At 39.4% G+C, this 144179-nt stretch overlaps 4 protein-coding genes and 1 long non-coding RNA gene across 7 annotated transcripts; 3 read left to right on the plus strand and 2 right to left on the minus strand.

The window, feature by feature from the left end:
• Positions 1-265: 265 nt before the first annotated feature.
• On the minus strand, positions 266-76078 carry LOC131223599 (internal alternative NAD(P)H-ubiquinone oxidoreductase A2, mitochondrial-like). Of its 2 annotated transcripts, none has more exons than XM_058219036.1 (8): positions 75554-76078; positions 43493-43712; positions 38257-38417; positions 38010-38075; positions 24647-24810; positions 23975-24089; positions 922-1101; positions 266-636 (listed from the first exon to the last, which is right to left on the minus strand). In XM_058219036.1, exons 1-8 carry the CDS (start codon positions 76013-76015, stop codon positions 484-486), a joined length of 1521 nt encoding a protein of 506 aa, XP_058075019.1. In that variant the 5' UTR covers positions 76016-76078; the 3' UTR covers positions 266-483. The 2 variants fall into 2 exon arrangements, with proteins under 2 accessions (XP_058075019.1, XP_058075018.1); XM_058219035.1 differs by lacking the exon at positions 75554-76078 and adding an exon at positions 60951-61537.
• A 28458-nt stretch (positions 76079-104536) lies between these two features.
• Positions 104537-105206, minus strand: LOC131223601 (nuclear-pore anchor-like). 2 transcript variants are annotated; one of them, XM_058219038.1, is made up of 3 exons: positions 105190-105206; positions 105037-105111; positions 104537-104892 (listed from the first exon to the last, which is right to left on the minus strand). In XM_058219038.1, the coding sequence occupies exons 1-3, from the start codon at positions 105196-105198 to the stop codon at positions 104704-104706; spliced, it is 273 nt and encodes a 90-aa protein (XP_058075021.1). In that variant the 5' UTR covers positions 105199-105206; the 3' UTR covers positions 104537-104703. The 2 variants fall into 2 exon arrangements, with proteins under 2 accessions (XP_058075021.1, XP_058075020.1); XM_058219037.1 differs by having other exon boundaries at positions 104537-105111.
• An 8651-nt stretch (positions 105207-113857) lies between these two features.
• LOC131224230 (uncharacterized) lies at positions 113858-115553 on the plus strand. Its single transcript, XM_058219765.1, has one exon. It carries the CDS (start codon positions 114282-114284, stop codon positions 115551-115553), a length of 1272 nt encoding a protein of 423 aa, XP_058075748.1. The 5' UTR covers positions 113858-114281.
• A 1427-nt stretch (positions 115554-116980) lies between these two features.
• On the plus strand, positions 116981-118757 carry LOC131224100 (uncharacterized). The gene is made up of 3 exons (XR_009160829.1): positions 116981-117598; positions 117721-117846; positions 118011-118757. It is a non-coding gene; the product is annotated as an uncharacterized LOC131224100 (long non-coding RNA).
• Positions 118758-119986: 1229 nt separating this feature from the next.
• LOC131224231 (structural maintenance of chromosomes protein 4-like) lies at positions 119987-121086 on the plus strand. Its single transcript, XM_058219766.1, has 2 exons — positions 119987-120111; positions 120871-121086. The coding sequence occupies exons 1-2, from the start codon at positions 120052-120054 to the stop codon at positions 121084-121086; spliced, it is 276 nt and encodes a 91-aa protein (XP_058075749.1). The 5' UTR covers positions 119987-120051.
• The last annotated feature ends 23093 nt before the right edge of the window (positions 121087-144179 follow it).

The following is a 144179-nucleotide window of genomic DNA, read 5'->3' on the forward strand; positions in this document are numbered from 1 at the left end:
AAAAAAAAACGACTATAACCCAAGAGATCCTGCCAATGATAACAACAATGCAGCATTGTATTTGTAATCAGACCAGATACATGTATCATAACAATATCTAGCAGAACTCAAATTGGTTTTGGCGTTAATTGGGAACCTACCAAATGCAATTCCAAAAAATCCAATGGCAAATTATTGTTTGCAATAACATCATAATACAAGTGGGCATCCAAACACAGCTTTAATGCAACCTGTTGTCGCCATAATCACCTAAACATCAAGGAAGTACCTTAAAATTTTCTTTTATTTCTGTTCTCCTTCTCATCATCCACCTCAGATGAAGTTCAGATCAAATTAGGGAGAAAAAGAAACATTTTATAAAAAGATAATTTGACAGCAATAGCCATATTATTCCAGCCTCAGACGTGGTCCATGTCTATCCTCTAAGAGTGTGCATAGTGCCAAACTGGCCTATCATTGACATTTACAGGTACCTGTTTTGATCTAGATGCGGCTTATATCACGACCGAATACAAATGTGGTAGCCCAATTGACTGCCACATAGAATCTGTTCCTCCAACTGACTACCCGAGTGAGATATGCCGACCTCCAAATAAACCAGCTAACAAATCCAGCAAGAGACAACCCTTTCCCCTCCTGTAAGAATGCAACATTAGCCACCCGGTTCAATAACTTACAGTCAGTTTGGAAGCATGGAAAAATCACAATTGGTTGCACAACTGGGATAGGAAACAGAAATCACATTTAAGTGTGATTTTGCTTTCTCACTTCCATGCAAATACTGATTGGGAAAAGTACAGGAAGCTCTTTTCTTATCCCAATAAAGATTTGATTGGGATCGCATTGAATCTGCAACTAAAAGCAAGAGTTCTACGCTCCCAAATGCGGCATTAGAGAGGCTCTGATCTGAGAAGAACTCACCTTGCTCTCCCGGAGATCGACAAGAGCTTTGTAGCTACCAACGGATGCCATGCTTCCAAAATGCTTATAAACAAATGGGGCACCTAATTCAATATCTCCAGCGGCATTGGCATGACCTCCTCCAGCTTTACCAATTTGGTTCAATAAATGTGCCAGATATTTCCCTTGTCTCTCCGCGACCTGTTTTGGACACCGATTTTGAGATAAGTGTTGAAAGAACTGGTGTGGCATGCATGACAGGTGAGTGTGTAATGCCTGTGTGCCAATGACTTTTCAGCTTCTCAAGACTCAAAGCACTCGCTGATATTGTTCAGGGAACTTAGGGCCTGTTTGGGTGCCACTTAAAAATGAGTTCATCTCATTTTATTTAGTCGTAATTATGTATTATAGATTTATTTTTTTTTGGGTAGGGATTCAAAATATAACCAACAATTTATATAAACTATTATGTTTAAAATGTAATGGATGTTATCTAGAATGAGATGACCTGTTTTCTTTTTTGGAGAGATGACGGTAAATTTTATTAAGAGGGTATGGATGATATATCTATGCCAAAATTACAAAATACAAGGACAAGACAATGAGGCTAAGGGCCTGTTTGGATACCACCAACTAAGTTACTTTTTAACTTTTATTAAGTCTTACTTTTTTCACTAAAGTTAGTTTGGTAAGCATCAACGTAAAAGTAACTTATGTGCTAAAAGCTACTTATCTTAAGAAGTTATTTTCTTAGCTTTTTGACTCATTACTTTTCTACTTCTCTCTCTCTCATGGTCCATATCAAAGGAGGTTGGTCTCTAATGGTCCATGTCATTGGAGGCTCTCTCTCACAGTCCATATCAAAGGAGGCCCCACATGATGGACTATCCACATCGAAGGTGGGGTTCACACGATGGATGATCCACATCAAAGGTGGGCCCCACATGATGAATGCCCCATATTGACATGGGCCACATAATGAATAGTCCGCATCAAAGGTTGACCCATAATGATAAAGAGCCCACATCCAAAGTGGGCTGGTATGATGGACGACCCACTTCAAAAGTGGGGCCCACATGATGGATGGTCCACATCAAAGGTGAACTCCACATTATGGGCAGTGGACATTGAAGCTGAGTCTCACATGATGGATGGCCCATATTGAGGTGGCTCCACATGATGGACGGTCCACATCAAAGGTCGCCCCTAATGATGAATGGCCTGCATCCAAGGCAAGGCCCGCATGATGAACAACCCACATTGAAGGTAGGGCCCACATGATAGATAGTCCACATTAAAGGTAGGCTCCACATGATGGGCAATTTGTAATAGTGGGCCCACAAGATGGATGATCTACATCAAGGTGAGCACTACATGATGGACGGTCCACATCAAAGGTCAACCCTAATAATGAGTGGCCCATGTCCAAGGTGGGCCCCTCATGATGGATGGCCCACATCAGAAGTGGGACTCCACATGATACGCAGTGGATATTGAAGGTGGGCCCGACATGATCGTCAATAACGTTGATGGTGGGCCCCATGATGGATGACCAACATCATAGGTGGGCCCTACATAATGAACAATGCACATTAAAGGTCGGCCCCTAAAGATGAATGGCCCACATCCAAGGTGGGCCCCGCATGATGGAAGACCCACATCAAATGTGGGGCCCCCACAATGAACAACCCACATTAAAGTTTGGCAACACATGATGGATGGTGAATGTGAGGGGGGCCAAACGGACTTGAGAGATACTTATAATGTTGGAAACCAAACATACTTTTCTACTTTTTTGGCTGATTAGTATTTTATTTACCAAACATACTTATTGAATAAGTAGAAACCAAGATACGCTACTCATGGCGTAAGTAACTTATCTAAAGGAACTTACAATCCAAACAGCCCCTAAAGGACAATTTGAAAAGGCCTTAATTGAAGAAGCTCAAACCGTAACATACAACTTAAAAACCCCCCACTTGTGACCTATTTCAGTTTTGCATTTTGTTTTCATATTGAAACATTAAAGATTACTAGTAGCCAAATATTGGAGAAAAAAAAAAAAAAAAACATACAGGAAAACGTCATATCTTTTTTTTTAAAGGTAACACCAATGTTTTAAATAACATGTAGCATATAGCGTGGCGTTTGGCCCTCTATAGCGTGTAGCGTAAGCTACACAATCCTTAATATTTTTTAATTAAAATAATAGAAAATATGATAAAATTTACAAAATGCATAATTTCTATGAGTTCTTGACTATGAATCTGGATCATCAACCACTTATTTCCAAGCAAAATCTCTCTCTCTCTCTCTCTCTCTCTCTCTCTCTCTCTCTCTCTCTCAGCCTTTAGACATCTCTAAGTGTGACCTTCCTTTTTTTTTTTTTTTTTTTTTTTCATGTATTGAAACATTACAAATTCATTATATAGACCACAATTTGGATGGTTTGGATTAATCTAAGTGCTCTATCCATCATATGGACCACAATTTGGATGGTCCGGATTAGTTTAATGTAGTGCCAAGTGTCATAGGTATAAGTCATCACCATTTTTAAATAGGTGTTAAACTAACATAGAAAAAATACTTAAAAAATAAGATTTCAAGTAGCTTACGCTATCTACGCTACACTACATGTAGCATGTGGTAAATGCACTGTAGCTTATGCTACCACGGAGTTACGCTATTTGCGTACACTACATAGCATTTTCGCTACGCTACGCTACTGAAAACATTGGGTAACACTACCAGGGATTGAACCTTGAATCACTCACACACACTACATTGTCTCCACCAACTCATCTAATGAGCAAGAGATGAAAACGACATATCTAAAATTGAAAAATAAAAAACAAATTTATTATTTTGTCTCTTGCTACTACTCATTTGATACCATAGAGTCGGATCAGGAACATAAGAGGAACAAATTTGTTAAAAGAAATAACTCGAAACTCATAACAAATTCGTAGAAAATTTGGGAGAGATTGAATTTCAATGTTCTCTGATATTCAAGTTTTTGTTTTCTCTTAACAATGGTAAGTTGCAAAAGAGTGAAAGTTTAAAACAATTTATATACTTCATAGCATTTATTCTAAATGGCATTCTAGAATAATCTACATGAGAAAATAAATATCACTAACTGAGTTAATCGACCAAGGTTACCTGGATCGTAGGTCACTTTGGTACGTGGTATAGGAATGAGTAGATGACACACTACTTCCTCCAATACACGGTACACAAGGGGTAGGATCATGTGCATCATTCTGTTATATACACTGTGTATGCAATAGTCTTATATATGACCTAATATTGCAATATATATATATATATATATATATATATATATATCGTATCGCTAAAATGTCGCCCTTATCTCTTTATAAACCTTCCCCTCCCCTACATCAAATAATATTGATAATAATATCGCTGATACCAGTTGATATGGGGAAATGGGCCTTTTTAGGTGTGTAAATAGGCAAAAAATAGAAAAAAGGATTTTTGAGGATTATTTTTTTTAAGGATCTTTTGGAGGGGTTGATTTCGACCATTCCTCTTCAAGCATTGTGAATCAAATCCATCATTTGGAGGAGAAATCGAAGCTTGAAAGCTCCGTAGGCTGGAACACCTAAGATGTGAAAAAATGAAAAAAGAAGAAGAAGAAGAAGAAGAAGAAGAAGAAGCAAGCACGAGTGTGCTTTTTTCTTTCTTTCTTTTGCATGGATTTCACTACAAATCCATGTCTACGCATGGTTCTCATGCATTGACATGGATTTGAGTAGAAAATCAAAAGATTTGAGAGTCGAAATGGGGGAAATTGGAGGAAATTAGGGAAATCCCATTTTTCGCCTAAATTAATTAATTGAGGGCCTGATTTTTAGTATGATGATGAGGGTTGGCTAATCTATTGATTTATGTGGATCTTTCGATTTTTTATTTTTATTTTTGTAATTATTTAAATTTTTGAAAAAAAAATAATTTCAACTTATTTTGTTATAGTTTTGCTTTGTTTTGTTTTTCTTCTTATTTGTTACTTTGATGATCAATGGGGTCCATCTCTTGATGGAAATCTGTTTATTTAAAAATATATTTATTTATAAAATATTTTCTATTTGAATTGTTTTTTTTTATGGATGTATGGATCATGCTTGTATTTATGCATGGATGGATGGATGTGTATGCATGTATGTATGTATGTATGGATGGATGTATGCATGGATGGATGGATGTTTGTATGCATGTACGCATGTATGAATGGATGGATGCATGTATGAGTCATAAAGATCATGCATGTAGAGATTTCGCACCTCGAAAATGGAATTGGTTAGGAGAGAAGAGAGGGAGTATGCCTAGTTCACTAGGTTTTACCACTGCAGGGCCCGATCATACTAAAAGAATCATAATTTTATCCTGGCTTAGAATGAATGCTAGCTATATGCTTAACACATGCAAGTCGAACATTTTATGTGCACATAGATGGATTGGTGGATGTACCAGTGTATGTATGGATGGATGGATGGTTGTATGGATCAGAGTATTCCAAAATGGTTATGTACTGGTAATGGTGGTAATTGTTACGTGTTATGTGGTTGTAACGGCCATTACGAAAAAAATGACCCATAACAACCCCGTAATGGTTGTAACAGCCCCATAATGGTCGGTTACGACCCGACACCCCCTTGGTCCCAAGGCTTACAAACATCCTCCCATTTCATAAGATGAAATTTGTGCTATCTTCTGCTCCCTTCCACAAAAAAATCCTGCCTAATCTTGTCTAATTCAAGTACACTGATTTCAGACATTTAAATAACGACATATAATAGACTGGAAGATTTGACATCACTGCCTTAATCAAAGTTATCCTCCCACCCAAAGATAAATATCTACTCCATTGAGACAACTTTCTTTCGAATCTCTCCACCACTTTGTCCCATAAGTGTTTCGCAGGCCTTCCAATACATAAAGGAAGATCGAGATGTGTGGTAGGAAATGAACCTTCCCTAGATCCTAAAATCCTCGCAAATCACCCCACTTCCTCTTTCGAAATACCCACCCCCAGTAGTTCACTCTTACTAATATTCACCTTAAAACCCGACAAAACTCCAAAATTGACTATTATCAATCAAAGATTGCTCACTTTTAGGACATCTGCTTCATAGACTAATAATGTATCATCGGCAAATTGTAGGTGTGTAACATGAAATTCCAAGTTGTCCACCTTAAATCCTTTCACCAAGTTGACCTCGACACCTCTTGCTATCTTTCTACTGAGGGCCTACATAACCACTACGAATAGGTATGGTGAAATAGGATCCCTTTGCCTTAATCCTTTAGATGTTGAATAGAATACATTTGGAGAACTGTTAACCAAAACTGAGAATTTAGCGAAGTAGCACATGACCGGATCCAAGATCACCACTTATAACCAGTGTTCGAAATATCGGTATCGCACAATGTATCGCACCCTTGGGATACAGATACGTATCGGTTATCGCACGGGATATATCGTTTGTATCACATAATTTATCGCACTTTTTGGGAAACATGGGGAAACATTGGGAAAATGGTTGAATTTTTTAATGAAACTTTGGGAATTGTTAAAAAAGCCCTTAATACACACTTTTAAATCATAAAGTTTGAAAAAAGAAGTGTACATAATAAATTTCCTTTGTATAAGGTCCCAAGCTGTGCGCTGTCCGATTGAACTAAGACAACTATATTCAGTATTAACCTCGTTCATCCGTTTTTCCATATCATTTCAGGACATTATCTAAAAAATAAAATAGATCCAATAATTAGGTAGACCATACCATAGGAAACAATGGTGATTGACCATTAATGGGGCCACAAAAGTTTTGGTTCAGGCTAATAATAGTTTTTTCTCTTCATTCAAACCATAAATTTATCTGGTAAAATGGATGGACGGAGTGGATAAAATACATGAATTATAGTGGGCCCACAAAGTTTACAAAGTACACTGCTCACTAGGGGATCCACTTCCCACCACACTGGGGTGGGGCGCTGCTACCAAGTTCCTTCGCTCAAAACCTATGTGGGGCCCACTGTGATGTTTGTAAGAAATCCACCTCGTCCATTCATTTTTTGAGATCATTTTAGCACTTGAGAGCAAAAATGAGCAGAATCTAAGACTAAAGTGGGCCGCACTAAAGGAAAAGGTGGGTAGGAAAATTCCTACTGTTGAAACCTCCTTGGGTCGACATTGATGTTTACAATCTGTTAATTAGGTCACATAGACCTGACCTGAATAAAGAGGAAAAATAAATATCATATTGATCCAAAACTTCGGTGACCCTCAAAAGGGTTTCAATGGTAAACATTCAATCTACCACCGCTGTTTGCAGTGTGGTCCAGTTGATCTTTGGATTTGTCTTATTTTTCGGCTCAAGCCTTACAAAGAGCTCGCCAAATGGACGAACGGCCTGGATATAACACATACCTCATGCTGGGACCCACAGAACTTGGTGACGTCAACACAGTTCGGTGGTGCGCCGTGCACACGTACTCGATTACAATAAAAAAAGGGCGCGGATTAGCTGAGTAGCGAGACTCGCTACTGAATTGACGTCACCAAGTTCTGTGGGCCCCACCATGATGTATGTTTTGTATCCACACCGTCCATTAATTTGGAGAGAACATTTTATGCCATTAGCCTAAGAATGACTAAGATTCAAAGCTCCAATGGACCCCACCAGAGAAAGCAGTAGAGAGAGTGACGCCCACCATTAAAAACTTCTGAGGGCCACAAAAGTTTTCGATTAAGCTGATATATTTTTTTCCCCTTTTATAATGCCTTTTTTAACTTATTAACGGGTCGGATCTCAAATAAACATCACGGTGGCCCTTAGGAAGGTTTCAACGGTGTATGTCACTTTCTCCATTGTTTTCTGTAGTGGGGTCCATTACAGAATTTTATCCCCCTCGTTATTTGACTCATGTCCTAAAATGATATCTCCAAATGGATGGACCGTGTGGATATAACACATTCATCATGGTGGGACCCACGTAACTTGGTGACATCACTTCAGTAGCGATCTCGCTACACAACCTGTCAATAGCTAATCCGCGTCCAAGAAAAAAGGCTCGAACGACCTTTGGTTTTCAAACAGAGAGGGTTCCGGAAACCAGAACCCTAAAATATCTCCCAAATCTCATCGGATGTCTCCGGATTTCTCTCCAAAATCGGAGATGTTATTTGCGGTAACCTAGGAATGACGCTTCAATTCGAATCGCCCACCAAATGAAAGCTTCCGATCATGGTGATCTCTTCTACAGGTACCGAAATCCACTCTCTATTTTTTTTTCCCGATTTTTTCGGACGATGACGTCGATGTCCGACAATAATGGAGAGGAAATCGCGTGATATCGTCAAAATATCGTGCGATATCGATGATATATCGGCCGATATCTGGATTTTGAGTTTTTGGGTATCTTCCGGGGGTTATCGTGACTGTATCGTCTCACAGGGGTGCGATAACGATAATATCGGCCGATAGTATCGATATTTCGAACACTGCTTATAACTACAACCAATCTTACCTAAGACATAATTGAGAAAATCCCACTTAGCATGATCATAAGCTTTTTCAATGTCAGGCTTACATATAATTCCTTTCAAACCCCGCCTATTGTATGAGTCAATGCATTCATGAGCCACCAATGTAGAATCCACAATTTTCCTACCTTCCACGAAAGCCCCCCTATGACAGAGATATAACTTCCCAATCCCCAATGATTTTGTTAAATCTGGACACCAACACTTTAGAAAATATCTTGTATGGGCCACCTAGGAGACTGATGGATCTAAAATCTCTAACGCTTTTAGCACCTTTTTTAGGGATCAAGACAATGAATGTGGCTTCAAGCTCTGAAGCGATGCTTCCTTCATAGAATTCATTAATGAAAACAACCACATTGTGCTTGATTAAATCCCAAAACTTTTGATAGGACGCTATTGGAAATCCATTCGGCCCAGGAGCTTTGTCACTACCCAACTCTGAGACTGCTTTCACAATTTCTTCTTTTAAAATAGGTTGGTTCGAAGATGATGCTGCTTCTGGATCTATAGAATCAAATGCAAGATTATGTAACAAAGGCCACTTCCACTCCTCTTTCATAGAAAACCCTTATAAAATTTAACTATTGCATCGCCCACCTTATCTATACCTTCGACTCTATTCCCCTATACCATTAATGACTTGATTATGTCAACTCTCGCACAAGCACCCGCCATAGCATGAAAGAATTTCATGCTTTTATCTCCTTCTTTCAACCAAAGGGCCTGAGTTCCTTGTCTCCATTTGATTTCATCCTCTCTTAATCTCGCATTGTAACTCGCTTTTAAGACTTCCCACCTTGCAGTTTCCTCTTCCGATAAATCTCCTACCTCTTCCTTCATATAGAGAAGTTGAATGTTGTGTAGTAAGCTTGATGTCTCCTCGTCTCTACCCCCCAACTCCTCTTTTCTCCACACATTAATTTTTCCTTTCAGCCTTTTCAATTTTTAGAATAAAGTAAGCATGCGCCTCCCTGAATCAAGAAAGAAGACCGCCACTAAACCACTTTTTCCGAAAACCTTCTATCTCTAACCAACACAACTCAAACCTAAATGGGCGGAGGTCCTAGTCCTCCAATTCTAGCATAATTGGACAATGATCTGAAATTGGTTTAGGCAGCTCCCTTTGGTGCACTAATGGGAATTTCTATGCCCATTCTGGGGAAATGAGGAAGCAATCTAGCTTAGACTTGATTAGATTGGCTTGCCCATTTGACCATGTAAATTTGATTTCCTCCATTGGTAAATCAACCATCTCATTTTAGTGATCCATTCTGAAAAAGCTCGCATAATCCGGGAAACCCTACTCCCATTCGATTTTTCGTACAAAAATCTAATGACATTGATATATGCTCCCACACACCATGGCCAGTTCCGTCTGTTTTGGCAACCATCCAGCTTCGCCTAAAATTCCTGCCTTAATCTCAGTCAATTCGGCCCATAAACCGTTGAAAATGTCCACCGAAATCCTGAAGAGATTTCTTTGAGAACCATAGATATAGAAAACCGCTTCCAACAATCCTCCTTACTCCAAATGGGAAAAATAATAATAATAATAAAAAAATTCAAATTACCAGAATACCCCCTGGTACAAGTACATATACTGATACTACGAACACTGCCCATGTCATTGTGCCATGTGCATCACCCATGCAAAACCTCCATGTGGATTCCTAAAGTGCAATTCCAACTTGCTGAATAAGCACAAGACTGCCCTAGGTCCCACCCTATGTTACCCAAGTATGGTGCATGTCAATTACACTTAAAACTGAAGTGTCTAACACAGATACAACACCCATTAGGCATATAGCAAAGACGAACCATCCACACAACCACGTATCTCTTGAGCTCAAACATGAGGTAGTCACTAATGCAATCCAAATGCATTGTGGAATCTTACTGGTTTTCACAATCCCACAACATCCATTTAGTGCAGCATACTTGGCATGTTGGACCTTCACACCATGTTAGGGGCAGCCCATTTGGCCCTCAACCTAAACAATCATGATCGAAGTCACTATCATATTGAGGACTATGGCCACATGGATGTTTAAGCAATGTACGGTTATCTTGGTATACTAGAAATGATAAAATTAACCAAGTCAGGTCTGCCTTATATTCTTGGCAGTCCATAAAGATAGGTTTAGGGTTATTTGCTTTTCGCATTTTGGTCCAAATTCTAAACCAACCAAAGTGGATGACAGTTTGGTTCATGTGAGCCATCAAACCTCATGTAATAAAGCAGATTTACTTTAGATTTCACATAAGGTTCCCACCCTCTTGGGTTTTCCCAATCTTTTTGATGGGGACATCTTGCACACACGTACGTCCCCCCTTATGCACGTACGCAAGGAGGAGGGCTCCACCATCGATCTGGATCGATGACAACATCCATGGAGGGCCTCCTAATTAGAAGATAGTGTTTTGGTTATTTGGAGTGGACCCGATCGTCATGTGGATCCCACCATTGGATCTCATGATCGTGGCCCACTACTTTAGATGATCTAGTACTTTGAGTTTTGCTTATTATTGTTATTAGGAATATCATGGATAGTTTAGATTGCTTGATTAGTTATTTTTTGTTACTTCATCTCCAAGTAATAGGGTGTGCACATGGCGCGACTTTTAAGGTATAGGTTTTTCTTATAAATAGGCAACCCCTTGTAGGGTTTTTTTTTCCATTGAAGATTATGAATAAAATTCTGCGTTTTCCTGCTTTTCTAATTCTCTGAGTTGTGGAAATCCAATTGGGTGCAAAGCCACACCCATCCCAAATTGCCCCCATCTCCTACCCTCTATATTCATCATCTCCCACAGCCATCCACTCTCCAAATCCACCCCCTTTTGCAGCCAATCCTTCTTCTACAACATATTTGCAGAATCAGGCCCTGCAAGAGGGCTGAAACTTCGGTGGAGCACCATACACAAACCGGACGTCTGATCGGCCTGAGATTTGGTGCGTGTGGCCCACCCTTGGCCGACCAAGCCCAAGCTGCCCTTTTTTGGGTTCGTGGGCCCCACACATGTGTGGGCAGGATCCCACGCAAGCGTCTGGACCCAGCTGCTGTCCACACGTGTGGAACATCTCGGGTTCGTCTCTCTCCTCTATTTTACTCCTCTCTTGCCTTATTTCCCTAACCCTAACCTTAGATAATCCTAAATCCCAAGTTCTATTCAACTTTTACAACCCTAGGTTTTCCCGAATTGAAACATGTGAATCCCTTGGATTGAAGAATAATCGTTTGCATGTGTGGATGAATCTACTCTCCTTTGAGCATTGTTTGGTTTATAATTTTTAATTGATTTAGCCCTAACATGTGTAGGCTTGAACCCTCGTAGATTCATCTTGTTGAATGCTTGATCTTATGTGGGATGTGGAATTATTGTGATTGTTTCTAAATTAGTATGATCTAAGGCCTGAAATCTTATATATCATAATTAATTTTCATGTCCTGCATCACTTTTTTTATTGAGAAAAATAGATCCATTAATAGAAAACATCTAGATACAAGAACTGTGGTTCCAAACTGAGGACTAAGCTTCAGTGGTAGACAGTTTTTGTTTCAACATCAGTGATAGACAGTTTGCGTTTCAACATCAAGGTCTCGGGTCCAAGACTAGCTTATCTATCAGAGAAACAAGTTTCAACCAAATCAAGTTTGAACTTCTTATTGGATTAGGAAAAGAACTCATTCAGTTAATAAGCAATGAACATACACCCAAACCTATGTATGAATTACCCCCTACATACCGAACATACAATCATATGCATTGGACATGTGGATTGCCCAATTACTTAACTTGAGCATTGATCTTGGGCCCCATGTTGACCGGACAATGCACAAAACCTTACTATATCACTTCCACATGCATCAAGTCCAAAAATCATTTTTCCTCCTCAATCCTTCAGCGGAGATATATCAATCTCTTACATTCTCTTCATCTAAAGGATATCTAGATATTGGCAACACAACGAAATGAAAAACAGGCTATATTTTCTTAAACAATTATTTTACATTTAAACACCGGCTAAGTTTAAGACTTTGTCCTATCTCTATGAAAATTAAATTCTTATATATATGAGTAATGCTCCCTCACGAACCGTAGCGTAGGAGAGCTATATGTGCACCTAATCTAAGCCGTAGCTTTCCAAGTTTTTGAGATTGTTCTAAGAGAGCCTCCGAAGACTTCCTCTCACTTGTATTTTAAATTGTCCGAAAGAGAGCTTCTGAGATTCCCTCCCACTCCGCGACTCTCTCTCTCTCTCTCTCCTGGTTCTCTCTTATTCCCTCCTTAGACTCAAGACTCCCTTTCACTAAACAATGTTGAATATGTAAGATCCACTCCATCCATCAAGTTTTAGCCTCCAACCTAGGACCTAAGACAAAATATCAGCAATATCCACAACTCCCATGGGGCACAATAGGAGAATTATTAGGATGGGGTGACAACCATAGGTTTGCATGAGGGACCACCATGGTGTGTATCTTTCATCAAACTCATCCATCTAATATAAGTCACCCAGATCAAGTAAATACACAAATCAATCTGATCTAAATATCAGGTAGACCATACTTTTTTTTACACACACGCTCACCCCTCCACACACTCACGCACTCACACGCCCACATATGCACACCCACCCCACACACTCTCGCGCACTTGCACCACAAGGGGTGCTCTAACTCGTGTTGAAACTCCACAGAGTCAACTACTGAGGCACATAAATAAGTGTAAGGCATTCTATATGTAGCCCATACCGTATGAACCAATAAGTTTTCAATGATAGGCATTCGATCCCCATTGCTTTCTGTGGTGTGGTCGACTTAAGCTTTGGATCTGCCACATTTTTTGCACATGCCATAAAATGATCTCACAAAATGGATGGACAATGTGGATATAACACAACATTATGGTGGGTTCCACAACTTTGTGATGTTAACACACCACCATGGTCAGTGGCGTGTGGCACACCACGAAATCCGTTTCCCGCACACATGACTCTCATCCATCTTCGTCAAAGGGGATTGCATGGTGTGCCACACACCACTGACCTCGGTGTTGTGTTGATGTCGCCAAGTTTTATGGGCACCATGATCTATGTGTTATATTCAAACCGTCCATCCATTTGGCGAGATCGTTTTAGAGTATAAGTCAAAAAATGAGGTAAATCCAAAGCTCAAGTGGACCACACCATAGAAGGCAGTATGGATTGAACGCCTACCATTGAAATCTTCTTGGGGCCACAGAAGTTTTGGGTCAAGCTAATATTTGTCTAGTAGCCTTAATCTAGGTATATGTGACCTTTTGAACAAGTTGGATTGCAAATAAACATCACGGTGGGCCCTAGGAAGGTTTCAATGGTGGTCGTCATTATCCCCACTACTTTCTGTGGTATGGTCCACTTGAGCTTTGGATTTGCCACATTTTTGGGTTCATGCCCTAAAACGATCTCGCCAAATAGATGAACAGTTTAGATATAACACATATATCATGATGGGCCCACAGAAGTTGATGATGTCAACAACCACCACGACATAGCTAGAAACAAACAGTCATGTTAGGGGCTAAGTGGGGCCTACCGTGATCTATATGTTTGATCCATGTCGTTCGTCTATTTTGATAGATCATTTTAGGGCTTTAGCCTTCTATTTTGATATATCATTTTAGGACATTAGCCTGAAAGGGAGGCTGATGAGGACATCATGTCACGTACACCCTTTCTTACGTATTAGAGGAGGAGGCGGGACGCGCCGATCTCCTTGTGGCTAGGTGAATACTCGTGATCGTGCTGAAGACCCCATGTGCATGTGCAAGCATCTAGAAGTCCCCACATTGGGAAGATGCGCATGGGCTGTTTTATGGAGTGATCCAGACCGTTGGATTGGAGGGACGCAACAATCGGGCCATTGGATCGCATGGATCACATGATCGGGCTATTGATCGTTGATCGTCCACATCAGTTTTAGACTTTATTATATTTTAGGATTTAGTTTTTTATTATTTTATATTTAGACACATCATGAGTGTTTTAGTTGATTTTATTTAGACTAGAGCTATTTTTGTTAAAATTCACAAGACGGGGATTTTTGTAATTTTCAAAACTTCTTGGAACTATAAAAAGAGGGGGGCGTGTGACCTTTCTCCCATTGGATTTTGTGATTTAAAAAAAAAAAAAAAAAAAGATAAAAAAAGAAAGAAAAGCTTTGCTTTCTTCTCTCATCTTCATGCGATTTGAAGATACTTCCATGCGATTTGGAAGGAAGATTGGTGCGAGGCTAATCTTCATCAACGGAAGTACGAGGTCACCATCTATCCCCACACCATCTTCTCTTTTTTTCCCCATCCAGGTATTTTCTTCAGGTTCTTCATTCTCTTAATCCCAGATTTTCGTCTTCTCTCAAACCCCACTTTCCCATACCCATTTACGATCCAAACCCTAACCGACCTAAACCCATTTTGCCACGCCACATGTGTGACCGTACGACCACACATGTGAATCCCACTTGTCCCTTTTGGTTTCCCACAATCATTATATCAAAACCCCTTTCTTCCATCCCCGAAACCCTAACCCTAAACCTAAAATTCCTAATTTTCTTACTTTCCCAAATTACCCAAACCCTAATTTTCACCCTAGGTTGTATTAGGTTTCCTATTTTGAAATAAACTATATCCTCTTCTAATTGGATGTTCCTACATCCATTAGATCCTAGTTTCTTTTTATTTAATGATTTTGTCTTACGATGTTGGTAGCTTAGGCTATGATTATGCATGGTTTTCTTTTGATTTTCATGATATTTGTGATGATTATAGCGATGTTTGTGTTTTTTTGTTAAATATCTTAATTCAGCTATTTGATCTCACATGCTACTTAGTTCATGCATCGGTCGTGCATTAGAAGCATATCGAAGGCTCAAGTGAAGCACACCACATTAAGTAGGGGGGTTGAACTCTAGTAAATGAAAACATCTTAAGGCCCACTGTGATGTTTATTTACAATCCAACTTGTTCAGAAGGTCACATAGACTTGTGTGAAGGGAGAAATATAAATAAAAGCTTAATCCGAAACTTCTGTGGCCCCCATGAAGTTGTCAATGGTAGGATTTAAATATCCCACTGCTTCATGTGGTGTGGTCCACTTGAGCCTTCGACATGAGTCCCTTTTCAGGTAATGCCTTAAACTGATCTATCAAAATAGATGGACAGCATAGATAAAACATAAATTATGGTGGGCCCACAAAAACTCTGACATGACGGTCCGTCTCTAGCGCGGGTAGTACCCAATTCGCGCCCCCTCTGAAATCGGTGGTGTGTCATACCACACAATCTGTTGACACAGATTTTGGGCGATTTTGCAAGGGAAAGCTAGGTAGGCCCCACTGTGATGTTTGTGAGATATCCACCCATCCATTCGTTTTTCCAAATCATGTAAGAACAGGATCTCAAAAATTAGACATCCAAAACTCAAGTGGGCCGCACGAGAGAAAATAGTGAGGATTGAATGTCCACCGTTGAAGCATTTGTGGGGCCACAGAAGTTTTAGGACAAGATAATATTTTTTGTGTTTTCAATTCATCTCAACAAGAACGACCTTATGAATGGTATGGATGGCATATAAACATTGTAATGGACCTCAGGGAGGTTTCAACAGTGGTAGTCACTGTCCCCACTGCTTTCTATGGTATGGTCCAAATGGATGAACAGTTTGGATACAATACATGCATCATAGATAGTAGGCCCACCGAACTTGATGACGTCAACAGAACATAAAAGTCACACCACGCAATCTGCTTCACACGGATTCCTTGCGAAAGCATTTGGCAGTTCATTCCATGGAAAGCGAGGGCATTGTGATGTTTGTGAGATATCCACCCCGTTCATCCTTTTTTTTAGATGGACTGAAAACACAAAAATATTTATCCTGACCTAAAACTTTCCTAGCCCCACAAATGCTTTAACGGTAGACATTCAATCCTCACTATTTTCTCTCGTGCAGCCCACTTATGTTTTGGATAGGTCTCATTTTTTAGGACCATGTCCTAACATGGCCTAGAAAAATTAAAGGACGGGTTGATATCTCACAAACATCATGGTAGGCCCCACCTAGCTTTCCCTCGCAGTCACAGGTCGTTCCTGCCAAGGCTTTGCCAAGGAATCTGGAGTGTGTGGTATGCCACACCACTGACTTACAGAGGCGGGCACAGATTGGGTACTGCCACCACCAGGACACACCAAGAGACGAACGTCATCTCAGGAGTTATGTGGGGCCCATCACGATATATATATATTTTATCCACGCTGTCCATCTATTTTGTGAGATCATTTTATGGCATGTGCCCAAAAATGAGGCAGATCCAAAGCTCAAGTTGACCACACCACAGAAAGCAATGTGGATTGAACGCCTACCATTGAAAACTTCTTGGTTCACGTGGTATAGGCTACTTGCTATTTATATCAGACTGATTTGTGTATTTTTACTTGATCTTGCTGCGTTATATTAGATGGATAGGTTTGATGAAAGATACAAACCATGGTGGCCTCAAATGTAAACCTATAGCTGTCACCCCATCCCCATAATTTTCCTATCGTGCCCCACCGGAGTTGTGGATATCGCTGATTTTTTGTCTTAGATCCTAGGGTGGAGGCTAAACTTGATGGACGGAGTGGATCTTACATATATAACAACATATAGTGAAAGGAAGTCTTCAGTGTGAGGGAATAGGAGAAGAGAACTGACTAAGAGAGACTCGTGGAGAGGGAGGGGGTCTCGCAGGCTCTCTTTTGGACAATTTAAAACACAAGTGAGAGGAAGTCTTCGGAGGCTCTCTTACAAACAAGCTCAAAAGCTTAGAAGCTATGGCTTAGATTATGTGCGAATAAAATTCCTCTACGCTACGATTAGTAGAGAGAGAGAGAGAGAGAGAGAGAGAGAGAGAGAGAGAGAGAGGAATGCTCAGCTGCACAATAGTTCTCACAAGTTCTCGTGAGAACTTTTTGCGAACTCATTTTCGGTGATGTGAGCTCAAAATCTGATATGTCCACCTGATGCAGCACCCCATGAAACCCCCAGGACCCAACTTTTACCCTGATCCAAAACTTTGGTGGGCCATGACGAAAGAGAGGCAAATCAAGGGAGGAAACTATTTCCTTTTTCCATGGCCCACCAAAGTTTCAGATCAGGGTAAAAGTTGGGCCCTAAGGGTTTCATGCATGCTGCATCAGGTGAACAGTTCAAATTTTGGGCTCATATCACTGGAAATGAGTTCTCATGAGAACTAGTGCGCAGATGAGTCTCTCTCTCTCTCTCTCTCTCTCTCTCTCTCTCTCTCTCTCTCTCTATATATATATATATATATATATATATATATATATATATATATATATATATATATATACTGGAAATGGTGCTGTGAGGTCGACCTCATGGGAGCTTCCTATGAGGTCAAGCTATGTGGGCACCGTCCTAATGTGTGTTGAACATCCACACCATCATTCGGATGCACCCTTCCATGGTGGGCCATGGGCCTAAAAATCAGGCCAATCTATCACTTAGGTGGGCCACACCATAGACAACAGTTGAGAGTGGATATCCACCCATTGAAACCTTCATGATTGTGTTTATATAGTCCACTGGGATGTGGTTTAGACATTCAACTCATCCATTGTGTGTGTCCCACTTGGATGAGGGGTCAAACCAAGTTCCAGCCGTATTTAAAACTCAGGTGGGACCCACCAAGTGTTTTTATATGTTTTAGGCACGATTTCACACAATTTCAGATGGTGAGGCCCACTTGAGTTCCGGATATGGCTGATTTTTAGGATGTCCCATAACCTAGAGGGGACCCACCAAATGCACGGTGTGGATGTCCGAGACACATCACGATGGAACCCATTCCCATGAGGTCGACCTCATAGTATCATATCCCTATATATATATATATATATATATATATATATATTGAAGGATAACAATTTATTCATTAAAGCGGCATAGCCGAAAAAATACAAAAACAGAAAAGAGTATGGAAAAAGCATGACAATGCAACCCAAGCCCACTATGCTTAACTGGAAGCCTTTCGCTATGACGAAGACTTCGTTTGGATGGCCAGAATTGTCCCGAAAGCATCTGTTGTTCCTTTCCCCCCACATAGCTCAAAGCCCTGCAAGAAGAGATTCTCCACACCACTCTTACCTAATTTTCCAAAACCTGCACCATGCCACTGCCTATAAGCATGGCATAACCCATGACATGCCAAAAAAGCCAAAAAAGCTTTCCCACAACTCCCTTGAAAACGGGCAACGCATGAACAGATTATTCACCGACTCCTCGCTTTGCAAAAACAAAGGACAATCATTGATAATGATGAGGCCTCTCTTTCTTAGGTTATCGATTGTTTTCCAACCCACAAACCAAGTGAACACCACCACTTTTGAGGGAGCTCCATAGGACCAAAGAGATAAAGTATGCACTTTGCCATCTATCTGAAAGTATTTTGGATTCAATGTCCTCATTGTGAGGTTCGTCTGTTTATATAGAAACTCTAGGCTAATTACAAGGCTGAATTGCAGCCATTAACATCAATCTAGGCTAACAAACAAGAAAACAATAATTGTACAAGATATATACAATCAGTAACTGTACAAGATTGACACAATCGTGCCATAATTAGAGGACCTAATTATAGCTAAATATATGCTAATGCTGTCCTAATTATGTTGTCCCTGTTAAATATATGCCGTTGTCCTGATTATGGCTAAATATATGTTGTCCCTGCTGTCCCTGCTAAATATATGTTGCTGTCCTGATTATGTTGTCCCTGCTAAATATATGTTGTTGTCCTGATTATGGCTAAATGTATGTTGTCCCTGCTAAATATATGCTGTCCTGATTGACATCCCCCCTCAAATTGATGCTAGTCGATCAAGAAGCATCAATTTGCCCACAAGGAACTGATGGCGCGGTCGTGTCATGGCCTTTGTAAATACGTCAGCTATCTGAAGGTCAGTGGAAACATGAGGAAGAGAAATGATACGCGTGTCTAATGCTTCTCGAATAGAGTGACAGTCCACCTCAATGTGCTTCGTTCGTTCATGAAAAACGGGATTAGCAACAATCTGAATGGCACTAGTATTATCAGCATGGAGAGGTGTAGGATACCTTCAAAGCCTTCTATTACCTGTTCTGAGATTTCTGGGTTAGGTTGGGACTAATCTGTTGATCTTCTTGGCTGTCGATACCTTCAAAGGAAGGTGTAGATAATTCTGGTGGGTTATAAACTGCTGTTTGGCAGTTTCTGTTGAGGGTAGGAAGTTTCTTTCTTGCTGGAAATTTTCATTTTGGGGTGATTAGTGGCTGTCGGCGTGTCCAGTTCTTGCTGAAAATTCTCATTTTGGTCTCCTTTTATTTTGGACTTGCTGGTTGTAGGTTTTTTTTTGGACTAGGGGTGAGGTGGATTTAATATTATCAGTCTTTATTACTGTGTTTCGGGCACCATGTCTACTAGCAACTCGGATTCTTTTGGTGTGCGCTTCGAGCAAGAATTATTCTGCCTGGGAATTTCAATTTCGCCTATTTGTCCTGGGGAAAGAGTTATGGGGTCACATAGATAGAAGTGATCCAGCTCCTACTGAACTGTCTAAATTGGCTCAGTGGAAAGTGAAAGATGCTAGAGTCATGACATGGATTTTAGGATCTGTTGATCCTCTGATTGTCCTAAATCTGAGGCCATACAAGACTGCGCGAGATATGTGGGAATATTTAAAGAAGGTTTACAATCAGGACCACACAGGTAGACGCTTTCAGTTGGAATATGAAATCACCAATTACACTCAGGGCGATCTCTCCATACAAGATTATTTTTCCGGGTTTCAAAACTTATGGGGTGAATTTGCTGACATTATTTATGCTAAGATACCAGCTGCATCTCTCGTTGCTGTTCAGGAGGTTCATGAACAAAGCAAGAGAGATCAGTTTCTAATGAAGTTACGGCTGGAATTTGAGGCAACTCGCTCCAATTTGATGAATCGTGATCCCCCTCCCTCTTTGGATGTGTGCTTTGGTGAATTACTTCATGAAGAGCAATGTCTTGCAACACAAGATACTTTTCAGCAGAACCGCATGACTTCTAATGACGTCGCATATGCAGGTCACGGGAAAGGCAAGGGTCGGGATATGCAGAAGGTCCAATGCTTTAGCTGCAACGAATATGGGCATATTGCTGGTCACTGTGCCAAGAAATCTTGCAATCATTGCAAGAAGCCGGGATATTATCAAAGACTGTCCGACTCGTCCCCAAAATCGCCAAACTAATGCCTATCAATCTGTGGTGGGTACTTCTGCTTCCGCTAATTCCTCTACAGCTGGTAATCCCTTTGTTCTTACTCTTGAAACTGTTCAGCAAATGATCATTTCAGCCTTTTTAGCCGTAGGGCTTCAAGGTAACAATACACTACCATCTTTACCTTGGCTTGTTGATTCTGCTGCATCTAATCATCTGACTAGTTCCTCCAACACTCTTACCAATGTTCGGCATTATTATGGCTCATCATACATTCAGATTGCTGATGGTAGTCAGTTACCTATTCATGCTATTAGGGATATTAATTCATTAGTTAAAGAAGTTTTTGTATCTCCTGAGCTTCTACTAGTCTCATTTCCGTCGGACAATTGGTTGATAACAACTGTAATGTTATCTTTTCTCGTGATGGTTGTATTGTGCAGGATCAGGTATTGGGGAAGATACTCGCGAAGGGGCCTAAAGTTGGACGATTGTTTCCTCTACATTTTTCCATTCCTTCTTGCATTTCTTTGGCTTGTACTATTGTAAACAATAAGGGTGAAGTATGGCACAAATGTTTGGGTCATCCTAACTCTATTGTTCTATCTCATTTAGTAAAATATGGTTTGTTGGGTAATAAAGATCAATTTTCCTTTCATCTCTCTTTTGATTGCTCAACATGTAAATTAGGTAAGAGTAAATCTCTTTCCTTTCTTGCTCATGGCAGTCGTGCTGAAAGCTATTTTGATTTGATCCATAGTGATATGTGGGGTATTACTCCTGTTATATCTCATGCAAATTATAAATATTTTGTCACGTTCATTAATGATTATAGTAGGTATACCTGGATTTATTTTCTTCGTTCTAAATCTGAGGTATTTTCTGTGTTTCAACAATTTGTGACTTATATTGAAACTCAATTCTCTTCGGGCATTAAAGTGTTAAGGTCCGATTCAGGTGGTGAATATATGTCTCATGAATTTCATGCCTTTCTCAAGCTGAAAGGAATTGTTTCTGAGCGTTCTTGTCCTCATACACCTTAGCAGAATGGTGTTGCTGAACGTAAGAATCGCCACCTGTTGGAGGTTGTTAGAACGTTATTGCTTGAATCTTCGGTTCCTTCTAAATTTTGGGTGGAAGCCTTATCCACGGCAGTTTATTTAATTAATAGATTGCCTTCAAGTGTCTTGCATTTTGAAACTCCCTATTATCGTCTTCATCATCAGCATCCTAACTATCTTGATTTGCATACTTTTGGTTGTGTTTGTTTTGTTCATTTGCCATCACACGAACGACACAAACTTTCTGCCCAATCCAGTAAGTGCGGTTTTATGGGTTATAATAATTCACACAAAGGTTATGTGTGCTATGATCCATGCTCTAACAGATTTCGTATTTCTCATCATGTTGTTTTCTTTGAAAATCAGTCTTTCTTTTCTACTCATGTTGCATCCTTGCCTGAGATCAATGTTCTTCCTCATTTTGATGACTTGACTCATATTCCTGAGTGATTCAAACCTGGCTCTAATACCATGAAAGTATTTTAGATTCAATGTCCTCATTGTGAGGTTCGTCTGTTTATATAGAAACTCTAGGCTAATTACAAGGTTGAATTGCAGCCATTAACATCAATCTAGGCTAACAAATAAGGAAACAATAACTGTACAAGATATATACAATCAGTAACTGTACAAGATTGATACAATCATGCCATAATTAGAAGACCTAATTATAGCTAAATATATGCTAATGCTGTCCTGATTATGCTGTCCCTGCTAAATATATGCTGCTGTCCTGATTATGGCTAAATGTATGCTGTCCCTGCTAAATATATGCTGCTGTCCTGATTATGCTGTCCCTGCTAAATATATGCTGCTGTCCTAATTATGCTGTCCCTGCTATCCCTGCTAAATATATGCTGTTGTCCTGATTATGGCTAAATGTATGCTGTCCCTGCTAAATATATCTGTCCTGATTGACACTATCCCCGAGAGAATGGAATAGAAAGATTTCACCAAGAACTTTCCTGATTTAATCTCCTTCCATCGCAATGAATCAGCCCTCTCCACCCTTGATAACTGATTCAAAAGAGACAATAATTCTGCACATTCATCATCAAAAAGATTAAAGATCCATCTGACAAAAAGGAGTCATACCTCACTGGCCACCAAGAAGCATTGGTTAATTGTTATGTCAGGATCCACAGCCACCTGAGCTAGCCTTGGATATAATTTTCTTTCCTTAAAATATCTTCACCATTTTCACTGTTTTGATCCAATTTTGGAACAATTCTATTTTGCATCGTTTGTAGATAGGTACTATTAGCCCATAACATATGCTCCCTCCATTGACGACTATAAGTTGGTAACTTCCCTAGAAGAAGTAAGACGCCAGAAGAGCCAAGTAGAATTTCCCATAAATCAGAGCTGCTGAGCAAGAAAAGGCATATAAACCTAAAAGAAATCAATTGAAGCAATTGAACAATATAGAATTGTTTGTGTTTATATAAAAGTAGGGGTGGGGCACAGGCACCGCAGTGGAGACAGAGAATGAAGGAATTTGGAAAAGAGAAAATCAGCACTAGGGAGAGAAAAATCAGCAGCACACCAGGATTTTTTAGCAAAAAGCATACGCCGTTCTTGGGCTTGTACAGTTGAAATCTAACCTGTTCAACGGACACCAGCTGCATTTCCAAATTCCTAAAATACCCTTTTAACTTCGCTTCAATTGTCTTGTCATGTCCTTAAAATAGTCAAGGTTCTCCATCCATGAAAACTAATTGTGGGGGCAAGAAAGTTCAAGGCCTACTGGAATTATACATAGTAGAGATAATGCAGAAATAGGAACTAGATTATGTAATTTTTCACTTTAGCATCCAATCAATATCAAGAGTGCAGCACACCAGGATTTTTTAGCGTAAAGCATACGCCGTTCTTGGGCTTGTACAGTTGAAATCTAGCCTGTTTGACGGACACCTGCCGCATTTCCAAATTCCTATAAAATACCCTTTTAACTTCACTTCAATTGTCTTGTCATGTCCTTAAAATAGTCAAGGTTCTCCATCCATGAAAACTAATTGTGGGGGCAAGAAAGTTCAAGGCCTACTGGAATTATACATAGTAGAGATAATGCAGAAATAGGAACTAGATTATGTAGTTTTTCACTTTAGCATCCAATCAATATCAAGAGTGCAAAACCCGAAAGAATCTAAATGTTCCAAACTGACCTGGGCTAAAGCTGGAAGTGGCTGTTTGCCCGTACTCTCAAGATATCCACTACAATCACCAACTGAGAACACATCCTGCACGGAAGGAACACGTAACCACTCATCCACACCAATCCTGTTAACATTGGTGGCAATCAGTAGCAAGAACTCCCTCATACATAGGAACAACACAGGCATGCAAAAGTAATGCAAGTCATACAACCATGGTATTCAAAAACTGTCATGCAAAGGCCGTAGTGTAAAATGGTAGTGGTGGGACCCGTTATGTGATACAAGGGCAGTAACACCCGTTCTGAAAAATACAGGCCCCTGATGGGCCTATAACAGCTGTAATGGCAGTTACGGGACCGTAACATGCCAAAACGGGGCCTAACAGGCTGATACAGGACCTAACGGGCTAAGACAGGGCCCATAAAGTTTCTTTGTTTTTTAAAAAATAATTGTTTGACCGTTACCGTTACAGGCCTTACTTTGATGGCCGTAAGGTTGCCGCCACAACCACCATTACCGTTATTGAATACCTTTTATGCAACTATGTTAGAACACACTCAATTCTGTGTATATTTTTATGCATATATGATCATGTCTCTCTTCAAATGGAAGATTTGGAGCTGAAGGAGACAAAATAGTGAATTTTAACCACAAAATTAGCTCAATGGAATTAGTATATACCTTCCACCTCGTGACTTTGGAAATTGCAAAGAGCTTATGAAAGTAGATGGACCGACACCAGTAGACCATACAAGCAGCCCATATGGAACCTCCGTTCCATCATTAAGAATTATCTTTTGAGATTGAACATCCTTGACAACTCCACGAACAAGGTGAACTCCTGACTGAGAGAATAGAAGGAATGCAAAGCATCCAAGCCTCATCACTAAAATAAAAAACACATGCTAACTTACTAAAATATGTAATGTATGATCAAGATGCCATTAGCTTGCAATACCATTTCAAACAACTGGAATTGATGTGACTGAATAACACAATGCTAATTCTTGATATAGATTCAACATGCCAAAAGATGAACTTCCCATTCATTTTTAGTAGTTTGTACATAGGGCTATTCCCCATGGAGGATATACGAAACAATACAATTAAGAAACCCAAGAAGACTCCTTCCAATAAAATTAAGAAACCCCAACGGGTCCCTCAAATTTGTTTGAAGTGTCCTCCCCCACAACATGCACAAGCAAAAACTCACCATGCACACAAACGGGTTATCATAAGCTTGGCATGTCCAACAGCATGCGCACGTGCACACAAAAGGCATCATAAGCTTGGCATGTCCAACAACATGCACACAAACAACAAGGCATCATAAGCTTGGTGTGTCCAATGTTCCAACCGCATGCATGCATGCACAGGATTGCCAACATGCAGATGCAAATAGGACTAGGTTGACAACCTTCGGAAGATTTTCGTTGCTCTAAAACCGAATTGTTGGGGATTCACATGTCAAGTGAGAAGTGAGGACTCATTGCAGTTGGCGGATGTCTTCAGTTGTAAGCAAAGAGCTTTTCCTTCCTCCTACCTTGGGTTGCCTCTTTGTATAGGAAAACTAGGGAAACACTTTTGGGAAAAGGTTATCGAAAGAATTGAAAGAAAGTTGTCGAGCTGGAAGCACCGATACCTCTCTAACGAAGGTCATTTAGCTATCATCAAGGCAGCTTTTCCAACACGCCAATTTGTTTTATTTCCCTTTTCAAATGCCCAAAATCGGTGTTGAATAGGCTTGATAAGTTAAGAAGAGATTTCTTGGGGGAAGGGGCTAGGGATAATAATAAGTTCAATTTACTTTGATGGGAAGAAGTTTGTAAGCCATTCAATGGAGGAGTTGGTCTGAAAGACTTCGGCCTAATGAATATCGCTCTTCTTGGTAAGTGGCATTTGAGGTTTGGTTCTGAAGCAAGCAATTTTTAAACGAAACTCCTTGTTTCCAAATAAGGCACTCAGACAGGTTATTGGAGCATAAGATTTTCTTCTCTCTACAGTGCCTCTAACGTTTGGAAGGCGATTGTCTCCACCAAGCAAATGTTTCAAAAACGTATCTCTCTCTCTCTCTCTCTCTCTCGGGAAGGAGAATCCTATTTGCTTCTAGGTTGACGTTTGGTGTGGGGATTGGCCCTTGCAAGAGCTTTTCCCGAGGATCGCTAGTCTCGCCACAAACTGGTCTATTCTTTATGGATCGATGCTATTCTCTAAGCGGTAGAATTATGGTTTGGCCTCCTTGTTGTAGAAATCTTTTGGATGAAGAATTTGAGGAGCTTCTCAACTTGCTAAATTATATAAAGCTCTTCGTTGCTTTGCCTCTCGATGAAATTTCAATGGTTTGTAGAGTCCACAATTCGAGTATTTTCTCAGTTCTCTCATTCTACAGTTTGATCTCTAAGCCGTCTTCCCCGTTTACCTTTCCATTCCATCAGTGGTCTTATGGAGACACCCCAAGCAATTGTTTAAAAAACGTATCAATTGTCTCCACCAAGGAAATGTTTCTAAAACGTATCTCTCTCTCCTTCCTCTCTTGGGAAGGAGAATTGTATTTGCTTTTAGGTTGATGATTGGTGTGGGGATTGGCCCTTGCAAGAGCTTTTCCCGAGGATCGCTAGTCTTGCCACAGACTGGTTTATTCTTGTGGATCGATGTTATTCTCTAAGCGGTAGAATTGTGGTTTGGCCTCCTTGTTGTAGAAATCTTTTGGATGAAGAATTTGAAGAGCTTCTCAGCTTGCTAGATTATATAAAGCTCTTCATTGCTCCGACTCTCAAAGAAGATTCGATGGTTTATAGAGTCCACAATTCGAGTATTTTCTCAGTTCGCTCATTCTACAGTTTGATCTCTAAGCCATCTTCCCCGTTCCCCCCCTCCCCCACCCCTGGAGATGTGGCTTTTGTTTGGCGAGTGGGGTAGGAAGAGAGTGCTAACCATTGATAATCTGCAAAGGAGATCTCTTATTCTTCCAAGTATCTAGTTTGATGGGCATGGGGGATGAGGAGACAATCAACCATCTTCAAACGAGCACTTTCTTCTTCTTTTTCATATATCTTGGGTGATGCTGAAGTCGGTTGACCATCTCTTGTGGGCTTGGCATAGAGGTATTTCAAGAAAATCCCGTTAAGCAGTTTGGAAGGTTATCGTGATGGGAATTTTCGAGGTTATTTGAAAGAATCAAAACAATCGATGCTTTCTAAACAAGGGCTCTTCAATTGAAGAGGTCATTTGTTTAGTGAAAGAGTATGTTTCAAAATGGGCTCTTATGTAAAAGCCGCCAATCCTACTAATCTTTCTTCTTTGTTTTTGTCATAGTGTCGTTGAATTCTTTCCTCGCTTTTTGGCAGGCCTCTTAATAAAATTTCAGTTTTCTCTTTAAAAAAATCATAATAATGCTCGCAAACAAGTGCCATAATTGCTCTCTTTAAGGTGGTTATATTAATTTGATGAGACACTACATTCCCAGCTATGATATACCACAAGCTATCAATTTACATCCCCTTAGGGGTCATTTGGGTGGGAGTAAATGGAAGGAATTAGGGATAAATAGAGGTAAATGGGTTTTGAAGTATGTTTGGATGAGAGTAAATGCAAGCAAATGAAATGCAATGAATTATGAGAGTAAATGAAATCCTCTCTCAGAGAAAGGAATTGGAAGTAACTGGCATGCAATGTTCAAAAAATGGACCGTTGCTGGCTCCGTGCATCAAAGGGGAGAAACGCACCCTCTTCATCATCATCATCATCATCATCTCTCTCTCTCTCCCTCTCTCTCTCTCCCTCCCTCCCTCCTTCCCTCTTGCAGTGATCGGAGAACTGTTACCCATCGGAGGTTAGCCCATGCCTTCTCCTCTCTTTAACAGCAAACACCATGTTGAAGAAGACGGTTTTTTCTTAAAATAAAAAAAGGGAAGGATATATTAGGTGGATGGGATATTGCTTACGGACATTTGATGGTGCTTAGGTGGGCCCCACCATAATGTATGTATTTCATCCATGTTGTCCATCCATTTTGGAAAATTATTTTATGGCATGAGCTTTAAAATGAGGGAGATTAAAATCTTAGGTGGACCACACCACAAGAAATAATGTCAATGAATGCCCACCATTAACAACCTCCGAGGGCCCATGGTAATGTTTATTTTCCATCCAACCTATTGATTAGCTCACACAGACTTGGATAAGGGAAAACAGAAATATCAAGTTGATCCAAAACTTCTGTGGCCCTGCAAAGATTTAATGGTGGTCGTTCAATCGCCACCTTTTCCTCTAGTGTGGTCCACCTGAGATTTAGATCTTCCTCATTTATTATTATTATTATTATTATTTTGAAGACACGGTGTCCCCACCTCATTTTTGAAGTGAGACTAATCCCTGCGGATACATGCAATCACCCACAACCACGTACATCGGGTAAAGCCAAGGAGGGGAATCAAACCCTCACCTATAACCTACAGTGAAGATCTTCCTCATTTTTGTGCTCATGCCCTAAAATGACCTGGAAAAATGAATGGACGGCGTGGATAAAACAAATACATCATGTTGGGCCCACATAGTAGCATCTAGTAGCAAGTTGTAACTGGCGTGTCAGGGTCAGTATGCAATCCGCGTCCGTCCGAACGCGGTTTGGCTAGTGACGTTGCAGTAGCCATGTGGCTATTGGTCATCGCTTTGTGGGCCCACCATGATGTATGTGTTTTATCCATGCCGCCCATCCATTTTTCCATATCATTTTAGGGCTTGATGCTAAAAAAGTGGTAGCTATAAATTTTAGGTGGACGACGCCACAAGAAAATAATAGTGAATGAATGTCCATTGTTGAAAACTTCTTAGAGTCCACTGTAATGTTTATTTGACATCGAACATGTTGATTAGGTCAAACAGACCTGGATGAAGGGAAAAAACAAACTTTTGTGGCTCCCACAGTTTTTAATGGTGGGCGTTCAATCAACACTCTTTCCTCCCGTGACGTGGTCCACCTGATATTTGGGTCTACCTCATTTTTGAGCTTATAACATAAAATGATCTGGAAAAATGGATGGATAGTGTGGATGAAACTCATACATCATGGTGGGGCCCACAGAGCATCGACTAGTAGCCATTGGCTAGTGGCAACCTCACTAGCCAATCCACATCCTGTCTGGATTAAGTGCGGCTCTAACCTAATGGGTGGGGAATGAATTAGGTATGGCCCTGAACATGGGGCCCACCTTGATGTATGTATTCTATATCCATGTCGTCCATACATTTTTCTAACTCATTATGCGGCATGAGCCCAAAAATGAATATGAACCAAAGCACAAGTGGACGCCACCACAATAAACAGTGGTGATTGAATGCCCACCATTAAAACCTTTCTACGACCCAGCATAAGGTTTATTTGTCATCCAACTTGTTGATAAGATTTCACAGACCTGGATGAAGGGAAAAAATCAAATATCAGCCTGATCCAAAACATTGTGGCATTACTTAAAATTCTTGAAAAAAAAAAAGTTTGCTATAAAAATAAGTCTAGATCAACGATGGATTGGATCCTCCACTTCCTCATCTGATAAATTCTTTTAGCACAGGGGAGCCCAAACTACATAATTATTGACAGTTGAGTAGAAACGATCAATGTTCAAATCCAATTCTAGAGCAATTTTGGCTAACCTTAGGAATACGAAATGGAGTGGGCACTCCCTAATCCACAAATCCTTTCATAACCGAATCCATTTCCCATCACCCTGTGAGAATTGGATCCCCTCCTTAAACTTATTCACCATACTAAGGACCCTCTCCACAACCCTGACGCCTTGTAAAGGGACGAATCCTTCACCCACAGTCCACCTTCCCGAACACTGTATTTGTAAACAATTACCTCTCCACAAGACATCCTCCGAATCGAACCTCCACAACCATTACCTAGCAACATTTGGTTCACTTGCTCTAAATTCCTTACACCAACTCCCCCTTATATAACCTGCATACCTCTTCCCATTTCAAGAGGTGGAATTTATACTTCGCTGCAACACATTGCAATAGAAAATTCCATCTTAGCCTTTCCAACCTATCTGCCATCAATGTTGGACATGTAAAAAGAGACATGAAATAGATTGAGAGGTTCGACATCGCAACTTTTATCTTTGTCAACCTTCTGCCCAGTGAGAGATGCCTGCTCTTCAACCTAGACCTTTTCTTTTCAACCTTTTCGTTTACTTTTATCTCACAAATGTTTGGCGGGCTTGCAAATACACAAAGGGAGCCAAAGATACGCGAACAGAAGCAGACACCTCATCACCAGTGCAAACAATGAGCATTTCACTTTTGAAAATATTGACATTTAGGCTCGAAACCACCTTTAAGCATCTCACCAGTTTCATCAAATTATCCACCATTTCAACTTCTACATCACAGAAAAGAAGTGTCATCGACAAATTGAAGATGAGAGACCAGTGACGCAGCAACCCCCACCCTGAAACTCTAATCAGCCAAGCTAACTAGCCTTTATCAAGCATCTTACTTAATGCTTTAGCCGCCACTATAAAGAGGAAGGCGAAGAGTGGATCCCTTTGCATTAGACCTCTCGATTCTTGGAAAAAAAAAAGGCCTTTGGGAGAGCAATTTACCAGCACCAAGAACCTCGTCAAACGAATACACTCTTGTATCCACCTCCTCCACCTTTGCCCACATCCTAATCTCCCCAACATATAGTCTAAGAAGCCTCAATCAATGTGATCATACACCTTTTTTTATGTCGAACCTACACACCATCCCCTTCTCCTTTCCTTGTGTCTCAAATCCAAGCACACATGGGCTATAAGTGCACGGTCCAAAATTTGATACCTGCCACAGACACGCAACAACCACATGAAATCTTATAGCTACAAGATTTTTGTATGGTCAATCGAGCTGGTAGGACGAAAGTCACATGGAACTTCCCCCCCATCAATTTTCGAGATGATGGCTATGAATGAGGCCCCTAATTCCAATGACAGGCAACTCCTCTCCCAGGATTCAGTTACGATTCTAAGCAAGTCACCCTTCACAAGTGTCAAACAACCACTTTCTCGAAAAGCTCGAGCTATCAAAGGATGGTGTATCAATATATATTAAGGGACTTTAACACTCCCCCACACGTGCGGGGTGGAACTCCGCACAGGAACATACTGGGCAAGGGTGGAGGAACAATCACAACCCCAGATTTTTATGGTCTACGTTCTTCCACAATTTAACACAACACTATAAAACCTCTTCACAATTGCCAAACGACACTCCGACCATCCTCCCAATATGTTTGATCGCCTCCTTAATGCACTTCATCCCCCTAGCCACTGAAGCATGCCCCCCGTGACTCTTTACAAGGATGTTAATGTCACTTTCTAATTTACCCTGGCTGATGCATAGAGCCACGTCATCACATCTAGCCACTTTTTGATTGAGGGGATGTCCAATGCAACAAGAAGAAGACCTTCGCCACTCTGACCATCCCATGACCTTTTTTCATCAAAGCTTGAAACCTGAGGGGGCTTTTCCTCAAGCAGCACCATCGCCAAAACCTGCCTCGCCATCTCTTCTTTAGCCGGAACATTGTTAATGAGCAGTGCCATCTCCAACAACGAGGACTAACTCAATCACGATATTGCCAAAGGAGGAAAGGGGAATAAATGTAGATAAAGGAGATGACAGATTAAGCAGGTTTGATGATTTTGACCTTCACCAACAAATAGAGAAGGGATCAAAATATCGGAAGGTGCAAGATATAAGCCCGGACCCTCCTTGCACGTGCCATGATTTATTAGGTGCTGAAGATAGAACATCGTCGAGGTAGGCAATTGTAAAGTTGTCAAATGCTTGGATAATCTGATTCATGATACGCTAAAATTCAGAGGGTGCATTCTTTAGTCCGAAGGGTATCACATTCCCTTCGTAGTGCCCATTGGGACTCTGAAGGATGTTTTTTAACAACACTTCTCAGTGATGCAAACATTGCGACCATCCACCTTGGCCTTGATGTCAAACCTTTACTTTTCCAAAGTGGTGACCGACCTCTGGCTTTTCTTCTATAACTACCACATCCAGAAGATGTTTGATCTAAGGCACTGAGGCAGCCTTCAAATTTTGTACCGTGGAATCCAAGTTTGATATACACAAACCAAGCTTATGCACATCTCAACAAAATACTAATAATAAATTAAAAAGAAAAAAAGAAAAAGCAACAAAGCAAAGTAATGCAGGGACATTTTCACACCGGGCTCAAGTGGGGTGGCCTATGGGATGCAGGGGCAAACTCGGGGTGGGCGGCCCGTGTGAGGCGGTACCCATGTGATGTGGGGCCCATGAGGGGAGTTTGGTTGAGGTCCTAACCCATGAGATGTGGTGCCCACAAGGAGAGTTCGGTTGAGGTCCTAACCAATGAGATGTGGGGCCTGAGCTATGAGATAAATGAATTAATTCGCCATGCTCTATTAGTTCGAGCTTTTAGAGCAAGTGGTTAATTGTCCTGCATCAAACTGGTATTAGAGCGAGAGGTCTCGTGTTCGAGACTCCTCACCGGGGGTGATTAATGCAGGACATTTTCACACCGGGCTCGAGTGGGGTGGCCTGTGGGATGCAAGGGCACACTCGGGGTGGGCGGCCCGTGTGAAGCGGGTGGCTTGCATGAGGTGGTACTCATGTGATGTGGGGCCCACGAGGGGGGGTTTGGTTGAGGTCCTAACCCATGAGATGTGGGGCCTGAGCTATGAGATAAAGGGATTAATTCGCCATGCTCTATTAGTTCGAGCTTTTAGAGCAAGTGGTTAATTGTCCTGCATCACAAAGTACCACCTTACAAGCATATGCCTAGAATAACCAACTTAAATGGCACAAATAACCAACACATTGTGTCAGTTATAACTATCATATTGTTTCAGTAACACCACAACCTTGAATAGCCATTAAACCTGGAGTTTTGCTTTTCAGCTTAAGGTTGTAATTGATCACACCATTTTAGTAATCACTCAACCAAGATTTCACACTCCAAGAATTGATCAAATCTTAATTCACAAGAAAAAGAGGTTCTAGAAATTGAAACTGACCAGGGAATTTTAAATAAAATACATCGAAGATTAACAATGGCATGTTGGTCCCGATCAATTCAATAATTACGATAGTGCCCAATCATGCTTGGTCTGCTCATAACATCAATAATCTGCTTTTACGACCTTTGGTGGGAAGATCTACCAATTGGCTTCAAACTTTACACAGAGAAAATGCATCTCTTATAGAATTATCTTCTGACTCAAAAGTGGCATTAAACCTAAGTGTGTTTTATCATTTCATTGAAAGGAGGATTGGTCAAAATATGAATCTGCACCTAATAAGAACAGAACATATTCATGGGTAGATCAACTTAATACCAAACTCCCCAAGAAGCGTCTTTAACCGAACTAGCCATTGCATGGAACATGTAATATACACTTAACCTAGTCAACACCAATAGTTTATTGTTTTCCCACATTACTAGATAACTCCAAAAAAACACAGAGTACCAAAATGTGGATCACCTTCCAATGGGTGAGCTGAAACAGCTAGCAATCAAGCATATGCTGCATTGAGAAGATGAAAATCAGTGGCATGTAAGATCCCTTACATGGGGAAGAGTTGGGAGATCACAAGTCCTTACATAACCTCCAAATGTGGAAAATTCAAAGCATGGGAGAACATCAATGGAATATGAGATGGCCTTTACCTGATGAAGAGTTGAGATGTCGCAAGATCCTTTTCATAGCCTCCAAATGTGGAATAGTCAAAGTATGCATAAACCGGCCCCCACTACCACACGTAGGATTGAAGCAATAACCTCCTTGCATGATCATGTTGCATAAAATTTTCCCAAGCTAATGCCAAAGAATCACCATTAGTTTGAAGTTGGGTAAACTGTCCCTAATTGATATGGCTCCAATTTGAGGAATGTTGGTTCCCAGCTACAATCTGATTTTCCCATTTTAGTGAGCCTCACCCCAGATTGAGGTCTCAAAGTGGTGGAATGCTTTTCTTCCAATGGGTTGTATGTGGCCTGGGCTCCCATTTGCAGTAGATCTCTAGCAGATACTGAGGTTGAGGAGCTTCTTTCTCTTTTGATTCAACTACAACCAGTTAAGCCAACCGGGGGGGCCAATGCAATAGTATGGAGGGGGCATAGTTTCGGACTCTTCTATGTCAAGTCTTTCCACAAAATGTTAAGAAGTGACATCTCGGTGGCCCAAAAGGAGCACGCCTTCCATTTTTGGTTCTACGGTGTGCCGCCCAAAGTAGCAGCTTTCACTTGGTTGGTGAGGAGGAAAAGGGCACTGACCAACCTTCAGAAGAGATCCTTTGTTATCCCAAACATGTGTTGCATGTGTAATGAAGATGCCGAGTCCATCGATCATCTGCTCATCCACTGCCCGTTCATGTCTAAGGTTTGGGATTTTTTCATAGCCAACTTTGGGGGAGTTTTGGATCAAGCCGAGTTCGGTCAGGGATCTTTTGTGGGCTTGGCATGGGGGGATCTGTAAGACCTGAGGCCCCAAAATCTGGTTTGTACACTGGATAGCCATTGGCTGTAAGTCCTTGGGCCCCGAGAATGTTTTGACTTGATCATAATGTTGTTCTGTTATCGATCCGCAAGTTGTATTTCAACCCAATGTCCAAATTTTAAGATACGGACTTAAAATTAAATAATCTGAGAAATGACAATTATGTCCTTATTTTATCTGGCGGATCTCCACCATCGAGTTTTCAAAATCCGTTAGGTCCGAAAGCCTAACTGTTGTGGCCGTAGTCAAGCTATGGAGTTACTGGCGAAAACGGCATGTCAATAGGACACCTGGATTGTAAGTTATGCATAGATATGTATATGTCTATTTTGAGAAAATATATTCAAATGACCTCGATGTTTTTAAACTCCTTGGAATACGTTAGTTCAAATTACTTAAATAACATTGTTATATTGCTACTAAAAGCTTAAACTTTTCAAAATCATCACAAAACATCCTATAACCCTCCTTTTTCAGACAAAAGCCAATTTAAAACCATTTTCAAGTCCATACATATGAAAACCCTCTTGCAACATTCCATTTTCCAGCACTCTTTCTTGTTGAGTGTGAAGTTGAGAAGAAGAAGAAGAAGAAAAGGAAATAGAAGCTGAGGTTGAGAGCCAATCCTCTGATAGTTACGGGTGAGTGCATCGATTAGGAGCACGAAAATATGTGCGTTGGGGTTTCCTTGAAAACCCTGTTGCTGAATTTTCTGATTTCGGGTTAGGTATTGCTGGATTTTCCTTGAAAGCCCTATAAAAGATAAGCTTTTCTGATAGAGTTGGTTAATTTATTGCTGGATTTTCTTTCAAAGCCCTATAAAAGACTAGCTTTTCTGATTTAAATTAGTTAGGTTATTGCTATATTTTCTTAAGGTTATGGCCAGATTTTCTGAGTTAGTTGATTAGGTTATTAATGGAAGATTAGATGATAAAGATGATTTATTTTTGTTTAAAGTCATACGTATTTCTAACGGTTTCTCTCTTTGTCCCTTACAAAGTCTGCCCGCTACTTGTCTGATAAAATGTTTGAAAGAAACATCCTTCATCCTTTTGATGTAGTTAATTCTTGAGAAAAAGCGTGCTTGTGACATGAAGTCTTCTAGCAGAATAAATCCCGGATTGGATTTAGATTGGCTAAGTCATGTGCATATCATATGCGTGATTCATAGTTGTTGTATCATTGTATGATTGAGAGTGAATGATTCATATCATGATATGGTGATATGGTGATCATAGTGGGTTGTGTTGCGACACACGATGTGTCTATAATGAGTATGTAAACTGTCTGGATATAGGATGTATTACATGAGACCCTTATGAGGAACTTAAATGTATGAGGAGACCACATGAAGAAGGTCGTCCTATGCTTACCTTGAAAACCATGACATATTGTGCTTGTGTGTGGACTTATGCATATGGTGATTGTAAATGCGATGAAACATACTTTGTTATGACTTGAGTTGGACACCACACCGGAAATATGTAATTCAATAGGACATGATTAGAAGGTCCGTGGGTGAAAGTCCCTAAACCCCAATTGGTACCATTGAGAGCGACTAATGCCTAGACCGGGTGGAAGAACAGAGCGCTGGAATGCCGAAATACCAAAGTAGACAGTGACTCCCACCGACGCGTGTCTATTGGTTGAGAGGTTTGACCTAACCTGCTTATGGACTAGCAAAGATAGGTTGTGTATGACGAGCTTGTAAATTGTCCGCTATCGTTTTGCCAGGCGACTTATTACTTCTCGCTATTAGGCAGATAGTGAGGTTCAACACAAGTGGGTTAGACTAGTTCGGCCCGTGAACTATATAGTCCCACCTCTATAGTTGACCACAGTCGAAAAGTCTATACAAGTGGGTAGTAATCATATGCGTGTCCCACCTCTGTTTTAGACCTTGGTGTTCCAATTGAGAAATGTGGAAAGTTATAGAAATGTTGAAAGAGTGTATATTACAAGTAGGTAAAAGTCCCACTTCTGTATATAAACATTATTTGGAACATAAAAAGTGGCAGAATGCATGGTATCTTTATTTTATTGTTATTGGTCCAGCAGGCCTGTGCATTATATGAGCATAACATGAAACATGCATTTTCACTGCACACATGCACTCACTAGGCTTAGTAGCTCAAGCTTTCCTTTTTTTTTTTTTTTTTTTTTTACAGGTGAGAGTAGGGAGCTGCAGGAGTAGAGGCTACATACTCCAGTTGTTCCTTTTGTTTTGTACATATCAGTGTATATATTTTTTTGTAATACCCTGAATATGTACATCAGGTATAATAAATATGACATGGTTTATGTTTTGGTTTTGCCTTGATGTGCTCAGTTGTACACAGTAATATATGTTGAATATGATGAAATTTTAAGAAATGATACGTGTTTGTCGTCTTTACTTTCAGAAATCCTCTTTGTGGAGCTCCGCTTATGGGACTTAGTATGTGATAGTTGGAAGTCCCAAAATCGAAGTTCTACGGAGGCTGTCAACAAAAATTTGGTGTATAGTAATCATGGATTACCAACACTAGATTTAGGGTCATGACAGGATCCAGGGGGAGGCAAGGCCATTTCAGTTGGCGCTTGACACTTCCAGCTATATGGTGGGCAATTTGGGGCGAAAGATATAGACGGCGGTTTCGGGACTTTGCTCGGTCAGTTGGGTCTATTGTGGAAGTGGCTAAAGTGTGGATTTCATAAATTCATTTCTTGTAAAGGATAGATGCTGGATCTCCATGTGGTTTCTCAGGTCGTTGTTGTTTTCTTTTCCTGCTTCCTAGCATGCCTTCTAATAAAATTTTCATCAATCTTCAAAAAAAAAAAAAAAACATGTTTCCTAGTGATACACAATCGTACATAAAGACCATGTTTTGGGTTTGTTTCCCCTGCTTGTCATGATTGAAAAACATATCCTAACAATAATATGGAAAATAATTAGACTTAGTTGTTGTAGGATCCTTCTAACTAGGTTCATCTTACTTCCTAGCCTTTTATGCTTGATAACATTCTGAAACAGAAACTTCCCCACTTTTCCAACCAAATAAGTTGCCTCTTCACTTCATGCGTGGTGCAAGTAAAAAATTTGACTAGCACTAATAAACTTCTGCTTAATTTGAATTTTATAATTTCAACAATCCCAATTTTCATTGTCTAGAAAGAAAATTTTCTTCATATATAATTTTTCCAACCACAAAATCCACCTAGCAGCAACGCACTGACCAGTCCCAAGCTTGGGTAAAGGAGGTGGGCAGTCAGTTGCTAAAGCTTTGTTTAGCAAATCGTGCGAATTTTTTCCTAGCCGACTCCAAAGAGATGGGATAAGGCTATGGCGATCATGAGGATCATATAATTTCTTCTAAAATTGGAAATTTGTGACAAGTGGTCTTCCTCTTAGAAAAAGGGTAAAAACTAGCCATCAAATGAAAGTTGTATTGGCATGTTGTTTCAAAATGACAGAATTCATGTGAAATACTTGATATCCTTTCTAGTAATAGAACATCTCTCACCTTGGTCAACTGCTTCATAGCATACTGTCTGAGACGAACATCAAAGGAAGATAATATTTCATTTGCCTGCCATTTCAAGAAAAACTTTGACAGTCATGGCATATTATTTGATTTCAATTATTGTCATTTTTGAAGATGGATCTTTGATAAGACTCCAATGAAAAGAATAAGAAAAAAAGGTTTTTAATAAGCAGCAAGAAGATTATTCAATCTGGTAATTCATGATAAAAATCTGATATAGGAAAACCTCAATCAGTGTCACATGGATGTAATCTTTGACGTGAGAATATCTTTCACGAACATCTCTGATTATGAAATCACTAAGTTCGCCACTGAACTCAACACCTGTAGGACCACCTCCTACAACAACACAGTGTAAAAGTCTGCTCTTTTCTTCCACTGAAATGCCTGCATTCACATGGAAAGAGCATTTTCAGATTTTGTTCCATCTTCATTAGCATATCCTGCCACACAGAGTCAGAGAAGGATAGCATACATGTGTTAGCTGTGAATATTTATATAAAGCAATAGCTAGATCATACTAAAGCACAAATCAAGAATCAATAACGCTAACCATGAAAAAACACGAGGCTGGGAATAGTATGGATGGAACCTTCTCAAATTCTAAATAAAGTATCTGAGGCCCTATCCTCAGTAAATGAATAAGCCTTCATATCCCTTCTCAGAACCTCAATCTAAGTCCTTGAATACCTTCCTCTCATCCTCTTTCCAGATCCGTCAACCCTTCTAAATGCTCCCCTCCTTACTAAAGCTGTCTCTGACTTTCACTGAACATGACCTAACCATCTCAATCCACTTTCCATCACTTTACCTCCTACCCTGAGGCTATTTTGAATGGGTACATTCATAATTCTATCCTTCCTAATCTTCACCCCAACCCAACAACATCCTCATTTCTGCAACAGAATCTCTGCTCATGTTGCCTTCTGACTACCCAACACTCTACCTATAGAATAGCCAGTCAAAAAGTTGTCTTATGAAAATTTCCCTGGAGTTTTATAGGCATGCGTTGATCGCAAAACACCCCATACATGCATCTCCACTTCATTCACCAGACTCTAGTATAAACAAGATATCAATTTGTTTCCTTAATCAAGAACAATATGAAAATACAAGCCAGGTTGAGTCCCTATCACAAATCAACAGCAAGAGTCATATTAATAGTGATAGCCTTTTTGGTCAGCACGACATACTTTTTCGACCAAAGGGAGAACCAAAACTAGTGCATCAAAGCAGTGGATACGAAAAACCCACATGCAAACAAGTATGAGAGACCTCCTTAGCAAAAATTATCCGCAACCCCTTATTAGTAACGAGAACATAACCACTCGTAAACCCAACGTTACCCAAAACACGCATGGGCATCAACTAGAGGAAGGATCAAGGTACAGGGATCCTCTAGACTCCAAACTCTCAGGATATAGGTACAACGAGGATAGAGTATTCTAAGGATTCATTATAATTCATATGAATTATAATCTTAAAATATCTCAACCAACTATTTTTGTTGTTAAACTGTTGGTTTGTGTCCTCCATAGAATAATAGGGGGAAGGGGAGGATAGGGGGAAGCTGTTAAAAGGTTCTAGGAGAATCTTTATCCATATCAGCTCAGTCTATCATCTCCATCATGTACTCTAATTTTTGAAGGAACCACATACCATACTTATCTTTAAAAAGGGATCTTAGCTTATAAATCATTAAATTGTTGCGGGGCACAGTTTTTGTATTGTGAAAATGCGAAGAAGAAAATGTTAGGTGGAAGAAGTTGAAATGCCCAACTTCGCATTTAATCTTCAGTTTTCGCTCCAAGAAATAAGAACTCAAACAATTGAGGTAGTCGTTAAAAAAACATATTAATTTTCATTTTAGGAAAGGAATATTAACCTCATTATCAAGATAGTAGCTAAAATCCTTGCTTCTCATTTTTGTGAGGTGACTGGTAATGTTATTTCAGAAAACCAAAGGGGCCATTGTGTTAGGTCACCAAATCATGGACAACGCTTTAATAGCCCACGAGTGCTTAGCTTCCATATTCGGAGAAAAGGTGGGGGTTGTTTGCAAGCTAGATATCGAGAAAGCGTATGATCACATCAAATGGGATTTCCTCAACCATTTATTGAAAAGGTTGGGATGCGGGGATAAGTGGAGAAGATGAATTCAGGCTTGCATTGGGCTGCAGCTCTTTCGATGCTTGTTAATGGTTCCCTGAAAGGTTTTTTCAAGCCTTCTAGGGGTGTTCACACTTTCTCTGTTTCTTTTCTTGATTATAACGGAAGCTTTTAGGTGGATGTTAGCTAGAGGCCAAGAGACCAATTTCATTTACGGGTTTCGAGTGTCCAAGATGGGACTGGGAGAGCCTATTTCTCATCTCCAGTTTGCCGACGACACCATCATATTCTGTGACGTCGGCCCTCTTATGATGGACAATTTGCGCTAGATAATTGTGTTATTCAAGGCGGTTTTTGGCTTGAATGTTAACTTGGGTAATACTTAAGAGTGAGATTCTAGGCATTCACCTATCTAAAGATGAGGTCTCCTATTTAGCCTCGAATTTTGGATGCAAGGTTAGATCCCTCCCCTTATCTTACTTGGAGCTCCCTTTGTGCATTGGGAAGCCTGCCACGCATCTATGGGAGAAGGTGGTCGAAAGAATAGAAAGAAAATTGTCCAAGTGAAAGAGCCCTCATCTTTTTTTGGAGGTAGGCTAACTTTAATTAAAGTGGCCATCTCTAACATGTCGCTATACTTTCTCTTTTCAAATGCCCATCTATGGACCAGAAAATATTGGAAAAGCTGAGGAGGGATTCCTTATGGAGGGGATCAAAAGAAGGCAACAAATTTCATCTTTTGAAGTGAGAAGAAGTTAGTAAGTTGGTCAATGAGGGAGGGCCTGGTCTAATAAGAGATATTGATAATATGAATCATGATTTTCTTGGAAAATGGCTATGGTGTTTCAAGATGGAGGAAGGGACCTTCTGGAGTGAAATCATCATTGGCGAGTATGGATTACAAGCGAGGGGGTAGGGGGTGGAGTCCTCTCTGTAAATATCATCTAATACTTGGAAGTCTAGCATGTCCCTCAAGTCAGATTTCAAGAAAGGTATCTCCTTTTCTATCAGTGACGGGTCTAGAGTTAGATTCGAGGAAGATGTGTGGTGCAATGATTTGCACCTCTCCCAAGTCTTTCCTAGCTTGGCTCGATTAGTGATTTCCAAGGACATCAAAGTAGCGGATTGCTCCTTTGCAAATGGTTCCATAGCATGTTGGACTCCCCCGTGTAAAAGGGATTTGCAGATTCGAAGGTGGAAGAGTTTATTTCTCTATTGGACTGGCTGCGTTATGTCTTCCCTCCCAGTGGATGTGATGAAATGGTGTGCAAAGCTCACAGTTCTAGGTAATTCTTGGTTAGTTCCTACTACAAGATGATCTGCCTTCCCGAAGTGGGTCTTGTAGGATGCCACACTTATCATTTTTTTGTTCTACGATATTCCCCCAAGGTTGCAGTGTTCACTTGGTTGGGAAGGAAAAAAGTTCTTACGATAAACAACTTACAAAAACAATCCATGATCATTCCGAATATGTGTTCTTTATGCAAGCAAGCAGTGGAGTCAGTTGACCATCTTTTCATTTCTTGTCGTTTCACATCCAAGGTGTGGTCTCACCTCCTCCTCTCTTTCAAGATGTTGTGGGTTACATCGAGCAATCTTAGGGATCTTCTTTGGGCATGACACGATGGAGGTACGCATAGAAAGGAAGAGGCCCTTTGCCATTTGGTCCTCCTGACTGTTTGGTGGACAACTTGGGCTGAGGGAAATAGGCATTGTTTTTGTAACATTTCTTCCTCAGCTGAGGCGGTGATTGTTAATGTTAAGGCCTTTGTTTCTAAGTGGGCCAACTTGTTGAAGAATCTTTATTGTTAGAAGCTGGCATTTTTTATGTGTTCAGGGTTTTTCCCTTTTGTATTCTTTTCCCACTAGCTGTTTATTTATTTATTTATTATTATGACGTTAGGGTGTCCCCACCCATTTTGAGGCAAGACTATTCCCTGCGGATGCACGCAATCACCCGCAAACCATGTACCTCAAGTAATCCCAGGGAGGAGGGGAATCGAACTCATTTCCCGCTAGCTGTTGTTGACATCCTTTAATAAAACTTTCATTATCCTTTTAAAAAAATAACCCCGTTATCAATCATTTACCTAAAATTGCTATAGAAGACTTTTCTTTGGCACAAGAGATTTGTTTAACAAAGAATACGATGATATGTGAGTTTAGCTATCTTCTTCATCCTCTATTCTTGATATGTGTTTAACCAGGTATCTATTGTGTATGTGCTTTTAGCTTTATATGCTTTTTCCTCCTCCCTCGTTATGAGCAAAAGTTATATGCTAGAATGGTTAAACTTAAAAGTCTAGTTGAATAATTCTTGGTCGAGGGGTGCATCCAAAAGCTCTTGACATTATGATCTTGATGCTAACCATCACAAAAGTTTAATGTAAAACATAAAGTTTTTGCAAGCAACAATGGAAGATCCTGCTTTCATATGCATGAAACAACTTCAATTTCATGAAAATTCAGATAAACAGAAACTGAATTAACATGAGTTTCCGTGACATATTGGTTTCCCATGCCAAAAATTAAAGGCACAATAAACCTAGTTCATGTGTTTAGAAGTTTTTCATAACTTCCATCAATGGTTTATACGCTTGATGTTTTTCCCCACACATGGAAAGAGTAAAGCTATCTCAGGTCTCAGTCCCCATTTAATGCTGATTTATTCATATGATGCCCCTTTTATCAACTCCAGAAAACTGAAGATGAATGAAGTCCGGATTTAGTATCATATGTAATTGTGAAATTTGTATATTCTACTTTGTCTATGGTAGATGTCATTTGAGTCCATGTTAAATACTTAGCCATTTCCACATTTCTGCACACACAAAAAATTGATTGCCAGAGGTCTCCAATATCAATCTAAATCCCATGCCATTAAAAAAAATGCCCAATCTCATCGTGCATGCCCATTCCCAAGTAACATAGCTTCTAGTAACTACCAAAGGTTGAACAAGTCAACACAATGGATCTCTGCAGTTATATTAGTTCCACTGAATTTTGGATTGAAACTTCACATGCAACATCATGTGCTTTCACAATCAGTGAGTTTTGGATTTCTGGCAACTCAGCATATGTTTGTGAAAACTTCCATATAAGATAACCTGAGAAAAATTGCTAAAATCAGTGATTATAGAATCTACTTTAAGAAAGCACATTCTCTGATAAAATTACCTTTTAAAAAAACAAGAAAAATAACTTCAATTATATCGGTGGATTCCCGACTGTTACATATTATGTATTCAAACTGAGAAAAACAATCTAAAGATTAGGGAAAAAAAAAACAATTAATCTACAGTTAACAGTCAAATGTTTTATGTTTAAAAACTGACACCCTTTACTTGACATACCAGGAACATCAGACAGCATCAGATTTAGTAGGAGCTTTCTGCGAATTTCCTGAGCATGAGAAACTTCTCGGAGAAATATCGCATGTTCTTTAACTCCATTGATTCCAAAAGTCAAGGCCTCAGCTCCAGATGCGATAATTAACTTATCATATGAAACCTTAAATTTCCAAGGTTCCAGGGTGTTCGATCCACTTCCATCAGTCACTGTCTCACAGTGTATCTAAAATGACATAGTAAAAACTCAGTATTGAGGGCACAAAACCAAGCATCTAAAAATTCCATTGAAGAGGAATTATACAATCCTCAACCTCATATGCACGGCATACTCAGGTTTTCAGTCTGTACAAGTGTGTCCATGATTCAGAAATCCATCAATGTTTTAAGAGGTGAATGCGTGAGGTGAGGCATTCAGGTCTCCATCCTTGAGGCATAAGCCTCCTGAAATGCCTTTCTAATTTCCTTCTTTTTGTTTAGAAAAATATGAAAATGAGGAAGATAGATCAGAATAGATTGTAAAAAGTATAAATAAAAATTCATGCATAATAGAAATATTTCATCTAAATTAATTAATGAAGTATCTATTAATTTAGTATTACATATAAACATTAAAATAATTACAACACATGGTTATGAGAAAGAATGCATAGCATGAACTTTTTTTAAAAAGCTCCAATGCAACAAAAAAGAAGAAGTTAACAATCATTTACTACTGAACATTTATCAGTTAGCAAAAGAAAATAAAAAGATTAAGGGGCTCATTCATCCATGACGTAGAAGAAATTGGTAGAACTCTCTAGAACTCTTTAACGGGGTTAAAAGTAACTCTAAAATATAATGTATTCAACACCTTACTCAAACTACTGCTTTCATTTTGTTTAGAACGGAAAAAGGTAAAAGTAAATCTAGAAAGAAAAACGTCTTCTATGGTTTGCACCCTTGAAAAACAAGTTGAGAGGCATAAGCCTCTTCACAAAAAAGCATAAAGCATGCAAGTCACATAACATGCAACACTAAGGTGCAAGCCTCACATACATTAAGCCTCAAGGTCTACGCTTCAAGTAGTGATGGGAGAGCCTTGCTACAGTTGATGTATAGATGAAGATTTAGGGTTTGTTTGGAGAGGATCACAGGGCGGGGGGTGGGGGGGGGGTTCTCAATGGTACTCATAATTACACATGGATATGTACAATGAAATTTGGAGAGAGAAAAAAGAAGAAGATACTCCACTCTAAACTGGATCAATGATATTGAGGATCACCAGCTTGTGACATGTCCGATTAAGATGACAGCGACCAATTCCATTAGCTAAAAATTAGCAAGCTTATCTTCAGACTTCTACAACATGCCCATCTCCTTGGAAGCCACCTTCTTGTGAATAAAATTGACAATCAACTTCAATGTGCACTATACATTCACGATGAAAGGGATTAGCAGAAATAAGAATTGCAACCAAGTCATCACAATGAAGCTTCATCAGAAGATCAACTGGAATGCCCAAACCAAAGTATCTCACTAACTCCATGAGGCATGGCATAATACTCACCCTCGGCATAGAATGAGCAACAACTGGTTCCTTCTTACTTTATCCATGCAATTAGATTACCACCAAGGTACTGTTAGTAGTAGATTTTCTATTTGTGTGATCCATCCCAGTCAGCATCTAGATATGCCTCAACATTAAGATGACCATGCTTGAGATATAGAAGAAATCGACCATGAGATCATTTTAAATACCTCAAGATATGATAAATAGCATCTAAAGGATTTGATCGTGGAGCATACATAAACTAACTAACAACAATAACCACATATAATATATCTAGTGTAGTGATTGTCAAAATATGAGTTTACCAACCAGCTGCTGATTCAGACCCACATTTGGCAAGGAGTCTCACTGTCCCATTGAATTTGATGATTTTGTTCAATCGAAGTGTCACTTAGTCGAGCTCCCAGCTGACCAGCATCACACAATAGATCTCGGACATACAGCAAAGAAATTACTATGCCCTATTTCGATCTAGCCACCTCAACCTCTAGGAAATACCGGAAGGGACAAAGATCTTTGATATCAAATTGCTGACCAAAGAACCTTTTTAACTGTTCAATCCCATCTGTATCATCTACAGTAACAACAACGTCATCAACATAAGCAATTACGATTGTGATCCCAGTAATTCATCTAAAGAATAGAGTATGATCAACACAACTACGACTCAAACTAAATTCAGCAGAGCATTACTAAAGTGCTCAAACCATGCACTCAGGAACTGTTTTAAACATGAATAATTTTCCTGAGCTTACGCCAGCAGCAGATCCAGCTGACGGAAGAAAACCTGGTGGCAATGTCACGTACACTTCTTCACGCAAATTCCATAAAGAAATGCATTCTCAATATCAAGTTAATGAAGGGATGTGGAGTTAATAGCAGGAAGAGATAATAACGATTCATGGAAATCAACTCCATGGATTTGAGTATAACCCTTATTCATTGATCGTACCTTATATCGCTTTATTTTTCCATTTGGTTTATACTTCAACTTATAGTTATGGGAAAGATGATTTAATGCAATATACTTTATAATGTTAGTGTGTGGGTGTGTTGCGTACCTATCCTTTTGTGCTCCTCAAGAGTATGTAACAGTGCTTTTTAGTATTATATCAGAGGGTGTGTTAGGATTTGCTACTCTAACACACACAACGCCTCTTTCCAAACTATCTTCTCTCTCCTTCTTCCTTCCTTCGCTTTCTTCTCATTTCTCCTTTCTTCCCCTTCAAAACCTCGCAAATCTACTTGGTATCAGAGCCACGAACTTCACTTTGATTGGTGCTACAGGATTCTATGGACGTCAGCTGTTGTATGATTCGTACAGGTCCGTTTTGATCAGGACAAACATGGTTTCATAGATCTTGAGTTTAGAAGAATTATGGTGATTTTTGTGAGATTTTTAGGGCACATTTAAGGTATGTTTCTCTCTTTTTTTTCCTCCGGCAAAAAAAAAAAACCCCAAATTCGTACGGGTCTGTTTTGATCAGGACGAACATTTTGCTATGATTAACTCCTCATGGAGTTGTTTCTAATGAGGGTGTTATGAAGTTTTTTTTATATATATATATATAAAAAAAAAAGAAAAAAAAAAGAAAAGAAAAAAGAAAAAAGGAGGCCTGTTTGTACCATTTTTGAGTCCCTGGGGATCTGGTTGTACACCGAATCTCATGGAGTATGTGCTGATGGCTGAACGTCATATATAGGGTGGTATTTGTGCTGAGTTCAAATTTTTCGTGAATTTGTTGCATTGCTTTTTTTCCCTTGTTTTTGGACCCTTGGACCCTCATTTGGAACTACGTTGCTTTGAATTTCTGATTGTTTCTATCTTGTGGCCCTCCCTTCAAGCTTTTTTTTTCCTTGGGTTGTGTGGACCCTTATGGAGGACAAGATGTCTTCAGGATCTGGTGTGGGACCTTTAGAGTCGCATCCATTGTTAATTACAGTTGTTTGCAGTGGGCACAATCTATAAATTTGTTTTTAGGGGGAAGAGAGATTTTCGTATATACTGGATGAAGCTCCAGATTCTACAGACGTGAAGTTCAAGTCTTGGACAAAGGAAAACTACCAAGTCATGGCTTGGTTGCTTATCAGTATGGAACCAACTGTGAGTAACTCTGTTATATTTCTAACCTCAGCTAAGAAGATATGGGATACTCTCCATGACATTTACTCTGAATCTCAGAATATATCACGAATGTTCATATTGATCTCAGATATTAGAAAGTTTCAACAAGACTCAAGATCCCTGAAGTACTTCTCTGCTCTACGCGGCATGTGGGATGAATTGGACCTCTATCATCCCCTTCCCTCTAATTGTACAATTGACTAAAAACATGTATGGAAGCAGCATGAAGAGACCAGAATCATGCAGTTTCTTTCTGGTCTCAACGCTGAGTATCATGATGTTTGGAGAGAAATTATTGTTATGAATCCTCTTCCTCCCCTAACAATTGTCTATGCAAAATTCACTACAAAATTCACCTCTCCCCTTGTCTCACCGGCTCGATCTGTTTATGTTACTGGAGACCAGTCTTCATTTAGCCATGATTCTAGAGTTCCCACATGGGGTACTCAAGGACGTGGACGAGATTCTAGACCGAGCACTCGAGACAGAGGCTGTGATGTTGATTGTGGAGGACGTGGTACTCGTGGCCGTGGTGAAAGAGGACATGGTCGTGACAAATCTCGCTATTGCATTCACTGCAGGTACCAACCACTCTGTGGATCGTTGTTGGGATCTTGTTGGTCGCCCATCTTGGGCAGGTGTATCCTTAGCTGGTAGTGCATCCACTAGCTCCGAAAAGACTTCAGGGCCAACGACAGTAGAGCAGTCTCCTTCAGGTGATTCTGTTCTCGTCCCGTGAGGCCTATGACACCTTGATACGACTGCGTGTACGTGGTCCCTGACACTTTCAGAGCCTCCATAGCCTAGTCACGTACAACCCTCCATGTAGCCTCTCCTTCTTCTTCCTAGGTCATCGACTCTGGAGCTACCTCCCATATGACCACTAACCCTCATCTATGTAGCTCCTATTTTCCTTCCATCCAGTCACACTATTAGAATTGTTGTTATATCTAGATCAGGTTCCATCACAATCTCTCCTATTATGCACTTGTCTTCAGCCATGTATGTACCTAGCTTCCCCCTCAATCTCTTATCCATAAGCTCTCTTATGAAGTCTTTGAATTGTTCAGTAACCTTTTTTTTCCCTTCTCATTGTGTGTTTCAAGACCTCCAGACGAAGCGAATGATTGGTGGGGGCCATAAACGTGGAGGAATTTATTTCCTTAATGATGCACTTGCAATAGCCTCCAGTGTCTTGTCCTTAGATAAGGAGTCAGTGTCTCGATGGCATTGCCATTTAGGGCATCCATCCTTATCTAGGTTAAAACTTTTGTTTCCTTCCATACCTGTATCAAAACCTTTAACCTGGGAAACTTGCGAGTCATCACAGGGTTGTGTTTCCCCCTAGTTTATCTGAGAGGAAACCCATCCCATTCGAGTTGGTTCACTTGGATGTTTGGGGTCCTACACTTGTTACCTCTCTTTTTATGATATCGATACTTTGTTACTTTTATTGATGATTACATACGAATGAGTTAGGTTTATCTTCTAAAATTCAAGCATGAAGTTTTTTATATGTTCAAGCTTTTTTACAACGAAGTGGTTAACCAATTTCAATGCCCCATCAAAGTTTTACGTTGAGATAATGGGGGCGAATATATGTCGAATGCCTTTTTGTCTTTTTTGCAAGAGCATGGTATCTTGTCCCGCACATCATGTCCTCGCACCCCTCAGTAAAATGGCATAGCTGAAAGAAAGAATCGTCACCTTCTTAAAGTTACTCGGGCCTTCCTTGGTATGAATCTTCCTAAACACTTTTGGGATGATGTCTTACTGCAGTTTTCCTGATTAATCGTATTCCGTCCTAAATACTATCACACAGGTCTTTATTTGAACTCCAGCATCCACAAGTTTTATATCCTCATAGGAATAATGCTAATGACAAGTTGAGTCCTCGAGCCACAAAATGTGTCCTTTAGGTTACTCTTAAGTCTCAGAAGGGGTATAAGTGTTATGATCCTTTGACCTGTAAAAGGTATGTGTCAACGGACGTCACCTTCTTTGAAGATATTTCATACTTTTCTCCTGAAGGGAGGTCTTTACACCATCCCCTTACAAGTGAGGAGCTCATACAATCTAGTTCTAAATCCACAGCTCTTCCAATTGTATGTCTAGATAATGATATAGTTCTCCTTCCGTGTATACCAGAGCCTATTCTTGTACATCATCGGTGAGCTTAATCTTCCACTAATCATCAACCTATCACTTCATATGCTCCTGCTGGTGGTTCGAGCATAAGTTTTTACTCTCAACCTCATGACGACCTTCCCATTGATTTACGTAAACATTCTTGCTCATGTACAAAGCATCCCATTAGTAATTTTGTTTCCTACCATCATCTTTCACATTCCTACCAATCTTTTACAGCTTCCATATCCTCCTCCACTATCCCCCGTGATCTCAAGGAAGCCATGTGTAGCCCCAACTGGACTAAGGCTATGATGGTAGAAATGTAGGCACTGGAAAAGAACAATACCTAGGAGCTAGTTCCCTTACCTGAGGGCAAAAGAATTGTTGCATGCCGATAGGTTTACGCCACCAAGTTTCGTCGCCCAGATGGTTCCGTTGACCGTTATAAGGCACGACTAGTCGCAAAGGGTTTTACTCAAACATATGGCATAGATTACTTTGAGACGTTCTCTCCGGTGTCCAAACTTAACATTGTTCGTGTGCTTATCTCTATGGCAGTAAATTTTCCATGGCCCTTGTTTCAACTAGATGTGAAGAATGCTTTCTTACACAATGATCTTGTTAAGGTGTATATGGACCAACCTCCGAATTTTTCCATGCCTCATGGTTCTCACAATTCACCTCTTGTGTGTCGCCTACGAAAATCAATTTATGGTCTTAAACAATTTCTTCGTGCCTGGTTTGATAAGTTCAGTCGTGCTCTTCTGGACTTTGGATTTATCCGTAGCCAAGCCAATCACTCCCTGTTTATTTGCCGTCGACCCACAGTAGTTATGGTACTAATTGTCTATGTGGTTGATATTGTACTATCCGGAGATGATACTGAGGGAATGGTGGTTAAATCTTTTCTCAAAACTCGATTTGAGATCAAGGACCTAGGGGCTCTTTGGTACTTCTTGGGGATTGAAGTTGCTTGATCGAAATCGAGAGTGGTGCTCTCTCAGAGAAAATATACTCTTGATTTGCTCTCAAAGACTGGGATGCTAGGTCGCAAGCTTGCTGCAACGCCTATGGATACTACTACGAAGCTCATTCCTGATGATGGTGCTCTCCTTTCTGATCTCAGGATGTACCGTCGGTTGGTTGGTCAACTTATTTATCTCATTGTTACCCGGCCAGATTTATCTTATCCTGTGGGCGTTGTTAGTCAATTCACACATACCCCTATACAATGCATTTAACAGTCGTGTATTGTATTCTTCAGTATCTTAAGTTTGCTCCGAGTAAAGGTCTCCTTTTTCAGTAGCACGGTCATTGTCACCTTTCCAACTACTCCGATGTTAACTGTGCTGGTAATTTACATGATCGACGGTCCACTTTTGGATATTGTACATTTGTAGGTGGCAATCTTGTCACCTGGAAGAGTAAGAAATAGTTAGTTGTTGCACGCTCTTCTGTCAAAGCTGAGTATAGGGTGATGGCTTGTTTGGCTTCGTACTCTCTTGCAGGAACTTGGCTATAGTCCTCTCAGCCAGTGTTTTAAGTATCGACGATATTGCCGATATATCCCACGATACATCTTGTAACTCACCTGTGCGATACGAAACGCACTAGTAGTGGGATATATCCCACATGTTCAATCCAATGAACATTTTTTTATTTTCAATCCAATTTTATTTTTTTTTGTAAATTAGTGTTAAATTGTTACAAATTCATGATTTTTCATGTTTTGCATGAAAAATCATGGATTGTGAGCTTCGATTTCGAGATTCGGAGGAGCTGGGTCGAGTTGCAGAAAATTGAAAAAAATCAAAATTTTCCAATTTCTCGCAAATCAATGTTGCAATCTTTGTGTCTAAACATAAAATTAAACATGTATGTAACCTGATCTAGTGATTCTTCTTTTGCTTTCGAATGTATTGCTTGTGTTCCCAGTTCCCACACGTCTTCTTACATTTATAAATTATATCAATAGACTTTGAATATACTTGCATCAATTTAGTTAGACAACGCATAGATCAGGACCCCATACAAGGAAAACCTATTGTGTGCACTTGTTTTTTGTAATGTTTTAATTTATAAGTGTGTATTGATGTCTTTTTTAACAATTACTAAAGTTTTATTGAAAAATTCAACCAATTTCCCAATGCTTCCTCATGTTTCCAACAACAGCGATACAACCGATATATCCCATGCGATAACCAATACATATCCGTATCCCAAGGGTGAGATACGGAACGTGATACCAATATTTCGAACACTGCTTCCAGCCCCATTCCTTTACATTGTGATAATCAAGCCACCATTCACATTGCCAGCAACCCAGTGTTTCATGAGTGCACGAAGCACATTGAAATTGATTGTCACTTCATTCGTGAGAAGGTGGCTAACAAGGAGATTGCTACTCCATTTGTTCGCTCTTGAGAACAACTAGCTGACGTCCTTACCAAGTCTCTCAGTTGAGATGCTATTCTTCATCTTACTGGCAAGTTGGGCATGATTAACATCAATGCTCCAACTTGAGGAGTATAGGAAAGATGATGTAGTGCAATGTACTTTATAATGTTAGTGTGTGGGTGTGTTGTGTACTTGTCCTTTTGTGCTCCTCAAGAGTATGTAACAGTGCTTTTTAGTAATATATCAAAGGGTGTGTTAGGGTTTGCTACTCTAACACACACAGTGCATCTTTCCAAACTATCTTCTCTCTCCTTCTTCCTTCCCTCGCTTTCTTCTCATTTCTCCTTTCTGCTCCTTTAAAACCTCACAAATCAACTATAGTTCCAGGAAGCATGAAGAGGAAAGGCAAAATATTCAGGTGCAGGAGCAAGGAAGCATCTGTTTCAAATGTAAACAAGTCTAAATGGGTAGGGAAGCGGAAGCGAGAGTCCGAAGCACAATTTGAAGCAAGAGCAGTGCCTAGTTAGAAGCATCCTGTAACTATACTTCAACATGATTACCCACTAACATCCCACAATTTCCATATCTGATTTTTTCAACACCTCGCATCTCATCAAGCACAGTTTCTCTCTATTTGGGATGTCATGTGATAAAGGTTCACTAAACATAAAAGGCACAGAAATAGAAGAGACAGCAAACAAAAGCAAGATGTGAAGGAAAGAGATTTATATGAGATGAAATAAGACATTGGATGCAAAGTAGAGGTATGCATCCTACTGCGAAAGGCACTTGGGAGGATCATATTTGAAGGAATAACACAAGGAACCTATGAGGTTATACGTAGATCTGGAGCATCAGATAGGAGTGCATCAGGAGACAATGCCATTTCCTTGTCTTTTCGTTGAGCATATCTGCTTAACTTCAGTTTGCTTTGGACTTTGGAAGCAAGGGAAAGAATGAGATAAAGGCCAAGATTCACCATCGAATGTATAGAAAGGAGACTCAATAATAGGAAGTGGAATGTTATCAGTGGTAAAACTCTCCACTGATAACAGTGGTAAAACTCTCCACTGTTATCAGTGGTAAAACTCTCCAGATCTAAGGAACCTATGAGGTTATACTTAGATCTGGAGCATCAGATAGGAGTGCATCAGGAGACAATGCCATTTCCTTGTCTTTTCGTTGAGCATATCTGCTTAACTTCAGTTTGCTTTGGACTTTGGAAGCAAGGGAAAGAATGAGATAAAGGCCAAGATTCACCATCGAATGCATAGAAAGGAGACTCAATAATAGGAAGTGGAATGTTATCAGTAGTAAAACTCTCCATGAATCTAAGGTCTAGAAAGACTCACCTTGTGAAGAGTAAAACAGAATATTCTTTAAAAAAGTTTAACATCCAAAAAAATAAATTATTAGCAACGTATGCCAGGTAAATAGCACTTGTATGCCTTCTTTGAAAGGGAATAACCCAGAAATATACACCTAACAACATTGGCATCCAATTTATTACATTGAATATCAGGAACATAAACAAAGTATACACAACCAAAAACTTTTGGTGGTATAGAAAATAGGAACTTCTCTGGTTGAAGGACTTGAGTAGGAGTTTTCCACTCAAAACTCTTTGAGGCGTGCGATTTAGCAAATAAGATGCAGTGAGAACAAACATTATACCAGAATGATTTAGGAACATTCATTGCGATAAGTAGAGTGCTACCTCAAGAAGATGTTTGTTCTTCCTTGTTCCGATGGAGAGTATATGGAAATGGAGTTTGTAATTCAAGACCTGCCACAGTAGCCGCAACTATAACTTCCACAATATTTTATAACCCTGGAATCATGCACAATCACCTCTTCCTCTAAAACCATAGCCACTAGGATAGGAGCCGACAAGAGCTGATCATCTTAGGATAACATTATCTGCTGTCAGTATTAGTTTTTGACAAGTCTTCTCAGTGCAATAGGGAGAACAGTCGCTAGAAAAGGAAGAGGCTCCCTAGTCCCTACTAAGAATATGAGTATGAACAGTCTTATAGGTTAAGACCAGCAAGAAGATAAAAGGCCTATTGTTCGTCAATCTCAGCTTGGTTCCTTACCACAAGATGTCCGTATAGGGCTTTGATGACTCAGCTCAAGCCACATCCCACGAAGACTTGTATAATAATCCCCCACAGATTTACCACGAAGACTTGTATAATAATCCCCCACAGCTCAAGCTACTTCCTTTTCTATGAATACAACGAGCCAATAGAGTCCCAGATCTCCCTCGCAGCTTCACAATAAATAAATGTCCATCTGATCTCAGCTTTATTGAATGAAGTAACCATGACATTATCATCATATTATCTACTTCTCAATCAGTATTGAGATGGATCAGCAGCCGAAGGCTTCACAAATATTTACAACTTGTATGCTGCTACAAATCCTCTTGGATCTTCTCTGTATGCGAATAACGCCAAAGATTCTTGTGTTCCGCAGTCTGGAGGAGTCGCTGGTGCAGATTGTAGAGAAGATCAGGTTTCGAGATCTGATGGAAATGGTTGAGGTTTTGGGCAGAGACGAGCGCCAGATCTGGAGAACGCCCAACAACAATGGCCGCTGTTGGAAAGATGGGACCTACAGAATGCGACGACGATGATGCCTGGAATGGCAGTGATCTGCGGCAGCTGGATGATGTAGGTGTGGCAGGTTCAGAAACTTCGCTCTGATACCATGAAAACTTAAGAATTTGGAGAATTTTCCCTTTGTTTTTCTGTATTGCTTCAACCCAATGGTGGGTTTAAATAACCATTCTACAAGACTATACAAGGAAGCTTATTTAGAGCTTCTCTATACATAGTATATTACACCTAAGGATAACCCATATACACAATATTCTCACAGTCACAAAGTATGACTATTATGAACCTGTTGCAGCAGGTTGGATTTTTCTTCTTCTTTTTGTTCAAACAAAACCAACCATAAAATCCTCAGATCTCAGCATTGCCTTTCAAAAACAACAAACCAGCTATAAAGCCTCAGTGCAAGTATCAGCGAACAGTGGGCACCACATTTATGTAATGCTAGCCAGAATACCCATGCATATTCAATCTCATCAAAGACATTCGGTTTCAAATTTAACGAAATCATCATCATCATCCACGCCTTATACTAATTAATTGGCATCAGCTGCATGAATCATTTTCTGCCATTCCACTCTTTCAAGGGCCAAGCCTTCAATTAGACCATAGTTCATCAAGTCTTTTCCTACTACCTCCATCCACGTCTTCTTCTTTTTTCTTGTTTTTTTCTTTTTGAGAGGTTCCATCCGCATCTTTTTAGGCCTTACCCTTGCCCTTTTAGAGACTTCAATTTGTACCAACTCACTCCTAAACGATACAATTCTTGGTCTCCATTGCGTATGACCAAAACAATCTAAGTCAATTCTCCCTCATCTTATTACCTATTCGTGCTACTCCTATGTTCCCCCAAATGCATTTATTTCTAATTCTAACCTTCCTCATCTCTTAACACCCATCCATCTCAACATCCTCATTTTAGCTACACTCATCCTATGAACATGTTGTTCCTTAACTGCCCAACATTTTGTACCATACGGCATGGCTTCCCAACATTTACTCAGTCTAAGCTATGTAGCAAATGTAAATTTGATGCAAAATATCATGAAATTTCATTATTACTTAAGTCTAAGCTAACATTTGCTACATGCTCCACACTACATAGCTTACACAACAAGTTATTTTTCATTTAAAATAAAAATCAATTTATGTTTTCAATGGTATGTTACATTTTTCTATTTTTCAATAAAAATTAGTTAATCGTTTCAGTGATTTTAGTAAAATCAATAAAAATAACAGTATTAAACCAATTCTGCTGCTCTTTCTTTTTCTTTATAGCTAATCTTTGCCTTATTTTTCCTATTATGTTATATTGTGTTGGGTTGCACCTAATATCATGAAATTTCATTATTACTCCGTCTAATTTGGTGCAAAATATTATCATGAAATTTAATGATATGTGACACAACAAGCACAACCTTTATTAAAAGTCTAAAAGTAGCATGTAGCTTACGCTACACGCTATGCAGCCTATGACTCACGCTTCAAAGGGATAAATGCTACGCTACATGTTATTCACTATTTAAAACACTAATCACGTCAATATATCCTCTTGAAACTCCTTTCTTTACCAACGCCTACCAGATTAACTCTCTAAGGACACCTATCATATGCTTTCTCTAAGTCAATAAAGAACACGTGGAGATCCTTCCTCTCCCTATATTTCCCTATCAATTGGCAATGGTAGACCTCCCAAGCATGAAACCAAACTGATTTCTAATACATTCATCTCATGCCTTAGTCTTTGTTCAATCTTCCAAAGTTTCATACTATGGATCATAGGTTTAATGTCATGATAATTAGTGTAGCTTTGTATGTCTCCTTTATTCTTATAATCTTATAAATAGGCATTGTTGATACAGAAATATGGTCGTCCCTTCTAGACCTTCGTGTACCTGCAAAACCAAACCACAATAGGGACCCTGACTGTTGCAAGGGACCCTCCGATGCCAAAGTTAGAACAAGCACTCTGGGTCTAGTAGAACTAGGGTTGTTATGCATATCTTCTACCGTGGGTGGGGCTCTTACTTGTAGTGCTAATTGCGTATATGGCAATGAATTTGCCATACAGTCGTGTATCATATAAGGAATTGTCCTCGGGATCTTAGGCGTTATCCTCGGCGTGATTCTCGGCGAAGATCTTGGGGAATTCATCCTCCTCATGTAGGAAATAGATCTCCCGGTGGTCGGGTCCCGAGAAAACCGTGGTGGACTGTCGATGCCGTCCTCTAAGTCGGGGTGGTCGGCTTCCAAGGGTGTCGTGGTCAACAGTTGAAACTGACCTCTAAGTTGTTCTGGCTGAGGTCCTACAGACCTAGGGGGTGGTCGGCTTCCGAGGGTGTTGAGGCCAACCTCTAAGTTGGTCTGGCCGAGGTCCTATAAACCTAGTTGAACTATTGATTGTGGTCGGAGCAAGTCTCTAAGGTCAAGTCGGTACTTAGTCGTTCATTAGTCGTGATAGTTGAAATTGTAGTAGAACCACTATAGTAGAAGTATGGAAGTATGTCCAAGTGTCCTGAAGGGGGGGTGAATAGGACTTTTCAAAATTTATTTTCCTATAACAACAAACAATGCCTAACTTTAAACAAAAATAGGAAGAGGCAAAGTAACTCTATGGCTTCCAAGCCAATAGAGGGTCCAAACACATAGGCTTACAAAAGATTTACATGTAAAGAAACAAGTCTATAAAGATAGTGTATATGACAGTGTGTGGGATGTGATTCACATCAATACTTATGCATTCACTAAATCATGCATCAAAATAATCATGTCATAGACATAAGCATAATTAGATTATAGTGGTTTGGCTACATGCCTACTCCACTCCCGGCGGACGCACTCTCTCCTAGAGTGTACTGGATTTCACTATCCAATGGTTTTAAATCAGGTTAACCATAAACCTTCACAACCTACACAAGATTAACTAAGGGACCTACACAAGGTTGTCTTAGGTGCCTACATAAGAAGGCAAGTCCTATACAAGGCAACACGTCCTTCACAATGACAACACGACCTACACAAGGACAACGTATTCTCCCGTCGGAGGCCTACAAAGAGGTCTTGGCGAGTTTGTCACTTAAACTCCGAATCTCAATCCTATACAAGGAAAGGGCTTCAGACTCAATGGACTCCTTATACTTACAAATAAGTGAGTGAGCCCCTTTCTCGCACAATCTGAAGATCTTCAATGTTGACGAAGAGTCTTCAGCTCCCTTGAACCGCAACCGCTTCTGATGCTTTGATCAATGCTCCAAGGTTGTGAGGTTTAGGGTTTGGTTGTTCTTCTCTATTTAGATAATATGATTTAAATACATAGAGAAGATTCCCATGAACTATGCATTCAAGAGTTCCAACACAAAGATTTGGAAACTTATTGAATGCTAGAGTTCATAATTCAATCCAAACAATGAAGATGTTGAGTAAATGCTTATGCCAAATATTAAATAATGAACTCTAATGAGAAAGAGGGAATGAGGAAGAGGATATAAACTCTTGAAGCAACTCTCTCAAACTCTCTTAAATTCTAGCTCATTTTATAAGAAGCAAACCATGTGTATTTATAAAGTTGAAATCCCAACGGTAAAAAAAGGGGCAGAAATCTGACATTGTCGATGTCATTGAAGCGTATTTGATGCCATCAAAATTTGAATTTCGATGGCATCGAACCATCTTCGATTGCATCGACTTCCTACACTAGATATTCAGTTGTGTGTAGGACAGATTCTGTCCGATCTCATCGAGTATCCTTCGATGTCATCGACGTGCACTTTGATGCCATCGAGGGATGTTTCGATACCATCGGAATTCCTTTTTGAAAAATACACGAAGGTTGCTGGACAATTTTATCCCTTGTTCGATGCCATCAATTAGACCTTCGAGTCGTCAAGATTTGAATTTCAATGACATCAAAAGGTCTTCAATGTACTCGAAGAAAATTAGATTTTCCTTGAAAGCTTGCTGGACAAACTGGAGTTAGTTTCGATGCAATCGAGCAGTGCTCGATGCAATTGAGCAGTGTTCGATGCCATCGATAACTTACTATCGATGCCATCGAAATGGGTTCGATTACATTGAGGAACACTTAGAGTATATTTGGATTTGTGGAAGAAGTAAGCCTAAGGTCGATGCAATCGAAATGCATTCGATGTCATCGAAACATAAGTTTCGATGTCATCGAACAACATTCGATGCAATCGACAATTCCCAGCAAGTTTTCATTTTGTTGCTAGACAATATGTACATGTATTCGATGCAATCGAACGATGTTCGATGGCATCGAAAATTTCGTCGATTGCAGCTCGATGCAATCGACAGGGCATATATTTTACCTGTTTTGTTTCATACTTCTTCCAATACTCAAAGTGCAAACAACTCAAACTTACCAAAAGATTTTTTAAATAGTTTAGGGTAAGTTAGGTTCTTATGGGGGCATATACCTGTCAAGGTTTGTTTTGGGTTAATGAGGCTTTAGTTTACCTATTGAGCACAATCGTATGCCTTCATCTTTGATGAGTCTTGGGCTTGATGTCTTCAACTTATGGCTCACTTAACTGACAGACTCAACACTCACATATATTGACAAATAAGGGCACTTTCAATAGTGAGATATCATCCAGAGTTGAGGTCATTGCTTGAGGTCGATGCTCGAGCTAATCGTGGAGGTCGTGCTCAATTAGCTTGGAAAAGGAGGCCAGGCAAGAGCTCGGTCTAGATAACAAAGCATGACCTCAATGATTAGCTTGAGCATCGATCACAAGCAATGACCTCGGCTTTGGCTGATATCTCACTATCACGACCAACGAACAACTAAGCACCGACTCAACCTTAGAGACATGCTCTGACCACAATCAACAGTTCAGCTAGGTCTGTATGACCTCGACCAGACCAACTTAGAAGACGGCCTCAACTGTCGACTATGGCATCCTCGGAACCCGACCACCCCTAGGTCTATAGGACCTCAGCCAAACCAATTTAGTGGTCGGCCTCGACTGTCGACCACGACACCCTCGAAAGCAGACCACCCCAACTTAGAAGATGGCATCGACAGTCCATCATAGTCTTCTTGGGACCCGACTACCAGGAGATCTATTTCCTACACGAGGAGGATTAATTCCCTGAGATCTTCGCCGAGAATCGCGCCAAGGATAACACCTGAGATCCCGAGAATGATTCCTTGTATAATACGCAACTGTATGGCAAATTTATTACCATATACGCAATTAGCACCACAGGGCTATAAGTAAGAGCCCCACCCATGGTAGAAGGTATGCATAACAACCCTAGTTCTACTAGACCCAGAGTGTCTATTCTAACTTTGGCACCAAAGGGTCCCCTGCAGCAGCCAGGGTCCCCATTATGGTTTGGTTTTACAGGTACACGAAGGTCTAGAAGGGACGACCAGATTTCTGTATCAACAGGCATCATAGTACTTTACACCATTCATCTAACATTTTCTTCGATCTTACAATTTTCTTGAACAACTTTCATTGATCTCATTGTCTTTTACTAGTACCTTTGATTATCTCTCTTAATGCATCTAACATATCTAGGTACTTCTCAAAAAAAAAAAAAAAAAGCATCTAACATATCTAGGTCACTACCCTTCCTCTATCTCATTTTTGCAATTTTGAAGATATCTTTCTCACCTTCTCTTCACCCGAATATATTGTAAAGATCATCATAAACTTTACGTTTAGCCTTACTTTCTACTTTCTTAGCAATCTCTTTGGCATTTCTATATTGTTCGAAATTTTCATCATTTCTCATCCCTTGCCAAGCCTTCAAATTTAACAAATTGGATGCAGAATTGTGGAATTTGATGACATGTAGGCTGTAGCTGACCCTAAAGAGGGTTTTTTTTTTTTTTTTTTGTGAGAGAGAGAGAGAGAGAGAGAGAGAGATCCTAAAGAGGGTTTATGGCCCAAGTTGTAGAAAAAATGCCAATTGAACAGTCCTACCATTCACACTAAGGGGCATATTGCCTATGAATGTGAACCATTGCCAGTGTTCTTTCTTACTTTCTTCTTTCACCACATATTTGCAGGACATAGATCAGAGGAATATAATCCCACGATCAGTACAGTGTTATTGCAGTTAGTGGGCACCAACAAATGGGTGATTTAGATTCACCAATAGTACAAACAGAGCACTTACTGATGTTAATGCAGTTAGTGGACCCACCAAATGGGTGATTTAGATTCACCAATCGTACAACCAACACACTTACTGATGTTATTGCAGTTAGTGGGCCCACTAAAAGGATGATTTAGATTCACCAATCATAAAACCAGAGCACTTACCGATGTTACTGCAGTTAGTGGGCCCCACTAAATGGATGATTTAGATTCACCAATCGTACAACCAGAGCACTTACTGATGTTGTTGCAGCTAGTGGGTCCCACCAAATGGGTGATTTAGATTCATCAATTGTAAAACCAAAGCACTTACTGATGTTGTTTCAGTTAGTGGGTCCCACCAAATGGGTTGATTTAGATTCACCAATTGTACAACCACAGCACTTACTGATGTTATTGCAGTTATAGGCCTCACGAAATGGGTGATTTAGATTCACCAATCGTATAACCGGGGCACTTTTTTCGAAATTAAACTAAATGTGAATTTAAAGAATCACTACAGACTAACCACATGGTTGTCGGCATCGACACCCTTGCAAGAAGCGAGGTAGAAGTAGGACCCAGGATCGCGAGAAATGGAGGGCTGGATCCTTGCGATGGGCTCAGCAACAGACCGGAATTCAAGTGTACCGACACAGGTAGAAGCAAGGAGGGGAGTGAAGACCATGTGGTTGCGAGGGGAGACGCAGACGACGTCGTAGATCTTAGTGTCGATGCCTTTCATGAGGCGGCAGCCGGCCCACCCGGACCCGAGGACGACGATCCTCGGCTTCTCATTCGGTTTGGTGGGCCCGAGACCGGCGAAATTGGAAGAAGATAGATCAGAGATCGGTGCTGTCGTCGTCGTCGTTGTTGCTGTTGAAGAGGTGAAATGGGAAATGGAGGAGAGGAAGAACGGATGTTGATGGGAAGGTCTGAGTGGGGTTGATAGTTTGATGGAAGAGGATGAGATGTGGATGAGATTTCTGAACCAAGACATGGTCACTGATGATGGACGGTTCAGATGTTCTGCTTCTTGGGTTCGATTTTGAAGAAGGGAGGGGAGGTGGAGCTGGAGAAAGATGAGAGCGATGGGCAGGGTGCATTGATTGTGTGGGAGGTGGTTTTACTCCTCCCTTCGCCTCCACACGTAGATTGTCTGTGGGATCGACACGTGGCGGGGTCCACTACATGACTGATATCCATTCGGTCGATTTTTAATTCTTTAAAACAGCTGTGATAGTCCACCACCATTTTAATAATGAGACGCGGATCACGTACTCCCCTGTAAGCATCAACGTTGGTGCTGGCAAACCTCTGTGGGGCCCAGTGTAATATATATGTCTTATCCGCTCCGTCCATCCATCTTTATATATTATTTTAGGACATTATGTCAAAAGTTAGATAGATCTAAATCTCAAGTGGAGCACACCAAAGGAAAAGTGAGTACAATGATGCCCACCGTTGAAAACTTCCTATTGCTACCACGAAGTTCATTTGCCATCCATCTTATTCATAAAGTCACGAATCCCCGCTCTGTGGTCCATATAAGCTTTTGATCTGCCTATTTTTGGACTTGAGCTGGCAAAATAAATGGAGGTGTGGATAAAACACATACGTCATGGTGGGGCAGGAGCTTTGCCAGCACCGACGTAGGTGCTGGCAGGGGAAGAACGCAATCCGCATATGGTGGTGACTGATCCTGCGACAAGACGAACTAGATCGTTGAAAAGGTAAGCTATTTACTACTGTTACAAATCTCAGATATTCTCTATCGTGTGATTCCTGAAATTTTGGAGAGTTCTTTTAATACTCCGGCATTGCATGAGGCTTGATACACGGTCACTCAGAAATTGTACAAGTGATAAATATTTAATTAAGCTAAACCGACTAAATTATAGGACACACCGTTTCGAAGCCACAGCATTAGTCGATTAATCCTAATTTTTATTGAAATTAGATGGTTGGAAGCTTTCATTTTTAACCGTCCAATAAAGATGGCTAAATTAACCATAACCTTCTGTTCATGATGCATCCAAAGGATCGACATTCTGCACAAATAGAGTTGAATTATTTCTATTGTATGTCCCAAATTAGAAGTAATTTTTAAGTACCTGTGTATCATAGAGGAGAGTTTCCCAGAGTATCTAAGTTTTTATCTGTATGTTTTTTCTTTACTCTCGGTCATGTCAAAGTAATTTTGGAACTTTACAAAATAAACAACTAATTAATTTGGATCTTACGCTTCAGTGACTTTTTCATAAAGTTTTTGAAAAGCTGCTTTACTAACCTATATAATTATAACTCCAGTAACATTTTTATATTTTTCTTTGACGGCTGGTTGAGTGGCCAAGCAAGTAAATGGGTGGGCTGCGTCAGGGAGCCCCACGGTAATGTCTACGTGAAATCAATCCTAACCACTAGTTGTGCCACTTTCATGTTAGTCTAAGGGCGTGTTTGGGCGTTGGGATTGGAAGGGATTCGGTGGGATGGGATTCAAAAAACAAAATTACCCTGTTGCCATGGGATAAGAATAATTCCATGATTTGTTGGTAATCCGGTGGTACATTGAATGGATATACTAACCATCATTCGAAGTTATTAAGAATAACACACATGTGTTATATCTAGACCGTTCATTTGTTTTGTAACCTCATTTTATGGCATGGGCCTAAAAATGAGATAGATCCAAAACTTATATAGCCCCATTGAAGTTTTCAACGGTAAGTATTCAATCCCCATTGCTTTCTATGGTGGGGTCCACCTGAGCTTTAGATTAACCTGATTTTTTGGCCCATGCTCTAAAATAATCTCAAAAAATGGGTGGACGGTGTGGATCTAACCTACACATCATAGTGGGACCTACACAACTTGCTAACATTGTGTGAAATTGGCATCAGACCCAATGCAATTCCGTCGACAGCTTTTCCATCCTCCCCAAACATGGAGTGGAATTGGCACGGGACCAGATGCAATTCTGTCTCACCTAATCCCTTCTAATCCCAGTGCCCAAACACGCCCTAAGGGTTCAGGAGTCACCTTCATCACACCTGATCGATAGCTTAAGTGGTAGATTGAGTGAAAGATACCTCATTTCAATACTGGGTCATAGTATCAATTTCCTAGTGGGGGTGGCCAACAGTAAAGTGTGAACTAACAGTGGGGTTGTACTAACAAGCTAACAAAATAAATTTTAAAAAAAATAAAAAAACAAAAAAAAAAGGCTACCTTCATCTAAGATTCAGGTGGACCACGTGATTGGAAATAGTATATATGCTAATGATTGGTCTCCAAACTTTTTCCCTTTATGTCTCACTTGAATCACAAATTGGCCTTAATTCTAAGACTTGTGCCTAATTATAAGTGTGTCATCTAATGGAGTGGATTTCATATAATTATCATGGTGGGCCATATAAATATCAAAGATACATATTTCTCTTTCAACTATATCCTTTGGTGAGGCTCATCCTGAATTACAGTCATGTTGATTTTTTGGGTCTAGGCCTAAATTAGGGTTACTGGTTTAATGGTCAGAATAGATTTCACATACACATCACGGTGGACTTTACCGAAAAACCAAGCCCTCTAAGGGAGATTATTAAGCTAAAAAGTACTTACAGATTTACAGGGACGCCTGTTGATTTTGAGAGACGTAAGATTCACACCTATTAGATATTTAGTCCCATATAAGGCCTCCACATAAAAATGATTATGGTGGACCATGTCAAAGAGAACAGTTGGGAAAGACACATCCACCCATAATTTGTACAAGGTCACCATGATAATTAAATGAAATCCACTCCAACCATTAGATTCCACACAAAAATGTATGTTTGTGGCCCAAGAATCATAGCCTAAGTGATTTGTGTGGGGCCACACCAATGGAAATAATTTGGAGAGCAAGCATTACTCTATCACCTGTTTCCAATTATGTGGTCCTTCTTAATCAGCGATGGAGCTGATTTTTGAGCCCTTGACCTAGCATGGGGTGACACACTTGGTGGGCAAAGTGGATTTTACCTAAACATCACAGTGGCGCCCATTTGAGCCTCATAGGTGGGAGAGATGCATGGAGAAGTAGTAGATGGGAAGTTATTTTATAATTTTGCTGAGTGTGGTGGTTAATACTCAGGCACTTTAAAATGCTTTGCATGGAAAAATTAACTTGATCAAACTGTACAAGTCAAGTAACCCACTTTAGATAGTTCATGATTCAAAATCATGACTACTATAAGGGATTTTTTTTTTTACCAAAATAGCTCCATGGAACGGCCAAACACCCAAAAGGAAAAGGGTTTTAAAATATTCCATACATGGTCTCTTGATAGAATATTCAAAAAAAAAAAAAAGGGATCAAATTGCCATTGTGCTCGGAGCCTTGCGCCTTCTTCTTTTTTTGTTAGCTTGTTAGTACACGCCACTGTCAGTTCACACATAGCTGTTAGCCACCCCCACCAGGGAATCGATACCAAGACCTCAGCATTGAGATGAGGCATCTTTCACTCGGTCTACCACTTGCCATTGTGGTCGGAGCCTTCGGCCTATTGAAGTAATGATGATGGGAGGGCTTTTCCCGGTGTACTGTATATTTCAGTATTATAAAATATGGAGTTATGCTGTGGGGCCCATTTTAATTTAAGTCTTCGATCCACACCATCATTCGTTTTACCAGGTCATTTTAATATCTAATCAAGAAAATGAAGCTTATTTATAGACAAAGCAGACCACCCCACAAGAAACAGTGTGAATTGCTTGGTACCGTTGAAAACTTCTTTGTGGGCTATAAACATTTTGGATAAATATGATATTTGCGTTTTTCCTTCATTCTTGTCATATTATGAATAGGTTGGATGGCATATAAACATCACTATGGGACCCACATAGGTTAGCGTGCATGGTGACCGGTTAATCGCAAATTGGTAAAGCTAAAATTGTGTGAGTGAAAAGTTTTGAATGAAACACTTCCCAATGCAACAATTTACTTCCGTTTGATCATGGAGTCCATTAGAAGGTAGATCCAATACATTGGTAATGTCCTTGTACCAGGATTTGCTTGAGAAGTTGTTATCTTCATGCTATTACAAGCTATCTGTGGCACACAACGAGAAAAAACTCTCAATGATTTTTGAAACAATACTTACTATTTTGTTGTGCCATGGGCCACTTGATAGGAGGATGTCGGTCATTCTTTGGATAGTGGCCTTTCTCAAAATACCGGAGAGAATGGACGGATTTGACCAAAAGCTAAAGATAGGACTCATGGACATTATATAGAGGAAGGTATGTAGTACCAAAGCCAATCATCGAGCCCCATACTCAATCCCGACCTCGACCTCACCGCCTTCTTTTGAAGCTTCTTCTCCAGGACCCACATCTACCCCTCCAGCATTGTTTTTCAGCACGATTGTCTTCGGAATCATCTTCTTCAGCCCCGACATTTATCACTTAAAAAAATGCATTCTTCCACAACTGAAATCCATGGATATGGCGACCCCGAATATGTGTAGAATATTTCAATTTTTTTTATTTTTTTATTTTTTTGCTCTTTTTGTTATGTGTGAGAGTTGAGAATGACTGTTATGGTGAGAAGTGATTTTGGTTGTGAATGTTATGATCATTTTTGTAGGTCGATGTTATTTTTGCAATAGTTATGATTGTGGTTGTGGGTTGTAAATTTGAAAACGATGTGTTTCAGGACCGATGAAAATCCACCATTTCAGAACGGTAAGCCTAAACCATTGATCACTGTTGTTTTAGTACAGAGTGTAGGTTCGAGATTGTTATTCTGTAAGGGTTGAGGTTATCAACATTTAAGTAAGGATTAAGGTTGTCATCCAATAGAGGTCAAGGTTATCAGTATGTCTGGTTGATAACCTCGACCCTTACAGGCAGGCTATCAACTCGGACCCTTACCAGATGACAACCTCAACTCTTACAAACTGATTGTCAACATTGACCCTTATTGGATGATAATCTCGACCCTAAGTGGATGATAACCTCGACCCTTAATGGATTATATATTTAAATGAACCAAGAAGGACTACCCGGTTGGACTATGAGACTGCAAAAATTCTCTGAAGCGCTCTCTTCAGTTTTTGTATGACTACATGTTAGATGATTTTGCTACCACTTCTATTAGAAAAGAGATGTTAAAGAAAACTTGTTTTGGATGTTTGTTGAATTTCTTAGTGGATGGGTGGATAGCCCACGATTAAATAATTTATTGTCTTGTGCAAATGTATATTGGTGACCTGACTTTCGATGTTTATGGCTCCATAATGAAATTGACCAGGTTAGACTTTTCCCTCGGTATGGCTCTGAGGTGTGGACCTGTAAGATCAAAGGTATCTGAAGTGGGTGAGAGAATAGAGGGGAATAAAAGTAAGGGAATCGGGGAGACTTTTTTGAAAAAAGGAATTGTGAAGAAAGATGATTTGAAAGAAGCTTATCTCTCACTCCATGGAAAAAATAAACACGAGAATGTGGTGAAGTTGGAGCTTGGATTTGTGTTGAGAAGCTACTAGTTGCATCTTCTTAGAAGAATAACAGTGTAAATAAGTACATAGAGATGGTTAAATAACTTAGATCAGTTCAATAGTTATTCCTAGAGTATTGTGGGGTGCCAATATTTGATAGACGGGCCTAATAATACAATAAAGGTTGATGAGAATGGTGATCACCCCCCTTCATACAACATATGTAGATGCGCTTATGCGATGCAGGTAACTTCTTGTTGTCCTCATTTAGTAAGTGTATTATGTTGGTTTATCTTGTTTATTAAATATTCAATATATGTCATGACTAATGTGTACTGCATCATTTTGTCTGTTAAATAGATATAAGCTTACGATCAATTCCCTCAACTATAGGGCTGTAGGGAATGGATCGTAAGAAGACCCCTAGTCTGAATTCCTCAAATTCTTAATTGGAGACCATATAAAGCAGGCCGGTATATAGATATCCCAAGTGTCATTATGATCGTGTCAGTAAGGGTGATTTATTATTATTGTGTGATAGCAATGCATTCTGATTCTTCTTGTAATTGATAGATCATTATTGCTCCTGCAGATAGAGATTGGTGTGGAGCTTACATCCACTGAGGAGGAAGAAGAGAAATATGTGATTAAATCTCTCAAAGATGATGCCTATACGAAGGATAAGGCTTTACGGTTAGAAGTTGAGAGTATTTTGTGGAAGAGACCGTGCATAAATATTTGGTTAGGAAAAAATTGAAGAGGAAAGAAGTAAGAGAGGAAGTGAAAAAGGAGTTGATGAAGGCAAGAAAAAAAGTTGGAGAGGAAAGAGGTGACAAGTAAAGTGAAAAAGGAGTAAGAGGGGAGGTGAGAGAACAAGTGAGAAAGAGAGAGAGAGAGAGAGAGAGAGAGAGTGTGTGTGTGTGTGTGATAGATGAGTAAGAATGGAAGGAAGTGGAGCTACTAAACTAGAGGCATTATTTTGTGACTCACTCAAGGAATTGACGAGAAAAGTATTTAGTCAAAACAAGAGGACTAGATTCGATTTAAAGAATTTTGACTATGGAATTGAGAACATCATACTAGATATGGAGGAATTAAGAGAGGAAATGAAGCATTATAGGAAAATGAGAGGAGAAATGAAGCATCTAAAGGAAGAGAATGCATCATTACCTGATGAGATGAAGCTCTTGAGGGAGGAGTTTCATGCTAGTAAGGTCAGTAAAATTACATTTTGTTTGATGTTCAACAACACATTATGAAATTACATATCTAAAACTTAAATCTAATGTAGACTATCAACAAATCGACTCGATCCGTGAATGAAGATTTAGGCTACCCATGGTCACGAATGAGGCGTTGGTTAGCCTATATATATGAATGATGTGAGTGGGCTGCCCGCGGATGTGGATGAGGCTGTTGGTCAACCTATAGTTATGGATGAGGGGGGTGGGTAACCTGTGGCTATGGATGAGGCTATTGTTCAGCTTACAGTTATGAATGAGGTTGTTGGTTAGCTTGTAGATATTGATGAGGCAGGTAGCAACCCACAGATATGGAAGAGGCAGGTGGGCAGCACCCGGATATGCAAGAGGCGGGTGGAAAGCCCACGAATATGGATGAGGAGGGTGGGCAGTACCTAGATATGGATGAGGTAGATGAGCAGTCCGTAGATATGGAAGAGGTGGTTGGGCACACCACAAATGCGAATGCAACTGAGCTATATATTACTCTAGTTGTGGCCGTTGGAGGCCCTAACGCAATGCATTCGCATCAAAATGGGTAATATCTCCCTACACGACTCTATGTTCTTCTCTTACTGATATCATTGATCCGCTTGAGGGATATGTGGATCCGCATAGATCCCTGACAATTAAAGAATATAATGATTTGAAGCTTGCACGTGAAATGGAGTGGCACCTATGGTTGAATTTTCTATATGACCTAAATTCCTAGGTTGATTCCGAAGTAAGTGGACCTTCCATCTTTCGTTTAATTGATCCTCAACCCTATACATGTTTATTGACACTTTTTCCTCCATACATAAGGAGTAGATATATACTTAAATTACTTGACAAAGCAACGGTTTCAGTTTTCCCATGCTTATCCCCAGCATTGCGCATTTGTACCAAGTTATTTTATGGTAATGTGCAATTCCATCTTATAGGTTATATTTGTTAACATATTTTAGTTATCGATGTTTCTAACAAGAATTTGGTATTGTAATAGTTAATGATGGAGACTAAGGTGGATATGATACGTAAATATGACACCAGGGACCACAAGGATAGACAAATCATGAAGCTTGAGAAAATTGATAACAACATTGTTGCTATGATTGAACTATTCAGGAAGTGTAAGGCTGTGGAGATATGATTGCGTAAGCCCTTATTTACATATATACTTAGAGTAAATGATATTAATATTTTGGGGAATATATATGCTAATTGTTGTTTTTATTCGATATATTTTTTATAGCTTTACGTCTCTCTTAATGTAAGAAAATAACATTGGTTTCTTGGTGTGGTCTACCCAAGAAATAGAGAGAGGTCGCTTTCATTAACAACGCACACGGTGATTGAAAAAACAAGAGCGATAAATATGCTACACAATTAATGGAAGAGATGAGGTTGTTGTTTCATATTCTTGATAGTGGGAATCCTTATTGGGAGAAAGGATGGAACATGAAGATAATGAATGATAGATCGAAGCAAGTCAACAGGGATGACTGTGGCATATTCATGTTGAAATTTATAGATTTTCTATGCAACGATAAGAAAATTGACTTTACATCGGTAAGTAGACATTTAAGTAATCTTAATTCACTAATGTATATTTTGTGATTGCTTTTAATATATTTTTCATTTATTGAAGGATGATATCCCTAAATTTAAAAAGACCATCTCATACGATTGTCTCCAAGATGTTAGGCAATTTGAAGTTACACGACATCATCGGCCAATGGAGCAGACTTCTTTCGTCAATGAAGAAGAGGATAAAGTAAAGATAATTAGATCGAAGAATAGGAAATAGGAGATGATGTTGAGTAAACACACCACAAGAAGAAATCTTCCTAAAAAAAAACAAAAAAATTACTTAGATATATGTTGTGTGATAATTGTAATTAAATACTTATATGAAGAATGTTTATGGTCTTTTATATGATGTTTATGAATGAGTTTGAGTAATGTGTATGAATGTTGAATGGATTATGTCAATGGATGATTGTGTATAAATGTATGTTAGATAATGTGTACAGGTTGGATTTATACAGGATGGGAAGAGTTTTTCAATTCATTCTGGTAAGGGGCGAGGTTATCATCCACTATGGATTGAGATTGTGGACTTTTTCAAACAAGAGTCGAGAATATCATCTAATAAGGGTCAAGATTGTGACAATCCCGACCCTTGTAATTTTGTAATTTACAGTGGATGACAATCTCGACCCTTATTGGATGACAATCCCGACGCTTATAACTTTGCAGCTTATAATGGACGACAACCTCGACCCTTACTAGATTAAAGCTATCACTAAATGTACAATCAAGCTATCGTAAGTTAAATTCCAACGTATCATGACATCTAACTTCATTGTTCTCCGAGATGACAAATTGAACTGTTGCACAATCTTATTCCATGTATTTAATCATGAAGATGACTTCTGTAAGTACTTTACACTCTCTTATATTCTCAATCGTTGGCTCAATTATTTTAAACTCATCTTGTACAATCAAGTTTAGGATGTGAGCACAATACTTAACATGAAATATTTTTCTACCGAAATACAAGTCACCAGTGGCCCTAAACTAGTTCTGCCAAAATTTTATCACACTATCGTTTGTAGAGGCATTGTCTAAAGTTATCGAGGAGATTTTCTTCTCAATGCCCCACTCCACAAGGCATCTGTAGATGCACTTTGAAATTATCAAACCAGTGTAAGGAAGTGCAAGATAACATAAGTTTATAAATCTTTTGCTGAGCCTCCATTCAGCATCAATGTAGTGGGCAGTTATTGACATATACTCCTTTTGTTGATTGCATGTCGTCCACAAATTTGATGTCAGGCTGATTCAGGAAACCGATGCCAAATGTCCTTTTAACTTAACCTTCTCGCTTGCATACAAAGATGGACTCTCTACCATATGAAATGGTTTTTCATTTACAATAATAAATTTGGCTATCAACTCATTCACATGGTCTCTGTTATACTTATAGGTGGACAATGTACCTTGCGACGGATCCACCAAATATTAGGTAAATTAAAGTATCTATTGGCCTGAGATCTAGCTTCTTACTTTTTTATGTCACTTCAAAAGGTGTTTCTTCATAGTTGTGGTAGACTCATCTACTTGTTTAGCATATTGAGCCTTGCGGTATTTGCATTGTATCTTCACCAAGCCATTTTTTTAGTGTTACTTCTCCAAAATCTTCCCACACTATCGATTTTTTTTTTGCCTTTACTAAATTTTGTGACTGTGAGGCACTAATATCAATGTGCACATCTTCATCTTAGTGACTTAATCTTTCATCCAAGATCATTGGCGGAGTGATTGATAAACCGTCAAGAGTATGACTAGCACTGCGGCCCCTTCAAACACACGTTGAGCACTTTCATAAAATTACAGATGGGTGCATATCCACATGAGAAGACATCGCATTGGGGTATGGAGACTCTGAAAACATTCAAACCTTACATCGATGCATAACAACTCATAACGAACCCTTAAAAATAGCATCAATCCACTCAGACTTGCACTGTAGCCCCTTCAAACGCACGTCGAGCACTTTCACCGAACTACAAGTGGGTGCGTATCCATTTGACAAGACAATGCACAAGGGCACAAAGATTCTGGAAACACTCAAAGCCCACACCGACCGACATTGAACCTCTAAAATAACTCCAATCCACTTCAATTTACACTGCAACCCCTTTGAACGCGTGTTAAACGCTCTCACCGAACTACGAGTGGGTGCATATCCACCCGTGAAGATGTTGCATCAGGGTACAGAGACTCCGGACACACCCAAACCACACATCGACACACTCCAATTCACATCGACTTGTACTGTAGCTCCTTTAAGTGTACGTCGAAGTCCTTCGCTAGCCCATAGTGAATGAATATGGTTTATCCACACCATCTATCAATTTTTTCAATTTCTTTTATGGGTATAACCCAAAATTGAAGCATATTGAAAGCTCAAGAGGAAAACATAAGAGGAACAATTAGAATAATGATTTTAGTAGTAGACGTTCAATGAACTCTTTTTTATGGTGTGGTCCACTTGAGCTTCAGATATGCTCCATTTTTTAGTTGAAGCCGTAAAATTATCTTCTAAAATGGATGGACGGAGTGGATAAAATATATAAATCAAGGTACGCCCCACACAGTTTACTTAGTACATTGAATTACTCATATGCAACCTGTAACCTACATGGACTCAACAAAGATGGTGTAACCCTAGACTTAACAAGGGCGGTGCACTCCTTAACATGGGGCACACCTTAATGTATTCATTATGTATCCATGCCATCCATGCATTTTTAGCTAATTTTAAGGCATTATCCAAAAAACTCAAGCAAATCCAATTATAAGGTGGGCCATGCCATAGGAAACAATGGTGATTGACCATTAATGTGCCACAAAAGTTTTGGATGAAGTTCATATTTATTTTTTTCCCCTTCATCCATGCTTATGTGACTTTATCCACAGATTGGATGGGACATTAACAATAAAGGCACATATATGTACGCACTAACAAGTTTTCAACGGTATTATGTTCACTAACCACGGTTTCCTAGAGTATGGTCCATTCATAATTAGATCTACTTCATTTTTTAGATAATACGCTCTTTTCTTTTCTTTTTTATTTTCCTTTTTTTTAAGGCATAGACATCGTCAATATAGAATACATACAGCAAGGTGGGCTCCATGGAAATGGTTGCACTATCTCAGCTAAGGCTACGATCTTACCTAACTGTTTCATCTCAACCAGGGTTACTCAAACGTCAAGATGGGCTGCACCGTGGGCCCACCATTTCTTTTATTGATGATCCACGCTGTTCATTCGAATGTACATATTATTATGTATTGTGCCTAAAAAATGAAGCAAATCAAATAATCAAGTGGTCCACGCCGTCTAAATTCCATCTAATGGTCCATAGTTTATCCACTATCGAGACTTTCTATGGCCCACGTATCACTCAGATCTATGTCATTTTTAGTCTAATGATATAAAAGAAGATGGAAAAAATTGATGGCCGGTATCAATCAACGAAGTAAATGCAGGTGGGCCCAATTTCAACCTTATAAAGGCTCCACCAATCTCAAGGCTAAAGTTGTAATAAAAAGATTGAGCAAGGGTAACAGCATTTTAGAGATTAATTAAGTCTCCAATCATCTTATTTTGCAAATAGTGAGTGAGTTCCTTTTTCTTTTGTCTCTATGTGACTCTGGTATAAAAAGGCAAAATTAACTTTAGTGTACTTTTGCCTTATCCTGCGTAGCTAAGTCCCAGTTCGATCCCAGCTTCCTAATCGAGGCATGATCGGCTGCATAGCTTTGCAGGATAAACTTAACATACAAAGCAATATGTGGGGCCTTGCCTTCATGACATCCAATCAGTCCATCATGTGTGCCCCCTCTTCCTCTATTTATCTCCCAAAAATCTAAGTCAAGATAAAACTCATGTGGGTCACACCCATGTAAATTCAATCCTAAAACCTCTAAAATCAAGTGTTGGTACCCCACATGAATTTTAGACTGGCATAATTTTTTGGGATGTCCATCCATATGATATGGAATTTTTATTTTTATTTTTATACGGTGGGCATCCCCATCCCAACTTCTCCCGGTAGTGGATAAAATACATAAATCAAGCTACACCCCTACACAGTTTACTCAATGCATTAAATTACTCGTATGCAATCTGTAACCTCCATGGACTCCGCAAAGATGGTGCAACCCTAGACTCAACATCCATGGGGCACACCTTAATGTATTCATTATGTATCCACGCCATCCATGCATTTTTAATTCATTTTAGGGCATTATCCAAAAAACTCTAAGCATATCCAATTATAAGGTAGGCCATGCCATAAGAAACAATAGTGATTGGCCATTAATGTACCACAAAAGTTTTGGATGAATTTCATATTTATTTTTTTCCCCTTTATCCATGCTTATGTGACCTTATTAACAGATTGGATGGGACATTAATAATAAAGGCACATTTATCTACGCACTAAGAAGTTTTCAATAGAAGTATGTTCAATAGCCACGGTTTCCTAAGGTGTGGTCCATCCGATAATTAGTTCTGCTTCATTTTTTAGATAATACCTAATGTTTTTAAAAAAGAAAAAGGTATGTACACCATGAATATAGAATACATACAGCAAGGTGGGCCCTGAGAAAGGGTTGCACTGTCTCGGGTGAGGCTACCATCTTACCTACTGTTTCATCTCAATGGGGATTGCTCAAATGTCAAGATGGGCCGCACTGTGGGCCCACCATTTCTTTTATTGATGATCCACACCGTTCATTCGAATGTATGGATTATTATGTGTTGTGCCTAAAAAGTGAAGCAGATCAAATAATCAAGTGGTCCACGCCGTCTAGATTCCATCTAATGGTCCATAGTTTATCCACTATCGAGACTTTCTATGGCTCACCTATCACTCAGATCTATGTTGTTTTTAGTCCAATGATATAAAAGGAAATGAAAAAAAAAAAATGATGGACGGTATCAATCAACGAAGTTAATGCAGGTGGGCCCAATTTCAACTTTATAAAGGCTCCACCAATCTCAAGGCTAAAGTTGTAATAAAAAGATTAAGCAAGGGTAACAGGGACATTTTAGAGATTAATTAAGACTCCAATAATCTTCTGCTTCAGAAAGTGAGTTTCTTTTTTCTCTTGTCTCTTTGTGACTCTTTTATAAAAAAATAACTTTAGTGTACCTTTTCCTATAAAAAAATAGCTAAATCCCGTTTCGATCCCAGCTTCCTAATCGAGGCATGATCAGCTGCGAGCTTTGTAGGATAAACTTAACATACAAAGCAATGTGTGGAGCCTTGCCTTCATGATATCCAATCCCTCTTACAACCTGATCCATAGCTAAGGTGATAGACTGAGTGAAGATACCTCGTTTCAGCATTGAGGTCTTGGTATTGTTTCCCTGATGGGGGTGGCCAACAGTGGAGTGTGTACAGACAGACTAACGAGCTAACAGAAAGAAGAAAAAAATGTCTGCCCCCCTCTTCCCCTATGTATCTCTCAAAAATCTAAGTCGAGATAAGACTCAGGTGGTCACACCCATGTAAAATCAATCCTAGAACCTCTAAAATCACATGTTGGTACCCAGCATGAATTTTAAGACGGGCATAATTTTTTGGGATGTCCATTCATACGATGTGGAATTTTTATTTTTATTTTTAAATGGTGGGCATCCCCATCCCAACTGCTCCCAGTAGTGTGACCACTTAAGATTTGGATCAACCTGATTTTTAATCACCATTGAGAACATTAAGTGGTGTACATGATGGATGGTTTAAATATCATGAAACATCACATTGGGCCCCACATGTGGTTTCAAGGTTACCTTATCATAATAATCTGGCTTCATGTTTTAATCTATAATTAGAGAAGTGGGACACACTAACCACATGATCATCTGTGTCGATAGTCGTACATCGAGCAGGAAAGAAGTAGGAACCAGGTGTGCTATCGATGACTGGCTGGATTCTATGCAAGGGTACGGCCACTGACCGGAACTCGAGCGTGCCTACACATGTGGAAGCCAGGAGTGGAGTGAAAACCATGTGGTTTCGTGTGGAAACGCAGACGATATCATAGACGTTAGTGTCGATGGCTTTCATCAGGCTGCAACCGGCCCACCCGGACGCCATCACGACGATCCTCGGCTTCTCGTTGGGCTCAGTGGGCCCGAGAACGGAGGAGTTGGAAGAAAAGAGATCAGGAAGCGTCGACGGTGTAGATTTTGTTGAAGTGGTGAAATGTGAGATGGGCATGTGGAAAAATGGACGGTGATGGGAAGGTTTGCATGTGGTTGATGATCTGATGGAGGAGATTGAGGTGTGAATGAGATTTCTGAACCGAGACATGGATTCTGATGATGAATTGCTTGTATGTTCTCTGTTTCTTATGCTCTGTTTGAAGGAGTGAGAGAGTGGATGTTTGAAGAATAAAAGAATACCGTGTTTTTTTGGACGTACCGGAATTTGGGTACGAGAAAAAATAAGATGCTCTGGTAGAGTGTGATAAATGATATGCAGGCACCTTGAATAGAATATGTGGCATACAAGTAAGCTAATTAAAATATTCAAATTATGGCTCCCTAACCAAGCAAACATTGCTTTTATTTGATTATCAGACTGTTGGATTGAAGGATATTTATTGGACGGTTAAAATGAAAAATCCAGTAGTCGCATATCAATCAACGAGTCTCCCAGAATCAGAGTCAGCGGTCATGATCTTTCAAATGATCGAATTTGAGATTGATTTTGTACGGTTTAAGTTGAGGTAATATACGCCACGTGTACAATTTCTGTGAGAACATGCGTATCAAGCATCCTGTACTGAGTATCATGTAACTTCTAATTGAGAGCAGATTAGGTGAGACCCCGGCCTCATCCAAGCCAGTGCGTCCATTACCGTGAGGCCCACCTTGATGTATTTATTATGTATCCACACCATCCATCCGTTTTTACTGATAATTTTAGGATATTATGCTAAAAATGAAGCAGATCCAATAATCAGGTGGACCATGCCATAAGAAACAGTGGTGATTGACTCTACTATCATTAAAAACTTCATAGGGCCCAAAATAATATTTCTATAGTATTTATTTACCATCCAATCTGTTGATAAGGTCACGTAAGCCTGGATGAAGGGGAAAACAAATATCAGCTTGATCCAAAACTTTTGTGACCCATTAATGGTCAATAATCACTGTTTCTTAAAGTATCGTCCACCTGATAATTGGATCTGTTTGATTTTTGGGATGATATCTTAAAATGATCTGAAAAAAATGAATGGACGGCGTGGATACATAATAAATAAATCAAGGTAGGCCTAAGGCAACTCTACGGTAAGGGCTGCACCGTCTTGGGTGACTCCGGGGTATCACCTAATCCACTCTCGTCCTACTTTCTACGTCATCTAGCTGGTCCGAAAGCCGATTAGGTGCGGCCCAGGACTCACCCAGGATTGTGCGGTCCTTACCTTGGGCCCACCTTGCTGTATTTATTTTATATACATGCCATTCATTTGTTTTAGATGAATTTATTGTATGAGTTAAAAAATGAAGAATGTCTAAATCTCAGGTGGACCATATTATAGGAAACAGTGGTGATTAAACGCCCTATCATTAAAAACTTCCTAAAGGCCCACCATAAGGTTTAAGAAGTATTTATTTTCCATCCAAACGGTTGATAAGGTTTAATAAACATAGATGAAGTAATAGAAAAAAATATATATCAACTCGATCCAAAAGTATTGTGGCTCATTAGTGGTCAATCGAAATTGTTTCCTATGGTATGGTCCACTTGAGAATTCGATCTACTCCATTTTTGGGTTAATTCTCTAAAATGGTCTGTAAAAACGGATGGACGGCATGGATATAGAATACATGCATCAGGGTGAGCCTCCACAGTAAGGGCCGCACTGTCTTGGGTGAGGCCTGGGTGGCACCTAATCCACTCCCAGCTGGCCCAATATCGCGACGGCAATCCACGTGATGAACGCAGCTCAATGGACTGAAATGGTATGAATTAATAGCTAAATATGAGCCGTTGGGTAATTTCCTTTGAAAAGTCTGTTGGCGAAACTTCAGCTTTGAACGGTCCGGATAGGCCCACCGGCCAGATGTTCAAGTAGTCTATGTGGGTGGGTGAAATTGGGGCAGGTCAGTGCAATAACAAACCAGGAATTATTTGATCATTGCAGCGCGGGTATGCACGGGATGATCAGGCTTTTGGTTGGTACGAGTGGCGCTCGTGTTTCAGAAACCGTTCATTTGATGATGGGACTCACTGGCGGGTGGGCCATGCCCAAGAAATTCCTGCACTGGGAAAGGACGCGGATCAGGTGGTGTGTTGGGGGCTGTGCGGCCCACCGTGACGTATGTACATGTATTTATATTCACGCCGTCCATCCGTTTTGCCACCTCATTTTAGCGCATGAACCCAAAAACGAAGTACATACGAAGCTCACATGGACCACACCACATAAAACAGTGGTGATTGAATGTCCACCGTTAAAAATTTCTCGGGGGTAACAAAAGTTTTAGATGAAGCTGATATTTGTGTCTTTCCCTTCGTCTAAGTCTGACCACGCTGAGTAGAGAATCCTCCATCTAAGATTGTTACTTCTTCCAGCATAAACACTTACTCTCTTATTGAGTTGGAATGATAAATACTTATTTATTTATTTTTTTTCAAAAATAGTACATTATTTATATATATAATTTTATAAAAATAGTGTGCAAATCATCATTTTATAAAACTTGGTAATACCATGATAAATAAGTCTCAAAGTGCGTAATCATGGTCCTAAGAAACCGGTACTGCTACAGATGGGTCTTTCCCATATAATTATATATGCAATTCGAAATTGATTAAGCTGCTTCCCTAGCAGTATATGTCAGGCCGGATCAATCATGACCATCATACTGTATGCTTAAGTAATAACACTCAATCTCATCCTCCTATACGCAAAGGTGGGTAACTAAAGGAACAAGGTATAACACCCAGTTATTTTTTAAAAAATAAACTTTAATTAATTTTTTTTTAATTAGAATTTAAGTGAGAGAGATCTGTCGATTTCATCTCATCTGTCCTTATCACAACTCTCTATCGTATCTCATAGTGTCCAAACAAGCCATTTCTCTTAAGGAGGGAGCATATGAGAGCGAGAGTCCTACTAAGACTTAAAGAACTGAAGCTTATTAAGGTGGTTCTTATTGAGAAGTTCAAGTTCTGTGTGACTTTTCTGGGCTTGACAAATACTTAATGAAGACGAAGTGTGAACAAAAAGTTAAGATAAAACTATGATAAAACACAATTGGAGATGGTGATGGTAGTGGAGCAATGGAGTATGAACATTAAAGACATGATGGAGATCGTTGTTAGATGTCTTAAATCTGTCTATCGATGCCATCGATAGACCACTCGATCCCATCAAGCAGCTGTCAATGCCATCAACAGCTCACTTGATCCCATCGATAAAATACAGAAAATTCTAGTTGCTTGCTGGACAGTTTTGGAGATGCTACTCGATGGCATCGAAGGTGGCTTCGATGTCATTAACAAGTCTTCGACGGCTGTCGATGCCATCGAAGGCGTACGTATAATTGTGTAAGTGCGCAATTTGTTTCTTAATCCAGTTGTGGTAGTATATATATCGGGTGTAATAGGGATTATGGAAATGTTAGGGTTTTCTAAAATGTTCCAAAGGGTTCAAGAGCAAACCTAGGAATTTTTACAAGGATTTTAGGGTTGTTTGGATCGATAAGTTTATCCATCTCTTGTAATATTGTTTCATAGTGGTTGCTTGTAGCTTTGTGATGTGGTTTTTTCCTGTGAGGGTTTTTTCATGTAAAACTTACATGTTCTTTGTGTGGTTTGCTTGATTTTGATTTCGTTTTATTAGATTAAATTCATGTTTGCTTCCTCATGATCCCCAACAAGTGGTATCGGAGCTAATGTTGGAGTTTCGAGTTCTAATCTGAAACATGTTGATGAAAAGATCTAACGTGAAGCATGAAATGGAGAAGTTCATCGGTAAAAATAATTTTGAACTATGGAAGGTGAATATGAGAGGTTTTTTTAGTTCAACAAGGATTGCAACATGCTCTCCTTGGTAACATGAAGCATCCTATGCCTATGACTGATGAAGAATGGAATGAACTTGGTGAGAGGGATACAACCTCGATTGTATCCCTCGATTCAAATATGTCTAGTAGACAACGTTATCTATAATTTCCTGTATCAAAAGACAGTCGCATGAGTATGGATGAAACATGACAGTTTGTACATGAAGAAATCCCTAGACAGTTGTCTATATCTTAAGAAACAATTTTACAATCTTAAGAAGATAGAAGGATCTGATATCAACGAACACATGAGCACTTTTAGTGAACTACTCTATAAACTGACAAATGCGGAGGTTAAGATCAAATATGAAGATTAAGCCTTAATTTTTTCGAATTCACTTCTATCGTTTTATGATAATCTAATTCATAATAAGGATACCATCGATGTTGAAATTGTCATCTCAACCCTTTATGAGAAACAATTGAGAAAGAAAGACAATGGCGAGAGTACCTCTATAAATGCGTTAGTTGCCAGGTAAAAGAATTCTGAACGGGCGAATGGGAATTCTTGATCTAAATCCAAATCGAAAAGCAATGAAAAAAAATAAAGTGTTAGAATTGTCGAATGGCAGGGCACATGAAGAAGGATTGTTAGATTCCTAAGGCTCAGAAGGGAGAAAAGCCTGAAAATGCGACGAAGGAGGCCAATACAACGCAATCTAGAAAGGAGGTGGATGGTGGTGATGTCTTGACCGCATCCAAATTTGGTTACATAAGTAACGATTGGATTTTGGAGTCTTATACCATATGACTTTTCAAAGAGATTGGTTCACCGGTTGCAACAAGAACGATGGTAGACAAGTTTTTATAGGCAATAACATTGCATATAAGGTGGTCGGTATCCGTTCGGTGTGCATTGGGATGTCCGATGGGGTGGAATATCTCCTGATTGATGTGAGACACATTCCTGACCTCAAGAATAATCTTCTCTCTTGGGGTATTAGAGGCACTTGGGTGTAAGTTTACTTGTTTTGATTGGGTCCATAAAGTTTCTAAATGGGCTCTTGTAGTGATGAAAGCACAACTGAATAGAAATCTTTACAAGTTGATCAGGAATAATGTATCAAGTGGAGCTGCAACGTCTGTAGCGAAGTCCACATCGGCATATTTGTGGCATGCTTGTCTGGGCCACATGAGAGAGTGTGGTATGAAGGTACTTCCTGATTGTAGCTTAATTCATATCTTTAAAAGTGTTGATTTTCATGTATGCAAACATTGTATTTATGGTAAACAATATCGGCTAACTTTTAAGACTAGTATGTAAAGGAGTGCTTAAGAATGTGTATTCAGATATATGAGCCCGTCGCCCATTGTTCTGCCGGAGAGTCATCATTTTTTTGTCTCATTCATCGATGACCACTATAAGAAGGTGTGGGTTTATTTCTTTTAAAAAAATCGATATATTTTCCACATTTAAAGTGTCGAATGTAATGGTTGAGAAGCATACAAGGTAGAAACTGAAGGTTCTAAGGACATACAATGGAAGTGAGTTCACTTCGAAGGAATTCAACCAATTTTGTAAAGATGAGAGGATTGTGAGGCACAATACATTAAGACACATACCTGAATAGAATAGTATAATGGAACATATGAATCGGACTTTCTTGTAAAGAACCCAAAACATGTTGAGTAATGTTGGATTAGGCATAGAGATATAGACTAAGGCCGTGAATATGGTATGTTATTTAGTAAATAGGTCTCCATCTAAGCTGATAGACTATTAAAATTCCTAAAGAAGTGTGGAGTGGTCATGATGTTGACTACTCAGGGTTTTCTATATTTGGTTGCAATGTTTACTCTCATGTACCGTCAGTTGAGAGAGATAAGCTAGACTAGAGAGCGAAGAAACTTACCTTTATGTGCTATGGTGATGGTGTGAAAGGGTACACGCTATAAACGACTGGATTACTTGAAAAATTACTTTGAGCGACGACGTCAGATTTGGTGAGGATTCTTTGTTCCGAAAGGACAAAAGTAAGGAATAAAAAAAATTGACAGTAATCAATATTGAAATTGTAAGGGGTGAGACACAGTTTGAAGTTGAGTCGCAGACAAAAGTACAAGAGCAAGTGGTTAATCCATCTCTTAAAAGAAATCTACTGAAAGATCGCAGATTTTTAATCAGATACATGAATGCCTCGAATATTGCAGTCACCCTCATTACGGATGGGGGGATCTGTTTACCTTTTAGGAAGCATTAGATGATTCTGATGCTGAAAAATAGATAACAATCATACATGACAAGATGGACTCTTTGCACAAGAATGAGACATGGTAACTGGTGGAGCTTCCAGTGGGGTGTTAATTGATCAATTGTAAGTGAATTTATAAGCAGAAATATCATAGATACAAGACAAGGTTAGTCGCAAAAAGGTATGAGCAGAAAGAGGGCGTCGACTTCAGTGAGATTTTCGTGCTCGTGGTCAAGCAGATGTCTGTTAAATTTGTATTGGCACTCTTCCCCAATTCAACTTAGAATTGGAACATATATATGTGAAGACTGCTTTCCTATATGGGGAGTTGGAGGATTAGATTTATATGAAGCAACTATAAGGGTTTAAAGTAAAGGTGGTTGAGAATAAAGTTTGTAGGTTAAGGAGGTCATTATATATATGGCCCAAAACAGTCGCCTAAGCAGTGGTACAAAAGGTTTGATGCTTTCATGATGGGTCAGCGATTTACTAGTAGTGAAATGATTATTATGTCTATTACAAGACACTGGATGATAAACACTATATTGTAGAGGTATTGTACGTAAATGGCATGCTTATCTCCAACCATAGTATGTTTAAGATCGATATGTTAAAGATTCAGTTATCAAGGATATTTAAAATAACATATCTAGGGGTTGCACAGAAGATTCTTGGTATAAATATTCATAAAGACAAGCAAGCAAGTATTGAGGGTCAAATATTACATATTATCCTCCATTTATATTTGGTTTTATAAACATAATAATGCTCAATATTAGATTTTATACATGTTTGTATTGTAAGGTGAATCTGAGAGCTTGGATTGAAAAGAGCGCGGAAAGCATGGATTTAATGTTCAAGAATCACCAAGGCAAAGGAGGGATCTTATGAGACCAAGAACAGAGAATTCTTATGCCAAAGATCTTAGGAAACTAAGTACAAATGGTGGAGAAAAGATTGACAAAAGAATAAATTAAATAGCAGAAAAACAGGACAGTTCGGTGCTACCTAAGCCAACTTCGGTAGCTACCTAAAGTGCACAAAACATTCCAGTAAGAAAACAGTTTAATTCAGTGCTACCTAAGCTTAATTCTGTACCATCGAAGTTAGTTTCGGTGCTATCTAAGCTAATTTCGGTAGCTACCTAAGCACTCTGCACATATAATTTCAGATACAACTTCGGTGTTACCGAAGCTAACTTCAGTGCTACCAAAACCGCACAGAGTTGTAATGCAGGGCCGACGCGGATTGCACAATTTGAAGCGGTTTGCAAAAATTCCAAGTTGGTGTGTAAGAGGGGGATGCACAACTATAAATAGGAGTCCCTAGGACGTTCTTAAGCATCTTCTAGGATTTAAGGAGTAGAGCAAAATGGTGGAGCCATCGTCCAAGAGCTTTCTTCTTCTTCCTTAGTTGGTTTTTATGCTTTGTTTGAGAGACTTTTAGTTCAATCATGTCTATGGTTGGTTAAACCTCTTAGCTAGGGCTAAGCGATGAAGCTTGTAACGTGATTGAAATGTTTGATTTGCTTTAATTCATGTTTTTATTGAACCTCATAGATTCTAGTTCTTTATATATTAAGAAATATTTTTAGTTTTTAATGGTTTATTGTAACAAATTACAATAGATCTGTAATTGCTTTGAATATTTTCTTTTCCCGATTTGAAATTGTGAAATTAGTAAGTCCCGCCATTCACCATCATCCCTTGGGCATGGTAAGGTGATGGAATCTTTCTTAATTTTCATAATTCTCCTATGATTGGTTATGGGGTTGGTATATCTTGTTGTTTTCCATTGTCCCATTGGCATGGTTGGATGATGGAATCACTTCCAATCCTCACAACTCTCATCCATTGAGACTAGGTTCACAAGAAATTCAGAGATTCAATTATCTCTCTTTTCTAATTGGATATGATGGGACTCCAATTCCGGTTGGATTTCTTGAATCAAGCAAGGTAACATCCTGAGAAGCTACAAGTGGATCCTTGGCACCCTAGTTCTTTTTAATTAATCATTTAAACCTTATTCACAATTACTCCTTTAAATTTAGATTTCTGCATTAGTTTTTCATCTAGTTCTAGTTCTAGTTAAATTCAGAAGACACACAAGTTCAATCCCTATGGATTCGACCTCGGTCTCACTGAGATTATTACTACATCGCGATCCTACACTTGGGGATGTGAACAAGGATCACGCTATGCTTATCATATGAAGAATACATTGAGAATGTATTCGTTAAGTTCGGTATGGATAAGGTAAAACTGATTAGCATATCACATGCTGCTCACTTTAAACTTTCTTCAGAACGATGTCCTACTACAGATAAAAAAAAGCAAGTAATGTCTTGTGTGCCCTATTTGAGCACCGTTGGCAATTTGATGTATGTTATGGTTCTATGAGGCCAGAAATTTCACATGCAATGGGTGTTGTAAGCATATACATGGCTAACCTTAACAAGCAACATTGGGAGGCAATGAAATAGTTACTTCAATATATGCGAGGTACAATGGACTACATCTTGATGTTTGAATAGTCAGAAGATAAGTTGATAGGCTATGTTGATTTGGACTATGCTAGAAATATAAACAATAGAAGGTCGACCTTCGACTACTCATTTGTTCTAATAGGTGGTGCGATCAGTTGGATGTCGAAGCTTCAGTCTGTAGTGGCACTTTTCATAACTGAAGCTACGTATATGATGGTGAGGGAAGCGTTCAAAGAAGGTGTTTGGTTTAGAGGAATAATAAATCAGCTTCGGCTTCAACATGAGGTCATGCCAATTAATTGTGACAACGAAAACATATTTAATTTGGTGAAGAATTCTGTTTATCACCCATTACTAAACATATTTATGTTCATCATTATTTTATTTGACAGGTGCTTGAGGAAGGAGGAGCGACTCAAGAGAATATCCCCACAAGTGTGAATCCGGCTGGCGTGCTATAAAGTTGGTTCCTATAGAGAAGTTGAAGTTTTGTGCAACTTCTATGGGCTTGGCAAAGGCTTAATGAAGACAGAGTGTGCATGAAAGGCTACGATAAAGCTATAATGAAAGGCGATTAGAGACGATGATGGCATTAGAGCAATAGAGTTTGAAGATTGAAGATATGATGGAGATTGTTGTCAGATGTCTTAAATCTGTCTATAACAGGGTTCGTCGATGCCATTGACAGACCACTCAATTTCATCGAGCAACTTTCGATGCCATTGATAGCTCACTCGATCCCATTGAGAAAATCTAGAAAAATCTCAATTGCTTGCTGGACAGTTTTGGAGATGCTACTCGATGACATCGAATATTGTAGCTTCAATATCATCGATAGGTCTTCGATGACTGTTGATGCCCCCATCGAAGGCATGCTTGGAAATGCATAAGTCCGCGATTTGTTTACTATTCCAATTGTGGTAGTGTGTGTGTGTGTGTGTGTGTGTGTGTGTGTGTGTATCGGGTGTAATCAGGATTAGTGAAACGTTAGGGTTTTCTAAGACATTCCTAAGGGCTCAAGAGCAAAGGTAGGGATTTCTACAAGATTTTTGGGGTTGTTTGGATCTGTAAGTCCATCCATCTCTTGTAATATTGTTTCATAGTAGATTGCTTATTGCTTTGTGCCACAGTTTTTTCCTGTGAGGGTCTTTTCACATAAAACTTGCATGTTCTCTGTGTGATTTGCTTGCGTTTAATTTCATCTTGTTAGATTAAATCTGAGTTTTCTTTTGCGCGATCCCCAACACAGGAACCTTAAAATGAAATCTGATTTTGAACAGTATTGATTACAATAACTGCTACTTTTTCCATATCCACACATTAGATTTTTTACCTACTCAAACCATATATTCATTTAGATGATGAATCTGGTGAAATAACCACTCAATTTTTAACTCTCCATTTAATAGTGACTATTCGGATTGTTAGGATCACCCAATCAACGTGACTCATAGACCAATTTGAAGAGTTTGGATTAATGTGCTGTATAATGGCTGAGTAACTACTATTAAAATGAGGCATACTATCACTATGGTCTTGCATTCACATGTAAAGGCATTGCTACTTGCCTTGTCCAAGTGCAAGAAACTGCAAGGTGACACTTTCTAAAGGCGTTTTTCCTTTTACTAAAATTATTTGTCCACGTAAATTTTTATTTTTTTTTATTTTTTTAAAAGGGGGATATGAAATTTGTAAGAAATAGAAAACCATGGATTCCATAAAGAAATTTTACATTTGGTTGACAGTGTAGTTTTCTATGAGTTCATATATAAAAGTACTGTTAAAGAGACAAAAGTCAAATAGTCCTTTAATTTTCTTTCAATAGTTGGAAACTAATTTATCAACATATTTTTTTTTCCCGGAGACACTAATATTCATGTTCTTCTCTCTCTCTCTCTCTCTCTCTCTCTCTCTCTCTTCTTTTTTTCTTTTTGTTTTTCCTTTTTGTGGAAAAGTTAAGAAAATGAAAATGGATTCCACATGGTTTTTTTTTTTTTTTTTGCAAACGTTGGAAAAGTAGGATTGGGAGAAGTTTTCTGTCCAATTTCAAGGTATTACATGAAAACAAATACTCTCTAAAGAGTCATCTATTATCTACATATTTTAAAATTTAAGTATGATTTAATTGTAATTTATTGAACTTGATGTTGATCAAGTGACAAACGTATAGAAACCTCTAAAATAAAATGGGGTTGAATTGCATTTCAAGGTTGATCTATGTATTTCGTTTAAGTGGCAGGCTACACAAATATCCTGAAAATGTATTATACCATGCAAATAGGAGATTTAGTAGAAAATTGTAGGTAAGAAGGTGCTAGGGGCTATTTGGATTGAGGAAAACTAAGGTGCAGATAGAAAAAGTTAATCTCGAAATCTCAGAAGTTGATGCACATGCTTAATTTGGTATTGGATGAAGGAAGATGTTAAGCTTGTGGATGTTTTGGATGGTAACATTTGTCATGTTTTCAGATATATATATATATATATATATATATATATATATATATATATATAGAGAGAGAGAGAGAGAGAGAGAGAGAGAGAGAGAGAGCAACCAAGTGCATGATGTGTTTGCAAATTGTGTGTACAATTCTATTTTGGATTTTCTATCTTTTTTATGTTGACATTCCCATGGTGATTTTTTTTAATGAAGGATCTTTTCCTCCCCTATTCAGATTACAGGTTGCTTGTCATCCCACTTGCAAGAAAGATGTACGGAAGGGTGTGATGAGGAAGATCATTGTCTACCTCAAGTGTGCAAAACCTTAAACTCACAAAGTTATTCTTGAATCCACAAGAAAAAAAAAAGGAAATTTAATTTTTTATTAATTAATAATACTTAGACTTTCTGATTACATCTTGTAAATGAAAGAAAAACCATAATTAGAAGTCCTAATTCGATTAAACTAAAATTAACTTGAAATAGTAAAATTTACTAAAAGTAGAAAGTCTTAATTTAATCATGCCAGATGATTCGTGGCATGATTAGAAACAAATCTTAAGAAGACTGCATATACTAAAACTCTAAAACAAGTGAGATACGTCCAACCTAAAATTAACAAAAAATAGAAAGTTTTTTATTTTAAAACTAAAATTTTGAATGGTAAGGAAGCATTTTCTTGTGAAATGGAGTGACATAGCCTGCTTACGAAAGTCGACCTCGAATGACCTGTTCCAATCAAAATTCATAGGTCATGCATCCTGTAACGATATCCAGATCAAAAGTTGTGGCTGATTTACGGTTCACAATACCCGAATAAAAAGCTATGGTTGATTTACAGTTCACACTTTGAATGGTTATTTCTCCATATCCGTAATGAATTTCTTCAATCCATATGTGCTTGGGGCCTAGTTATGTGATGCCCTACCTAGGACTGCTCTCGGATCTGATAGGCTAGGTCCACTTTCGTCCAGGCTTCTTTTGGTTTATCTGTGCCAAGAATAGGTATGTGGCCTATAGAAAGAAATTATAATGGTCTGCCCTGATTGCTCTATAAATTCATGCATGCTATAGCTTGGTGGTATGTTGTGATCCAGATAGAATCAGAAGAAAGAGAGTTTCTATTTTGGATGGGTTGAGGGTAAATTTTGTTTTTTAACTCACCCACACTCACACCCATATAAATCATTTCTCATATGCACTCTTTTTCCTAATTGAACAGACAAGTGGCTTCAACTTTACCACACTAAATTTCAAACGGAGTTGTTCACTCGATGGATACCAAAATCAACGGTTATGTGGCTAATTTATCAATTGGGCTACTTTTACAATGATCTACGGGCTAAAATTTAACATGTATGGTTAATTTATGATAAATAGGTATGATATAAAATTTTACATGAAACGGATCATGGGAACTATGTGATCTAAAATTTAAGAGTTTATGTTAATGACATTTTCATAATTATTATTGATAGAAGAGTTTTGAGAAATCTAATGGTTTTACATGGTTATAGGCACGTTTCCAAGCAATTCTTACAAAAGAACTTATATCTAAATAATTATGAATAAAGAGTTATTCAACAAATTAATTAGGGAATGTACATATATCAAACCATATAATGGATGGTCAAATGACATGCTAAAAATAATAGAACTTGATGGTTAGTACTCTAACCATGTATGCAGGTGGATGTACGGTCAATTTCAAAAATGGATGAATGCAGTGGGTTTTTGGAGTGATTGAGAGGTAGAATATGTATATCGTTAGATTCATGTGACTTGTTTACATCTGTAAGTTTCTCAAATTGTAGTTTTAATGGTGGGTTAAGCATATTCATAGGCGGTGAATAAGATGAATAGATCAAAATCTTTATTCGATATATGTACGAGCGGATGCTGACATCAAGTAGCTAGTTTACTATGATCAAGTGGTCCAAACTCAGAGTGAACGGTCAGATATCTTTACCTAGTGGTGAATAGTTAACTGAACGGTTAGTTATGATGGACAAGTGAGAATACTTGTGTATATAATGATCCTATCTTAAAATCAACAGTCAGATGACTTGATATATGAATAGAAATTATTCACAACGGTCAAATTCGTGTTGGAGAATATATGTAAGGTTAGGATAGCTAGATTGGTATCATACACATGTACATAATAAGTTAAATTTTATGGTAACACTCGAGAACTTTCAATACTCGGGTGTTGAAAAGTTCAGGGTGTTACAGGTTTACTATTGAAGTGATTATATTTTCTTAAAATTTTCTCTATGCAATGAAATTATGCATGAGTTATACCATTTTCACTCTTAATTATTTTAATTCCTAAAATGATATCTGCTTCCCCAAGGTCTTTCATGTCAAAGTGAGAAGATAGAAAAGATTTTGTCTTATTTATCATTTCAATATTTGTACAAAATATCAAAAGATCATCAACATACAGGCATACCATAATTCCATATTTACTAGACATCTTACAATAGAGACATCTCTTACCTTCATTAAACATGAATCCATTAGATATCATTACATGGTCAAATTTATCATGCCACTGCCTAGGAGCTTGTTTTAATCCATATAAAGACTTTAAAAGTTTGTATACTTTATGTTCTTGACCTGATTCAATAAATCCTTTAGGTTGTTCCATATAAATTTTCTCTTTTAATTCACCATTTAGGAATGTTGTTTTAACGTCCATTCGGTGAATTAAAAGATTATTCACTGATGTGATGACAATAAAAAATCGAATTGATGTCATTTTAGAAACAGTGGAATAAGTATCAAAATGATCAACACCTTCTCTTTGTTTAAATCCATTGGCTACTAATTTACCTTTAAATTTATCAATTAAACCATCAACCCTTCTTTTCTTTTTGAATATCCGTTTATAGCCTAAGTTATTTGCCCCGCAAGGTCAACTAATTTCCAAGTGTTATTAGATTTGATAGAATCTATTTCATCTTTGATTACTTCCTTCCAAAAGGCAGCATCATGAGAGGATGTCGCCTCTCTGAATGTTACTGGATCACCTTCTAATTGAGTAAAAAACACTTGAAAATTAGGACCAAAATCCTTAGCAATCCTTGGCTGTTTACTTCTTTTTATCTTAGGTTCAGACTCCAGATCTTGTAAGTCTTTAGGGTAAGAGCGAAAAGGTTCATATATGTTTACAGAGGTGGAACCCCACTGGTTTGACCCACACTATTCTTTAGTTTATATGGAAAAATACATTAATGAAATTTGACATCTCTAGATTCAATAATGATATTATCACTGATATTTAGGAATCTATAAGCTTTACTATGAGATGCATACCCAACAAGTACACAATTGGAAGTTCTAGGTCCTAATTTAGGTCTTTTGGGATCAGTAAGTCTAACATACGCAAGGCAGCCCCACACTCTAAGAGAGTTTATATTTGATTTTCTAGCCTTATATATCTCATATGGTATTATTTTAGATTTAGTTGTGGGCACTTTGTTTAGTATATAACAGGCTGAACATAAGGCTTCTCCTCAAAAACTTAAAGGAAGACTTGAACTCAACAATATAGCATTCACTATATTAATAAGAGTTATATTTTTACGTTCAGCTATCCCATTCTATTGTGGAAAATATGTAGTAGTAATCTCATGAATTATGTCATTAGATTCACAAAAGTAATTAAAATCCCTTGAGGTGTATTCACCACTTCTATCACTCCTGAGTGTTTTGATTTTCCTGTTTAATTAATTATCTACTTCATTTTAGAAAATAATAAATTTGTAAAATGCTTCATCTTTTGATCTTAACAGATATACATAAGTGTATCTAGAATGATCATGTATAAAAGTAACAAAGTAATTCTTACCTCCTCTAGTAAGATTTTCTTTAAGATCACAAATATTAGAGTGTATCAAACCTAACAACTTTGAATTTCTTTTAACACCAGGGAATAGTTTTCTCGTTACTTTTGATTAAGAACATAATTTACATTTTTTAAATTTACTATTTTCTAAATGAGGTATTAAACCACTAGCAGACATATTTCTATTAGACTTAGCATTCACATGACCTAGTCTACCATGCCATAATGAAAGGATGCACAACATGTAAGTAGAAGCAGTACCTTTATTGGATTCAACGTTCAGTTTAAACATACCATGACCATGATCAGCATAGCCTTTACCAACAATGGAGCCATTTTTTGTTATTATAATTTGGTTAGATTTAATAACCTGCCTCAAACAGTTTTATTGAAAAGATAACCCGAAACAAGGTTTTTGCACATATCTGACACATAAAGAACATTAGCCAGAGTAATGGTCTTTTCAGAGGTGAACACTAGTTCAACCTTTCCTTGTCCAATAATGTTTACTGTGACAGCATTCCCCATTCGGACTTTTCTATTAAAAGGAACCTCCTCATATTTCTTGAACCAGGTGTGATCGTAACACACGTGTACTAGCACCTGTATTGATCCACCAACCGTCACATGATTTTAGGCGAACCATGTTTACTTATGTGAGCATAGCCACAATATTAGGTTCCTTCGTCACATTTGCTTGAGGTGCAGGAGTTGACTTCTTTTTTTGCTTATAGCACTCTCTTGCAAAGTGATCTAGTTTGCCACACACATAGCAGCCAGATGATTTTTTCCGATCATTGTTTTTATTTTTAGCCTTAGGATTGGGCTTCCTTTTGAACTATTTTTTATTCAGTTTCAGGTTATTAGGTTTGGGCTTTCATTTCTGTTGATTCTGGTTATGTTTTTAATTAACCATCAAAACTTTGGATAAATCAGATTTCTTCTCTTTTATAGAGTCCTGGTGTCACACCCCAAACTCGGAAAACGGGCTCACAAAATTTTCGATCGCCGAATCAGGTGCCGACAGCATCCGTAGTTCCCCATTCTCAGCTCCCAGCGCCCATATGATAGGTTCCGATCCTAGGATCCTACAAGGAGGATTTTAGTATGATTTTTTTTTGTAAATAAAGGAGCATAACTACAAGTTTACCCAAATCACAAAGGTAACATCATCATCACATATCCACTAAAATAAAAAACTTGAGTACAATACATGAAGGGGAAATACAAGATAAATGCCAAAAGTTCCAGAAGTTCTGCCACATGCTCTTGCCTAAGCTCGACTGCGTCCTATCATCACCTACCTATATGCATCTATCATGCATAAGCTTATACAAAACTTAGAGGGTGATGTACGTGTGTGCGCAAGATAAGTGTCAAACACACAAATATCAGCGTAAGCGGAATACTGGTTAGGTTATTAGTCATTCAATATCAGAGTATGCAATGCGGAGTCATAGTGAGATAAATATCAGATATCAAGAATGCAATATAATATGCAATTCTGAAGAGCCAAGAATACCATTAGCCTCACCTAAGCCATATAAATATAAAAACATAGCAACCCAAATGCCATATGCCACGGATGTAATGCAATATGCGGTGCGAATGAAATGACCAAGCTAGAGTGTGAAGTTGGGATGATAGTACGTAGTATCACAGGATATGGGGTCCATCACAGGGGACTTCTATCCAAACCAGTCTCATACCTAAATTTGGATAGCCAGACTCAATGTAGTAAACTCCTAATCTCAGATTAGTCGCCCACCCCAACCAAAATTTTGGTCATTGCAAAGGTACACATAACAAATTAGATGTGCACCACCAGCCCGAGTGGATAGTGAATTAATAAATGAATGAGTAAAATGCTGAGTATGCAACTCCTGCTCAATAAGTCCACATATCAGTACCATATATCTCTGAGATAATCACCGAGGTTTAGTACACTTTATGTCAGCTTGCCGCCCCATCAAGCGCACAACTGGGTAAGTGGAAGAGACCTCACTATCCGCCTACTAATATTAGTTCGGCTCGTCAATAGCAGACTTATTTATGAGCTGATCAGACTCAGCCTAACATTGCCTACTCCCTCAGGCGGGTAAGGTCACACCCCTTCCCAACCGACCACGATACAGTGGGAGACACGACTTACTAGTATATGGCCCTCATGTACTCATATATATATCCACTCGGTTTAGACGTTGGGGCGTCCCTTGGCCTCGGGGGTTTAAGAATTTTCACCCAGGGACATCTATCACACCCATATGCTAGAACCAAACATTTTTGGTGTCCCATCTGGCCATCTACATCATGCCTGTGGAGGCCACGACCTTATGTCGCTAGGGCGTACGGTGGTCATATCACAAAATGCGAGATACATGAGTCATACCTTGTAGTCATGTATCAAACCTGCGGTACCGAGCGCTCATGTGGGGCAACTCCGTCGCTCAAGGAGTCCCATAAACAATCAGCCTAATGACACATGATATGCTCAATCACTCCTCATAACAAGCATGCGGATGATGCATATGGGCATGTATTATGAAGTATACCAAGCCTGATTATAATCACATACATCATAATGGGCCGATATAAGACGGTCTATGGCCCATATAGGTAAATGGGTGGTGTGCAATAATCACCTACACATGGTGGCCCTCACACATACAAGGGTCCTCACGCATATAATGGTCCTCACACATATGATGGGCCTCTCACAACACAATTGGGTCTCATACACTCATAATGAGCCTCATACAAACACAATGGGCCTCATGCAATCACACTAGGCCTCATATATCACAATTGGGCCTCATACAACACAATGGGCCTCATGCAATCACACAATGGGCCTCATACAATCACAATGGGCCTCATTTAATCACGATAAAATTCACAATGACCTTATACAATTATAATGCTATGCTAACACATACTCGGTGCGTAAACTAACATACTTGTAATCGATAATCAGCCTATATATGGCGGGGTCCATAGAAGGATGACAGATCTGATTCATAACATGAGGATCAGTCCTCAACAGTGAGTATACCAAATCTAATACCACAGACTCTTTTACCTATGGCCAGAGGTGATGATGCATCCTCCTCATAACAAGGATGGGTCTAGATGGCCTATTTATGGGCTTAAGAGTGGGCTTCCAAGTTTGGGTACTTCTATTAGCATCAATGGGGACCCAAAGGATTGGGATAGCCCAATAAGGCGAGATGGGTCATACTAATAATAATAGAGGCCCATCAATTTGGGTTAGCCCACTAAGGGAAATGAGAATGAGCCTAATACAATCACAATGGGTCTCATACCATCTCAATGGCTTGTATCGTGATGTTATACTAGCACGTATTCATAGTCAGCATCGATAATCGGCCTATATGCAAGACGGGGTCTATAGATGGACAACAGATCCATAACATGAGGGTCAATCCTCAATTGCGGATATACCAAATTTGATAGCACGGATCCTTCCGTTTACGGTGATGATGAACTCTCCTCATATTAGGGTTGGGCCTGGGTGGCCTACCTATAATCCTTAGGATCCGGAATAGGCTTCCTTCACCATACTATCATATAGTCCGCTAGATGCCCTAGGGGGCCCAAATAAGTCCTAGATGGACTCCAATATTAAAAACAATACTACTAACAACTAATGGGGGCCCAACATTTTGGGTTAGCCCAAGAAGAATAAATGGATCATGTAATTATCAATGAGGCCCAATGATTAAAGTCAACCTACTTAGAAAATGATGAGAATAGGCCTAACAAAGGCATAAGGGAAGGTCACAATGTGGACATTTAACCAACATTGCCCTAAAGGAGTGGCCCACATAGAGCCTAACATATAGTGGGGCCATGGCCTCACACAAGGGCCTAATATATAACATAATGGGCCTCACACAAAGGGCCTAATATACATCACGATGGGCCTCACTCATGGGTCAAATATGCATCACATTGGGCCTCATCATATGGGTCTTGTATACATCACAATGGGCCACATCCCATGAGCCACATATACATCATAATGGGCCACATCCCATGGGCCTCTCATATATCACAGTGGTTGTCATCATATGGGCCTCTCATACATCACAATGGGCCTAACCACATAGGCCTTATATACATCACAATGGGCCACATCCATGGGCCTCACATGCATCACATTGGGCCTCACCAAATGGGCCACATATACATCATGTTGGGCCTCACATACATCATGATTGGGCCTGCAGGGTAGCCCAATCGATGGACAGCTTGGATTAAATACACATCACAATGGGCCTGCGGGGCGGCCCATTTAATGGACGGTTTGGATTTAATACATACAACAGGTGTGCCCCACCGTCCCACGCTGGACGGTGGAGATGAAACACACATATTAAGGTGGGGTCCACATGTTTGGACAGTGCCGATAATACTCATGCATCAAGGTGGTCCCCCGTTCAGGGACTGGACGGCGTGGGTGCCACACGTGTGGACCCCACATCCCAAAGATGGACGTTTGGATACAACACATACCTCATGATTAGACCCATGAGGCTTGCTAACGTCAATACAACAGCTATATAAGTGGGGTCCCTAGCAAATGGATGGTACAGATAAAACTCATACATCACGTGTGGTCCATACAGATGGACGGTGGATACAACATATGTATCAGATGGGACCCACCGAACTTGCTGACGTCCATACAAATGGATGGTTGGAAGAACACATACATCATGGGGTCCATGTGATGGGCAGCTGAGATAAAACACATATACCAAGGTGGGCCTCACTGTCCAGTAGCTGTTGGACTGTGATAGATAGGACCCATACATCAAGGTAGGCCCCACACGGCCCATCCAGATGGACGGTGTTGATACACAATACATACATTAAGGTGGAGTCCCACCGTCCAACCATGTGGACGGTGCAAACACACCACATGTACATCATAGATGGGGTCCCACCATCCTGCCCATTTGGACGGTGAGGATAAGACCCATACTTCAGGTGGACTCCATCATCCTTGGTTGGACGTGGATGGTATGGATGAAAAACAGATACCAGGTGGATCCACACGTGTGGCCCACCATCTGCAATGAATCAAGCAGATATTTGTATTTCCCTTCCATCTAGCGTCCAAGGTCTGGACAGCATGTATAGAACACGTACATCAAGATGGGTGGGTCCCATCGTCCCAGCTGGATGGTGAGGATACAACATATACATCATGTGTGGGGTCCACGTGTACGTGGCTCACCTTGAAACAAGCTGATATTTCTATTTTTACCTACGTACCGACCTGGATGGTCTTGATAGCAGCCGTTGTGGCTGGTCATGGCCCACCTGGCCTAGTTGCATTTGGTAGCTAATGGATGGTGCGGTTTCATACGTGCAACCAGGTGGGGTCCACGACAGTGTGGCCCACCCGATTTGGATCAAGGCTGATATTTTTTTATTTCCCTTCACCTAGGCTTGTCCAAACGGATAGCAGGGAGGTCAGCAAGGTGGGCCCATTGTGGACAGTGGTCGGAACCACTAAATGGACAGCATGAAAAAATGCATGCATTAAGGTGGGCCATTAACGGGGAAAGAGAGAGATAGAAGGAGAGAGATGCGAGGCGGGGGAGCTCCGCCACTATGAGCTCTCCTAGGTGGGCCATATACAACACATACAATGAGATGGGTCCTAAATCAAAATCACGATCTAGTGCTATGAACACCTACCGATTTTCGCTTCTTCTAGGCCCTTGATCTTCTAAGCTCTTACGCTTCCTCTTTGATGGAGGATAATGAGAATTGAAGGGTTGGATGGTGAGATCTTGGGGTAGGAAGTGGGCCACACTTGGCTCCATCTCCTTAGAACTTTTCTCTCATGGAAGCTTGGGAAATGGTAGAGAATGAGAGAGGAGGTGGTGTTGTAAGAAGGATGAGATGAGAGGGATAGGTGTTGTAAGGAGGGTATGGGCTTGGTTGACTTTGGGAATGGGAGAGAGATGTGTGTCATGCTTTGTTGGTAAGAGAGGGATGGGTTGTACTTGACTTGTGATTGATTGATTGATTTGATAGATTGGGTATAGATTCTCTCGAAATTCGCAATACGCAGCATTTTTCTCGAAATAAATGTGGGCCCATAACTCCTGGCTTGGGTATCGCATCGATGCACAAGACGCGGCATTGGAACCATGATCGCAAGCGTACAAGTCTCGGATCGAGTTGACTCGGGTTGACAGGGTGCGAGTCAGGGTTACATGCAAATGCGATTACAGGTCGCGGGGTGCCGGAACTCGATAGGGAGGATCGCGGAAGTCTAAGGATTGGTACGGAACGGGTCTTACACTTGGAGTCTTAATTTTTTTCTCTATTCAGATACAAACAATCAACTATTCCACCGACAATTCTTTGGTTTTATGTCAAAGGAAGTTTTTGAAGTTTCTCCAAAAGGGTGAAAAGTTTTTCAATGACAGCAGCCACCTGAAATTATTCATCTAATTTGATCCCTTCAGACACAATTTCATGAGCTATGAGGTTAAAATCATTTGCCCGATGTACCACTGATATATCATCACTCGTCTGGAATTTAAAGTATCGACGACGGCGTATTTTTTCATGTCTGCCTCTTCAGTTTTATACTTTTTTTCCAAAGCCTTCTAGATCTCAGCAAATGTATCATAGTCGCAATACAGATCATATAATTGATTCAACAAGGGACTAAGAATATAGTTTTTACACAAATAATCATCATCATCCCATTTCTGACAAACTATAAATAGTTTGGGCTCAAGAAGATTTGACGGCCAGTGCTTATTAATAACTTATGCCACTTTAAAAGTGGTTAGGTAGAAGAACATTTTTTGTTTCCATCGTTTGAAGTGTTGGCCGTCAAAACTTTGAGGTTGAACAAATTTGTCATTCAAATCTCCTGAAGCCATGTGAGGCGCTATCTCAAACTTGTTAGGAATAGTGCAAAAGTAAAAGATTCGATAAAAAAGAATATGTGCTACGAAACCCCACACCTGGAATTTAAATCTCAGTTTGTAGTACGATCAAATGAACGCTGGGTCCAGGAGCGTACGTGTCACTATCTTTGATATAGTTCGCGCCCCTCGGTGTAGAGTACCAGTGCAAAAGGTCGTTAACACTTCTCCACACACCTGGAATTTAAATTTCCAAGGATACAACTCCCCAACCCTTCTCCCACTTAGCATGCACTCGCTGGCATAGAAACAAAACCAATAGGACACCACCCAACAACTTACCGATTTTTCCTTCTGCCCACAAAGAATATGATTTTGAGTTATGATGAAAACGGAGAAAAAGCTCTTGATGAGGGAGGAGGGTTTCCTATTTTCTTTTTCGATTCCAAAATCCTAACTCAGATCTCTCTTTTTAAAGCCTCAAAACCATATCTCGAAAAAGACTTGATATTGAGAAACGGCCGCGCCGTTTTACATTCTCGAATAACAGAGGCACGTTTCGCACTATAGAAATGGCCTTATCTAGATGGGCACATTCAACAGTCACAATCGATGCAACGAATCAAAAAATATTTTATCTGTTTTTTTAAAATACACATAATAATTACTGCCTAGAAGGATCAGAATTCACAAATTCTTACCGTCTAGAGATTCCTCACTAGAGGTGGTTCTTTCTTCTTTGCTTGTTTATTAGTTGCATTTGATTCTTCCACACTAAGTAATTTTCTATAACCCTATAAACTTGATATTGTATCCAAGAATTCAATCTGTAGCTAAGGAGAATGATCTACGTGTAGAACCGGCCTATGCGTGTAGCTTCAAGGTGTATAAATTGTCTTCAATGCGTGGCTAAATCACCAACCTAATCCACTCCAATCTCGATTAGTCTCAACTTTAGTTTCGCATCATCTTTCAAGAAAAGTTAACTCGATCTACCCATTAACCAATATCTAAATTGAGTCGTATTCAATAAGGATATCGGATCATCAAGTCGGATGGTTCATAAGATAGTCGCACATAAGGTTCAAGTTTCATCGATTAATTGCATTCCCAACAAGTAAGTTATCTCCTTCCAATAGTCCATTTTAAAACATATCGGTAGTGATAGTTTAATGAACGCAATTTATTGAGTCGACTCACTGAGTCAATTTTGTTGCTCTATTTTATGTTAGCTTCATAATACTAGAAACCATAGATTTTGGTATATATAATTTATACATATAATTTTATGTAGAAATTCTCTCGTTTGCATAAAAAAGAGTATCAAATCACCTCAAGTACAAGTATATCGAAGTATGTTTAACTGGAACCGAGTCGTACCATATTCATGTGATCAGACCTTTACACATCAAACTAGGTAGGTGATCATCCCTAGTTGGGAATTTTACAAATTCTATCTTCTGTAAGTTTAGACACTGAAATATTCTTAACTAAATTCAAAATGGTAATTTGCACAAGGTGTTGTATTTTAATTATATGTCATGAATTTTCTAGTCTTGAATTTAGATCATATTACTCTGAGTGTGGATGTTAAATTTATTGTTTCCATTAGTTATTGTACATGTGTAAATGTTAACCTTGAATTTTACTTACATTACCAATCCCTAATTCAAATAGTTGTTATGTGTTTATAGAGAATCATGGATATAAAATTCTATAGTAACCAGTGAGCTTGTTGAGATTTTATGTCATGGATGTATATTTTTATATATTGAATATATAAATTCAACCATGTGAACTCTAGCATTTGAATTATATGCTTTTGAATTTTGTCATTAATCTTTCTAATGTAACAGTGTAAATTTGTTTGGTTAAATTGATAATTCAAAGATCATATTATTCATGCATATATCTCTTATTGTCTATTAGTAAATAATTATGGATGTTGAGGAAATAGAAAAAATAGTTCAATTTATTATCATGGGTTCTCTACTCAGGGTCATTTCTGAAAGGATCGACACGATACGGGTGCTCTACCTAGGGTTATTCCCAAAAGGATCAGTACAGGTATCCTATTTGATTCTCTAAAAGATATGCACACATGGGTGCCTTGCCCTGGGCTTTTGTCTCTAAAAATTTTACACTGGTGATTTGCGAAGGGCCATACCCTGAAAAGATCAACACTGGTGCTCTACCATGAGTCATCCCCTAAAATGATTAGCACATACAGGTGTTTTGCCCAGTCTTATTCTTAATATTGCATGAAGAATTATGTTAGAACAAATTATTCATTTATAATTATAAATGATAAATGGTTAAGTGTAATGTCTGATCTAATACTTTCCTTATTCAAATTGATGTGTTAGGCTTATATTTGGTAACATTTGTAAAGCTTTCAACTCAAGATTTATGTAAACCTATTGAATTGATAACTCGTGATATTTTGACCATTTCAAGTTATGAATATTCCGTAGATGCAAAATGCTACTAGTAGTACTTGGAGTATTGGATGTGATTGGTTGCATATGATATTTCATGCTGCATAAAATTAGTTTAAATTTCTTTTAGAATTATAGATGTAATAAAGCCTTAGTCTTGATTTATAATTCTCTTTCTTTGAGTTAAGTGAAATGATTATGCATTAATGTAGTAACAGACTATAGAATTATTTATCTTAGTATATGGTTTAGATTTTAAATTTTGTAAAATATGACGTGAGAAAATGAAATAAATATTTCTTCGTGACACTTTACCTTTTTCACAAATCTTGGATATGAAATTCAGGTCCTGAATACCCTACTCCAATTCCCAAATTTTAGGCTGTGACAAGGTGTGTTGTATATAACATGCACACCGGTACTATAAGAGTGAACATTAATCAAGTGTCCTTAGAGGACCACCAGTCTCCACTAGGAACAAGGATCCTGTAATACAGACATACTCCGAGAGCCCTCCAATAGATGGGCCATGGTGCAAAAATTGAACTGACAAGATGGTCTTAACTGTGAATCAATGCCCCTCTATTAGAAAGTTAAAACAACTTTGTCCATTTGTAGGCAGCCCCTGGATTCGTTAGGAATGGTCAATTGCTTCAATTTTCACATCATGGCCCATTTGGGATGGTCCCACCTGATGATCAGCTCCGATAGCTTCCCAAATCACACGTGTAGAATGAGACAGGAAGTCTAGTCCACGAATCAGGTGGGCCACACTGTGTGAAATCTGGACGGCTATAAATACGACTGGTCCTTAGTTTGGCAAATGGGCTAGGATGGGCTGCCCGAGTTACCTAGTCAGAGTTCGAACCAAATTAAACTAATAAATCGTGAAATTTCATGATATTCGGTGCAACCAAACGCACCATTATATTGAATAGGACTGTCAAGACAAGCCCAGCCCAAATAAAAGCTTGGCCCTGGACCCGCCAGGCCAGTGATGGTTCAAAACAGACAGGGCCGAGCCTGGGCCAAGATGTCTATGCTGGGCCAACCCAAACCCGGCATTATGTCTTTTCCTGCATTGCTTTTATAAGCATGGTTTTCTGAGTTGTGACTCGCTGGTATTCAACTCGACCGGGTAGTACCGAAAATTTGAGTCAACTCAGACGAGTCATATTGGGCTTGTCCTAGTCTTAAAACGAGGATTATGGGTAAAATCGGTGTTATTTTCAACTTATATTCCATCTACAATGTGGCCCACAATCTCAACGGTCTAGATACCCGCACAAGAAAGCTAAGTGGGACCGGAGTATAAACCATCGCTATTTTCAAATGGTGTTGAAATATCATACGTATGGAACTCATTTCTGATATACTAATGGCCCATGGGAGCCCACTCTTAGAGATTGTAGGATGATCAGAACCGTCCATTGTTTTGGTGCTACTATAGATGGGACCCACATTGTGAACAGTTCTGATTGTCTAACCATGTCTGAATATGTGGGCCCTATTGCGATCTTGAGTCACTGAGAGAGGCAGGAAAAAAAAAAGGATGCAGCAGGGCGATGCAGCCCATCATGGGTGTTAGTGTGTTGGCCGTCAGATGGTGCGTCAGATCAATGGTCTAGATCTTTGATCAACATTCTCTTTCTTCAAGTAAATAATAAATAGAAAAAATAGAGCAATCCACATAAAAAAAAGAGATCAGCGATGAAATAAACGGCTGCCAAAAGACAAGCACTCACGCGTCAAGGTCTGCTTGTCTATCGTCGGCCATTGGATCTCAGCCAACGGCGGTTACAGTACAAAAAAATCGAGCGGACCATGCCCTAAAGATTGATGGGCCAGCATATTAGAGTAGCACACTCATCAAGTGTTCCACACATCTACTTTAAATTTATACTATTGGACAGCCAATTTTTAATAAAAAATTTAATTTTCCGTATTGGCAGACGTACCAACATTATTTTTGGCCTTCAAATACTCTAATATGATATAACTAATATGGGAAATAATCTATAATAATAAAAAAGCAACTTCATGTTTGTTTGAAGATGACTGCACAGAAGAAGTGTTGAAATCTTTTGCTACGGTAACGCGTGACTTGGTTGCTATTTTTGAAATAGTTCATTCCCTTTGGTTCGTTCAACCACGCTCCCTCTAGGATACAACGCCTAACATGCCCCTCGGTTTGTTCAACCAGTGCAATAAGCTCCTCAACGCTACCTCTAGAATACAGTACCTAACGTGGCTATCTCTAGCATGCACAAGAGAACACAGTGAGTAATTTCGTATGCTAAGTAGAAAAGAAAAAAGATTAACTGGATCACCACGAATAACTCAATCACCTGTTTCTGACGTTGCTGGATGGCAATTGATGAGGCTGTTCGGGTTGTGATCATTACAGATAAGTTTGGGGTGATACATTTGAATCATGGTACTCCTTACATATGGTTATTAAGATGGATATAAAAACTTATGGTGTAAGTTGCAGAAGGCGTAAGGTGTCTGTATACCCCAAACCTTATTCGACATACCATATATGATTTTGGGGTAGTATCCATATCTCCCAAACCTTATTCGACGTACCATATATGATTTTGGGGTAGGAGGAGCTACTTTAGCCTAGCCGCCCAATCTGCTATGCTGGGTTATGCTATTCAAGTTACGTGTGTATGAATACGAGCTTAAACACATTTTAGCACAGTTACATAAGGCTATAAAAAGACATCTTATATGTACTCATTTCATTTTTCCCACCTATTCAATGTCGGACTATTTTTTTCTCAAAGACACAAAACATAACAAAACACTACAAGACACACATAAAAGGGAAAACCAAAGTTCTTGTTCTCTCTCTTTTTTTCTTTTTTCTTTTTTGCTTTTAATTATTTTATTTGAAATATATTTCAACACACGATGCACCTTGCCTGATGAATAGTCCCCATCCTTGATATAGTTGATGCTGATGGTCAGTTTGGTATTGGATTAAGGATGTCATTGAGCTTGTGGATGTTTTGGATGATAATATTTTTCATGTTTTTAGAGAGAGCAATCGAGTCTTGGATGTGTATGCAAGTCGTGTTGGATTTTGTTTAGGATTCTCTCTGTCAGCCACCCTTACACCCACACACGCCACATGGGTAGTCGAACCCATGACCTGAGTGTTGAAACCCGCAGGGTCTACCACTGATCAATGAGTAGGGACCCTAATGATATGCTCAGGTTGCTTTGTAAATATATGCATGCTATGTTAAAATTGTGACACCAAATCTACTGTGGGTTTATTTACTTTCATGAGCCCATATGACCCATGTTTCACATGCTAACAAGGCCCAAGTGTTAGTGGATCCTTGGAGGGATATTTTTGATATTTCCCTCTTGAAATGATGGATTTTAGGGTAAGTTATGTTAGGGTTAGAAAAGAGTTAACGATTTTTTATAGTTTTGAAAGCCTCCGAAGGGAGAGAGTTAGGGTTTTTTGTTATAACTTCTCTTTATCCCTATCCCTGTAATCTTCTTTAAATAATAGATTGATTGTAACTTTCACAACAAGAAAATGGACAAAAGCTATGAATAAAAACCGTAGCTAACTTTCTTTTGCTACGAATCTAGTCCGTAGCACCTCCATAGCTATTTGTGATGAATTAAAGGTCAAAACGAATAGCTACGAATTATATCCGTAGCAATATAGATCAGTAGCTACGACTAAGAGCCGTAGCTATAATTTCTGTAGCGATGTACCTACGCTACGAATTTCATCCGTCGCAGTAGATAACGATAGCTACGAATAAAGTCCGTAGTGATAATTCCTGTAGTGCCATGTACCTACGGCTACAGATTATATCCGTAGCAATAAATATCACTATCTACAAAAAAAAGCTGTAGCTATAATTTCTCTAGGGAAATGTACCTACGGCTATTGATAATATTAGTAGCTAAAAGTGGAATGATATCCGTAACAATATGCTGAAGTTAGCAATTGCTACAGTTTTAGAACAGGAGATATGGCTAAAGGCCGTAGCTATTTTTAAAAAAAATATTATAATAATAGGGTAAGTTTCCATTGCAAGAACCTACCATGATTGATGACTCATCTAAGCTCAGTGCTAATAGGAACAGTACATAAAATGCAATCGGAAAAAAAAAAAAGCGTTGCATTTATTACAAATAGCAATCAAATCATACAATGCATCCCACATTCACATTTCTAAATAAACAATACTTAACTTTGCTCAACCTATCATAAGAATTACAAAATAGGAACCTGTTTGAACTTTAGCTTCAACTATATTTCCAAATACTTCCTACAAAGTTCTTCCATATCTCACTGTACATGAATGAGATGGGAAATAAGAATTATGACAAAAAATTAAGAGTAAACCTGTCTTTCATAATTGCTCTAGCTAGTACACTAGCATAAATGCTCCTTTTCAAGATCTTCCTTTAAAGAAGAGATCTGAATTTCCAATTCCACCATCTGAGACCTACAACAAGAAGAGTGGTTGCATACAACTAAGGCGTGCCCTCATGTGCAAGAAACAAATATACTCCAACACAGCAAACACCCTCAATATAATGCAATAATGCTCATGTTTTTACAGAATTTTCTTCCTTCAAACGGTCAATTTCAGCAAATGCAGAAGATAAAGCTTCTTCTTTCCCTGAAACTGCAAATGTAACTTCTGTGGACTTTGACACAAGATCACTTTCAAGTTTTGAAACCCTTCCCTGGAAAAAATGAATTTCATCCTCCAGTGACTTCTTTAGCTTGTCAGCCTGTATAAAATAGCATTTGTAGACACAATCAAACAAGCATGCCTTTGTACACATCTCAAAAGAAAGAAAGACAAAAAAAAAAAAAACACTGAAAATAGGAATTGCAACTTTCAAACAAATGAGGTTGAAGATACAGGGATGTACCTCAGCTTTGAATTTTTCATGAGCAAATTCAATTTGCTTCAATGCAACTTCATTCACTTGTGCTATTTCTTTATACTGTAAAAAAAAAAATCATAAAATATTTAAATCCTTAAGAGTATCAGATAATAAATCCAAGTAAAAAATCCAAATCACCTGTAGCATGTGATCCTTGTTAGCAACCAAACAGGGCCTTTACTGTTCACAAGATCACAAGATACTCAAGTGATGAAGGGAAAAAATAAATATCTCAAGTGTTGACTTGCAATAAGGTTAAAAGCAACCTCCACATCATTCTAAGTACCACCCGCCTAGGCAAGGAATCTATGTTCGCTGAAATTCACTAAGGGCGTATTTGGCCAGCTGGATTAGATGGGCTTAGGTGGGATGGAATTGCATCTGGTCCTGTGCCAATTCCACTCCATGTTTGGGTAGAGTGGAAAAGGTTAGAAGTAGGTTAGATGGAATCGTATTGGGTCTCGTGCCAATTTCACTCAATGTTAGCAAGTTGTGTAGGTCCCACCATGATGTGTGGGCTATATCCACACCGTCCACCCATTTTTCGAGATCATTTTTGAGCATGGGCCAAAAAATCAGGTAGATCTAAAGCTCAAGTGGACCCCACCATATAAAGCAACGGGGATTGAATACTTACCGTTGAAAACTTCTTTGGGGCCACATAAGTTTTGGATCTGCCTCATTTTTAGGCCCATGCCATAAAATGAGGTTACAAAACAAATGAACGGTTTAGATATAACACGTGTGTTATTCTCAATAGTTTCAAATGATGGTGGGTATATCCTTTCAATGTACCACCGTATTACAAACAAAGCAGGGAATTAAGCCTATCCCACGGTAACAGGGAACAATCCCTGCCATGCCATGGGTAATAATTATGTTTTTTGAATCCCATCCCACCTAATCCTTTCCAATGCAACTGGCCAAACAGGCCCTAAGGTGCTGTTTGGGGGATTTGTGAAATCTACAGATTTCAAATTTGTGAGGACTTGCCAGATTTGGCAAATCCACAAAATAATACTCTCCTAAAAGCAATACAACTTATTCTCTTACAGTAAATACTATAAATTCTCTGTCATTGCCATAAATGCTCTCCAAATCCATGGATTCGTTGATTGAAAAATAAGAAACATTACTCCCATTAAACTACCTTTTACATTATAATGTTGTTGTAGCTGTTCCTAAAAAATGCGGGTGTTATCTGTAGCTGTCAACATTTAGGCATACTTGAGCCCATATTAATGCAACTGCACTCTCCAAATAAATAACCAAGATTCCCTATATTTTGCCATTTAGAAGTCTGCTTTATGTGATGCCACTACTGCTAAGAGATGGTCGAAATCATATGCTGTTTTGCAGCCAGAGATGATTGGGCACTACCTGGCAGAGTTTTCGATCTCATATAAGCCTGTGAAGCATGGAAGGCCTGGTATTGGTGCCACCCACTCCTCCAGGTTTATTCCTCTGAAGTAAACTGTACGAATGCCAATGGAACAGTTCCATGTTGGGCTGATCTTTTTGCAGTTTAACCTTTTTTGCAATCAGTTTGGAAGGTGTGATTTAGAATAAATAGGCCTATTTTACTGGTGCATCTCTATCTCTACATTTCAGTTGTATTCCCCTTTCAAGTTTTGTTTTACATTTTGCAGTTGTTGGTAATAGTCATCATCATCTAAGCCTTGTACCAATTTGGGGTGGGTTGGTTGTTGGTAACAGTCGCACTTGGAATGACTCCTATTGGTTAATATTCTTGACACCTTTTGCCTTATGGAAAGTTAGCCATATCTTTATTTGCTGTCATTTTTGTTAGTTATGCAAATTCTTATCTACTCCAATGGTGAAAGGTGAAAGGCTCTGAGGGGAATGCTTTCCTCGTTTCTTGATCTGAGGCCTTTTGTTTTTTTTTTTGCTGCCATTATCAATGTGTGGGAGTGGGAGTGGCATTTCTAGCACCATTTATGAAGTAATGGAAGGTAAAGAGAGGATTTCATGTCTGCAAAATATCTTATCTTGCCATTTGCCTAGGTTTTAGACAGTGATGCTATTTACGTATTATTTCCAATGATCTCCTGTACGTGTTATTTTTTTCCCCCTTTTGCACCCAGACATGTTAACTTTGCTAGGTTAAAAAAAAAAAAAAGAAAGAAAGAAAGGAGAAGCTGATAACTGGATAAAGAGAACTCTTCATATATGTTTGAAGAACCCTCCTTTGCTAGCTGGGTGCGCATCTCACTAATGAGTTCGGCTATTTCTAGAATATGCGTACAGACAAGTGAATGAAACATGTAAATAAACACACATGCAGAAATATCACAGATAATATGTCAAAATGTAAATGTGTTTAGCTGGTAACATTGTTATTTTCTATTAAAGCAGCATCCAGGTACACGTACACCCAATGCCATTTTCCAATCGTATCTCACAAAATTGACGAATGTGTCAATCAACATGAGCCCATCAATGGATAGGAGAGCTCATGGATGGGACAATGCTTAAAACAGCAATGAGTGGCTGTTTCTATTCATTCAATTTTTAGGCCTTTTTTTTTCCTTGGACCGTTGCTCTATATTCAAAAATTGAGAAATCTCTCAGAATCACTATCTGTGTGATCTTGTGAAAAGGTTGGATGATACCGAAAGTGCTGATTTGCTGGTAAGGTTAAAAGCAACCTGTTCACAAGATCACATAGACAGTAGTGAAGGGAAAAAAATAAATATTAGCAGTTCCCACCTTCCAGGGACCCCCGCTCAACATCCGGATAGCTCCGACGCACATCCGGATCTACTTCATCAATTTCGAGATAATACATAAACACGGGCCTGTCCAAATGACCAGGCCACACATATTGTTGTCCATAGAAAATGGACAACTTCATCATGGTCATAACAGCGGTTCCCACCTTCCAGGGACCCCCGCTCAACAATAAAAGGTACCATTTACCATGAACTAAAACTATGTATTATTCATACCTTGATTGGACTCACTACAAGGGTAATCTTTCAATAATGGCCCACTGCTTCTGACAATCAATACAAGGGTAAGAAAATTACAAAAAGTAAGACTCATGAGATGACATATGTACAAATAGTGACAAGACTAGCCGGTAATGACAGGAGGCTAAGACATCAAATTATTCATGAAGAACAGGAAAAAAACAAAGATAAAATAGATAGTTAAAAACTTTACCATTTCAATATTGAACCTTGTAGTGGCCAGTGTTCGAAATATCGGTATCGCACAATGTATCGCACCCTTGGGATACAGATACGTATCAGTTATCGCACGGGATATATCGTTTGTATCGCATAGTTTATCGCACTTTTTGGGAAACATGGGGAAACATTGGGAAAATGGTTGAATTTTTTAATGAAACTTTGGGGATTATTAAAAAAGCCCTTAATACACACTTTTAAATCATAAAGTTTCAAAAAAGAAGTGTACATAATAAATTTCCTTTGTATAAGGTCCCAAGCTGTGCGCTGTCCGATTGAACTAAAACAACTATATTCAGTATCAACCCCGTTCATCCGTTTTTCCATATCATTCAAGACATTATCTAAAAAATAAAACAGATCCAATAATTAGGTAGACCATACCATAGGAAACAATGGTGATTGACCATTAGTGGGCCACAAAAGTTTTGGTTTAGGCTAATAATAGTTTTTTCTCTTCATTCAAACCATAAATTTATCTGGTAAAATGGATGGACGGAGTGGATAAAATACATGAATAATAATTGGCCCACAAAGTTTACAAAGTACACTACTCATTAGGGGATCCACTTCCCACCACACTCGGGGTGGGGTGCTGCTACCAAGTTCCTTCGCTCAAAACCTATGTGGGGTCCACTATGATGTTTGTAAGAAATCCACCTCGTCCATTCATTTTTTGAGATCATTTTAGCACTTGAGAGCAAAAGTGAGCAGAATCCAAGACTAAAGTGGGCCGCACTAAAGGAAAAGGTGGGTAGGAAAATTCCTATTGTTGAAACCTCCTTGGGTCGTAGGGCCCACAATAATGTTTATTTTCTATCCAATCTGTTAATTAGGTCACACAGACCTGACCTGAATGAAGAGGAAAAATAAATATCATATTGATCCAAAACTTCCGTGACCCTCAAAAGGGTTTCAATGGTAAACGTTCAATCTACCACTGCTGTTTGCAGTGTGGTCCAGTTGATCTTTGGATCTGTCTTATTTTTCGGCTCAAGCCTTACAAAGAGCTCACCAAATGGATGAACGGCCTGGATATAACAAATACCTCATGCTGGGACCCACAGAACTTGGTGACGTCAACACAGTTCGGTCGTGCGCCGTGCGCGCAGGACGCGGATTTCCTGCGAAAGCCTTTCGCAGGAAGTTCCTGCGCTCGGAACCCAGGTGGGCCTCACTGTGATGATTTTGAGAAATCCTCTCCGTCCATCCGTTTTTTGAGTTTATTTTAGTACATGAGGCCAAAAATGAACCGTACCCGATTCTCAAGTGGGTCGAAAATGTGAGAATTAAATTTCGACAGTTGAAATATTCGTGGGCCACAGAAGTTTTAAATCATTTAATATTTATTTTTTTGAGTTCATCCCAGTAGGAATGACGCTATTAACGATATGGATGGCGTGTAAAAATCACTGTAGAACCGAGGGAGGTTTCAACGGTAGGAATTTCCCTAATCACCTTTTCCTTTAGTACGGCCCACTTGAGTCGTGGATCCTTCTCAATTTTGGTCTCACAGCCTAAAATGAGCTCAAAAAACGGATGGACAGGGTGGATTCTATACAAACATCATGGTGGGCCCCATATGAGTTCCCAGCGCAGGAGCTTCCTGCGAATGGCTTTCGCAGGAAATCCGTGTCCGTGCGCGCATGGGCGGGATTAGCTGAGTAGCGAGACTCGCTACTGAATTGACGTCACCAAGTTCCGTGGACCCCACCATGATGTATGTTTTGTATCCACACCGTCCATTAATTTGGAGAGAACATTTTATGCCATTAGCCTAAGAATGACTAAGATTCAAAGCTCCAATGGACCCCACCACAGAAAGCAGTAGAGAGAGCGATATAGGAATGGCAGTTGAGTGCGTGGAGTAGCGGGATCGAATCCCAGGAAGAATCTCCAACTCTCACTCTCACTTTCTCTCTTTTCCTTTCTCTTTTCTCTTCTCTCTCTCCTAGGGTTTCTCAAATTCGTATGAGGTGAGAGAGAGAGAGTTTAAGGTCCTTATATAGGTCCAGGTTTGATGGGAATGGCCCCAAGGCCAAGGTATACTTAAGTTATATCCAAAGGGTGTCTGTTTCAGCCCAACGGAGCACTTCTGGTGGCCCCTTTTCCACGTGCGGTCGGACTTAAGCTCCCTGACCATGGATCTAGGTTAGGCTAAGTTTTCGTTCCGATCGGGTTTGTAGATCAACCGTGGCGGACCAGTTTCAGTTTAACGGTCACGGTCACTCGATCAAGGCCACAAGTACATCGTCATGTGTGGGACATTTTTTCTGATCCAACGGTGTATTTAGGTCAGATTCTTACGGTCTGAATCCTTATATTTGGCCCTCAAGAGACACGACTCAGATTACTTAAATTCGGATTTCATTTCTAAATATATTCACGTTTCTCACACACTTTGCTCCGGGCTCAAGTTGTGCATTTCTAGACACAATTAAGACTTGATTTTCGAAGGGATTGTCAAGTCCAGTAATGCGGTCATAACTGTATAGTTTCGCCGTCATCGGACTTTCGACATGCGGTCCAGGTCCGATACGGAGTTTCGGTGTGCTCCTGAGAGCAACCGGGTTTAGGGATGGATTCTAGATTTCAGGTTAATGTAGCGTCAATGATACTGCACATTTTTGGTCTTGCAGATCATATTTAAAGCGATTAGTGTTAATTTCACAAGTACTCTAGCTTAGCACTTGTTAATATTAATCTAATTTCTAAAGGTTTTGGTCTTGGGTGATTTCTGCCTGAGGTGGTACTCGGGTTCTTGTACGAATTTTTCTGAGACATTACAGATGACTATCCTCTTTGTCTTGTCGTACGATGTAGAGACTCCCTTGTAAGTTCCGAGCCGCACAGCCCCACATACGGGATCACGGCTCGGATGACCCTCAGAGGATCTCAGCAGGAGTTTGGAAATGGATGGGACCACGGGAGAGCACGGTGTCCGTCCTCTTTTTAAGGAAGCGGAGGTACTTCATCTCCTGGTGGACGAAGCCATCGGGCAAGCAGATCTCTTAGCGATGGATCATCGCTACTATCTAGCCTTTAAGGAGCTCCTTGGCAAAGATTGACGCCAGCCAACCACGCGACAAGTATAGATATCCGAGCCGACCTCATCTCTCTGACCAGTTCATTTTTACCCATAACACTAACATTGATGGTGAGCCCCACATGATGGATGATCCATATTAAGGTCGACCCTGAATGAGGACAACTCACATTGAAGGTCGACCCCTAATGATGAATGACCCACATCCAACGTGGCCCCGCATAATAGACCACCCACTTCAATGTTGGGCCTTGCACGATGGACGACCCACATCCAACGTGGCCCCATGTCATGGATAGCCCACATTGAAAGTGGGTCTCACAAGGTGGATGGTCCACATTAAAGGTACACCCCCACATGATGGACGATTCATATTGATGATAGGACCAAGGTGACCCAACATGATAAATGGTTTACATGAAAGGTCTACCGGCATGATAGATGGTGGATATTAGGGGTGGACCAAAAAAATTTAAGGGGTAAGTACTCATGTGATATTGGAAATCAAATAGCATTTTCTACTTTTCAGTTGATAAGTATGTTATTTACCAAGCATGCTTATCTAATGAATCAGCATGGATTATGATAAACTACTTAAATGGCTTATGTAAAGTAACTTACGAATCCAATGCACCCTAAATATTGTTGGCTCACCTTTGAAAAAAAATATCATTAGGAAATGGAAAAGATTCTGTTCTAATTTTCCATCCATTGTTTGTTTTGTTTTCTAATTTTAAATGAATTCCATGTGTCAGTGAAAGGTTACTCTATGTCTCCTCTTATTGGGAACTCATTTTAATGTTATTTCTTAAATGAGCTCACACCATTTTATGATTAAAAGTGAAAATTTTAATACGCTTACACAATTTATGAGGAAAAGATGGCAAAATGGAATATGCTTCTAACGTTACATTTCCTTCCTCTAATAGTGACATCTGTCTTTGTCTATGCATCTTCTTATTTAAAGTCATTAATTTGTATTGTGATCCTTCACGGTGTTGGGTCCCAGTAGGCGCAAGGTAAAAGAGAATTTTTCAAGGAAAGGAAAATTATAGATGAAGAAAATTATAAAATTGAAAGTTGTTTTTGTGTTTGGTGTTGGATGGAATATATAGGGAGAGAAATTCTAATGTTTTTGTGTTAATTTGTACTGTGATCCTTCACAATGTTGGGTCACATTGGGCACAAGGGAAGAGGGAATTTTTCAAGGAAAGGAAAATTGTAGATGAGGAAAATTATAAGATTGAAAGTTGTTTCCGTGTTTGGTGTTGTATGAAATATATTGGGAGAGAGATTCTCACATGAGTAGTGGGCAAAAACTATTTGCGCTAGGGCTGAAAGTTAGGCAGGTTGGGTTGGGTTGGGTTTGTGTTCAACCTTAACCCAACCCAACATTCCTATACCTTAATTCTAACCCAACCTAACCTCGAGTTGGAAATTCTCAACCCAAGCGAGCGAGCTCGGGTTGATTAGATTGGTCGGGTGAATACATGTTAATATTTTCATTATTACATTAGCCTATTATATTTTAATACACATCTTATTTTTTGTGCCTATGATTTTATCAATTATATATGTATTTATTTATTACTAGGAACTACACTTTTTTCTAAACAAACAAGTTAAAATACAGGACAATTACTTTTTTAACACTCAAGAGTATCAAATTTTAAGCATTATCAAATATCAACAACATATCAAATTTTAAATAATATCATAAATAAGAAAGAAAACATACACTACACCAAAATCGTCCATCTGGTATGGTTGGAATTTTGGTTCAGAAACGGCTCTAAGCCGTTCCTGATTTGACACGGTACTTACTGGACTAGTTGCTGTTATTTGCTGTTATTTCCATTATTTTGTTTGTGTCTTAATTGAATGTTGGATGTTCTTATTTATTATCATTATGATTTACTGTTTTATTTTGAAACATATGGACGGAATGGATTCTATTTGTAACTCTGAGTGGACCCCACATGGCCCAAGAGCCACGTTACTGTAACGTACCGCAGACTACGAAATGTTTTTCTTCATTTCCTGACCCCAAAACGCCCTAAGATCCTCAATTTGTTACGTCTCCCTCTCCGTCTCCGTCTCAATCTCCCTCGATCTCCCTCTCGCGATCTCAACCCTCTCTCTCGATCTCCGATCTCCCTCTCCCGATCTCAACCCTCTCTCTCGATCTCCCTCTCACTCTCCCTCCCTCTCTCGATCTCCCTCTCCCGATCTCAACCCTCTCTCTTGATCTCCCTCTCACTCTCCCTCCCTCTCCCGATCTCAACCCTCTCTCTCGATCTCCCTCTCACTCTCCACCATCCCACGACAGTCCCCAACACATGGGGTATCTAACATTGTAGAAGCAGCAGCAGCAGCTCCATATCCGTCGTCCACGGTTGAATGGGGAAGCTAAAGGGAGGGAGTGAGTGCAGCAGCGTGCAGATAGGTACACCCAACCCCTTCTTACAGCAGGACTGTCTCTCGATGCTGGAATGGAGTCTGCACTTCATTTCCATTCACGCACCTTCTACTGGTCTGCATTTCTTTCTATCGTCTCTCCGTACTTTTTCCTCTCCTCCTTTCTCTTTCGTAGCTTGCCCTAGAAGAAAGCCAAAAACCCCATTCTAGGGTTTCCAAAACCGTTTAGGTCTTCCATCGTTTGCATTGGTTTCGTAATTTCTGCTGTTATTTTCACTTCCTGATGAGTATACATCCATTCTCGTAACTGTTTCTTGTGCTGTCGCAATCGATTTAGGATTTAGAATTTTCTGGTTGGGGAATATGAATTTTTTTGAATGTTGAAGATGCCGAGGAATGTCGACAGAGGGATGTTAACATACACGTGGCAAAATATGGCTGGTAATATGGACCGTTGATCTGGTGGGCCAACATGAGGATTGGCTAATTGCCTAAAATCACAATGGAAGGCCCAAGAGTGCCTCTATTTTCATCCGCAGCATTGCAGAAAGGTCATGGTGCATTTTGCAGTTCTTCGCAAACACCAGATCAAGCTTTATCTTGTACCTCTTAGAATAGGTCATGCATTGCAATGCTTGCAATGCTCTCCCTCAAAAGGCTCACTGAAAATGAACAGAACATGCAAGGAAGTTCACCCTTCTTTTGGTGTTTTGGCTACAAATGACTTTAAGAGGTCTAAGACGTTGCTTGATATTTCAAGTATCTCCATGGATGATTTGAATGATTTTGAGACACAGCTGCAAGAGTTCTTCAATGAAGTCAAATCTATGCTGGCAATGGGGAACAAAGATGATGCCATAGATCTGCTTCAAGCAAATTATTTAGCAGTAAAAGAGCAGATTGATGCTGGTTATAAAGGCATGGAGCAAGCTGCTATTCTTGACCTCATAGCCTTGGGATACATGGGTGTTGGTGACTTGGCGTTTGTTGAGTGTCTGTTAGAGATGCTGTGGGAGATAGTGGGAAGCATAGAGAATGATGAGCCACTTTTGGATTCAGTACTGATGCATATGGGAAGCATGTATACAACTTTGGGGAAGTTTGAGAATGCAATGCTTGCATATAGGCGGGATGTTGAAATTCTAGAGAGTCTGTTTGGAAAGCATAGTCCTATTCTTATCGCACTACTTATGGGAATGGCAAAGGTCTTTAGCTTTATTGGAAGGGCTACAAAAGCAATAGAGATCTACCATCGGGCGGTCATGATTTTGGAAATGAACAGAGGTGCGGAATGTGAGGATCTTGTGATACCTTTATGTGGTCTTGGCAATCTTCTTATCAAGGAAGGAAAGGCTGCAGATGCAGAAATTTCTTTTAAGAGAATATTGAGCATATATACAAAGTTATATGGAGCCAATGATGGAAGAGTAGGAATGGCTATGTGTTCCCTGGCCCATGCCATGTGTGCAAAAGGAAATCTCAATGAAGCTATTGGTGCATATAGAAAGGGTCTTCAGGTTATTAAGGATTCTGACTATATGGCTTTAGATGACAATGTTCTAGAAAAGATGAGGATTGACTTGGCAGAACTACTTCATATTGCGGGAAGAGAGCATGAAGGTCGGCAGCTACTGGAGGAGTGTTTGCTGATCTCTAAAAGGTACAAAGGGAAAGAGCATCCAGGTTCTGTGACCCACCTTCTAAACCTTGCCAGCTCTTATTCACGCTCAAAGAATTTTGTGGAGGCTGAGCGCTTGCTGAGGACAAGTCTTCAGATCATTCTTTTAAAATACTGTATGAAAATTGTGTTTTGTGCTCTCATATGATACTGTGGATTGCTTAAAAAGCTTGGTATTTTCTGTGTAGGTCAATGTTGTTGAAGGGCTAAGATTGTACAATGGACTGTTTGATAACTCAGAGATTTCAAGGCTTGTTTCATTGGCAAATGACTACACCAAAAATACCATTTAGGAACGGTAATGCATTTGGTTCTGGAACGGTTGTAAATTATTAAGCCGTTCCCAAGCCAAATGTCTATTATAAATTTTGTTTATTCTTTCTGGCATTACACCGATGGTTTCAAAGATTTTCTTTGGAATGGAGCTTGGATATTAGGAACATTGTGTGTTCTAGATTGTTTATTCTTTTCTTGTTTTCTCCTCTTCTTTAGGTCATCTGATTTGGATTTTATTGAAATGAATTTGGAAATAGAACTATTTCTTGGTGATCTTAATTGGGTTTCGTTTTCTTTCTTGCAGGGAATCAGTTATGCAAAGCTAGAAAATTTGTGTCCAATTATAGGACTCTGTGAGTCATGACTCTTACTCTCATCTGTTTCTTTCCTTTGAAACTTATCCAGTGGTGCAATGTTGTTTGGTGGAAATTCAACCTTTGAAACTTGCCTCATTTTGTCACATTATTCAAATTGAGTGCATTTGCTTTGACCTGTTTATCTAGTTTCAGTTTATAGGCCACCGATCAAATGGTTAAGATTGTTTTCATCAGTGATATCCATTTTAACCTTTTGTGCATCTTTCTGTGAAAAGCTTTTGGTCCATTTCTTCCCCCATCTATCCATAAGACACCAGTCACCTGGCACTTGATCTTGCATATCCTCAAGATATTGGCATGACAACAACTCTCCTAAGATCTAGAATCTCACAATGCACTTCAATTGCTAAAGAAACAAATATTCAAAGCCTTTTTCACACTTTAAAACAATGGGTTTCCTTTAAATTTTCTCCAAGCTGACTACCGAAGGGAATTCTATAAGCTAACGATGGTGAGCTCAAGATGAATCTTAGGCTTTCCATTTTCCTTTGTTTTGTATTTGACCTTCCTTTTTCTGGTAATGAATATATTGCCATCTTGTCTTTAGAATTTCATCAGTATGCTTTTACTTAATGCAGGGCAGTTTTACAGGACCTAAGATCTTTTGGTCTGGTTCTAGCCTCTAGACTGAAGCTACTGGCTATGGACTGGTACTCTTGAAATCTGATGCCTGCTAATGTTTTTCATATGTAAAAGATTCAATACCAATGTTCACGTGCTGTGTTTCTTTTTAAGCCTCAACATCAATAGTTTCTAGACCAACGCTTTCTTCTAGTTTGAAAACACATGGTGACTGTTTTATGTGTGTGTGTGTGTGTGTGTGTGTGTGTGTGTGTGTGTGTATTGTTAACGCTTTCCATTTTCTTAATCATCTGAACCATTGACTTGCAATCAAAGTATTGGGAATAGTATGAAACTTTGCAAGCCCAAAGTCGGCAACTTTTGGCTTGAAGTTGTCATCAAGGAGAATGTTGTGAGGCTTGATGTCAAAATGTAGAATCTTCATGTCACAACCTTGATGAAGATATTTGATCCCGCGTGCTATCCCCTATGCAATCTGGTACTTCTTCTCCCAACTCAAAGGGCTGCTCTTACCTTCATGGGAATATATATATATATATATATATATTTCTAGAGAGCCATTAGGCATGTACTCATAGATAAGAGCCCTTTTCGATCCCTCTGCACAAAATCCAATGAGTCGGACCACATTGACATGATGATTTTGTGGTGGGCCCATGGTGGATGGAAGATCTATAGTTACGGATTTTGCTCCTTTTTTTGGTAGTGTAAATATACTCACCATTCTCCATAAACTGTGTAGTCCTTCTAATTTGCTTATGGCCTATGAATTTTGTAGGTACATCGGATCAGTTTTACAAACATTGCTACTCCTCATCGAACGACTTCCGCCAAAGGTTGCTACTCTCATTTTTTAGCAGTTACAGAGGCATAAACTGTGTGCATAGATTTTTTATGTGGGTTAGGGATGGATTGTTTTGTTGCATGGAAGGGAAAAAAAAGTTTGGATTTGAGATGGGTTTTTCTGAAAAAAAAAGTTCTACACATTGTTACTTGCTTCATGATTATCATTTCATTGTGGTTATACTATAGTCGTTTCATGAACTGTTGTTCAATTTAATAATATTTCTATCCATCCAGGTTAGATATGCTATGCTGAAAAAACACTTGGCTCATATACTACCTCTATTTCTTTTGTGAAGATTCCACAACAAGCAATCGGGGCAACCATCAAGCATCACATTTGCCAAAAAAAATGGGTCTAATGTAAGTTCTAATAGTCCAAATACCCACCCTTGTGACTTTGGTGCTGCTTAATATAAGAATATTATATGACATGGTTTTGGCTCATGTGAAATCATGCTTATATCATGGTGACCATTGTTAGTTTTTGTTTTTTTCCTCGTGAAATTGAAAGTACTTTTGGACAGGGATCCCGCAGATTCAGGATTAAGCTCTAATGTCAATTTTGACAACCCATGCCCTCCATGTCAGATTTGAAGGTGCTAGCAGCTCTTTTCTCCTTTCAATCACAATTTTCAATCATTTAGTTTCTTTTTCCAACTTAAAATAATTGTGATTATGCAGGGAAACTGCCTTTGTGTGACAGAATCTGATGTGGAGGTTATGGGGCCTGCCTAATTTTGCAGGATCTCATTCCCAAATGGGTACTATATAAGAAGCTATCATTTTGAAGACTATGGAGCTGTTCAAATTTTTTTTTTTTTTGGGAAGTCTATGGACTCATCAATCAGTCATACCTACCAATTTGAATCCCCATTCAGGAGGGATTCTCTATCACATGTTTTCAGTGAATTGATGTTTGCTTGCACTACTTTTTCATGGTTATTTCAATACAGTGTGAGGACATTTCAACAGGCAATACTCTTGTTGTTTGGGGTAGAGTGGAAAACATAACTGGCCTTTATGCAGGCTGCCATTTCTCACTTTTGATGCTACAATCACAACTGGACACAGCACACCTGTCATGGTTTCTTAGCAAATCACATTCTTCTAGAATTGTCTTCCATTCTGGGTTCAACTGTTCTCAGTTGGTTCTCTTTTTCATATTCGAAATTGGCTTTCATTTTCATTAGTCTCTCACAGGGTCTCCATCGTTCCTCTTACATGCTTAATGTTGCGATGTTGCATCATCTAGTTAGCATTAGATGCCTTTACTTTTCCTTCTTTGTTGCATTGAATGGTTGGCATATACAATCACTTTTATTTATTTATTCTAGTCATATACAATCACTTAGTTTGGAAACGTTCAATTTTAAATATTTAGCCGTCTTTTGGGAGCACAATTGGTGCTGAATGGGTCTGTTACTAATCATGTGTGTTTTGGTTTCAGGTTTCTGAGGAGTATAAGCTTGTTCCAGATACACTTTACCTCACGATATAGTTCAAATTGTATTGACTGTCCAATCAAATTGGTTTCAGGTTTCTATTTTCATGTTTTGGTTTCAGGTTTCTGAGTATAAGCTTGTTTCAGGTACTTCATGTTGGATTTGTATGTGTGTGCACGCGCGTGTTTGCTACCAATGCTTGTAATGCCATGGCTGCTCTTTGCCATTTAAGCTCATGCGCTGTTCATGTTGCAGGATCGATGAGAACATGTAGGACATATTGGCAAATGTGGAGGGAGCACAAGGTGTATATTGCCTGAACAGGTTTAAGTATATGCAAGGAAACAATGACAATCCACCTTTTCAGGAGCTTCAACTCATGGCAGAATGTCTGCGTGAAACACAATCCATGATGGCCCTCTCCAAGTGGATGATTAAATTGTTGATCAGACCTATGCTTTTATTGAGATTTTTCAAAGGCATACAAACAAGGACACAAAGGATAAGTAACATTGTGACAACTCAAATTTTATAAATTTCTTAAAGAAAGTATTGTCAGATTGTTTAAAAAACTAAAACACAAAAATTGATTCATTTTATTAACTAAAAAAGAAGTTTTGCTTGAGGCTGCATTTGGTTGCCACAAACATCATGAAATTCCATGCTATGTTATGATCAATCAGTCTAATTTAGTGCTAAATATCATAAAATGTCATGATATTTCTTGCAACCAAACACATCCGAAATGATCAAGCATCTATACAATGGAATGCTTTTGTAATTTAACTTTTGTTACAAAGTATAGTGATCCAGAATATCCAAATCAGAAACCTGAATATTCTAAATTATAGCCTACTCCAAATAGCCAGGACAAGGTTGATGATCATGATATATGGTATTATAAGAATCGGCAGCCATGTGTAGAAATGATCATTGGCATCGTCTTTGGTACAGAATATTTTCATCGTATACCATCTATATTTTTTCCTTGAGTGTGAATCCTATTTTTTCCAATTCTTGCATGCAGGAGGAATACCACATCATTTACATAAGCTTAACGAGAAAGTTAATCCCCCCAGGAGTCCCATGCCTTTTTTATCTTGTTAGTGTAGCGGATGAAAGGATGAGGGTGGCCTTTTTTGCTGCACTTGGGAATACTGTTGTTGCTAAAGACCTCAATCAAGTAAGATCTTCCATTCCCTTCCTCCATAATGTCCTCCAAGCAGCGTTACATGGATTGCTCCAAAACCCCGAGGAACATGTGTAGAAACATTTTGCCATGCTAAACTGACATGTATTAAGGGGTGACACATGGGAAACAACCTTGACATTAGAGTTGGGATGGGTGTTGGAGAATCCACTTTCTGCACCCATGGTTTTAAATATCGTATGAAACCTTGTCGATTTGGTTTTGTTCTTGAGTGAGCTGAGTTGGTTTCATCTTGACTTGGCTTGTTTAAGTTATTTTCAACTTTGTTTATGCTGTCTAGCCTGATATGGAGTAAACTAGGGTTTAAAACCACGTTTGAACCCCTAGTTTGTCGCAAAATTCAAAGCACCCTTTGTCAGCCACAATGCAATTATAGATAGTTGGGCTATGCTGAGGTGCTCCATCTTTTCATGGAAGCAAATGCAATGATATATTGGCTAATTTTGGTGTTGAACTGGCACATCTTTGCATTGGTTGGTGAGTATTGTATTTTACACTTTGCTTTGCATAGTTTCTACTTGTTGAAAGGAAAAAGGGAATCTATTAGTGTGAGTAAAATCTATTACGCTGTCTTTCCCTGAAGAGTACAATCAAATTTAAAGGTGACATCAATTTCATTTAAAAAGACCTTATTTGGTGCTTGTGTTTCTTTCTCTGTAATCTGTATGTTTCCTGATTGAGTCCATAAATAACTCCTTGTAACCCCCCTTTTTTTTCCTATTGCATCATCAGGCCACAAGGATAGCATATGGTGGGAACAAAGAATTCTGGCGTGTGGTGTCACTGGATGGATCACTCTTTGACGAGGCAGGTACGATGACTGGCGGTGGAAGCAAGCCACGGGGTGGTAAGATGGGGACATCTATCCGAGTTAGTGTTTCAGGAGAAGCTGTTGCAAATGCTGAGAAAGAGCTTGCTGAGCTTGTCAATGATATAGGCAGTTTATGACAGGATTGGTGATGCGATGAGGCGTTATCGGGCCCCAGAAAAAGCCACAGCCCATTAAGAAATGGAATTAGCCAAAAGTCAAAAAGGAGGAACAGAAAAATGAGCATGCATTCCCCTACTCTTCCTTTACCGAAACTTCAAAGATCACTTACACATTTTATATCCAGCATTGGCTAAAAGTGCTTCCAGCTTCTTGACGTTATTGATTTTTCCATTCTGATCAGATAGACAGTTTAAATACACAACACGATTATATTGAAAAACAGCTGGATTCTCCTAAGGTTGCATCACAGCCGAAGGGAGATGAACTAGATAGATTGGAAGAGCTCAATAGAATTATTTCTTTTGAAGAAAAGGAGCGTGAAAGGCTCACTGAAGGCTCTAAAAAACTTCATGAAAAGGTGGGTGCTTGTAAATGATTCCTCTCTCTCTCTCTCTCTTTCTCTCTCTCTCTCTAATTTTTCTTTTTATATATAGATGGCCCCTATAACTTTGAACCATATTCTTGAAAGAATTAATGCTTTCTACCTTCAGTGTGTTGTTTTCTCAAGAACTAGTAAACAAATGCCTTGTATAGATTAGCTTATGTTTTTCTTTGGATTAATCTCTATTTTGATGGAATGCAATAAACTTCTGTTAATTTATTTCCCTTGACCCTAAATTTCGTATGTTTATCAGGGTTTGAAATTGTTCCTAAAATTCCGTTATGAGATTTGACAGTTAACTAAGTTAAGAACGGTTTAAAACCGTCCCTAAAATTTCGTTACTAACCGTTCCCTCCAAGTGGTTTTAAACCGTTTCTGAAGAATTTAGGAACGGTTTAAAAGCGTTCCTAAATGACGATTTTGGTGCAACGATAGCAGACACTAAAAAGACAACATACCTTGATAAATATGTTCCATATCCACACTGCATGCCCATCTGTTTTTTTTTGTTAAATCATTTAATGACGTTATCCCAAAAATTAAGCAAATCCAAATTTCTGGTGGACAACAACTACAATATAATAAAATTATAATTTATAAGTAACTTATATATCGATCAGGTTTGGGTTGGGTCAAGCAATCCGAGACGTCAAACCTGAGCCTGATCGAAATTTTATCGGGTTGGTATTTATATAACCCAAGCCCGAGACCGAACCCGATACATCGTGACAGAGCCGAAATGTCGGGTCTATCAGGTTAACTCACCCAACTAGTATGGTGAGAGACTCTTGGAGATCTCTTGCATGCTACAGCTGGCGGGAAGTTTCGGCGCCCAAAAGTTAGGTGGGGCCCTACTTGATGTTTATGAGAAATTCAACTTGTCCATATGTTTTTTTTACTTATTTTAGGAGATGACACAAAAAATGAGATGGATCCAAAGTTCAAGTAGGCCATACAAGAGGAATCAGTGGAACTTAAGCAATCACCATTGAAATATTCATATGGCCATAGAAGTCTTTTATGAGGCTAAGTTTTTGGTATTTTCAGTTCATCCCAATGATAATGACCTTATAAATATTTTGGATGGCATATAAATATCAAACCTAAGAAGGTTTCAATAGAAGGCATTTCTTTCACTAGTCTTTCTGTCATGCAGCCCACTTGAGTTTTGGATCTACTTCATATCTTATCTCATATCCTAAATAAGCCGGAAAATTGAATAAACAAAAAGAATTTCTTACAAACATCACGGTGGGCCTACCTAGCTTTCCTCCCTTCTTGGATAAGTGTCCTAAAATAAGCTCGCAAAATGAATGACCGTGATGAATTTCTTACAAACATCACGGTGGGCCACCTAACTTTCCAACTGCAAAATGGGAGTCCGCACTCTCTCCCCAGTTGGATAAGTGGGGCTTAACAGAGAGAGAGAGAGAGAGAGAGAGAGAGAGAGAGGCATGCTCACCTACACCCAGTGTTTCAAATAGCGCCCGTAGCATAGCGGTAGCGTACGCTACATAGCATAGCGTGGCCGTAGTGCTACGTAGCGTCCCAAATAGCATAAATCCCATGTAGCGTATGCTATAGGGGTCGTAGCGTACGCTACAGCTATGTAGCGTGTAGCATCCGTAGCGTAAGCTACAATGTATTTTTTTACTATTTTAGTTTTTTAATATTTTTTCACGCTTTCTTTGTTTCTAATGTTGAGGAATGTGACACTTGTATTATACTTGATACTTTTAATCTATGGCATTTTTATTTCTTTTCATAATTGTAACTTGTGGTTTCAATTAGACATTATTAATTAAAATAGTTTGCTTGGAAAGTTGTTGATTTGATAATTATTTGATTTGACTTATATACGTGTATTGGCTTTTGATAAATGATAACTAATAACTTTTTTTAACACGCTTAGAATTAGTCAAATGAATCATCTTTTAGGCATTTTTATATATATATATATATATATATATATATATATATATATATATATATATATATATATATATATATATATATATATATTTCACTATTTATTATATTTATCTTATTTTTAAATTAAAAAATAGAAGTATCGTGTAGCTTATGCTACACGCTACGTATTTACACTACACGCTATAGAGGGTTGAGCGCTACGCATCACGCTATCGCTATTTAAAACACTGCTTACTCCTTTGTACATGTGTCATGGGCGTCTAATTTGAATGGTCCATGTGATGCGGCATCCCATGAAACCTCATGGGATCAATTTTCACACTGATTTAAAACTCTGGTTGGCCATAGAAAAGAGAGATGCAAATCAAGGGAGGAAATTGTTTTCTTTTTTCATGGCCCACCAAGGTTTTGGATCAAAGTAAAAGTTGTCTTAAAGGTTTCACAATGTGCTGCATCATGTGAACCGTTCAGATTTTGGATCCACATAACGTAAGATGAGTTGTCAAAAAGTTCGTTGAGCAGCTGAGCATATATACACAAAACTTTTGTCACCCATAATAAGTTTTAAATGGCAATAACCATAGTTTCCAGGTCGATTCAGATCTGCTCCATTTTTTGGGTTGCGGCCATAAATTATTACCGAAAAACGGATGGACGGCATGTATATAAAATAAATGCGTCAAGTTGGGCCACACAGTAAGAGCTGCACCGTCTTGAGTTAGGCCGGAGGGATGCGGATTGCGTACTAACCCCGCCCGTCCCTAGCTCCGAATGGGCAGTTCTGTGGGCAGGCCCACCGTGATGTATATGTACATCCAAACCCTCTATCCCTTTTCTCAGATTATTTTAAGGCATCTAAATAAGAATGAAGCAGATCCAACGATCAACTTGACCACATTTAATGCAACTAACATTTAATGCATTGTGCATTTTAATGCAACCAAGCTTATTAATTGGTGTGGTCCAATTGAGCGTTTGATCTGCCTCATTTTTGTGTTTTTGTCTTAAAATAATTTGACAAAATGAATAGATGGCTTGGATGTACAGATACATCACGGTGGGCCCGCCCACAGATCTGCCCGTTCGGAGCTAGGGACGGGCGGGGGTAGTACGCAATCCGCGTCCAGGCCGGAGACGCACCTAATCCGCTCCCAGTTGGAAGCAGATTGCGTGGTGTGGTAATCCACCCACCTCCAACCGACCGTGTTGAAGTCAGCAAGCTATGTAGACCTGATGTATGGGTTATATTCACAACGTTCATTTATTTTGTGACCTAATTTTAGGTTATAGTTTTAAAACTGAGGCAGATCCAAAGCTCAAGTGGACCATATCTCATAAAGCAGTGGGGACAATGACACCTACCGCTGAACCCTTCCCAGACCCAACCTGTTGATGAGGTAAAAAAATCTGGATAAATAAACCACGTAAATATTAGCTTGATCGAAAACTTTAGTTGCCCCTAAAATGTTTTTAATGAAAATCACCACTGTTTCCTGTTGCGTTGTCCACCCGACATTTGCATGTACTGAATTTTTAGCTTCGTGCCCTAAAATGATCTGAAGAATGGGTGGATCGCGTAGATGTAAGACCTACATCAAGGTGGGCCCCACAATCAGGGATCCACGTACGCCCAGTCTGCTCCCATCCGCTGTCATGCGGCAAACTTTAGTTTTAAATCCGTCTCATTTTTAGGCACATGTCTTAATTCATTATCTAAAAAAACGGATGAACAATGCGGATTTCTCACACGCATCATGGTGACCCCACCTAGCTTCGGTGGCATCAAGTTCCTGCGCACGGATGTTGGGTGGGACCCACAGATATGTTTGTGAAAAATCCACTTCATCCATCAGTTTTTGGAGATCATTTCAGATATTTGACCAAACATGAGATGTATCCAAAACTCAAGTCGGCCACACGAGAGGGAAAATTGAGGAAAGAAAAGTGTACCATTGAAACCTTTTTGGGCTCCACTTGATATTTATATGTCATCCAAACCGTTTATAAGATTATTACCACTGGGATGAAGTGAAAACACAACAAATTTAGGAATATATAAAACTTTTATGGCCTTTAGAATGTTTTCACAGTGCTCACTTAATACCCACTGTTTTGTTTTCTCTCGTGTGGCCTACTTGAGTTTTGGATCCATCTCATTTTTGGTTGAATTATCTAAAATGAGCTCGTAAAACTGATGGACGTGGTGGATTTCTCACAAACACCACAATGGGTCCCATCCAGCATCCCTGCGCAATAACTTCCTGCCAAAGGCTTTAGCAGGCAATCCGTCGTCCGAGTGGGACGGCGCAGGGGTGTGCCAGTGCCACACACCAGCAAGGTCGGTGGTGTATTGACTTCGCCAAGTTTTACTGAACCTACTATAATATAGCAATGAGAGGGATATAAATCTCAGGTGGACCACACCATAGGAAAACAATAGTAATTGGACATCCACAGTTAAAATCCTCCTAAGGCCCACTGTACTGTTTATTTGACATCCAATATTTTGGTTAGGTCATAAAGGACCAGATGAAGGGAAAAACCAAAGATCAGCTTAATCCAAAACTTTTATTGCCCCCAAAATGGTTTAATGGTCTACACTTATTCAACACTGTTTCCTGTAATGTGGTCCATTTGAGATTCAGATATAACTCATTTTTTGTCTTATACCATAAAATTATCTAGAAAAATAGATGGATGGCATGAATAAACATGTATATCATGGTGGGGCCCACAGAGCACCGACCACCAACCGCCATTGGCTGGTGGCAGGGGAGTGCCAAAGGCTCTAGCAGGCAATCCGTCGTCCGAGTGGAACGGCGCAGCGGTGTGCCAGTGCCACACACCAGCAAGGTCGGTGGTGTATTGACTTCACCAAGTTTTACTGAAACTGCTATAATATATCAACTATAATATATGTATTATATCCACACCGTACGTCCATTTTAAAATATTATTTTAGTGCATGACCCCATAAATGAAGCAGACCCAAAGCTCAAGTGGACCACACCACATAAACACCTATCATCGAAAGCTTCTTAGGGCCACAGAGGTTTTGAATCAAACTGATATTTCTGTTTTCCCTTCGTTTGTGTGAGCTTATGGACAAGTTGGATGGCAAATAAATATCATGACTGGCCTGAGAAGATTTCAACGGTCGGCCCAGTTATAGCCACTTTTTTATACAGTGTGGTCAACTTTTGCTTTTGGATCTATTTCGTTTTTGAGCCCATGACATAACAATATATCTCAAAATAGATGAACAATGCGTATATAACACATACATCGTGCTGGATGACTTCAACAGGCCTGCAGCAAAACGAAAGTACCAGAACTGCAACTTGACTGCAACCCAGAACTGTGATATCGGTGAGAGGTCTCTGCTGGGGCTTACCTCGTATGCATTGTATATCACGCGTGAATCTGTTTTTCAGCTTATTTTAAGACATGTTCGTAAAAATGAAGTGGGTAAAAATTTCAGGTGGGCCACATCACACGAAACAGTGTTCATTAATTGCCTACCACTATAAGATTCTTAGTATCGACTGTAATGCTTATTAACCATACAGCCTGTTGATAAATTCACATAGACATGGATGAAAGTAAAAAACAAACATCCACTTGATTCAAAAATATTTGTGACCCACGTAAGGTTTTTACGGGTCAGTGAGAAATTTCCAACTGTACAACCAGTATATGGCCCACAACCTTTTTAAGCCCACTCGCTTTTTACCTTCCAAGAATACTCCCCAGCTGTACGGCCCCATTTCTCAGGTCGAAAATGCCCCTGCTTTCCTTCCTGAGCCGGATCGCCTGGTGCTCGAAGACGAGCGCTTACGCTCCTCGAACTCCGAGTTGTACGAACGGTTCAAAAGATATCAACGTTGCATGGGCCCCACAGTTATGTATTTATTATATCCACAACGTTCATCCATATTTCGAGATCATTTCGGAGCATTATCCAAAAAAAAAAAGAATCATACCCAAAGATCAACTGGACCACACCACAACGAGCAGCGGGAAAATTGATTTTCACCGTTAAAAATTTTGTAGGGCCCACCATAACATATATTTTCCATCCAATCTATTCATAAGGTCACAAATACCTGGATGAAGAGGAAAAACAAATTTCATAATGATCCAAAACTTCTGTGACCCATGAAAGGATTTCAATGGTAGACGTTCAATCCTCCACTGCCTTTTACGGTGTGGTCCACTTGATAGCTAGATCTGACTTATTTTTCGTCTCAAGCCTTAATACGAGTTCGCCAAATAGATGGACGGTTTGGATATAATACATACATCATAATGGGACCCATAAACAGTGATGGGATTACAATAGGAAAAAAAAAAAAAAAAACCAGCCTGATTCGGTCGACCCCGTCTCGCTGTCCCATTGACCCAGTCGACCAGGTCCAAACCCGGTCAACCCCAACTCGCTGTTCTACTTTGTTTGTTTGTTCTTTTTTTTTCTTTTTTTTTTCTTTTTTTGAACGTGGAGAACTTTTTCTCCCTAATATTTTTCTCGAATACATAATTATGTAAATATGTATATATAAGTATATAAAAATATTTTTCTATCTCGCATATTTTCTAAATTAGAATGAGTTACTTAATATATTATATATGATTTTGGGGTAGGAGAAGCTAATTTAGCTAACCAACATAGTAATTTTCCAAGAATCCATCGGGTCGATGGTTAAAAATCCACTTCACGATCAATTCACTTCACTTCATAGCCATTTCCACACACTTCGCAGTTAATTGACTTAACTTCATCGTCATTTCCATGCATTTCAGGGTCATTCCCGGCAATTCCGTGTTGATTCACGTTCAATTCGATGCACTTCACGGTCAATTCACTTCACTTCACGACCATTTCCACGCACTTCGCGGTTAATTCACTTCACTTCACTGTCATTTCCATGCATTTCACGGCCATTCCTGACCATTCCGTGTTCATTCACGGTCAATTCGATGCACTTCACGGTCAATTCACTTCACTTCACGACCATTTCCACGCACTTCGCGGTCAATTCACTTCACTTCACCGTCATTTCCATGCATTTCACGGTCATTCCCGGCGATTCCGTGTTGATTCACGGTCAATTCGACGCACTTCACGGTCAATTCACTTCACTTCACGGCCATTTCCACGCACTTCACGGTCAATTCACTTCACTTCACGCCCATTTCCATGAATTTCATGGTCATTCCCGGCAATTCCGTGTTGATTCACGGTCAATTCGACGCACTTCACGGTCAATTCACTTCACTTCACGGCCATTTCCACGCACTTCGCGGTCAATTCACTTAACTTCATCGTCATTTTCATGCATTTCACGGTCATTCCCGGCGATTCCGTGTTCATTCACGGTCAATTCGACGCACTTCACGGTCAATTCACTTCACTTCACGGCCATTTCCACGCACTTCGCGGTCAATTCACTTCACTTCACCGTCATTTCCATGCATTTCACGGTCAATTTGACGCACTTCACAGTCCTGCACAAGAACCTATATGAGTTTGGGTCACAAACTCTCTACTCAATCCTACACATGGAAAAAGTATGTGGACTCTAAAATTCATGACCTTACTTGTCGAATTGAGCCTCATTGTTGCACCTTGCTTAAGATACGTCTTCAATTTTGAATCCGCTTCTCTTATACTCCCTCAATCTTTGAAGTCAATCTTCTTTCGCTCAAAGAATCAACAACCGACAACGATCTTCCTATTGACATGTCAACGTAATGGGAGTTAGGTTGAATCTCCTACAACTAATGATGTTAGTTGGTTCCTAGTAAGGAGAGTAAGTTTGGACAAGGATTTACCTACAGGTTTATATCTATTCTCTAGAAAAAGGAGTTCATGTACATCTTCATAATGGAGCTTGGAATACTTAGTAAAGTGGTTAATTATATATAAGATGACATGTAACTCTTTGGTTTGAAGTCTAGGAGAGGGAGTGGGAAATCGCCTAAGCTCTAAATACAACGCAAATCCATTTGAATGCCCAAGGTTTGAATGCCCTATTTAAAGAAGTTGAGTTCCAACTGCTATAAAACAAGTAAAAAATGGCACATTTGATTGATCAATCGAGCAAAATAGATTTTTAACAAAAAACATGTTGGACACTTTTGAGTACCATCAATCGATCAAACTGGGCCTATCAATTAATCAACCAAAATGGATTCCAGGCAAAAACTTGTAGGACGATTTCGACAGATGTCGGTCAATCGGGCCAAGTCCATCAATCAATCGACTAGGGCCACCAATCTATTGAAATTCAATCAAAAGCATGTGAAAGTTTGTTGTTTTGGTTTTCTTTTTTTTTTTCTTTTTTTTTTTTAAATGTTTTGGTTATCTTAGTAATAGTAGATCTGAACCTCTTTAAAGCCAAACTTATCATGTTCATTAAGGATAAAATGCTTGAGTAGATGAGTTTAAATATTTTCCTATTAATAGAATCATCTAGCTGTAGTTTTTTTTTTTTTTTTTTTTAACTTAAGGTGGTCTAAATCTGGGTTTACCACAGCACCTTATGATTTACATGTTGTCTTCAGCCTTTATGTTTCAAGTCTTCGAGTCTTCGATCTTCAATGTTTTCCGATAGAGGCTCAACCGACTTAAAACACCCCACCTTACATCATTAATGAAATCGAGATACTAACATCTTTTAGTCAAAAATGACAATGAAATATTAGTCGTTACTTAAAAGTTGTTGCCCTTCAATTTTGAGATGAATGACATGGGCGAGGCATCTTTTATGCTCAAAATTAATATTTATAAGGATCATTCTTAGTCTTTTATCAAGGTCTCACGCACTTCCTAATGCCTGATTGCAAAACCATGGACACTCCTGTCAAGAACGGTCATGGACTTAGTCTAAATCTTTGTCTCAAGACAGATATAGAAAAAACTAAAATATCATGGCTTTCATATACAAGTACAATTAGCAGTTTAATATATGTCATGATATTTAGAACTTTATATATTGTTTGATCTTCTATAAATCTTTTGATAGCATATATATTCATCACGTCCTTCTCTGTGAGACATGAATTAAGATAAGTGAGCAGACAGAGGTGCATCTCACAAGTCAACTGCCTTGGCGGCTGGCGCATTGATCGCGAGTAAGATAAGGTATGTGATCGCGAAATTACCGTGTTTATTCTATTACCTGCACATCACGTCGAACTACAAGATTGGTCATCCAATTGAACCCCACCACGAGGAGAGAGAGAGAGATGACATGAATATTCCCTGTTATATGCCATTGAATTTATTTCGTGTTGGGCCACCCACCCCGGCATTTATAAGCCATTGAATCCTTTTATCTTTCATCGCATATACCCCGTTATATGCCATTGAATTCAAAATCATGAACATTGAACATTACGTCGGCAATTAGTTTGGCGATGGGCCGGCCACCCAACCTGGTATTTATATGCCATTGAATCTTTTTTATCTTTCATGTCATACTCACCGTAATGTTGGCCCCACCATAATGTATGTGTTGTATCCATACCGTTCATCCATTTGGAGAGATCATTTTAGGGCATAAACTTAAAAACGATTCAGATCCAAAGCTGGAGTAGACCTCATCACAGAAAATAGTGGAGATTGAACGCCTACCATTAAAAACTTATAAAGGCCACATAAGTTTTCGATCAAGCTGATATTTGTGTTTTCACTTAGTTAATATTTGTGTTAGCTTATGAACAAATTGGATCTCAAATAAACATCACAGTAGACCTTAGGAAAGCTTCAACAGTGTGCGTCACTATTTTGGGTTAGTTACATTCTTTGGCTCATGCCTAAAAAGATCTCCAAGTAGATGAACGGTGGATACAACACATAGAAATCGGATTGCATATTGGGTTACTTACTAAGCTCTTAGGTACTGAGTAAACTCAGCTGGCCCCACCTTGAATGTATGTGGTCTATCCAAGTTGTCCATCCATTTTTTCATCTAATTTAAGAGGTTGAGCCCAAAATTGAAGCATATCCAAAGATCAAGTGGATCATACCATAGGAAACGGTGGGGATAATGATATCCACTGTTGAAACCTTGCTACGCCCCACGGTAATGTCTATTTTTCATCCAACCTGTTCATAAGATCATACAGACATGAAATAAACCTGATCCAAAACTCCCGAGCCCAGCAAGAAATTTTCAACTGTAGAAGTTCAATTCAACTATATATTTTATGTGGTGTGATCCATTTAAACATTTTATATGCTTTATTTTTAGACTTAAGCTCTAAATATATCTAGAAAAATGGATGGACGGAGTGGGTAAAATACATAAATTGTGATAGACCTCACAGGATTTACTTAGTAGGCTAAGTATAGCGAGTAATTGGCTTCCCCACACATATTTTGGTGGGGCCTACGAAACTTGAGACATCACTTCTGAGTCTTGCTGTTCAACCCCGGTAGGTAATCTGCGTCCAGTAAGATAAAAGAATTATAAAAAGATTATATTACTTCTCAAATGGGTTGTACCATGTGAATTTAGAAATTTAAAATATAATTTATGAAATTGTTCAAATAAATTATTAAAAAAAAAAGAATACAGGCTTTGACGATTTGATCACATGCAACATTAAATCAATAACATTATGTGATAAAGATGGGCGTGTTCGTAGAAGTTGAAGGCGACCCATGAATACGATAAGTTAAAATAATGGCTGCGGTTCATCAATTCGTTGGGACATGGGATAAGGGGAAGAGGATTGGCTGGTGTACCACACACCACCGACATGGCTGGTGTGGGTACGTGTCGTATGGGGATGGGACGCAGTTTGGCTAGTGGTAGGTTGTATGTGGACCGCACCATGATGTATGTATTTTATCCATGCCGTCCATCCATTTTGAAAGATAATTTTAAGTCTTGATTCGAAAAATGAGGGAGATCTAAATCTCAGGTATACCACACCATGGGAAAACAATAGTGACTGAATGGCCACCATTAAAAACTTCCTAAGACTACCGCAATGGTTATTTGACATCTAACCGGTTGATTAGGTCATGTGGACCCGGATGAAGGGAAAAAATATATATATCAGCTTGATTCAAAACTTTTATAGTACTAAGAAGTTTTTAACGTTGGGTGTTTAATCAACAGTTTGTGTCCACTTGAAGTTTAGATCAACCTTATTTTTGGGCTCATGTCCTAAAATGATTTGGAAGGGTTAGGGATAGATCAACCTCATCTTTGGAATTATACCATGAAATGATTTGAAAAAATAGGGGATGACATGGATGAAAAACATATATCATGGTGGGCCAGAGAGCACTGGCCACTAGCCATTGGCTAGTGGCACGGTCAGTAGCTGATCCGTTTCTGTGGAGACGACTGGTGACGTTCCTCGAGCTCCAAGTTGTACCAACGGTTAAAAGGATATCGATGCTACGTGGCTTAACCATTAGGTATTTATTATATCCTCACCGTTCATTGGATAGATTATTTTGAAATCGGATTTGGTACTGTGTTACTTAGTACAATCTTATCATACTGAGTAAACTCAGTTGGGCCCACACTGAATGTATGTGGTCTATCCACACAGTCCACCCATTTTTTCATCTAATTTAAGGGGTTAATCTCAAAATGCCTTTTTTTTTTTTCAGTTTATCTCACGACCTAAAATCATATGGTAAAATGGCTAGTCATAGGGGATAAAATACATAAACCATACTTCAGATTATTTCCAAGTAGGAGTCTAAAATAAGTCATATCCAAACCTCGTGGACCACACCAAAAGTAGCATTTGGACTATTATTCTCACGGTTAAAACTTTCAAAGGGACCACGGTAACATTTAGCTTCCATCCAATTTGTCCGTACGGTGAACAGACCTGAACGAAGAGTAAAAACAATTACTTCTTTGACTCTCAAAAGGATTTCAATGGTAAACATTCAATTCCTTATTGCTTTTACAAGTGTAGTCCATTCGATCTATGGATCTATCTTATTTTTATGTTCAAGATTTACAACGAGCTCGCCAAATGAACGGACGGTTTGGATATAACATATACCTTATGATTGGACCCACAAAATTCGGTGACGTCAACTCATCAGTTAGGTCGGTGGTGTGCGCTTCCGCTTCCGGGATTGGCTAAAATAATGATTGTTACGACCGAGGTATCATGAGTTATGACTCCGGAAATCCTTGAAAATCGTGGAAGCTCTACGGTCCACCGTGATGTATGTGTTTCATCACGCCGTCTATTTTGACGTAAAATTTATTTTATGGCAATATCATGAAAATTAGGCAGATTCAAAGCTACGCGTGCCACATGAAAAGTGGAGATTGAATAACTACCATTGAAAATTTCATGTGGGCCACAAAAGTTTTGAATAAAGCTTATTTTTATGTTTACGTAACTCTAATGAACAGGTTGGATGGCTCATAAACATTGCCGTGGGCTGTTAGAAAGGTTTCAACGGTGGGTGTTATTATCCCACTGCTTCTCATGGTATGGTCCACTTAAACTTTAGATTTACCTCATTTTTGTGAGATGGTATACTAAAATTAGCACGTTAGATGAATAGACGGCGTGTATAAAACATATACATTATGGTGGGGTTTATAGGGATTCTTCATTACAACCAGTTTTTATGGAATCCGAATCCGAGGCTAGAATTTAACGAGTTGCGCCTTGAATCAGCCTATTGTTATGGAATCTATGAGCAATCTAAAACCGAATCTGGAGGATTTCTAGTTCAGATCATCATGCATGTTTGCCACATTCATCGTACACAATCCCTGCTATTTTTAGAGTCCGGACGTGTGCCACATGCATCGTACACAATACTGCTATTTCTGGAGAGCGGATTCGGTCAGGCGGTAACGCCGAGCGTCCTGCCTCTGCCCGTGTCTGGCCACGAACGCACGCTGTTATGGGTCGAGCCTACCTTTATCTATCTATTTATCGACGCTGTCCATACTTTCTCTAATGTTATTTTAATATATGAAAATAAAAATTAGATATATCCAACGCTCAAATTGACCACGCCAAATGATAATATTTGGTTGCTTTAAATGCACAAAGCACAGAGTCATATGTGTTTTGGTACATATTTTGAGCGTTGGATGTTACTCATTTTTGTACACATATTTGAAATGATTTAAGAGAAGGGATGGACAGTGTGGATAAGCAGATACATAAAGGCGAGCCCGACGAAGAACTGATCGTTCGTGGCTAGGGCAGGACGCAATCCACGCCAAGTCGGTTAGCCCGTGACCTTGTGCCCACCCTAATGTATGTGTTGCATATACATTCCATCCACCTATGCGTTGCGTATCCACACTGTCCATCCGTATTTCCGTCTGATTCCAGGAGATGGATAAAAAAAAAAAAGGCAAATACAAGCATAACGTAGACCACACCGTTGCAAACTGCGGTGATCGACCATTAAAAATTTTTGGTGGGTCAGAAAAGTTTTAGATAAGCTAATATTTTCTTTTTGCCCTTTTTCTCATTTTTCATGTCGATGTGATCTTATCAACAGGTTGGATGGAAAATTAGCATTATGATGCACATTAGTAAGTTTTAATGATGGAAGTTTAATCACCATTGTTTACTGTGCTATGGTACACCAGAGATTTGGATCTTTTTTCAAGAAAACTTTTTTATTTTATTTTATTTTATTTTTACAGACGCACACACTCCCCTGCACATTTACGGGGTAGTGGGATTTCACCCCCCATGGATACACAACCTTTGACTGACTGTTGAAACCTGGAAGAGTCTACCACTGGAGCAAGAGTAAGGATTCACCTGAGATTTAGATCTTCTTCGTTATTAATGATGGGCGGCATGTATATACAAAATGTTTTATTTTAAATTATTTTAAAATAATTTGGTATTTCAAAATATCTATTGAGATGGACTATGGCTGTGGCCATAAGTGCGCATGTGCCTTATGAATATGTCTTTTTACTGAAAGGTTATATCCTTAAAATTTTTGTTTTGAAAAGTTGTATCTTTTGAAGCCTAAGGGTCACACCACTTATGTTTAAACCCAGTGTTTTCACAAAGCCTATAAATAGATTTTTGATTTTAAGTTTCGAAATGGATTAGAAAATTGGTTTTCTCTTTAAAAATTTTGTTTAAATATTTTCTAGTTCGAGTTAAGACTATAAGTGGTTCGAGCCCGTGTACAGTGAGTGCACCGCTGGGACCGAGTAATAGTCGTTATGTCCTATAGGTTGATTGCTTTGGAAACCTGTTGCATTTGAGACGTTGTTCAAGAGGAGCAAATTCAATTTCAAGCCGAGTGGCTCACGTCACGCCTCGACTTCTACAAATCGATAAGTTTTCTATTTTCTCATTTTAATTTTAATTTTAATTTATCCAAATAATTTTCCAAACTCCATATATCCAACACAAAACACTTAGGGCGTGTTTGGCCGGATGGATCCCATGGGATTAGGAGAGATGAGATGGTAAAAATCCTGTGATATGCCAAACGAGCCAAACAGACCCAATGAACTTGTCGTGGGATATAGCAAACCCATGGATCTTAAACCAATCCACTAACATCACTATCATTACCTTAAAATTTATCCCATCTCTCTTAATCCCGTTCAATCGTGCCTGGGGCGTGTTTAGTTGGACGGATTGGAAGGGATTAGATGGTAAAATCTTGAGATATTCCGAGCGTGCCAAACAGACTCGGTGAACTTGTCCCGGGATATAGCAATCCTATGATCTTAAACTAATCCACTGATACCACCATCATTACCTTAAAATCCATCCCATCCCTCCTAATCCCGTGAGATCCGTCCGGCCAAATAGGATATTGGGAAGGATTAAGTAGGATGAGATTCAAAAAAACATAATTATTACATATGGGAGGGATTGTCCCTTGTTACCATGGGATAAGCTTAATTCTATGCTATACTTCTAATAAGGTGGTACATTGAGGGCCCGTTTGGCCGGGTGGATTGGAAGGGATTGAATGGTATTAGGGTGGATGGCATGGATTTCTAGGTAATGATGGTGTTGTCAGTGGATTGTCTTAAGATCTATGGGATTGCTATATTGAGTCCGTTTGGTACACCCGGCCAATCCCACGATTAAACTTTCTCATCCCTTTCAATCCCTCGAACCAAACACGTCCCATGCAAATTTGAACAGATTCGGATGGATTGGATGAGATTTAAAGTTAATGATGGTGTTGTCAGTGGATTGTCTTAAGATCCATGGGATTGCTATATTGAGTCCATTTAGTATGCTCGGCCAATCCCAGGATTAAACCTTCCCATCCCTTTCATCCCTCGAACTAAACACGTCCCATGCAAATTTGAACGGATTAGGGTGGATTGGATGAGATTTAAAGTTAATGATGGTGTTGTCAGTGGATTGTCTTAAGATCCATGGGATTGGGATCAGATCACCTCGTTTGTTTGCACGCCCAGCCAATCCTGAGATTTAACTTCCAATCCCTTCCAATACCATCCAATCCCTTCCAATCCACCCGGGCAAACGGGCCCTGAATGGATATGCCTGCCATCATTTGAAACTATTGAGAATAGCACATATGTATTATATCCAAATCGTTCATCTATTTTGTAACCTTATTTTATGGGTCTAAAAAATGATGTAGATCCAAAACTTATGTGGCCCTAAAGAAGTTTTCAATGAAAGGTATTCAATCCCTGTTGCTTTTTATGGTAGGGCCCACTTGAGCTTTAGATCTACCTAATTTTTTGGCCCATGCCCTAAAATGATCTTTAAAAATGGGTAGACGTGTGGATATAGCCCACACGGCGAGTGGGACTTATACAACTTGCTAACATTGAGTGGAATTAACACAGGACCGATACAATTCCATCTACTTTAATTCCAAGCTCTTCTGGTCTTCCCAAACATTGGGTGGAATTAAGGCGGACGAAATGCAATTCCATCCCAACTACTCCCAACTAATACCATGCGCCAAACGGGCCCACGTTCAAGACCTCACGACGTCGGCTCCCCACAAAGCGACAGGTTAGCTTTCTACGGCCGTCAGACACCATGTCAGATCTTATTATCCGTTATCCGGCGGGCTCAATTTGCGTGCCCATCTCTTACGAGACAGAAAAATCTTTCAACACTAACAGAGTATGGTAATAATATACACGTCCACTTATTTAATACACACGTGACACGCGAGTTACTCGATCTAAACGGTATAGATCATGGGATCAACTGCATATTGGTCATGATAAAAGGTAAAGTTATAACGAGCAATGGTAACTGTCTTATTTTTGGAATTGAAATTAACGGTTATACGGAACAGTCAACATTCAGGAAGTTGAGTTCAATTACTGTAGGGTCTGTTATGCGAAGGATTTCAATCTTTACTTCTCCATATATTTTGGTATTTGAGCTCATGCCCTATACATAAAGGTGGGCCCACAGAGCCTCAGCCTCTGGCTAGGTCCTGATGAGGGTGACGGTAGTACCCAATCCCTGTCCCTTGTTTGGAGGAGTGCTTTAGTCAGAGATCGATTGCGTGGGGAAACTGCTCTATCTTTTTAGGATGTTTGATGGCAGTTGCCAGAAATAAGACAAAAATACCTCAAGCGGACCTCACCATTAAAAAAAAGAAAAAATAGTGATGATTGAATGCCTACTATTAAAAGCTTTTTAAGGTCTATTGTTTATTTTCCATCCAATCTATCGATTCAGCCATTTATATACATAGAGACGAAACGAAACAACAAATAGCAACTTCATCCAAAAATTTTGTGGTCCCAACAAGATTTTAATAGTGTGCATTTAATTATCACTATTTCCTTAGGGTGGTCCACATAAAATTTGTATTTACTTTATTTTTGAACTCATGCTCTAAAATTATCTAAAAAATTAGATGGATAACACAATAAAATACATACATCATAATAAGGCTTACAGAGCAACACAGAGTAGCTAATATTGGCTTATGACAATGACAAGGTAATTGGGTGCATCTTCAGTAGATCAACCAATATATGTTCCTTACAACTACGCTGTCTATTCATTTTGATAGCTAACTTTAGGGCATGATTCAAAAAAATGAAGTAGACCCAAATCTCAAGTAAACCACACCACAGGAAACAATGATAATTGATTATTAAAAACTTCTCGTGGACTACAAAAGTTTTAGATCAATTTGATATTTGTGTAGTTCATTCATATATGTTTATGGCCTTACAATATATTGAAAGAAAAATAAACATTCCATGACTCTTAAGAAATTTTTTTATGGTGGATTGGTGTGGTTCACGTGATATTTTGATATGCTTTATTTATGAAATTATGTCTTAAGAAGCTGCCAATACGACAACATGGGTGTAAAGCACATACGATGGTGACTATGGGACCACGTGGATGTAAAAGCACATACGCTCACGCCACCAATGCGCATTGGGTAGCTGGCAATGGCCTGACCTTGGTACCCACCTCAATACATGTGCTGCATTTATATCCTTGTCGTTCATCAGCTCGTTTTTTGTCATGAGCATGAAAATAGAGTAAATCTAAATCTTAAGTGGACCAGGTCATGAGCAATGTGATTGGTCTACATTATCATTGATTTTGTCAGCAAAGCTGTACTAAATGCGTGTGTGATGATATGGTCCAATTGGATTGCAACAAGAAGGATTTTCCTTGCAGAGAGTAAAGGATCCCGATTCTAAATACTTCCCTAGGGCAATAGAAGTTTTGGATGAAGCTGACATTTGTATTTTCCCTCATGAAGGCATGTTAGATGGTGGGCCTTCAATCACCACTGTTCATGTGGCAGGAGGGAGAAATATGGGGGAGGGAGAAGAATGGGGAGTAATGCCACCCATGGGTTTGTGTTGGGGCCCACCATGTGTGTATCTTTCATCAAGCCTGTTAATAAGATGTAACTTACCATGACGAAGGGGATTTAAAAAATAGAAAACAAAAAATCAACACTTGATCCAAATTCAGCAGGTGACTCCACGCCACCCTAGACGTTTTAGGAGAATCTATTCCCATTGATGTCTCCAATGAGATTCTTATCAAACTAAAATTTGTATTTTAATGCTTATCACCTGATGGTCGTGCGTTCTACACAACACGTACGGTACCCTAACTGAGTATACTTTGCCATTGCTCCTTCATTTTTCCTCTATTCAAATCCAGCATGCTTTCCATCATCACCATCATCTGCTGCTACTGCTGCTCATTGTTCACTCCCCTGAAAATCCCAACCATCGACAAAACTCGATCTCCTTCGCGATTATGCCAAGGCAGTCTCTTCCTCATTTCAAAACCAAAAAATGAAGCAGACTCAAATCTCAAGTAGACTATACTACAAGAAACAATGATAATTTATTGTTGATATGGTTTTTTGGTTAATCCTTCTTAGACCCTTGAGTAATTGTACAAAAAACAAAACAAAGAAGACCCTGGCTAGTGCAGGGGACCCTCCGATGCCAGAGTCGAGTATCTAAGTCTTATAGAAGTGGTTTGGCGTTAAGGACTGTATGCGTACTTTTAGCATTAGAGGTGCTTCTATTTATAAATGAGGAGAGATAGTAGCGTATAAGAAACTTCCCAGATGCATGTTGTAAACGCGTTAGAGTTCTTAATGTATAGAAGATCTCCCGAGATCTTCGACGGAGATCTTGGAATCCCGAACTAGGCACGATTTGGTTTATGTGATCCTTAGAGAAGAGATCAGACAGATCTTCCTTCAAATTAGGTCGAGCTATAACTGGGAACCGAGGTGTGGTCATCCGAGCTTCGGTTAAGGTCGGCTAGTAGAAGCCACAATGCGAAGGGACGTGCCGGCCGAGCTATAAGAAGGTTGGCCTCGTCTGCCAATCAGACCATTCAAAAGTCTTTGTGATGTCTAATTTGTAGCCTTAAACTTCTTCATGAGGCCTAGTAGCCTTTCTAAATCATCGATCTCTTGTAGAATTCGTTGAGGGTCGTGCCAACCATCAAGCCAACGTTAGTTGTTAGTCGGATGGTCACCTTTTTTGTTATCAATAGCCCATTGGGTCATGCCAGGTCTCGATCTGACCTGCTCCTATGGGTCGACCCACTTTTCCCCATAACATTGATCATTAAAAACTTATCGTGAGCCATAAAAGTTTTGGATCAATTTGTGTAACATCCTTGATTTTCACTGTTTTGGATTTCCAAAAAATTCATCAAAATTTTTTTTTAAAATTTAATTAACCTAAATATTACTTAATGACTATTAGCACTCAATGTCAGTTTATACAGGGTGTACCAGTGAAGAACCGCACAAGTCCGGTTAATCATGTAACGTCCCGTCCAACCAGAACAGTGTACCGAGGCGTCCTCGTAGGATTTGCCGCAGGACCGTTCGTTTAAACTACTCATGGTTTGGTGCCATAACTAAATTAAGTTAGGATTAGCCCATTAGAGTAGACCAGTCGAGTTGTGATTGGGCCAAGTGTGGGCCGTCAAGCCAAATGGCCATTTACACTTGGCAGCAGCCCGTGCGGGCTATACCGCGACATGGGAAGGTCAGAAAATTTTAAAAATTGAGGGGAGCATAGATCTCACTGGGCTTGGGGACCATCACGGACCACGGACCCAGTGGACACCCAGAAGTGTAATCTGGCACTTGCCAGATGCGCCCCACCAATGCCAAAATTAAAATCTAGCACGTGTAAATAAAAACTGAAATGTAAGACATTTCAGCCATCAGATTTCTTCATAATTTACGATGAGGGTCTAATATATTTTTCTACACCCGCCCATAAAATCTAGGACCCGATCGTGGCACGGTGACCGTTGATCACGAATCAGACCCGTGCGACCAAACCCCATATCTGATCATCCTCAAATTTTGCATGACCCTTCATCGGGCCATGGAGTACCTATCCTATAAGTTTCATGGTCAGAGGGCCACCAGAACTGCCCCGGTTATCCAAACAAGCTCTAGACCGCTCGTTGGTGGACCACTAGTTCCAAAACTATAGAATAATGTCCGTCTCATTGGGCTTGACGTCCATCGCGGGAATCGAACCTGGGTACGGTCCAGAACTGGTCAACTTGATCTAAAGGACGAGTACATGAGAAGTGCAAATACCCTAAAGGAAGAAGTTGGAACTTAAGTGAATTGAGTCATCCACTCTTATGCAAAGTTGAGGATTTCGGACCATCGGTTTGCGACCAAACTTTACCCATGGAGTAAGGATATTTTCCTGCTCATATCCGTATAGCCGCGGCCCCGATCGACCATCGGCGACCATTGAACAGACTTATCATCATATCTGTCGATCGGCGCATCCAAATGGCGGGCCGATCATATCCATACTTAGATCATCATTAGGACTAACTATCCTATGGTGTATATTGACTTGTACACCCCATAGTGGGCCCTAGAGCTTAGAAAGACCCTCTCATAGGTCTAGTATAGTGAAAATCCATCCCATAGGGCTATTTACACCAAACCTGACACTATATAAAGGCTTCATTTGGGGCACCCCTCTCCCCATACGAATTTGCCCTAGAGAAGGAAGGAGAGAAGAGAGAAAAAGGAGAAGAGAAAGAGGAGAAAGGAGGAGAAAGAGAGAGGAAGAAGAAAGGAAAGGAGTATGTGGTAGGAGGTGGGGCCCAAGGAAGCTCAATCTTGCAACTCTCTACCCATTCTCCAAGGAAACCTCCACCAAACCCACCCATGCCAAGAAGTGGAGGTAAGAATGGTATATTTCCCATTAATAGAGCAACTTATTGTAGATTTCTAGGCATTAATGTTGTCTTTCTTGATTTTGATTTAGGAAATGGTGGTTTTACCCAAATCCCCAAACCCTAAGATCTCAAAGAATGGAAATCTCCCCTTAAGGTGCGGACTATTATCCTTCGATGGCCTAGCACCAATTATAGTTAGAGTTTAATGATTTTGTTTGCTTGATATGTTGTATGAAAAAATCTAAAGGAACCTAGGGATGACATGTTGTTACGATTGTATGATTTGCATGTTTATCCCTCTTTGATGTTAATCTTGCCTCTCTCATGATCTAGTGTATGGATGATTACATGCTCACGTTTGTTTGATTTTCTTTTCTCTCATATGTGTTGCTTCTTAGTGTGTTGAGTTATTGCTCTTGTGTAATTGATTCCTTGAGGTGTAGGAAGTGCTTAACTTCCTCACCAACCCACACCACACACATACACTTTATTCATGATATTAATAGTTTACTTGCTAGAGAAGTTTGGATTGTATGTTGAGTAACATGAGAACATGGTGTTGAATATGTTTGATGTTACATTGGTAGTTGGCATGCTATGAGTCACTATTCCTACCCTTGGGTTGGTCAGGAACATGAGGAGAGCGAAAGTGGTTTCGTTGGTAGGATCACCTTGAGGCTAAACCCATGAGTTTGGGCGAGTACGATTGGGCGGCAGTAGTTAGACTACATGGGTCGCTTGTACCCGATGTCGTTCCACCACATACTTGCCTGGGCTTGTGCGGTTTAGTCCACTGGCTGACCCACCTAGTTTGTTAACCATGTTTGCTCACATATGTATGAAAATTGAAACACCCTACCACCGTTGTAGCCCAATCGATACCGGATGGAATATTGATCCACAGTCTCGTAAGCCGGGCATGGTGGAATGAGACACTATATCCGAGCTGTCGGCCTACGCTGGGGTGACCCGCCTCCCCGTAGTGACCGCGAGCGACCTCACATTCAGCACCTCCATGTGCTTGAAGTCGGGGATGAGGGAAACCCGACGAGGTCAAGGATCGCGGGGTCTCGGCCTCACACATTGGGGGGTCTTGGCCTCGCAACTAGTTCATGGCATTTGATACGTGAGATGTATCAAATTCCTAAATCTGCTGGATGAATGGACTTAACTAAGAACCCGGTTAACATCATCATTGCATGACATTAGCTAGGTTGGCGACTCGGCAGTCGAGGTCGCACTGAGGGAGTGTTGGCATTGGCGATCGTTAGATGTTGTCGCACGAGGGAGCGTTGTGGTGAGGGCATACATCATATCATCCTGCATGCATGCACATTAACAAGACTAGATAGATGTTTATGATTGATTGCTTTTCATTGAATTCTTATTATAATTGATGCTTGTTGCAACTTAAGGCTAATAGCACCCACTGAGTTGATCACTCACTCCCACTCTGTGACGGTGTTTTAAAACACCAACCAGACCCGTTCATAGATGCAGGTGATGCAGATTTCGTGGAGCCTGTTGATGCGAGCCTCGAGGAGGAGGACGAGTTCCTTTACTTTTAGCTGATGGATGTTTTCCCGTCGGCCTAGTAGACAGGATTTGGATCGCTGAGTTGTAAACTCAGCCCTATTCTTTTGGACATGATATTCCTTTTGCGATTTTGTCGGGCAACGCCTGATGCGACCCTTTTTATATCCTTTTGGACCTGTATATAATGATCTATTTTCTTTTCAGCAGATTACTTGTGATCGTGCTTCATATTTCAAGTAATTCCATGCTGCGCCTTTAAATCTGGATTAATCACATATTAATGAAAACTGGTTATAAGTGACCCCGGGAACTCGGGAGTCGAGCGTATGCACGACCCCCGATTTTCAGGGTGTTACAATTTGATATTTGTGTAGTCCTTTTATCCTTGTCTTTTGTAACCTTGTAACATGTTAAATGAAAAAAAAACATTCAATGGCTCATAAGAAATTTTTAATAGTGGATATTTAATCACTACTATTTCCAGCGGTGTGTTTCACATCAGATTTTGATATGCTCTATTCA

This window comes from Magnolia sinica, chromosome 13 (genome assembly GCF_029962835.1).
Source record: "Magnolia sinica isolate HGM2019 chromosome 13, MsV1, whole genome shotgun sequence".
Taxonomy (NCBI): Eukaryota; Viridiplantae; Streptophyta; class Magnoliopsida; order Magnoliales; family Magnoliaceae; genus Magnolia; species Magnolia sinica.

Excerpts from the sequence above, each read along its gene's own strand:
- LOC131223599 (XM_058219035.1), bottom strand. The coding sequence starts at position 61,421 with ATGTCTTGGTTCAGAAATCTCATCCACATCTCATCCTCTTCCATCAAA. Across the intron at positions 24,090-24,646 it reads CCAAAGTCACGAGGTGGAAG|GATTGGTGTGGATGAGTGGT; the intron begins GTATATACTAAT and ends CAATGTTAACAG. Across the intron at positions 1,102-23,974 it reads CACTTCCAGCTTTAGCCCAG|GTCGCGGAGAGACAAGGGAA; the intron begins GTCAGTTTGGAA and ends TGTCCAAAACAG.
- LOC131224230 (XM_058219765.1), top strand. The coding sequence starts at position 114,282 with ATGGTGCATTTTGCAGTTCTTCGCAAACACCAGATCAAGCTTTATCTT.
- LOC131224231 (XM_058219766.1), top strand. The coding sequence starts at position 120,052 with ATGAGGGTGGCCTTTTTTGCTGCACTTGGGAATACTGTTGTTGCTAAA. Across the intron at positions 120,112-120,870 it reads TTGCTAAAGACCTCAATCAA|GCCACAAGGATAGCATATGG; the intron begins GTAAGATCTTCC and ends TTGCATCATCAG.